The following is a 112,173-nucleotide window of genomic DNA, read 5'->3' as shown; positions in this document are numbered from 1 at the left end:
GACCGGTCCTGGCAATTTAGAGGCTCTAGATAAAATAATTAATAAGGACCTTCTTAATATAAAATTTATTAATTTATAAGGTTGGGTAGACTTTGTAATTTTTTTTTATCAATGACCTTTCAAAAAGAATTAGGTCATCTTATATGATTTTATCGCTATCTATATTAAAAAAAAAAATTAACTTTCATATATATATATAGCACTAATTTTTTTTAAGCTCCCTCCAACCCTTGATCCTAGACTGGCACATTCTGGACCTAGACCCAGGGTCGGCCCTGGTTATTATGATAAAGGTAAATTACATTGAGAGCCTTTAACTTTATTTAAAAAAAAATAAAATTACTGAATATTTCATAATTAATTTCAATAAAATTAGGGTTAATTAAAAGTAAATACTACGTGGTTACACGGATTTGCAGATGGGTACCCGTGGTGTTTTTCTTTACATATGCAACTCTATGGTTTACAAAATTTTGTATTTTTTTACTTTGCCAAATTTGGCTGATAAGCTTCAAAATGAAAATTTTCAAGTATTAAAATTGTTTAGTATCATATTTACTATGGAATCATATTTTTAATTTTTCAAAAGCATCATTTTTTGAGTTTTCTCTCTCTAAACATTAACTTTCCCTCTTGTAAAAAAAAACACCTAAATAACCTAAAACCTAAAAAGTTGAAAGAATTAAAGTTGTTTAAATATCATTTAACTCTTGAAAATTTTCATTTCGAGGTCGTTATCAACCAAATTCTAACAAAGTTACCCCAAATGTAAAATTTTGAATTCACCAATCCCTATTCTGTAACCAGTCCGACCTCTAGTCCATTACGCCATCTAAAAAATAGCTTGCCTTTCATGTAGTTACTTTCTTAGTTGTTTGATGTAGGCTAGAAGCCACTCTTCTTAGGTGGGCAAATCACATAGTTGCGTTTGTAAAAATAAAAATATAATATTATTAATATCCACCTACAAATCGACGAGAAACTTTGAGCCTTGTGAATGGATATAGTAATGAGCTTGACACCACACTTAACCCAAAAACCTAAGTTAGTGGGTTAATGGATCCTTCCCAATTATATACCATTCACCAATCTCACAATCTTCCAATGTGGGACTTTTAACATCAACTAACTCACACTTGCATCTCAACAGGTACTACCCGATATAAATCGGAATATCTGAACCCTAAAACGTGAAAGGAATTAAAAAAAACTCCTAACGAATATGAGATGAGAATGAAAATATTCACCGGGTACCCGCTACCCATTATCGGCTACAATATTAAATAGGGATAAAGTATCAAAAGAGGCTTAAGGTTTTTGGAAATTATCAATTTAGTCTCTACGTACAAAATAGTATAAATATAGATTTAACGTTACAAAATAGTACCAATTTAGGTCGGACACATCATTTATATTATTTCGTTAAGTTTTTCCAACTGTAAGTATAGATGAAGAGAGATCAGAACATAACACATCAATACAAACAAATTGTTAGGTTTTGTTGTCGAAACTATTTTTTTTTTTTTGTAAACATTAAATCTTGATACTATTTTATATTTGTAGTCTAAATTGTAGGGCAAATACCCGTAGCTTATTTTGGTAACTTATCCTATCCTAGTATTATTGAAAAATAAAATAAAATTTAGTGAAATTTGTAGAATTGATTCCAAACTTGAATAAAGGTCGGTGTATTTTATCCATTCTGATAATTATAAACAAACTATTACTACAGACAGGATCCATCTGTTCTTTCTAGGAATCACTTTGGATATTCTAAAGATTTTAAGCTTTTATCTATATTACGTACTCAATTTCAATAATTCAGATCATCTGTCACATAAATCAATCGCCATCTGTGTTTACCCAATTTTATCAACCTTCCTTTTTGTTGGCGGTGATTGTGATTCTTATTAATTTCCTTAATACGAACACTCCTGTTCCTATACAAGGATCAAGTGAGTAGATTCTTACTATTCTACTCTCTCTTGTTGATTGCTTGGATTGGATATCTGCGCGCTTGAATTTGTTTCTTCAGTGAGTTTTGGCGCAAAATAGAGATGGGCTCTCTCAAAAACGAGGGAGTAGTGGTGCAGATTGGGGAGGAGTCAGCAAAGGAGGCAATCTTATACGTCAATGGAGTTCGAAGAGTGTTGCCTGATGGTTTAGCTCACTTAACTCTCATCGAGTATCTCAGAGGTAATCATTTCATGTAGATGTAGTCACTTCTTGTTGGTTGTCCACAAACTGCTATTTTTAGACTCAAATTGATTGTTTTACTTTTCACACGAACTGTATCTAATAATTTTATTTGGTTAGGTTACTTTTGTTAAAGTAACTATTGATGATGCAGAACTCTTCGACTGTTGGTTTAATTAGGAAATAAGTTGATGATCCCCTAGTGTTTTTTTCTTCTTCTACTATCTTGTATTATCGTGCTTTAGGAATTCTGCGGGGAAGAAATTATTCGCACATCTTGTTTAGAATCAGCTATGTTCATCTGAGAATTTAGTTTAACAACTTTAATCTGCTGAGCTATGTAATTGATCACATCACATACAAGCGAGTAAATTTATAGCCCTAATATGTACGCAGTCGCTCTAAATTGGCCATAAAAGCCGATTGTCACCTCGAACTTTGACAACACTTAAACTTGCTTTAAAGTGATCTATTGAATCCTGAACTTGCTTAGAGTACCTATTGACCTAACTATTGACACCTTGAATTCACTTAAAGTGATGCACGCTTTAACTTGTCCAAATCTGCTCTGCCATATAGGACTTGGGGGTTAATCATGTCACTTTAAGCAAGTTCAAGGGCCTAATGGGTCATTTTCAAAGTTGGAGGGGCCATTAGACTTTTCTGGACATGTTTGAGGGTTAGAGATGTATTAGGCCCAATTTATTCTTTTCTCTTACGTTTTTCTTTTTTTGACAATGTATGGGAGACCACTTAGATGGGCGTATACTTGGTAAATTTGCCGGTCTTTGACCTGTATATCAATTGAATCTAAGTCACCTTAACCTGCTTGTATTTATATAGGCCTGCTTACTTTTTGGGTTCTTATTCTTGTCGTGCCTTTCCAGGGCAGTTGATTGTGGGCTTTTGGCATTTTTGGATTTTGTATGATTTATAGCATAAGATTGCGCTTGCTGCACTAAGCTGATGCAAGTATGATAGCTGAGTGACTTGAATGGATGTAGTGGCACTAAACAATCCATATTTGATGTGTAATGTGTATCTCATTTATTTGGTATAGAAATTTCAAATTGTGGACATGTGATTAATCGGATATGTCACATCTGTGCCTTGAATATTACTTCAAATATTGTCTTAGCTGTGGCATCTAACTCTTATTTTATTTTTTCTGAAGATATTGGCTTGACGGGAACCAAACTAGGCTGCGGTGAAGGTGGTTGTGGTGCTTGCACTGTTATGGTTTCTCATTATGACAATAGGCTAAAGAAATGTGTGTGAGTCCCATTCTCTTTTTTTCTCTAGCTAGAGTTTACATGACTTTCAGATATTCTTTTGTGTCTTGGCATTTATTTGGTAATATCACCTTTATATCTTTTTCCAGGCATTATGCTGTCAATGCATGCTTGGCCCCTCTGTATTCAGTGGAAGGAATGCATGTAATTACAGTGGAGGGAATTGGGAACCGGAAAAGCGGCTTGCATCCTATTCAAGTAATTATGTTGTTTTATCTTTTTCATGCTGTGTAGCCAAGGATCTTTGGATGATTTCAAAAGATAAATGTTTGTAGTATGGCACTCATTAGTAGATGATGCAAGTTTGGGTATATATTTCTGACCTTATTGTGCATTACATGGTATTAGATACATATTTTCTTTTTCTGGATCGAATTTCTTTATTCCCTTGTGATGCATGTTAAGATTATTTGCAAACTTGGAAATATGGATTCGAAGAGCTGAAATCGAATTGAAAAGCTTGAATTAGAAAGTTCTGCAAATATTTTATATGTTTCATGATATTTGAAACTGCAGTACTAAAAATAAAAACATGATCAATCAATTCCAAGAATCAGTTATATAAATAGTATTGTTAATAACATGGAAAAGTTCTTACAAGTTTAACTTGAAGTATTTATTTATGCCGAGGCATCCAAAATAACTCTCTCTCTCTCTCATACAGCTCAAGGTAAACGAGTTACTTCGGCTATTAAGTACTCTTGGTTCTTGTTAATTTCCGCAGGAATCATTGGTACAATTGCATGGCTCCCAATGTGGATTTTGTACTCCTGGATTTATCATGTCTATGTATGCACTACTAAGGTCAAGCCAAACACCACCTTCCGAAGAGCAAATTGAAGAATGCCTTGCTGGAAATTTGTGTCGTTGCACTGGTTACAGACCAATTGTTGATGCATTTCGTGTTTTTGCCAAAAGTAATGATGCATTATACACTTGTAATTCTGAAGTAAATTTACAAGGAGGTCAATCTGTGTGTCCGTCAACTGGTAAACCCTGCTCATGTAAATCAGAAACTGTTACTGATCCTGGCAACTGCACCCTTAGTGTAGCTAGTGGGAATGGTTATGAACCTAGGTCTTATAGTGAGGTAAATGGGAGCATATATACTGACAAAGAACTTATATTTCCTCCTGAACTGATTATGAGAAAACTACCTCCTTTAAGTCTAAGTGGGTTTGGTGGGCTTAAGTGGTATAGACCTTTACAACTCCAACAATTTCTAGAGTTAAAAGAAAAATACCCAGATGCAAAATTATTGGTTGGTAATACTGAGGTTGGGATAGAGATGAGACTGAAGAGAATGCAATATCAGGTTTTAATCTGTGTTTCTCATGTACCTGAACTCAATATATTGAGCGCCAAGGCTGATGGCTTAGAGATTGGTGCTGCAGTAAAACTGTCTGAACTCCTGAAACTGCTCAGAAAGGTTGTAGGTGAAGTTGGTGGTAATAAAACATCTTCCTGTAAGGCTTTTATTGAACAATTAAAATGGTTTGCGGGGAAGCAGATAAGAAATGTTGCATCTGTGGGAGGGAATATATGTACTGCCAGTCCAATATCGGACTTGAATCCTCTTTGGATGGCTTCAAGAGCAGAATTTCGAATAATTGATTGCAAAGGGAAGATTCGGACAACCCTGGCAGAGGAATTCTTCCTAGGTTATAGAAAGGTGGATCTTGCAAGTGATGAAGTTTTACTCTCGGTATTCTTACCATGGACTAGGCCCTTTGAGTTTGTGAAAGAATTTAAGCAGGCTCACAGGAGGGATGATGATATTGCAATTGTAAATGCCGGAATGCGTGTCTTCCTTGAGGAAAAAGGAGAAGAGTGGATAGTTTCTGATGCAGCAATTGCTTATGGCGGTGTAGCTCCTCTCTCTTTGTCTGCAATAAAAACAAAGGAGTTTCTCATTGGGAAGAATTGGAACCAGGAGCTCTTGCTGGGTGCTTTGAAAGTCCTGGAGACAAATATTTTGATTAAGGAAGATGCACCAGGTGGGATGGTGGAGTTTCGGAGATCCTTAACTCTCAGTTTCTTCTTCAAATTTTTCCTGTGGATTTCACAACAGATGAATGGAAACAAATCCATCATGGGTACTATACCATTATCTCATCTCTCAGCTGTACAGCCATTCCATCGACCGTCAGTTGTTGGAACTCAGGACTTTGAGATTAAGAAACTTGGGACAGCTGTGGGTTCTCCTGAGGTTCATCTCTCATCTAAACTTCAGGTACTTGTTTAATTACAGGAGAATTCATGCATCACATGCTTGTGAAGGATAGATAGGTCTCATATAAATTCATGTTCCATTTTCTTGGTAAATATGATCAACTCAAGTAGTCATTCGTGTGCGGGGGTGTGTCAGATATTAATATGAATTGGGCCTTTAACTATAAGCTTAACACTCGAATGCCAATTGGCTTGAAGTGTGCACAACACAGACTCATATTATCATGTCCTGCAATTAAATCAACAAATGAGGTTGCATGATTCGAACCCTTGATCACTTGGTCAAAGAGGCTTTGATACCATGTCATGGAACCATTTGAACTAAAAGCTTAAGCTGATTGTTAAAGGCCCAATTCATATTAATATCTGACACTAATTGTAATGTTGAAAAAGAACCTGTTATCATTTGATATTTTCTCTTAAGGTTAAATTAACTGAAATCATATTTAGAAAGTCTGTTCTATTTTTTTTTTTTTTTTTTTTTCTGATTGATTCATGAATCAATTCAAAATTGGGTGTGCACTTTTTTGAGGATTAATTTGATATATCTAGATAGAAGTATAGGTTCCAAGACTCTCTCTGTCATTAGTTTCTCTTCCAGGTTCTCTGTGCCTAAAAATAAGTATCTTCACGATCTTCTCTATCTTTTACATTGTCTAGGTTACAGGGGAGGCAGAATATGTTGATGATACGCCGATGCCTTCAAATGGATTGCATGCTGCATTAGTACTGAGTAAAAAACCTCATGCTCAAATTGTTTCAATAGATGTTTCAGCAGCCAAGTCTTCACCTGGATTTGCTGGGGTGTTCTTCGCAAAAGATGTTCCAGGTGACAATCACATTGGCCCAATTATTGACGATGAGGAGTTATTTGCTTCTGAGTTCGTCACTTGTGTTGGTCAGGTAAGAAGCATACTATAATCTGACTTGAGCTTTTGTTCATGTATTTTTCTGAAAAGTTCAATAGATTAATATCTCTGCCAGAATAAGAAATTATGTGGAGCATTCATAAAGCAATTGTTTTATCAGTCTTTAAGATAGAGTTGTATCAGCTTTTGTTTTCAGATAATAAGTTAATTGAAAGGCCATGACATTTTTATGGCCAAAAAGCAGCCTCTGAACAAGAAACTCCGTAGACTTCAGAGATTTTTGCAGGAAGCAGTTTTTTTTTAATGCTTGAATTTCTTGATGCAAGACTAATCTTTAATTTTTTTTTTTTTTTTTTTTTTTTAATACTATTATCTTCTCTTCAAGATTCCAAGGCCACGGTTTCACATGTATGCTTTCTGCAGGTTATAGGTATTGTGGTTGCAGATACACATGAAAATGCAAAACTTGCGGCAAGGAAAGTTAATGTGGAATATAAAGACCTTCCAGCTATATTATCTATACAGGAAGCCATTGATGCTGGGAGTTTCCATCCTAACACAGAGAAGTGTTTGAAAACGGGTGATGTTGAACTCTGTTTTGAGTCAGGCATATGCGACAAAGTTATAGAGGGGGAAGTTCAAGTGGGTGGTCAAGAACACTTTTACTTGGAGCCACAAGGTAGTTTGATTTGGACAATGGATGGTGGAAGCGAAGTTCATATGGTTTCATCAACCCAAGTAAGTTATTCCCATTTAAACTTGTTAATGGAAGAGTTGTATTTTTCCCTCCTATATTCAGAATTAACGCAATGAAGTAAAAAAAATAGCTGATGAAAACAAAACAAAATAAAATGATATTTTGTTTTTATTTCCCATATGGTGGGATTTTGATAACCTGCCATCCAAGTGGCATCTCCGGGTGAAACAAAAGTTGAACGGCAATGGCTTTCTCGTTAAGAATTTAAGATTTAGGGCATTTCTATTCCATTTCTGATAGTTGGGAGACCATAGATGTAATTAACTGATTATGTCTAGGGTCAAATGACTTCTGCATTGGGCTGGGTCCCAAGATCAGACCCAGAATGCTACAGTCATCCACACCATCCTGAATTACCAATAACCTTTAAATCCCCCGAATTGAACATAATCATTGAAATTTTTGTTTAGCACTTGATTAATAGAAGTTGACAAAACTTAACTAGACTGGAATATATTTTGAGGTTCCAGGTAAACTTTATTCTGAATCTTGAAGAGAATATATAAAATTATTCAAGCTTTCATCTTGCTGCTCTTTGAGTTTCAGTTTAATTATAAGCTGTTCAAATGTCTATATGAGGTAAATATGTTATCATACTGCTGCAATATGATCCTCACAGTAGTTTCACGGTGTCGTTCTCTTTGCACAGGCTCCTCAGAAGCATCAGAAGTATGTGGCTCATGTTCTTGGTCTTCCAATGTCAAAAGTAGTTTGTAAAACTAAAAGAATTGGTGGTGGATTTGGTGGGAAGGAAACAAGGTCTGCTTTCCTCGCTGCTGCAGCTTCTGTCCCATCATATCTGTTGAATCGACCAGTGAAAATAATTTTAGACAGAGATATAGACATGATGATTACTGGGCAACGACATAGCTTTCTTGGGAAGTACAAGGTATCATCACCTGTGCTTAAACTGGATTATGACTTATACACTCGTACTCTAATTTTGTTTTTTAAGTTTGCTCCACTAGACTGCATGATAAATTACAAGGTAATCTTCATATGGTATTTTAAAACATAGTGGAGAATTTTACAATTATTTTTCTGTATTTTCTGGCAATGTGCTTTCCGAAGTAGGGCTGTCAAATGGGCCATGACATGACAACGCAGTTCTCGTAACCTGCAAATTTAAAAGATTAGGGTTAAAGCTTAACGGGTTCGGGTCTTCAAGAGATTGACACGTTTAACCTGTAAAATAAATGTCCATGTCGCGGATTGACCTGTTAACTTGTTATGATGCGTATAATTTTTGACGAGTTGGCGGGTCGTGTCAACCTGACCCATTTAATGCTAAATATATTTGTAAATAATATATATTATGATGGGTTTATAAGTCATTTTACCTAGTGTCTATATATATATATATATATATATATATATAGTTATATACGATTCTCCTTTCCCTACAAATTCTATTTTATTAATAAATTTTGTAATTGGTTAAATGAGTAGGTGGGTTTTAATAACCCATTTAGTCGACTACATGTTTTGCAATAGGTTAATTGTGTCAAAGAGGCTTTGTTATTTTGACTCATATTCAATTCATTTAATTAATCGTGTTATCTGTTTAAATTTCGTGTCATATCATGTCAACCCTTTTGTTAAATGGGCTGTGTTAGATTAGACCCTTAACGGGTCACTTGAGTTGGTTGACACGACATGTTTATGGCCCACCAACCCATTTGACACCTTCTCAAGGGACCAGTAACCTGCAAATTACATTAAATTATGTCCTTGCTTTCTTAGTCAATGAATTTATGTTTCGTTCTGCTTCATTGGATTATAAAATTATTGAACAGAATTGATGATCACTAAAAACTACTCATCAGGTTGGTTTTACTAATGAAGGGAAAATCCTTGCCTTGGATCTTCAAATTTACAACAACGCTGGAAATTCTTTGGACCTGTCTCTTGCTATTCTCGAACGTGCCATGTTTCATTCGGATAATGTCTATGAGATACCAAACCTCAGAGTAAAGGGTCGGGTTTGCTTTACCAATTTTCCAAGTCATACTGCCTTCAGAGGATTTGGGGGTCCTCAGGGAATGCTTATAACTGAAAATTGGGTTCAAAGAATTGCTCTAGAGCTCAAAAAATGTCCACAAGAGATAAGAGTAAGTTATGAGATGGTTATCGAGCTAATCATTTTATCTACAGTAACTTATTTTGTCGAATTCTTTTCCAAATTCTTTTCTAACATATTCCAATTCCTTCTAGGAAATAAATTTTCAAACTGATGGATCAGTAACACATTATGGCCAACAACTTCAATATTGTACACTAGCCCAGCTATGGAATGAACTGAAGCTATCTAGCAACTTTCTCAAGGCTCAAGAAGATGCTAACCAATTTAATCTTGCCAACCGCTGGAAGAAGCGTGGTGTTGCAATGATTCCAACAAAATTTGGCATATCATTTACTACGAAGCTGATGAACCAGGTAAATTTTGGCATCCTTGGTTTGTCTTCATTCAATAGTCTTGGAATATTACCTTTCAGCTAATACCACCTTCTGTGAGCTGTTGCTGTGAATGATCGTTTGCATCAGACTTCCAATTTTATTAATTTTGTAATGTGATTTACAGCATGGAAAAAAAAAAAAATAGTTGTATTTGATATTGAAACTTACTTTCCACGCAAAAGTTACATAAATAGGCGAAATAGGCACTGACTTGTAATCATTCCCTTGAATTAGGGGTGGCAATTTGCGTGAGTTGTTGTATTCATGTCGTGTCAATTATCGGATTAATGTCCAATGAGTTAACCCTAACCCAAACCCAAAACGTTTCGTCTCATAATTGTGTCAATCTAATTGAGTTAGTATCGATTTCATGTCTTGTTCACTTTACTACCTCACATGTAATTTTATGGACATATATAGATATGGGAGGATATAATAACATTTTTAAATATTTTGTCATTTTTGGATTAGCCGTTTAACCCTCACCATCCAGAAGTTTTTCCCAAGATCTATTTAGTAAGCCCTTTAAATTGCTAATATCATGTTGGGTGCGTGTAATGTGTATTATGAGTCGTGTAATTTTACTATCTTTATTAAGGATGATATGTAAAAATATGCGAGGTTTGAGTCGTGATCGCAGTTGATAATTGTAATTTTATTACCTTCAATAATTAAGGTGACATGTAAAAACATGATAGGGTATAATGATTTTAAATGTTTGTATCATTTTCGAGTTAGCAAGTGCGCAAGTCAAAAATTTGCATGCCAACCCAAAAATGACCTAATACATGTTTTTTGAGTTAGCAGGTCAACCTTTACCCAACCCAAAAAATTTGTGTGCCAACCCAAAAATGACCTAATACATGTTTAATAAAACACTAACTCACTAAATTGGTATTGGGTTCGTGTTGTGTTGTCGAGTTGTATACACAATTGCCACCTCTACCTTTAATCATGTTCACAAATATCATCGTTTATATTGGTTGCCAAGAGAAATTGCATCTTGCTTAAAAAGCTCTTTGTATTGTTGCTATGAACGAAGCATCCAAAGTAATGTCTATATGATTTCTGACATGAATATTTTTATTACGTCTCTTTCCAATGACTGTAGGCAGGTGCTCTTGTTCATGTCTACACAGATGGAACTGTTTTAGTTACACATGGAGGTGTTGAGATGGGGCAAGGTTTACATACAAAAGTGGCTCAAGTTGCTGCTTCTGCATTTAATATCCCTCTCAGTTCTGTGTTCATATCCGAGACGAGCACTGATAAGGTATGAAGACTATATGTTTGTAACCTCACATTTGACGTTGTTTGATGTTTTGGGAAGTGATCTTTCTTCTAGAGACTTTACTTTTGTGATGGACACATTTTGTCACTTCCAATGTTTTGAAACGTTTTTTAATCTTTTCTTCTGGTTAAAGTTTGCATTTTGTCCATGTCAATATTCAATTTTTTACAGGTACCTAATTCATCCCCTACAGCTGCTTCCGCAAGCTCTGATATGTATGGGGCAGCAGTATTGGATGCATGTGAGCAGATAAAGGCACGAATGGAGCCTGTTGCTTCAAAACATAATTTTACCTCATTTGCTGAGGTAACATTTTTCTTTGCTTTCTACAAAAACAATTCTAATGTACTTTTTTGGGATAAATTACATTTATGGCCCCTGAACTATGGCAGTACTAACATTATGGTCCCTAAACTTAATTTTTCGATATCAAAATCCTTGAACTTTGCATTGCTGTCCAAATCAACAAAAGTCCGTTGATGAGGGTAAAATAGGGTTTTGACCATAAAAAGAGCCAATGAAGCAGTCAAAATTGTCTAGATCATCATTTTGTTATTTCTTTTTTTGTTGATTTGGTCTTTAATGTTGTTGTAATGTAAAGTTCAAGGATTTTCATGTCAAAAAATAAGTCTAGGAGCCATAATGTTATTACGGTATAGTTCAGGGTCATGGATGTATTTTACCCCTATTTTTTATTTAGGGTAAATAATTATAAGGTCCCTGAGTTTTTACTTAATACACTTGTCAGTGCTTTTGTTTTTAGAAATAATTATATAGTCCCTGAGTTTTTGTGTTCATTAACTCCTTAGCCCTTATGTTTGAGTCAATGGTCAAACTATACCAAATAAATTTCAAAACACTAAAATTACCCTTTACTCTATGTTTTAATAATAAAACATCTATTTTCCTATTTTATGTTTTTTTTCCTCCTTTTTTCCTACATAATCTCTACAATATTAAGTATTTAATTTATTGAATTTTATATAATTATAGAACTTTAATTTAGTAGCCTAAAATTTATTGACTAAAAATGAGTGAAAAATATTTCAAAAATTATCAAAATAGAAGCAAAACTATATAAGTTTTTGTAAAAAGCAATATTTATTTATCTCTAATAAATTTTATAAATGAAGAAAAAATATGATTTTTAAATTTTTTATTAATATTTAATGTTAGTTTAAAGACATTATATTAAAAAATAAAAATTTAAGAGAATAAAAATACATTTTTAATGATTAGTATATATAATTATATAAATTTTGGTGTATATATACTTCATAAACTTTATTAAAACTATTTAGATTAAATTTGAAACTAAAAGATAAGTTTTTTTATGTAAATAAAAACAAATGAAAGGACTAAAGAATTTTTTTTTTTTTATGTAAATGAGTTTTTTTTTATTAAATAACTAGGGGCAATTTGGACTTTCATCTATAAGAACAAATGGAAGGACTAAAGAGTTGATTAAAATAAAACTTAAGGACCTTATAACAATATGATGGACCTACTAGTATACTAAGCAAAAACATAAGGACTTTATAATTATTTACCCTTTTATTTATTGTTGAAATTGTATGGGTTCTCACGTTTTTCTGTGTCCGAGTTTATCATTTATATTTATTAGATAGTGTTTGATACTTCAACTACCAGCAGATCTTATTATGTTATTTATTCATGTTAATATGTTATGGTGTCGTTCTCTTATGAAAATCAACTTCATGAATGAAAAACGGTAAAGACTTGGAAATTTGTAACTAATAAGAACCACTGGGGAAATAATCTACAAAACAGGAGATTGTGTTGCTATATGGTATAAGGAAATTTCTAAGTGTAATCTTGTTCATGATAGTACTCTATTTTGTAGCCTTAGATCATCTGTTGAATATCTGGTCAGAAGAAGTTGCATCTTATCTTTATTCTCTCAGTAAGGTCATAGTCATTTATAACCCCAATTTAATTTGTTTCAAACTTGTTTCTTACAGTTGGCGGGTGCATGCTATGTGCAAAGAATAGACCTTTCTGCTCATGGATTTCACATTACACCTGAAATCGGCTTTGATTGGATAACTGGTAAAGGAAACCCATTTAGGTACTACACCTATGGGGCTGCCTTTGCCGAGGTTGAGATTGACACTTTGACAGGAGATTTTCACACAAGGGCAGCTAATCTGATCATGGATCTTGGCTATTCTCTCAATCCAGCAATTGATGTTGGACAGGTAGTTTTTCTTTCCCGACTTCTGATATCGTGCCATGTGTCGTTCAAAATTTTAAGTTGATAGGTAAGACCTAATAATAGCTTTTATTATTATCGCTGATACACTTTTCACGTGAATTCCCCTTGGACTTAAAAGCATGTACAACATAGGCGCAGCTTAACATGTGTTAAAATTGCATTAACAAATAGTGTTGTCAGGATTTAAATTCTCGACCACTTGGTCTAAGATGGTCTAATATCATGTCAAGGAACCATTTAACCTAAAATCTTAAACTGATAGATTAAGGTCCTAGATTAAGGTCCCAAAAATAGTTTCTATTATCTCTGACACATCTTCATACGCGAATGTGCCTTGGGCTTGAAGCATGTTCAACACAGATCCATCTTACCATGTGTTAAAATTCCATTAACATAGAGTTACCAGAATTTGAACACTCGGGAGATTGACTCGGGATAAGAGCTGAAGATGGACATTGAGGAGAAACTCTGCACCTTTTGTAGGAGTACACTTATGTGCTTGTTATTATATCCAACCCAAATCTTTAAGATAGTAGGTTAATTGGTTTTTCCCAATTATATATCCTTCACTCATCTCTTATTCAAATGTGAGATTTCCAATACCTACTCACACTTGCACCCTAACAATTTCCCCCTGAAATGCAAGTCTTCCACATTGAGCCTGGGCTTTGGTCTCTCTCGAGTGAAATTTCTATAATTATTTTTTAATAATGTAGCATTACCAAGAGTTCATCATTGATTCCACAGGGCTACGTCTAGATAAGAATATCTAGGCAACAACTTGGGCTTATCACTGAATTACCATATAACTCCTCTTTCCACATGGAGACCCGAGCATGGGAGCAGCACCTGCCTGCTACATCAGGCTCATCCCGAACCGAAAACTATAGATAGAATAGAATAGGGCTTTGAACAAAATGTTGCAAACTATATGGCATCAACTTAAGTAATGTTTTGCTTAAGGAATCATGTGGAAATATGCATTTGACTTTTTTGCTGTACTCTCTTAACTCATTGCAGGTTGAAGGAGCATTTATACAAGGCTTGGGTTGGGTAGCCTTGGAAGAGCTTAAATGGGGCGACTCTGCTCATAAGTGGATACTGCCGGGTTGCTTGTATACATGTGGCCCTGGAAGTTACAAAATACCTTCCATAAATGATGTCCCATTGAAATTCAGTGTTTCTCTTCTAAAGGTATGCTTTTAAATGCATGGATAACTTGAAAACCGAAACGGTACATCTTTCTTTCCTAATACATTCCTAGGTACTTGTCTATAAAAGTCAATTGTCCCCCTATATTTTGGAAACATTCCATTTACTCCCTAAACTTTTTTAAAGTGATCTATTGACCTCTAAATCTATATGGTGGAGCAAACGGAGATTTTGGATAAGTTGAAGTGCGCATCACTTTTAGCAAATTCAGGGAGCAAATAGATCATTGTAAGCAAATTAGGAGGTTAAGAGGCCTCTTTCATAATGTTCAAGGAGTCAATAGAGTACTTTAAACATGTTAAGGGGGTAGATAGGTCGTTTGCTTAGTATAGGGAGTACAGAGGCCTAGAGATGTATGTGGAGAAGAGATGGCAAAAGTCTTTGCTTCTTATGAAGAAGTTTAGAATTGGCCTAGTAAAAATATTATCAAAACATTAAATAAGGCACAAATCCGATATAGTTTTTGGGCAAAATGATGTATTTTTTTTGTCTGTACTAGGCAAATTTATTTTGACTTTTCCCTTGAACTTTGATTTGGTGAGATTTTTAGCCCTTAGATTTTGATTTTTGTTAAAATGTAGCCCTTATGGACAAAATCATGACACTTGGCATTCACAAAAATATGCGCCTTAATGAACAAAGCCCTAATACATATATAGCCCCTCCAAGTTGGCCATAATATCAATTGTCCTTCCAAACTTTGAAACCGACAAATTAACTCTTTAAATTTGATTAAAGTGACCGATTACCCCTTTGAATTTGTTTAAAGTATTATGGGCTTCAACTTGTCCAAATCTTCATTTGTTCTACCACGTAGGACTTAGGAGGGTTAATGATGTCATTTTCTGCAACTTCAAGGAACTAATCTGTTGTTCTCAAAGTTGGAGCTATAGATGTATTAGACCATGAACAAAATTCTGATTCTCTTCTTTTTGAATGTGGGTAATGTGCGTGGCATTCAAAGTGTGATGTTTATTTTCATTAAGAGATACATTTATCAAAAATCAAAATCCAAGGGTTAAACCGCACCAAATTTGAAGTCCACGGTCGAAAGTCATTGATCAAATTCAGGGACCAAAAATATTGTTTTGTCTAGATCAGTTTGTTGGATCTTTGTCCTAATGTTATACAGAAACAGACACAGAAAACTGAAACCAGAAAACGATATTTGTAGAAAATATAGGAAACAGAATCGTGGAGGAAACAATGTTGGTACAAGTTTCCGAGAATTTTAGTTTCAGAAGGTTTCAGAAACATGAAACACTTTGAAATCAATGTTTCCGTGCAGCATAGTTGAGCCTTTGATTAATTAACATCTATGTTGCATGGAAACTCCTCTTTAGTAGCGTTTCCGCCTTTGGTGCCTGTTTCAGTTTCGTTTCTGATTCGGTTTCCATTTATGTTTCCTACCTATGTTTTGGAAACTATGTTTTAGAAATAACGTTTTTTTTTCTGTTTCCGTGTCCTACAATTTCGTACAACATAGATTATCAAACATTTAATTTGGTTAATTTTGTGCATAGGGTCATCCAAATGTGAAGGCTATACATTCATCTAAAGCCGTTGGGGAGCCACCATTTTTCCTTGCTTCAGCAGTATTTTTTGCCATAAAAGATGCTATTATGGCTGCAAGATCAGAAGTTGGACATCATGAATGGTTTCCTCTTGACAATCCAGCAACACCTGAACGCATACGAATGGCTTGTTTAGATGATTTCACAGCACCATTTACTAACTCCGATTACCGCCCCAAGCTTAGTGTTTGATCGCTCATTAGGACCTAGTTTAGTCGGGTTCTTTTGGGGTTATAGTTAATGGTTCTTTCTGAATTCCATCTTTACTACAGAACTGGACACACGAACTCTCATCCGGATCCTCATGAATGAAATGATTAAGATACATTAGTTCTTTTTTCTTTCATAGATCGTTAGAACTTCATCTGGGTTTGTTGGAATCCTACCGAGATATCCATTAGAGATCAGAAATCGTTGAACAACGAACAAGACGTTCCATCACTCTGTTTCTTTCCATTTTACACTTGTATATCTCATTGTACATTATTCTGAAACTGCATTGCTATATCTTCTAAGAATGCAGAAGGGTGTTAAGTAGTGTCATTAGCCGTTATATAACATATATGTACCGTATGATTATATATATATATAATATAAATGTAATAAAAATAATAATTATGTCACATATTGACTCTAAAATTTGTTATGCTTTTATCCAAATGCTGAATCTGTAACAGCTAACTACTTTTCTAATCGATCACTAATTGAAGAGAAATACGTAGAAAGCAAGAACAGAATGTCAAACATACAGTAATTTTCACTTAGTCAGTGATTGACCAAGTGAATTTGGTCATTCACTATTACCTATGATGATTTTCATTATAAAATTTTAATAAGTTTAGATCTAATGGTACCACTGATTAAATGGAAATCTTCACTATAGAATTTTAATAAGTTTAGATCTAATGGTCACGGGCCACTTATTAGGTGAAAATCACCTGTCAAACACAATACCGATCAAAGAACGCACTTTAAAAAACATGTGTAAAATAAAAATAATACAAGAAAAAAATGATATAGAAAATGATAAAACTTTAAAAATACAGCACGTGTGAAAATAGCACAAGATACATGTCGGAAGCCGACCTCTAAATATGACATAATCCTCTTATCTTAATAGGAGGATAAGAGGATTGTGTGAAAATAGCACAAGATACATGTCGGAAGCGGACCTCTAAATATGACATAATCCTCTTATCTTAATAGGAGGATAAGAGGATTATGGCAAAAGTTCTTTCAAAAAAAAAATTATGGCAAAAGTTATTGACATGATCTATTACTTCGGCCCATAAATTATAGGGTAAATAATTTATTAGTCCCCCAAGTTTTTACCTAACACATTGTTTAGTCTCCTATTTTGAAAAACATATTTTAAGGTCCCTATCTTTTGCCAATATTAACCTTATAGTCCTTTTATCTATTTTTTTAGATTTTAAATCGAACATATCTTAGCTTTTAAGACAACCACAGTATAATACAAGTTGATTATGTTACTCTGTTATTCGATATATATATGTTTATGCTAAAATATAACGATTACGAGTCTAAAAAAACTAGACAAAAGGACCAAATGGTTAATATTGGCAAAAGCTAGGGACTTTACAATGTATTTTTTAAAATAGAGGGACTAAACAGTATGTTAGATAAAAACTAAGGGATTAATAAATTATTTACCCTAAATCATATAAGTCCAATATAAATAGATGAGTCAATCAACATCAAGCACCCTATCCATTAAAGAATCTAAAAGGACAAAAATTCATACCAGCAGCCCACAATGTATAAAAATAGAAAGTTTGCCCATATATCGTAAAAAAAGCAAAAAATTAATCTCCTAAAGGAAACAAAGTTCTCACTCCTCTCATCCTCTTTATCCGTATACTCTCTCTAACTTATATTAATTTTAGGAATAAAGATCAAATTTGACTTTAACTTCTTTTCTAAGAAGTGTAATTTTAATCTTAATGTATGAAATGAAGTAAGTTTAACTCTAATTTGAATATTGTTATTTACCGCCCCCAAATTACTTATCACCGTTCCAATTTAGATAATTTTACTCTTTCTATAAAAAAAGTTCAAAACTGAAAAATTTGAATTAAAAAAAAAAAGCGAAATTTGGCCAAGGTGGATCCAGCACCCACCCAAGCAATGGATTGGGCGGATCCAACACCCACCCAGCCCATTGTTTTATTTTTAGCGATGAAAAATGATATATTGTTCCATTTTTTTGTGATCAAAATGCAAAATTTTTCAAACAAAAAATGCAAAATCGCCACAAAAAATACGCATTATTTTCATGATTTTTTGACTGAAAAACGTAAATTTTAATGTTTACAACTCGTAATCATACATTTTCGGGGTTTAGGTTGTCACACATTAGTTATTTTCATAATTTCAATTATTATTGTTTGGGTTTGTGATTTTGGAGAGAGATTTTTTAGTTTTTAACCAAAATTATGAGAATGGCAAAAGTGTCCCAATGAGCGTGGTAACTAGTAAAAAGGGGCGGTATTTAACAATTCACTTTTTACCTTTATACTATCAAAATTCTGAAAATGTTGGTTTGGTTGTTATTTAAGTGTCACATCAAACTTCTCAAACAAATTTGTATTGAAACATTTTGATTGATTATTTGTAACTGTATTAATACCACAATAAAAGTTTTAGACACTTTTGATAATTTTTTATGTAATTAATTTATACATCGCATACTTAGTTGTTAGCATTTTAACATGTTTTTATTTAATTGTGTTTTTTTATAAAGATTTCTGTAACTGTGTTAATAACACATGAAATTCCTTAGATATAAGGGTTAAGGTGCAAAAATACCCCCAATATTTTGAGTAATGAGCAATTTTACCCCTAACGTCTAAAATGATGCAATTTTACCCCTAATGTTTGTAGCCAAGAGCAATTTTACTCCTAACGTTGATAAATTGGATCAATTTCAGACACTATTATAAAATACAGTCATTTTTTTTCTTTATTTTGCAACAATTGCATATCAATTTATTCTAAAAAAAGGATATAATGTTGTTTGTAATTTAATAATAAAATTGGAGATATATATTTATAAATTCGGTGAATTTTTTGAATTTTTTTGTCTAATTCGTACAAAAGAAAGTATATTTCAAATATTTTTTTCTTATTTTTTTCACATCCCAACATATGTTTGTGATTTGTTACTGATAAAATAACGCATGTGTTTAGTATAGATGACAAGATTCATGACCGAGAAGACAATTTGATGAATTACTCTCAAATTAGCCCAATTTATCAACGTTAGGGGTAAAATTGCTCTTGGCTTCCAACATTAGGGATAAAATTGCACCATTTTAGACGTTAGGAATAAAATTGCTTCTCACCCAAAACGTTAGGGGTATATTTGCACCTTAACCCTAGATATAATTGATGTTTGAAAGTATTCGGAGTCAAATTGGACCCGCCTCGAGAACCGAAACACTCACCTTACCCCTAATACTCAGTCACTAAGTTATAAAAATTCAACCAAACTTTCATGCAATATAGATTCTGCCTTCATATGGATATTGTTCCTGTAACGGTCCTGTTTCAAGTCATGTAACTTGAGATTTATTTAGAGGCAGGCTAGTGGAAAGCACAATTTTCATTCTTACTTACTTAAGAAATTATTACAAATTGGAAATATTAAAATTAAAGCAAAGTAAAATAATTAACTGTATGCTAAAATAATGAAGAAGAAGACTACTATATAAACTGCAATTCCTTAGTGCAATCCAAGTCTCAAAACCCTAATTCAATTGGTAAATGGCAAACATTTGGCGACACTACTTGGTCTTGTATTCCGCGGTATTGAGCTTCGTAGCTAATATGGTCTCCACCGACGAGTCTTATTATCCATCCCCGACACCTTATATTTACAAGTCACCACCTCCACCGCCACATCACCACCACCGGCACCACAAGTCACCTCCACCACCATCTCCGTCTCCTCCTCCGCCGCATTACTACAAGTCTCCTCCACCTCCACCCCCGTCGCCTTCACCTTCACCTCCTCCATCTCCATCACCACCTCCACCTCCACCTTATCTCTATAAATCTCCACCGCTTCCGTCTCCATCCCCATCCCCACCACCACCACTCTCTCCCCCACCTCTTCCATCTCCGTCACCACTTGCACCCTATCTCTACAAGTCCCCGCCACCTCCATCTCCATCACCACCACCTTATTATTAGTAGTTAGACATCCGCACCACAAAAGTCATCACTGTCCGATTTCTCGGTTCGAGACTAGTCAAACACCATTTTAGGTGGATTTTCTTCTCTAACTTAAAGTTTTCTGCATGCATTAGGATTCAAACATGAAATCCAGCTTAAACGACGTAAATTCCTTAACCACTCAAGCCATCTTAATTGGTTTTAATGTATTACTTCATAGTTCATTATGAGACGATAAGAAAAAGCCTCGTTTTGGCCCTTAATTAATAGTTTTTCTTTATAATTATCATTATAATTGGTTGTCATTTGTTTTGCCACTATCATATATATGTTGCCATAAACAAAAGATTAATCCGAATATTGCTATATATTATTGTTAATTTTAGTTAAATGGTTGAATATATAATCCATCAAATTCATACATGTTCACAAATTAACGAGAGGGTTACTATATTATAAATTATAATCATAATTCTTATGTTAAGTTTTTAAAAAAATCATATTAAATTTAACTAATTTTAGAAATCTAAAGACTCATTCCCTATACATAAATGGATAATATGTAATAGTCATGAATAAAGTCAAGGTCATTAAAGGATATGTGTTTTTTTTCTTAACAATTACAAATGAGAATATCTACTCTATCAGAAACATGAGAATATCTACATGAAACTAAAATTATTTTTGGAATTTCATTAAGCAACAAATTAGTTTTACATAAAAGAAGAAACGAAAATAATACTTGCAAAAAAATAAAATAAAATTATTGTTGCATTGCATAAAAGAAAATCAATAGTACAATAAATATTGATTAGACAAAAGAATTCACAATGGATCTCCCTTTTAACCTTATTGCACACAATGTAAATCATCAATAAATAGTAAAACCTTGATATGGAGAACTATTAACTCTCATTTGTTTTGCTTCAATGTCATTTGATAATGTCCTTAGAGAGGTTTGGAGATGGTGGAGACATAGTATGGGGGAGGAGGAGAGTGAGTTGGAGGTGGAGGAGAGCTATAGTAGTATGGAGGAGGTGGAGACTTTTCTGGAGGTGGAGGAGAGCTGTAATGGTATGGAGGTGGTGGAGACTTCACCGGGGGTGGAGGAGAGTTGTAGTGGTAAGGAGGTGGTGGTGACTTCTTAGGGGGTGGAGGAGAGTTGTAGTGGTATGGAGGTGGTGGAGACTTCACCGGGGGTGGAGGAGAGCTGTAGTGATATGGAGGTGGTGGTGACTTCTTAGGGGGTGGAGGAGAGCTGTAATGATATGGAGGAGGTGGTGACTTCATTGGGGGTGGAGGAGAGCTATAGTGATATGGAGGTGGTGGTGACTTCTTGGGGGGTGGAGGAGAGCTATAATGATATGGAGGAGGTGGCGACTTCACCGGGGGTGGAGGAGAGCTGTAATGATAAGGAGGTGGTGGTGACTTCTTAGGGGGTGGAGGAGAGCTGTAATGGTATGGAGGTGGTGGTGACTTTATTGGGGGTGGAGCAGAGCTGTAATGGTAAGGAGGTGGTGGTGACTTCACCGGTGGTGGAGGAGAGCTGTAGTGATATGGAGGTGGTGGTGACTTCTTGGGGGGTGGAGGAGAGCTGTAGTGATATGGAGGTGGTGGTGACTTCTTAGGGGGTGGAGGAGAGCTGTAGTGGTATGGAGGTGGTGGTGACTTCTTCGGGGGTGGAGGAGAGCTGTAGTAGTAAGGAGGTGGTGGTGACTTCTTAGGGGGTGGAGGAGAGCTATAATGATATGGAGGAGGTGGTGACTTCATTGGGGGTGGAGGAGAGCTATAGTGATATGGAGGTGGTGGTGACTTCTTGGGGGGTGGAGAAGAGCTATAATGATATGGAGGAGGTGGCGACTTCACCGGGGGTGGAGGAGAGCTGTAATGGTAAGGAGGTGGTGGTGACTTCTTAGGGGGTGGAGGAGAGTTGTAATGATATGGAGGTGGTGGTGACTTCTTAGGGGGTGGAGGGGAGCTGTAATGGTAAGGAGGTGGTGGTGACTTCTTAGGGGGTGGAGGAGAGCTGTAGTGATATGGAGGTGGTGGTGACTTCTTAGGGGGTGGAGGAGAGCTGTAATGGTATGGAGGAGGTGGCGACTTCACCGGGGGTGGAGGAGAGCTGTAATGGTAAGGAGGTGGTGGCGACTTCTTAGGGGGTGGAGGAGAGCTGTAGTGATATGGAGGTGGTGGTGACTTCTTAGGGGGTGGAGGAGAGCTGTAATGGTATGGAGGTGGTGGTGACTTCACTGGGGGTGGAGGGGAGCTGTAATGGTAAGGAGGTGGTGGCGACTTCTTAGGGGGTGGAGGAGAGCTGTAGTGATATGGAGGCGGTGGTGACTTCTTAGGGGGTGGAGGAGAGCTGTAATGGTATGGAGGTGGTGGTGACTTCACCGGGGGTGGAGGAGAGCTGTAATGGTAAGGAGGTGGTGGCGACTTCTTGGGGGGTGGAGGAGAGCTGTAGTGATATGGAGGTGGTGGTGACTTCTTAGGGGGTGGAGGAGAGCTGTAATGGTATGGAGGTGGTGGTGACTTCACCGGGGGTGGAGGAGAGCTGTAATGGTAAGGAGGTGGTGGTGACTTCTTGGGGGGTGGAGGAGAGCTGTAGTGATATGGAGGTGGTGGTGACTTCTTGGGGGGTGGAGGAGAGCTGTAGTGATATGGAGGTGGTGGTGACTTCTTAGGGGGTGGAGGAGAGCTGTAATGGTATGGAGGTGGTGGTGACTTCACCGGGGGTGGAGGAGAACTATAATGATACGGAGGTGGTGGTGATTTCTCGGGAGGAGGTGGAGAAGCATAAACGTAAGGCTTATAATCCGCCAAAACCGAAGTAGCTACAAAGCAAAAAACTAAAGCATAAATCATTGAAGAAAATTGTCCCGGATACTCTCTCCGGGTTCCCATCCTTAAATATGATGTTGTGTTGTATGTTTTGTATCTTCAAACTCAACTAAACCTCTTTATATAGTGATCCTTCATCATATCATGGATATAATAAGCATGTTTATTTAATGAATATATTACATATAACAGGCTGGATTATACCATTAATGTACTACCAAATCTTACTAATCAATTTTTATATTTATCTTGTCTTGCGACTTATTATTATTGATGGACTCCCACTACTTGTTGTATATATATAAAATTGAAAAAAATGAAGAAAATGTCAAGGTTTGTGGATTTGGTAGATGAAAATTGGGTTAATTAGCATTTTTAGTATAATTTTAAGGGCAAACCGGATTTTTAGTATGAAAGAATATGTCAAAATTAAATTCCTTACCAAATATGATCTAAAATGGAATGAAAAAAAGTCTTTTCAAAATATAAATAATGGATTGTTATAACAATAATTGATTGTTGCTTCTAACATTGCAAATGCTGTAATTAAAGGGAGTTGCTAATTTCTGATATAATTAATGAGGTTATTAACTAGTCGAAAATCCACCAAATCAAGATTATAAAAAAAATTAGACGTTAGTCGGATGGACAGAGCTCTCGAGATTATCGGAGATTAACCTGATTTGTATTTTTATATATTTTATTTGTTAATTAATAAATTGTTAAATAAATATAATTAAAATATGTCTTATAATATTTAAATATAATAATATAAAATTATTTAATATAGAAAAATACATATATTTAAAGCGTATATCTTTAAAATGTATAAACATTAGTATTTTAATAACAATACATTGAAACAACTCAATAAATAAAATATAATGTTCACAAGTAGTATAATTTACCATAGCTTATGAAACAATATTAATATCATGAAAAGAAGTAGAAAACACAATTAAACCAAAATATCTAAAACTAATAAAAACAATTCACCGAATAACCATACAATAATGTTCAAAAGTGAATTATATATATTTTTTCAAAAGTGAATTATAATAAAGAAATATTTTTCTTTATTAAAAATGAACTCTCTTTTTTTCATCGTCGCTTAGGTGGTCTAGGTGGCGACTAATCAGCCTAAACGGAGCCGATGCAGCTAAAAAATTAAATAAGGGCAAAAAAACTAAGTGGGACTAATTGGAGAAAATTGAGACGGATTCTCGAGCATCTAAGCGGACTTAGACGGTCTAGGGGATCTCGAATAATGCACACAATGCACTGAGTTATATAATATTATTTAATTAATTTATCTTTATTTTTATTGCATCTAACAATCTAATGAACTTAAATTATGGTTTGATAGACTGTAGGGTTAAGCTTGTCCGTCAATTGAATCTTCATTCATCTAAAAAGTTTTCGATTAGCTCACTGTAAAATATAATACGACGTTGTTTGTTTTGCAGTTAACGAGAAATTTCTTAATAACCCATCACGTTTGATCTTATTGCCTCCAGCATTATGGTTGTTATTGGTGCTTAAATTATTGTATTATTGGTTCTCAAATGAGTAATTTCCCATTTCTTTTTTGTGTCCATCTATCCTTTCTATTCTACTTTAACAATGGCAGAGCTTGGAATTATATGGTACAAATTTAGATGATTAGATTGGTGATTCGACGATAGCGAAGGGCTGTGAAAAAATGAAAAATCAATACCATTTTGGTATATATTTTAATTATATTCAATTAAAATATAAATAAAACAATTTAATAATAATTCATATTAATTCAATCTATATAGTATAATAAATTTATTTCCTAACTTAATTCATACCTTTGTAACATAATATCTATTTTCTAATTCAATTCAATATATAATACTATAATAAATTAATTCTCTAAATATCAAATTCAATCTTCAACACAAAAATTCTAAAGCAATTACTTATCATTATATTAAAATAATTTTAAATAATCAAAATATTAACTCTAAATTTATAGACCTAACATATAAAAGTTTCAATCAATTAAAATTGACACTATTTCTTCTTAATTTGGTTATAAATGAATATTATAATTTAAATAAAAACTCATCAATAATGTCATAATCACGGATTTAAAATTTGAAGGACTCCATACAAAAAAATTATATTAGTTTATACTGTGACATAATAGAAATTAACATGATCAGGATCCATCAAATCTTACCAATGGATTTTAGAGGCCCTAGTCAATAAATATCAAATAATAAAACAAGTATGGAAGTAGGATCAAATTTAACTATAACGTTTCAAGAGAAGTGCAGATTTAACCCAAACTTATAAAATTGTGCAAATTTAAACCTAAAATTTCCAAGCAATATCAATTTTAGTCGAACGTTATACAAAATTTGGTTTGACCGTTATTTAACTGTCACATCTGACTTTTCAAACACTTTTTTCGATAAATTGAAGTAGTTTTGTACCTTTTTTTGTAGTTTTTTATAACTATATTAATAACACAGTAAATATTTTAGACAGTTTGACAAAAAAAATTGTGATTAACTTATTATATGTAGCAGATTTAGTTTTTAGCATTTTAACGGAATTTTTGTAATTTTGTTAATAATACACTAATTCGAGCCTTCTTATAAATTGTTGCGATACTAGTTTATAATTTTTATTTTGATTTTGTAAAAATACTCACCATAAAAAATTTGATCGATACAGGTTGTTATGTAATTAACTCAATAGTATGAGTAAATTAGTGAAAATTAATTGTGTCCTAAAATATATTGTAACAAGTAAATCGATATATATTAGTCATTTTAGATTGAATATATATTAACATTTTGGTTTCAAGAAAAAATTAAGACTATAAAAAAATAATTATTAAAATTATATAATAATAATAATAAAAATTAAAACAAAACATATATAAAAAAGGGGAAAGTACGAAAATAATGTTTCTGGTTTGCTCAATTTGCAAGCAGAAGGATGTGGTTTAAAAGTTTAGAAGGTCTGTGGTATGTTTTATTTATAAAACAAAGTATTACAATTGCACAATTACGTTCTGATTACAACCAAAGAGATTTTTATCTTAAAAAAAAATTATTCTTACATATTAGTAAAATATAACCCCCTGAAATAAACAACTTACTAAATCGAAACAATAAATAATATGGTAGAAATTTACGTTTTTTTTTTACTAATTTGTCAGTTTATGAACTAAATTGATATTTAAATTTATTTACACAGTTGCAATTTGATTTGGGATATGTGTTTTGTCAAGATATACATGTAACTGGGAAAAAAAATTAAAAAACGCCATTAATTGTCATCAATTTCTTAAAAGTTTAATTTTAAATACTTTGTTTTGTAAAAAAAGCATACCACATACCTCTATTTGCAAACTTTTAAACCATGGACTTCTATTTGTAAATAAGGCAAACCGCGAGTATTTTTTTTCGTAAACCCTATAAATAAATAAGAGAAAAGAACTTTATATAATAATAAAAAACATATACGAGGAATAATTAAGAAAATTAGAAATAAAAGAAAATGATTTTTTTTAAGAAAATAAAATAATATATTGTCTTTTGTACGAGTTGGAGAATTTTTTTTCCAATATTTCATCGAATTTATAAATATTAGTTTTCAATTTTATTATTAAATCATAAAAAAATATGAAATCTTTTTTAGAACCATTGGTATGTGCAATTGTTGTATAATAATAAGTAAAATATCTATGTTTTCTAATAATATCTGAAATCGACACAACTTGCCAATGTTAGGGGTAAAATTGCTCTTAGCTACCAGCGTTATGGGTAAAATTAAAACATTCTAGACATTAAGAGTAAAATTATTCCTAGTTGTAAACGTTATGGACATTTTTTCACATTTTTCTTTTTATAATTTTATCGTTGATTAATTTAAAACATGTCCTAGACATTTTAAATCCGAACAGCAACAGTTCAATATAATTTTACCAAACACTAGTAATTAAACAGCTAATAACAAACAGCTAACAACTTACTGCAAACAGCTAACAGCAACCGCAACAGCTGTTAGCTAACAGCTCAACCAAACAAACCCTTAATCTTCACCTTTTCTATTCGGGAATAAACGTGTAACCACATAAGTTGGTTTTTTTTTTTTTTTAAATTATCCTATATCTTTTAGAAAAAAAGAATGGCTGGTGTATAACTTATTTATGATGCCTTGACTTTGGTAATGCAATGGAAAATGTCATTTTTTTAGTTAAATTAAATCCACAACTTCCAAGTGTTTGCTTCTCGTGATTAATTCTTGTTGAATTTGGATTATTTATGCTAAATTATATACTTATTGAATAATTCTCGTCATTAACATTCGATAATTAGTGTATGTTTTAGTGACCAATTCAAGTGTTACCTATTTATTTGAAATTTATGTTTTATGATTTAATATGAAAAATAATAATTTAGCTTAAAATAAAAATATTCAACCCCATATGAAATGGCCCGTTCGGTGGCTATTATTTTTTAAACAGTTCACTAGTGGTTATTATTAAAAATATTAGTTGGTAGCAATATCTTCAAAATATATAATTTCAATATTAAGTAATTATTTAACGTTTCTAGCTAACTTCTAATCAAACCATTGTACAAAAGGTACAAAGATTAGAAAATCTTTTTGAATCTCTAGTTGTACTACAAAATTCTTTACCAATAATAGTGACCAAGTAATATCAAATTTAAGAATTGAAAATGGTTTTTTTTTATTAATGATCTTAAATGTTAGGAATATGGATAATAACAAATTCTTTTTCGAGAACACAATGACAAATGCGGAATAAAAAACACAAAATAAAGGAAATAAACAATAAAGAATACAAGCTTAGGTTTAACGAGGTTCATCTAAATATAGCTACTTTCTCAGAGCTATTGCATAACCTGATTTCACTATTTGTGAGAATATATATAGATTTTAGGCCAAGCTTCCAAACTACAGATATCAAGAAGGTTGATTCGTATTCTCCACATTCAAATAAATAAGGTCAATATGACTCTTCGTACTTCAGAACGATGTTCAACGAATGTTCCTTAAACCAATAGCCAAATAAATCTACACATGAAAACATGTCGATTTCCAACAATTTTCCACTTAAAGACTTATTCCAATTAGTCTTCACGGCTTCTGAACAATGCACACCACCTATGCACATCAATGCAATAGCTTAAACCTCTTTCTCAAGCTTGAAGACCAATTGAAGTTGCGTGCAGCTTCAACTTTTTATCAGTCACTGTCTTTGTAAACATATCAGTTGGATTCTTACTTCCAAGAATCTTCTCAAGCATCAAAACTTCATCTTTTAATGTTGACTTAATAGAATGATACCGCATCTGAACGTTCTTTGTCCTACCATGCAAACTCAGATTCTTTGCTAAATGGGCAGCACTTTGGCTGTCACAATGTAGGACATTTGAGTATTGTTTGTGTCCCAATTCTTTGAGAAATGATTGCAACCAAATCATCTCCTTGCTAGCTTCTGTAATTGCAACATATGCAGCTTCCTTAGTTGATAGAGTCACGATCCTCTGCAATTTGGAAACCCAACTTACAGCTATTCCATCAAGTGTGAAAACACCACTAGAAGTACTCTTCGTAATATCTAAATCAACAGTCATGTCTGCATCAGTGTATCCTTGCAAACCAATACTTGATTTTTTGAAATTGAGACAATAGTTAGAAGTACCGTTCAAGTACCTAAAGATCTATTTCATTGTTTCCCAGTGTTGTTTTCTCGGATTGCTCATGTATCTACTCACAACTCCCATTATATGGGCTAAGTCCTGCCTTATGCCTACCATAGCATACATGAGACTTCCAATAGTTAAGGCATAAGGAACTTTTTCCATATGAGCTTTCTTATCTTTTGTCGAAAGTGACTGCTGAGCAACCAATGGAGTACAAATAGTTTTCGCACCATCCATGTTAAACCTACGCAAAGCTTTCTTTACATATTTTTTTTGGGATAACTTCACAGTACCCTGCTCTCTATCTCTTCAGATTTTCATTCCAAGGATTTTCTTTGCAGCTCCTAAATCCTTCACGGCGAAATTTTCTGATATCTTCTTAAGCTTATAATTTCCCTCTTATTTTCCCTTTCAATCAACATGCCATCTACATAATTGCTTCGTATCAAATAAATAAGGTTAAGATGACTCTTCATATTTCACAACAAGATTCAATGCATGTTCCTCAAATCCAGTGGCGAATACAGGATTACTCAGTTGGGGGGGCCGATTTTACATGTGCGTTCGGGAAATTTTTTTTTTGCTAAATCAAATTTATTTAATTTTTTTATATATGCGTGTTATAATTTGAATGGTCAATAACCAATTTTAAGTATTAATGTACAATTTCTCAAAATTAAGCTAGATTTCGTTTAATAGTCCTAACAGTAGAAAAATTGGATTTAGGGAAGGCTGAACATGTAAAAAAAATTAAAAATTTTGATTTCATTTGGCCTACCAGGCCAAAAAAAAATTAATAATTTGGATTTAAGGACACCTAAGAGGCAAAAAAAATATTTAGAAATTTGGATTTATGAAGGCCTAACAGGCAAAAAAAAAAAAAAATTAGAAATTTAGATTTAGAGAGGCCTAACATGCCTAAAAAAATTAGAATTTTGGATTTAGGGAGTACCTAATAGCTCCAAAATATCAATGTTTTGAAAACCGAATAGGACGTTGAACCGGTGAGACAACTGGTTCAAAGTTCAATAGGTTCATCCGATTGAACCAGACTGGTTCAACCGAATAACAATATATATATATATATATATATATATATATATATATATATATATATATATATAATCATGTTTGATTGAATATAAAAATAAAAATTTCATGCATATCCATTCAAAAAAAAAAAAATTCATGCATATAATAAACAATTCTTATGTTCGCCCCTCCCCGGATAAAGAGATCCTGCTAGTTGGCTGGAGTAAGCCTAGAGAAGGGTTTGTTAAGTTGAATACTGATGGCTCCTGCCTTAGCAATGGCAGAATTGCTGCTGGAGGAGTTCTTCGGGATGCTGGTGGCAATTGGATGGCGGGGTTTATCCATAACTTGGGGACGGGCTCCTCCTTTTCTGCGGAGCTCTGGGGTATCTTGTCAGGTATTAAACTCGCCATTCGCATGGGTGTTAAAAAGCTCTCGGTGGAATCTGATAATCTGGAGGCTATTAACAGGATTTCAGATAGCCAGGCTGTTTGTCTGAAGAGCCAAAATCTCATCAAAGCTATTTTGAGGCTTCGTCCTGCCTTTGAGTATCTTAATTTCTCCCATATTTTTAGGGAGCAAAACCGCGTGGCGGATCGCTTAGCAGCTGCTGGGCATGGGAGAATGTTAGGTGTTTCTACCCTATCTGTCCCTCCTTCTTTTCTTTTGCCTTCTCTCCTAGAGGATAGGATTGGAGTCAGCCTTCCTAGACTGATCCCGGTGTAGGTTTTTTGTTAGTTTTGTTTTTTTCCTTTCCTTTCTTACCAAAAAAAAAAAACAATTCTTAAGTTAACATATTAATTAAAAATAAAAAATGCATACATATAATATAAAAATTCACACATTATAACCAATTCTTAATTTACCACATTAATTAAAAATTCACACATCTAAAATCAAACCCATAGTTTAACACAATAAATTAAATTAAAATTAAATAGGATGTTCTACTGTCTAATCTTTTAGTTTTTCTTTAATTCAATATTTTTTTTTCAAAAAATGGCAAAAAACCAGGTTCAATCCGGTTCACTGGTTCAATACCAGTTCGCGGTTCGACCCTGATTTAATGCGGTCTGATATAGTTAAACCTATATAGTTAAAACCGGACCGGACACTTGACTGGTTCGCGGTTCGACCGGCTGGTCCAGTCCGGTTTTCAAAACATTGCAAAATATTGAAATTTTGAATTTTGGACAAACTTAACACGTAATAGGATATATTTAATTTTTTTATTAGTTCAATGCTAGTTTCTAAAAAAATTATAACATTTTTAATTTTTTTTGTTTTTAGTTTTAAAATTTTAAAGTTTAATTTAGAAATTCAGTTCTTTGAGTCTCAAAAATAAAAAATTATTTTTATTAATGGAAAAGACATGATAAAAATGAGTTCAAAAGTGTTATGAAAGTAAATTAATTAATTAATTAATAATTGTTGTCCTCAGATTAGACTCTAGCAAGTGCACTAGATACAAGTTATAAAGTGATAAGTGAGTATCGTCTCCATAGGGATTGTGATTCAAATCAATATTAGAAATCGTTGCTAACCAGTGTGTGTCACAACAATGTCTTCTTTTATCATTGATTGTTTGATGTTGGTTACTTAACAATTCAGGCAGACTGATGAAACAAGAAAATGAACTAACTTTTCAAAGATTTTAGAGAATAGAACAGGCTCGACATAGCCGAACACGGTGTGCTACGTCTTACAACATTCCATGAATACAAGACAATGCCAATGAAGCCAAGGTTTCAGTTTGAAGTGAGTTTGAGTCAACTTTCGTGTGTTCTCAAACTCCTAAGATTTACTAACACCTTTAGTGTCCTAAAGATACGTTCTTTCTAGCATTAAGAACAAAACTGCATTTCTAGATGAGAAAACCCTTGACACAACCTTCTAACTTGTCAGCTTCGAAGTTGGGAGATCAATAGAGATATCGGTGAAGATGAAAGCAGTGTCCTATCATTCATCTAACACATACATAAATGCCTAAGCATGAAAGTTAAATCCTCATTGACCACAACATTGGCAAAATACTAAATATTCATTAAAACATTGTAACACTCACATCACCGGGTCGGCCAGGCTGTGCCCGTTCAAAATGGACTACTCACTCATATCGAGCAGTGAGCAGTCGATGGTTCTTGATACAGCTTGAGACTCCATGGGAGCTCTCTTCTTTCTTCTATTCTACTTGTCTAAAGAAATTACTAAAAATCCGAACTACTAAACTTTTCTCTGCTTCACCTACTTAAAGGGAAAGACATAGGCCAAAATCGGTACAACTTTCGTACCCTTTCTACAAAATAAGTCAACTACCAACTACGACTAAAATAAACTAAAATGATTAAATTTCGATTAACCCTTGAACACTCAAGGGGGTGATACTTCAAGTCATCTTGCTTCTTTAGGCAATCCCATCGCCACACACTTTCACCTGCCGCTCTGCCACTTTCTCTGCCACTGCCACCACGATCTGTCGCTGTCCGTCATTGGATAGTCCGACGTTTGACCGCTGGATACAAGTAAGGCTCCACTCCTCTTGGCTTTAGCAAAACAAGCTGTTTTCAACGAGTTTGGCATTTATCTTTGCTTATCTGCACAAGGACAGTAATTAGCCCTTATTTCTTACCAAATGACATAATAAAACACCGAAATTTCCTTATAAATACTATGTTAAACTTAGTCAATTTCATGCCTAACAAATACCCCCAAATTGAACCTTTGCTTGTCCTCAAGCAACAAATTGTAAGAAGGAATCAGACAAAGAGTTAGGAATGAAATTAGTCTCAGGGAGTGAGAAGCAGGAATACAGAAACACAGAATGCTTGGCATAATGAGGAAATGAACAGATGCATGCTGAGGTTTCATCGAAGAGCTAAAGCTTATTTTAGAAATCGTGTCCTTTATGCTCAAGAAATTCCTTAAATCTTAAAATTTGGACGTCCTTTTTCACTAGGAGTCACCAACTGCCATACATGCCTCACTAAGGAATGGAACAATTCACTCACTCTCGCATGGCATCTTTTTGCCATAGGACTAAGAATGCGATTTCACTCCTCAGCTCAGACACCACACCCTTAGGGTGCGAGTTTGCCTATTGGTCCCGAATCTAAGGTTCAAAGTTCCTCCAGCCATAGTCCAAAGGACTTTATAGAGGTTGTAATGTTCAGGCTTAGGCTCTGGTTTGACAGTGAAAGGCTATTTCAGTGTATGCATTCTGTCTTTTTGCAATTTTATTTAACATACGCAGCCTATAATGATTGCTGTTTACACACTCTTTATCTACACAACCTGTTTACTCATAACCCAGTACTCTTTTGAACATTTATTAAGGTTCCTTCCTCCCCTCATTATATTCCCTAGTTCATTCAATCTTTTCCTTAAACATTGTTTGCTCAATTGCTTATTTTCGCATAACCTAAGCACGTGATTTTTATTTTCAACAATTGGCTTTTCGACGCATAAGACAGAACTCATGGTGTTTTAGAGTTATAAGTGAAGGGAGAGGGCTATCATTCGTGGTTTTTCAGAAAGAGCATGTCATGGCTCGACTTGGTTATCCTAATCATTGGGGTGCAAAGCACATGTGCCTTTTGTGTAGCGGAGAGGGTAACTAAATGCCTTTTTCCTCCTATGACGGTCAGAACTAATCACCGTTTCAACAGGGCACCAAGGCAAATTCTCCCTAAAGATAGTGAGCGCTGGCCCACTCATAAAAATTAATGCATAGCAAAGATGCATTTTAAGGCTCAAGTTCTCACTATTTTTGAGGAAAATGCAGTAAGGCAATGGTTACTAATTTTGAAAGAGGAATTAAAAATTTCAAAATTCTTGGAACTTCCTGAAATTTAGGGACACGAGGCGCAATCAAGCGAGTAACACTACCATTACACCAAAGCATGCATAGTTTGTTCTTTGATTCCTACAGAACACCGAACAATTCCCTAGACGGAGCATACACAAGCGGAGAGAAAAATATGGAAACAAACAATAATTACCAAGGACTTGTGCAAAAATTCTCAAGGGATATTTGTTCTACATGAAATTACTAATTTAACAAACAGATTAAAAGCATTTATCATGTTATTTCCGTAATAAATTGTGACACACACAATCCCCACCCCCAAAAATAATAAAACATTGTCCTCAATGTTATAAATCACGGCAGCAGATTGTTAATAAAACAGGCAGACCATAACATGATAGAGTGAGGGTGTTAGTGGTTACCAGATGCTAGGACAGCGACTATCGGTACAGATCAGGCATGATGGGAGAGAGAGGAGTTAACCTCTCTATCCACAGGGGCAGGAATGCCCTCCTCTTTCGAGGAGGCAGCAACATTAGCCTTAACATTAGCACTGGCAGGTGTTTCGGGCATTTGTCTTACCGGACTTTTTACAGAGAAACCAGAAGGACTTTTCTTGGCATGCTCCTCAATGCAAAGGCTCTTGAGCATATCGATCTCGCCTTGTTGCGACGCGTATTTTCGCTCCATGGCGAATATCATCTCACGGTTTGCCAGATTCTGGGCAAACAGGGCGTTGAATCGATCCATTATATCCTCGCTGGACAGCTTTGCACACTTCTTATAAAAATCTAAGTCCTTTGGCTTCTCGACTTGCTCGGAATCTGACGACACTGATACAGTAGGCTCGCTTTTCCTTTTTCGGCTCTCAGTCTGCCGAGATGTAACAAAGTCAGACATCTAGACCCACTTTCCGTTCACCAGTTTTCCGAATAGCATCTTTTGGAGGCTCTTGAGATCAATCGGGTCAGGGAGATTCACAATCCTGAGACGAGAGCGGTCTTCTGGTTTAAAAACCCCGATTGACTCCACAATCCTGGTGACAATGCTTCCACAACAGATGATCGGCGAGTTTTTCTTGGAAAAAGCGCTGATGTATTCTCCGAACCAGAATCCCAAATTCATTCTTGGCCCAACTGCCATACTCCACAACGCGGTGAGATCTGCATGTGGCATGGTGGCTTGGTTTTCCCGGGCGAAGATTGTACCGGAGATCAACTTGTGCAAATACCGAACAACGTAATCATCGATATTGGACGCCTTGGACGAACTGCCGTCATAATGTTTCTGTCCTGAAAGTGATTCCCAGAAGGCCACAGGGTCGAAAACATCAGGCGTTATGGTGAATGCCTCTTTATAGCTCTCAGATTCTAGATCGTCATCGTCGGCAGCACCTAGCATCAGGTTAAACAGGTTAAGCGAAGGCCTCTGGGAGTGACCCATGAGCCTGAAGCTAAATTTTCCCTCTTCGTCAGGTTCGGTTATCTCAGCGTTGTGCTTAAAGGTGGCCAAGAACTCGAGTGTCAGTTCTCGATAGGCAGGTTCCGTCATTTCAAAGAAACATTCAAAATGCCCGGCCTTCATGAGGGTGCGCACACGGTCCTCGAGCTTCAGCCTCTTTAGGGTTTCCCAGCAAACTGTTCGGATGGGTCCGAACTGAAGTTTTGCTAACTCATCATAGTACGCCTGTACAGAGGCGTCTTTAAACTGGGAGAGTTTCTTGACCAGCTTTTCATCCGGGACAAAAGCCACAGTGCTCGGCTCCGCCATTTTTGCTTTTGCTTTTTCTTTCTTGGAAAATCCCTCTATTTTCACGTTTTTGCCCGAGCCTCGGGTTCTCATTTCGCTTTCTAGTTTAAGTAGGGTTTTCCAGTGGTACAGGGCACAGATCATGAACTGCCTTTGTGAAAAGAAATTTCAAAGAAAAGAAAAGAAATATGGTGAAAGACGGACTGAAATGAGATAAATCTTCTTTAAGTAGGGGAAACGAGGCGTCTTCTCGCCAATCTGTCATTATGAGGTCGAATCAGAGTCGGCCACCTGAACAGATTGGCAGAAAGGCGCGTATTTTCGAATTAGAACGAGGGGTGATGAACGGTCAAGATTTGATTTTAGCATTTATTTCCCCCTAACCGTTCAATCTTATCGAGGAGAAAAACAGGCGGTATGATTGCCTATGGGCATAGGAGTGGACGTTCCACTTTTTCCTAGCTTTTAATTAAAAAATTTTCTACCGCCCTAATTTCTTCGATAATCCCTTCCCTACAAAACAGGTACAATTGTACTACCATACCCATTGAAATGAGTTTTAGGTTTTACAATTGTGCCTGGCCAGAAGATATTCATCAAGAAGCAAAATTCAACACATTTGACACAAGAATAAAAATAAAAATAAAAATAAAAATAAAACTAAATAAAATGCAAAGTTACTTGTGCTACAATTGGTGTTTGTAGCGGACACCCTGTTATCGTGCTTTTACTGACTTGGGGGATCCTGGAAATGAACAGTATCGATCTTCCTTGTGTGATCGTTCTCTAAATATGGTTTTAATCTTTGCCCGTTCACCTTAAAAGGATCACCCCCGTACTTGAAAATTTCAATAGCTCCATGTGCGAATACACGGTTCACTATGAATGGTCCTGACCATCTTGACTTGAGCTTTCCTGGAAAGAGCCTCAATCGTGAATTGTAGAGAAGGACTTTTTGTCCCTCATGAAACACCTTGTTCAGGAGCTTTTTGTCGTGCCACTGCTTGGTCCTGGCTTTGTAATTCACCGCATTTTCGTACGAGAACAGTCTGAATTCCTCCATTTCGCTCAGTTGTAAACTTCTCTGTTCACCAACAGCTTGTGTCTCAAAATTTAAAAATGTTAACGCCCAAAATGCACGGTGTTCCATTTCCACCGGCAGGTGACAAGATTTCCCGTATAACAAACGAAACGGAGACATTCCAATCGGTGTTTTATAAGCGGTACGATATGCCCATAGAGCATCATCGAGCTTGTTTGCCCAATCCCTCCGAGAGTTGCCAACAGTTTTCTCTAAAATTCTTTTTATTTCTCTATTGGAGATCTCAACCTGTCCACTGGTTTGTGGATGGTATGGGGTGGCAACCCTGTGTGAGACTCCAAGTTTCCCCATTAATTTTTCAAATTTCGCATTACAGAAGTGGGTCCCTTGATCACTGATGATCGCTCGCGGGACCCCGAATCTTGCAAACAGCCTTTTCAGAAATTTTACTACCACACGGGCGTCATTGGTGGGACTAGCCATTGCTTCGACCCACTTGCTCACATAATCCACAGCCACTAAGATGTATTTATTTCCTAAGGATGTCGGGAATGGTCCCATAAAATCTATGCCCCAAATGTCAAAAATTTCGCACACAACTATGTTGTTGAGGGGCATAGCATTTCAAGCCGAAATGTTGCCAGTTCGTTGGCACTTATTGCAAGTGCTAACGAAGGCATGTGCATCCTTGAAAAGAGTGGGCCAGAAAAAACCTGATTGGAGAACCTTGGCTGCGGTTCGGCTTGCGCTATGGTGTCCTCCGGCTTCACGGTTATGACAGTGGCTTAGAACATCCTGTCCCTCTTCTTGCGATATACATCTTCGAATGATTTGGTCCGCGCACAACCTGAAAAGGTAAGGGTCATCCCAAAAGTAATATTTGACTTCGGAGAAAAACTTCCTTCTTTGATTCGTGGACAGGTTGTGTGGCTTGAGCGAAGTTGCAAGGTAATTAGCTATATCGGCGAACCATGGCACAGACTGTGCCGCATATAGATGCTCGTCAGGAAACCTCTCAACAATTTCTGCTTGTTCCAAACTGCCCTGGTGATCAATCCTTGACAAATGATCAGCTGCAACATTCTCCGTTCCCTTTTTATCCTTAATTTCCAGATCAAACTCCTGGAGTAATAACAACCATCAGATCAACATTGGCTTAGCATCTTTCTTCGCGAACAAGTATCGCAACGCTGCGTGGTCTATGTGAACAATCACCCTGGATAACACCACGTAGGGCCTGAATTTGTCGAAAGCATACACAACCGCAAGAAGTTCCTTCTCGGTAGTTGTGTAGTTCTGCTGGGCCTCGTTTAATGTCTTGCTTGCATAGTAGATGGGCCGAAACTTCTTTTCAATTCTCTGTACAAGAACAGCTCCCACACAATTATCTCTTGCGTCGCACATCATTTCAAAAGGTTTCTCCCAGTCAGGTCCAGCTAGTATTGGTGAATTGATCAGTTTGCTCTTCAAGAGTTCAAATGCATGTACACAGCTTGCGGTGAATACAAATTCAGCTTCCTTATGAAGTAGGGCAGACAAAGGTAGTGCAATCTTTGAAAACTCTTTGATAAACCGGCGATAGAACCCTGCATGCCCCAGAAAACTTCGCACATCCTTTACATTGGTGGGCACAGCCAGCTTTTCTATCACCTCTACTTTAGCTTTGTCCACTTCCATCCCTTTTTCTAAAATTTTATGCCCAAGGACAATTCCTCCCGTGACCATGAAGTGGCATTTCTCCCAATTTAAGACCAAGTTAGTTTCCTTGCATCGCACAAGCACAGCTTCGAGGTTGTTTAGACAACTATCAAAAGAGTTTCCATAGATCGAGACGTCATCCATGAATATTTCTACTGTTCGCTCCACCATGTCATGAAAAATGGACATCATGCATCGCTGAAAAGTGGCAGGAGCATTGCACAGGCCGAACGACATTCTTCTGTAAGCATAAGTCCCATATGGACACGTGAACATTGTTTTCTCCTAGTCCTCACAATGAATTGCGATTTGGTTGTATCCTGAATATCCGTCAAGAAAACAGTAGAATGCATAGCCCGCTAAATGCTCTAGCATCTGATCAATGAAGGGCAGCGGAAAATGATCCTTCCTTGTCGCCTCATTGAGCTTCCTGTAATCAACACAAACTCTCCATCCTGTGATTGTTCTTGTGGGCACCAACTCATCTTTCTCATTGAGGACTACTGTCGTTCCTCCCTTCTTTGGCACAACATGAACAGGGCTTGTCCACACACTATCGGATATTGGGTAGATAATTCCAGCATCGAGAAGCTTGATTACTTCTTTACGTACAACCTCCTTCATGTGGGGATTTAATCTGCGTTGCGGCTGGACCGTTGGTTTATGCTCCTTTTCCATCAAGATTCTGTGAACACAGACTGCCGGGCTAATTCCTTTTATGTCATCAATTTTCCACGCGATTGCAGCCTTGTTTCTTCGCAAAACCGCCATGAGTTGCGCCTTTTGATCGGGAGTCAACTTTGAAGATATGATGACCGGACGTCCGCTGGGTGGTTCAAGGAATGCGTACTCGAGATGTTCAGGCAGTGGCTTCAATTCTGGTTTAGACACATGCACAGTTGGTACCTCTGGTGGTTCTTGATGAGTTGGAACAGTAGGGTCGAATGGAGGTGCCGGAAGGTTGGACTCAATGGAACAGCCTGTTCCCGCGCAAATGTTCACCTCTTCTCCCAATAAAGTTTCTAATGTGTCCTGTTCCTGCAAAGTGGAAAGACTTTGAAAATCATCTAAGAAACAGCATGTGTCATCATTATTATTCGCACGCCTCATAGCCTCGTTCATCTTAAAGATAACTTCTTCCCCATTAATTCTTAAAAATAAGCGCCCCTCAGCCACGTCTATCAATGCCTTCCCTGTTGCTAAGAATGGTCTTCCTAGGATGATAGGAACATGCAAGTCTTCATCTATGTCCATTATAATAAAATCAACGGGTAAAATGAATTTTCCTACTTTTACTAGCACGCCTTCCACAATCCCCCTAGGGTAGCATACGGAACGATCAGCTAACTGAATAGACATGCGAGTAGGTTGGGGTTCTCCTAGTCCAAGTTTTGCATACACAGAATATGGTATGAGATTTATGCTAGCCCCTAAATCACACAGTGCATTTTCAATATTTAGTTTTCCAATAGAACAAGGTATCGAAAAACTCCCTGGATCTTTTAGCTTCTTGGGCAGCTGCTGCTTGTTTTGGAGTATTGACGAACAATCTCTGTTGAGTTGTATCATGGAAATGTTCTCTAGTTTCTTCTTGTTCGATAAGATATCCTTGAGGAATTTGGCGTATGTCGGCATCTGTGCCAGTGCTTCCACAAAAGGAATGTTTATATGTAACTTCCTTAAGGTATCCAGCACCTTCGAATTCTGCTCTTCCAACTTCTTGTTGATTAGACGCGTTGGATATGGCACAGGTGGAACATACGGTGGTGGTGGTTTATACGTTCTTCCCTCCTCCTCTTGATCTGGCTCACTTGCATGGTTAGCCTTCCTTGTTTCTTCATTTCTAGGAACAGCCTGTTCCTGTTCTCCTTCAGCTTCTTTGGACATTCCTGCACACTCAACGTTCTTATCAGATAAAACCACAGGTTGAGTTTCCTTACCAGACCTTAGGGTGATTGCCATGACGTCGCCTTTAGGATTTGGCTCTGTATTGCTCGGCATTATCCCCTTTCCTTTTGATGTGGACGCAACTATCTGGTGAACTTGTGTTTCCAGACTCTTGATTGATGCCTGCGTCTGTTTCATGAACTGCATCATCATTGTTTTCATATCTGGTTCGACATCTTCCTTTTGTGGCACAGGTTGCTTATAGTGCTGATGAGGTTGTCTTTGGTAATGTCCTCCTTGCTGTTGTTGATACCTAGGCTGATCTTGATACTGTGGTGGTCCCAGCTGGTCTGGTTGGCCTGTCCATCCAAAATTTGGATGGTTCCTGGTTTCAGAGTTGTAAGTGTTAGAATAACGGTTAGACTGGTTCCTCTGATTGTACCCTGCGTAGTCGCATTCAGCCCGTGTGCCTTTTTCTTGCTTAACTCCGGGACAGTTGATATTGAAATGAGCTCCTCCACAAAAACCACAACTGTCATTGAATGACGGTTCATTGAATGGCGGTTCATTGTGAATCGACGATACATTTATCTTTCCCAGCTATCGAGTAAGCTGTTCTACTTGGCTTGTCAATTTCGACACGACATCCTCGTTTCCTGTCCTTTTCCCTTCACTTCTGGACGAGTGCCAGTTGTAACTCGTGCTGACCACTTTCTCTATTAGGTCATATAAAGCTTGTGGCTCTAAATCTTCGGGGTTACCATTCGCGATAGATTCAATCTGGATTTTGTAAACGTTGGTCGCGCCATTGTAAAAGTTCTGCATTTGCATCCACATAGGGATACCATGATTTGGCACCCTTCTGAGCAGCTCTTTGTACCTTTCCCATGCTTCAGCCAGCGACTCATCTTCGTCCTGTATGAAGCGTGACACTTCATTTCGTAGCTTGATGGCTTGTCGAGGCGGAAAATACTTCATCAGAAAAGCTCTTGCCATCTCTTCCCAACTCATGATCGTTCCCGGCTGCAAATTTCGCAGCCAGGTTTTCGCTTTATCCCTCAGGGAAAAAGGAAACAGCTTCAATCTGATCACGTCGTCAGAGACACCCCTGTTCGACCTGAATGTGTTGCACAATGTGATGAATTCTTGAAGATGCCCATTTGGATCTTCAGATTGAAACCCATTAAATTGCACTGAGGCCTGGATCATTTGTATCATGGACCCTTTTACTTCGAACATGTTGTTCCCCTCGTTAGGCAACACGATACACGATGAGTGTCCCTCGGTAGTTGGCCTGGAGTAGTCTCTGATTCTCATAACAGGAGGGTTATTGTTTTCTCCTTCTTCTTTTTGGTTTGGTGGAACTGGCTGTTCTGGGCCTTCCTTTCCAGCCATTCTTCTTTCTCTTTGCCTTTCTCTCTGTCTAGCACGTCGAGCTCCCGCTCTGTTTCGTCTACACGTTCTCTCTAATTCGAGATCGATAGGAAAAACAGGAGGTGCAGCTCTACGCATGAACGGGTAATTAATTTCTTTGTTCCTGCACGCCTTAACACACAGATTAAAAACACCATGTTTTACAGAAATTTCAGCTATAAATTTGTTGCTCTCAATCCCCGGCAACGGCGCCAAAAACTTGTTGTCCTCAGATTAGACTCTAGCAAGTGCACTAGATACAAGTAATAAAGTGATAAGTGAGTATCGTCTCCACAGGGATTGTGATTCAAATCAATATTAGAAATCGTTGCTAAACAGTGTGTGTCACAACAGTGTCTTCTTTTATCGTTGATTGTTTGATGTTGGTTACTTAACAATTCAGGCAGACTGATGAAACAAGAAAATGAACTAACTTTTCAAAGATTTTAGAGAATAGAACAGGCTCGACATAGCCGAACACGGTGTGCTACGTCTTACAACATTCCATGAATACAAGACAATGCCAATGAAGCCAAGGTTTCAGTTTGAAGTGAGTTTGAGTCAACTTTCGTGTGTTCTCAAACTCCTAAGATTTACTAACACCTTTAGCGTCCTAAAGATATGTTCTTTCTAGCATTAAGAACAAAACTGCATTTCTAGATGAAAAAACCCTTGACACAACCTTCTAACTTGTCAGCTTCGAAGTTGGAAGATCAATAGAGATATCAGTGAAGATGAAAGCAGTGTCCTATCATTCATCTAACACATACATAAATGACTAAGCATGAAAGTTAAATCCTCATTGACCACAACATTGGCAAAATACTAAATATTCATTAAAACATTGTAACACTTACATCACCGGGTCGACCAGGCCGTGCCCGTTCAAAATGGACTACTCACTCATATCGAGCAGTGAGCAGTCGATGGTTCTTGATACAGCTTGAGACTCTATGGGAGCTCTCTTCTTTCTTCTATTCTACTTGTCTAAAGAAATTACTAAAAATCCGAACTACTAAACTTTTCTCTACTTCACCTACTTAAAGGGAAAGACAGAGGCCAAAATCGGTACAACTTTCGTACTCTTTCTACAAAATAAGTCAACTACCAACTACGACTAAAATAAACTAAATGATTAAATTTCGATTAACCCTTGAACACTCAAGGGGGTGATACTTCAAGTCATCTTGCTTCTTTAGGCAATCCCATCGCCACACACTTTCACCTGCCGCTCTGCCACTTTCTCTGCCACTGCCACCACGATCTGTCGCTATCCGTCATTGGATAGTCCGACGTTTGACCGCTGGATACAAGTAAGGCTCCACTCCTCTTGGCTTTAGCAAAACAAGCTGTTTCCAGTGAGTTTGGCATTTATCTTTGCTTATCTGCACAAGGACAATAATTAGCCCTTATTTCTTACCAAATGACATAATAAAACACCGAAATTTCCTTATAAATACTATGTTAACTTAGTCAATTTCATGCCTAACAATAATGGTAACATAGTTTTATAATTATTGAAAAATAAAGGGTAATTAATTTATTAGTCCCTATATTTTGACAAAACACACTGGTTAGTCCCTATATTTTCAAAAACACATGGTAAGACCCCTTACCTTTTTCGCAGTGAACTGTTTAGTCCTTCCGTCTGTTTGTTAGATTTTTTTTACCGTTTATGACTTCAGAAATGACGAAATTACCCTTTACTATTTACCTTCAAACTTCAGAAGAGGAAATCCAATTTAGAAGAAGAAACTATTTGTATGGAGAACAAGAAAAAAAACAGACCCAATGCTTACAAATTTGAACGATTAAGAAGAAAATCAAGAAGAAGAACACTCAAAGTTGATTTCAGATGCATTAGAGTTTAAAGGAAAGGAAAATAAAGGAAAAGAAGAACGCAAATCCAAATTGACTAACAAAATCTTCATGAGAATCTATGGCAGGGACTAAACAGTTTACCGAGAAAAACGTTAGGGACTAGACAGTTCACTGAGAAAAACGTTAGGGACTTTAGTGTATGTTTTTGAAAATATAGGGACTAAACAGTGTGTTTAGTCAAAATATAGGGACTAATAAATTAATTATCCAAAAATAAAATTTAAATAAATAAACACTTTCTAAAATAAATTGGGGTTGGGGGGAATTAAACCTATGACCTTTTAAAAAAACAACTATTTTTAACCATCTCATCTATTTTTAGATAATGAAATATTACTACATAGAGTCTCTATAGACTATTAGTAATATTAGGAGGAGCGAAACTACACATAACCATGGAAGTTTCGGCGGTCGGAAGGGCCCAAGAAATCAATAGCCAAACAAATATGCACATAAGAAAATGCAATCTCCAATTTCCAACACTAAATACAAAGAAAGAAATGAACAAATGATTAAAAAACTACATACAAACAAAGCTTGAATTGTACATGAAAAACATTTCTAACACTTAATTAGCTAATTAGGACTTGAAGAAACTACAATTATTAAGCAAGAGCTCAAAGACTTAAGACAACTAATGTAAATCACTATAAGAAAATTACGGATCACCGACGAAATATTTGTCAGTTCCACCAAAGATTAGCATGATCGACGGATCACCGGCGGATTTAACGTAAAGGACCTGTACAAGCAGCATATCCATACTGATTTTCTATTCTAGATTATTTCCGACCAATTTGTCCTTCCGTGATTATTTCTGAAAATTTGAAAAAAACAAATAAATTGATTAAAAAAAAAGTAGTTAATTTATTTAGATGGAAGGCAACTCATATGTACATACTAAAAAATAGTCACTACAAAAAAAAGCCCTTTACTGTCGGTTTTTTTCTAACCGTCGGTAGAGATATTAGCGGCGGTTTTATAAACTGTCACGCGTTGCTACATTTACCGACGGTTTTACTCGGGCGTCGGGGAAAGGTTTTTAATAGGGACACTATCCTAGTGGCGGTTTAAACCGCCGCTAGAATCGATTTTCACAAAAAAAAAATACAGGATTTAGCGACAGAACATAGACGGTAAACTGTCGCTAAAAATTTATTAGCTCAATGAAAAATTTACCGACGAACATTTTGTCACTAAATCTTTGTTCAGTAATGCCACAAAATTCATTTTTTCTGGACTATGTCTAACTGTAGTAAACAGTTATAACCACATACATCATGCCATTCCAATCAAATTTTACAATAAACCTCACCAATATTGTCAATACTAAAACTAAAAGTTATATAATCAACACTAACTTTCATGTCTGAAAAAACATTCCAAGCATCTCTATCAGCCTTACGGCAAATTTTCTTACCCCTATATCCTTCATTATACTTCTGAAAAAACAAATTTGCTCCTTCTCGTATTGAAGGAAGCTTCTCTAGATTGTCTAATCAAACTGTGCAACAAGACCAAATAATCTAAAGCTTAAAAATTGGAAGTGCACTGTAATTTAAATACGAGAAGGAGCAAAGGAACAATGCAATATCTTAAGACAATTCAAGCTCTCAATTTGGGGAGGAATAGTCCTGTCAATTTGTTGTTAATACGATCCCTGTTATGTGAAAACATTTCCTTTACCTTAACGAAAAGAAAACATAAACCAAACGAAATCACAAACCTAATCATAAATCGAAACAAAACTCATACAATTTAGTAAGACCCAACAGATTAGTAACAGCAGTATTACTAATATAGTTATTAAATAATGGTCAAACCAACTTTTTCAAATTTTCGGTAATGCAGGGCTAAAATTGATTTTGCTTGCAAATATTAAGGTTAAATTTGTACCATTTAAAACATTAGGGCTAAATCCTTACTTTTTAAAAAACGTTAGGGTTCAAAACTTTAGAACCGGGAATAAGAGATTATTAGTACAAAAATGTTCAAACTTCAAAACCTAGAAATTAAAACATGCCTGAACACATTAAATAAAACAAAATATGGCCCAAAAAGGAATTAAGCTAAAGAAGAAGATAAAGAGAAAGTGAAAACTAACCCAAATGTTAGCAAGAAAGAAAGGAATCAATTTGAATATACAAAATCTCCTTTACCATTTGGATGAGTTCATACAACCTGCAAACAAACAGCAAAAGCAACCCATGTAAGAAATAAAGGAGATATCTTAGACAAATAAATAGAAGAGAAAAATGTAGGATTTATTGTTAACAGGACAAACAATATAAAGTTCCAGCAGAAAATTTGAGAATAATAGGCAAGTACTCAGCATAAATGGAGAACCATAGTCAAATATTATAAAGTAAACGCTCACTCAGTAGCCGAAGTGTTTCCAGGACCTCAGGGCCAGCAAAAGATTCACTATTGACTGTCTTCACCTGATTGAGCTACTGTACCTGGAACACATTAGCTGTGTAACATTTTGAGATTTAAGTTTGTTTTCCCGTTGGAAATGGGTTTCCAACTGAGTACCTTCCCCGATTCAAAACAAAACAGTGATGCATTTTTTAGTTAACAAAATCAGAAAGCATTTTTCTCAACAAACTAACAGAAAGAAAATCCTTGAATCAACAAATTTATAAAGCGTCTAAGTGAAGTCTTAGAATGTGTACAGTACGAAGTGTTACTATGACAAACTCTGTCGAGTCTGTATCACGAAAAAGATCGCACACTTTTACCATCCTCTCTCTTAGTCGTTCCAATTTGTCAACCTGACAAAATATACATGCATTCTGTTGGGTTCCCTCTTGCCCAAAAACAGATTTGATGGAAGCTGTGGAAGCAGATATCTTTTGCCTAAGCTGCAATAAAATGCAAAATACTCTGAGTCATTTCATATTAATTAAGAAGGAAATCAGATAATAATTATGAGAAAGTTCATTGCAGAGAAGGTGAACAAATTAAAACTGGTCAATTGAGGTAATTGCACATAAGTATCAATATTCTCTCTTTGGAAAGATCCAATATTGGAGATCATTTTTTAACCTTTTTCCCCCTCTGTGTGTGGGCATGTGTCTATCGCACGCACACACACATACACCAACAATTCCTCAATAGATATCATTTTGCAATCTTTGGTTGCTTGATTCAAGTTTTACATTTGGGACCAACCCCAAAGACTAGATTCTTGTAATCAACTATATTAACATGCACGCAAACGCCCTCTCGGATTGAACCCTCAATCTCTTGGTCCAAGAAGCTCTAATACAATGTCATAAAACCATTTAACTCAATAGTCTAAGCTTATGGGTAAGGCCGAAGCATGGTTAATTTTATGTATTATTTATAACAAACATAACACCCATTTTTTCACCAAAATGGTTTAAAAGACAGCTATAGGTTTTCACAATATTGAATTCGAAGTCATACCTTCAATATCTTCCCTATAGATGCATCCAGGAAGTCTGGCAAAGACAAGAGTCGCAACGTATGGCCCTGAAAGTAAATTTAATGAAACTTAACTAAGTCATTTTCACAAATTATCACTACACTTCAACTCACTGCGCCTAGTATCAAAAACTATTCGGGTAAACATGCCATATTGTGCTGATTCTAGAAATTGTATAAACTGCCAAGAGGATCTATAATCAATTAGAAAGAAACAAAAAGGCAGGCTAATGCAGAGTATGCAAAATGAACAAAGTAGAAAAGCATACTTTTGAAATTTCTATAGCTTCATCTAGACCAGGAGGTGGCGTGTCCAGAAGCTCTCCCAATTTCAGCTCTCATATCTTTGTCAATGCACGTAGTTTAAAAAGGTCAGCTGCAGGTACCACAATAAACACAAGAATATCAATTATGAATTCCTTGCAATGGGAGATTCATAACTTGTAATCTAAATTAGTTCTAACCTTGATAATGTGGCCTTATAGCAGAATCAACAATGTACTTCGTTTGAACCTGTCCATTTAACCAATTCAATTCATTCATACCATTCAATCAATAAAGCTCATCAATTAAAAAAATTGAACCTGCCTCAACGATATTCATACCATTCAATCAAAAATTGCCATTTGCTTCCTCCTCCCTCTTCTTTACCATCTCTATTATAGGATGCATATTTCCATCCCTTGTTCCAGTTTCTCTGCTTCAATTTCATCCTCTGTCTTAAACAAGTCTCTGAGTCAATTAATCAATCACATTAATTACTACGTTATTATATATCCTGATAATTAATTAAGGAAATCATTGCCGGAATCATACACTACATAAATGAATACTTCTATCTCCTTTCCTTCCTTCTTTCTCCATCTTTCCAACATTATCTCCAAACTCGAAATCATTGCCGGAATCATACCCTGCATAAATGAATACTTGGGAGTCAGTCTAGGAAACTATGTTAAAATTTACCAATAGATAGAATTCAAGAATATCTGACAAAAACAAAGCAGAAAAATATATGGTTACCTTCAAGTTATCTCCATGAAAGGCATGATTCAAATTCAGGTTTAGGGTATAATTCTTGGACGTACAGAATCTGTTTAGCCAGATGAGTATCAATAACTATCAGTTGAGGTTTTGGACCTAGCCACTGCACAAAGTTCTTTCCTGCATCCAATAAGTCCCAATTAAGACTAAAGATTATAACTTAATTGCCTTAATTAACAGCAAAAAGAAGTTACCATATTGCTTGGTCCATAGTAAAAATGAGGCTGAACTTCATAAAATACTTGATGATCTGATAATTCCATGGAAGTGGCCATAGCTTCTTTTCCAATTTTAACAATATCCTTGGTGTTTGCATGGAAGAAATTGTAAGAAGGTCCTTTTATGCCACCTGCTCTTAGTGCTCTCTGTAATCGTAATAATTAGAATTCTTGTGTTCCAACTGGCAAATTCTAAAATTGCAAAATATAAGAAACGTTAGTTCTACTATATAAACTATAACGTTACCTTTTGAATCACCTTCAGAATAAACCTTGCATTGAATAGGGTGTAGCCCCAGTTGGGCTTCTCATAGACGTTCTGTATCCCCACACTTGCTTTCGAAAAGCCAACGCCCAATGTCCTGCATGCAGCTACTGAGACCAATAAATCATGAGGATTGAGAAGTTAGGTTTGTGCAATCAGAGTTACTCTAAAAAAAGGAATAAGAAGAATAGAGATAAGATTAAGAAGAATAAAATCGATAAGAACAAAAAAAAAAAGCAAAAAAAACGAAAACAGAAAATCTGAAACTTGATTGAAACAATCCATGGTAGGTTACAAGGACTGGAACCTGAACTGGAAGTAAACTGAAGATCGAATACAAGTACATTGACTATGAGAGAGATTAAGAGAGAAAGAGAGAGGATTGAAGGCAAAATGAAGAAACCTGAATAGTGAAATTCTATTTAGGTTTTGTGAAATCAGAGTTTTAATCTACAAAAAGAACAGTTACGAAGAAGAAAACGATTGAGAAGAAGAATAAGAACGATAATTCATACCTCCTGCAGACATGAATCGAATGGGTGGTGAAATCCATAGAGCGATTTGAAGCTGGCGAAGGAAGCTGGCGAAGATTACTAATCGACTTATTCCAAAGATTGAGAGAGAAGGAAGCTGGCGAAGATTAGCTGTATTCCATATCACTTGGACAAACTATGGGCTGCCGTATACTAATGAGTGGGCTTTTTTCACTTAAACCCATAGCGCGGTTTATCCAATATAAAAGTGTTGCTAAAGTCTTGTTTTTTTTTTTTTTTTTTTTGTAGTGAGTGAATTGTTCAATACCGCTCCCAAATTATTAGTTACCGCTTCTATTTGGACTTTTTTGCCCTTTTCATAATTTTGATAAAAAAACTAAAAATTCTTTCTCTAAAATCACAAACTCGAGCAATAATAATTGAAATTATGGAAATAATTGATATGCGACAATCCGAATCCCGAAAATGGATGATTATGAGTCAGAAACAATAAAATTTACATTTTTTTTCTTAAAAAAAATCATAAGCATAATGCATATTTTTTGTGACGATTAGCATTTTTCGTCACAAAAAATTGGAGAATTTTGTATTTTCCATCGCTAAAAAGTCTATGATTGCGCCTAGGCCCAATTTTGGTCTAAGTGGGTACCAGAACCACCCAGCCAATTGGCTGGGCGGATCCATCACCCGCCCAGCCACTGGGCGGGGCGGATCCAACATCCGCCCAACCAATGGCTTGGGCGGATATACCACCCGCTCAAGCCATTGGCTGGGCGGTTCTGGCACCCACCTAGACCAAAATTGGCGTTTTTTTTTCTTCAAAAGGGCAAAATTGTCCAAATGGGGACGGTAAGAGGTAATTTGAAGGCGGTAAGTAGCAATACCGAAAAAATATAATAAAGCACATAAAAAAAACATAACAGATGTCTATAAAAAAAAAAAAACAATCAGAGCAAGATCTAAAAACAAAATTGTTTATATCACATTTTATGGAAATAGAAAGTAATTGAACTATACCAATATTTATTAAGGCTTAGCCTTGAGCAACAGCGAAGTTTCTCTGTGGCTTAATACATCATTTGCGTCTAAACTTGTCCAAAAAGTTTAATTGGCCCCCTGAACTTTCAAAGTGTCTCAATAGCCCTCTAAACTTGCATAAAATGTTCAGTTAGCTCCCTAAACTTGCGCATAATGTAATCAATTGATCACTCGGTCGCAAAAAAAGTAAGTTAAATGTGGAAGATGTATTGTACGAGTCTTAAAAAAAAGTAAAACGACCAAAATCGGGGTATGTAGTTCTAATATTAGAGAAGACAAGTTGTATAGTTGAGCAAGTAATAACTTCATTTTTAATTTATTTTTTAATTATGTAGTAACATTCTAAGATGCGTGAAATACATCTCCCGCACTTAACTTACTTTGTTGCTACCAAGTGATCAATTGATTACATTTTATGCAAGTTCAAGGGGCTAACTAAACATTTTATGCAAGTTCAAGGAGATATCGGGACACTTTGAAAGTCAAGAAGTCAATCAATCTTTTTGGACAAATTCAGAGAACAAATGATGTATTAAGCCTTTCTCGGTACATCGAGAAAGAACCAAAAGCAAGCATGTTTATCTAACCTATGTCAAAATAGACTAGTCAATCCGATATATATATATATATGATAGGGGTGCTTTCAACGTGTAAAAAAAACATTCTCGATAAAACATAAAAATTCAAATTTAAATTGGATTTTTCGAGTGAAATTGCTGTTATGGTAAAATCCCGGAAATTTCTGTATGAATGTGATTTGAAATTCAACATTCAAATTAAATTGTGTTGAATTTTGAACACAAGCCATACAAATTTTGTCAAAGTTCACATTAGTCTTTTTCCCTTTGTTCACATGTAATTTTTGACTTTGATTTCTTCCATTCACATCCCAAAATTTTCATATAAATACCATGCATTGGCATAGGTTTGTGCATCCTCGCAATTGATGTTAGATTGCTAGTTTTTGAGTGATATTCTCCAAGAGAGAATTGTGAGGTTTTGGGTGTATTGGGGTTAAAGGTTTTGAGTGTTATTTTCTCCATTCTTTTGTACCACTTTTGTCTCTCTAGTGGAATAATTTTCGGTCTCCTTCGCCCGTGGAGTAGGCACACCGCCGAACCACGTAAAAAAAAAGCACACCGCCGAACTACGTAAATCTTTGTGTCATTTACTTTATTGTTCTGCTTTTATTTTGTTGTCAATTTATTTGCCCAAATTAAATATTTCGTTCCGCTGTGGGGTTTTCCCTAACAAATTGGTATCAGAGCCACTTAATATTTATTTTGGGATCTACTATGGCGATAACAAAATTTGATATCGAGAAGTATGATCGTATTATTAGCTTTGCCTTATGGCAAGTCAAGATGAAAGCTATTTTGACACAGAACGGATTGAGCAAGGTGTTAGCAGACGAGTTACCTCCCACGATAACAAAGGAGAAGAAACAAGAAATGGAGGAGAAAGCTCTAGCTGCCATTCAGTTATGCTTGTCAAACGAGGTTCTGCGTGAAGTCATCCATGAGAAGACTCCTAAAGGCTTATGGGAGAAACTTGAGTCTCTCTACATGTCCAAAAACCTCACCAGCAAGTTTGTTGTGAAACATCGTCTTCACATGCTCAATATGGCGGAAGGTACATCCCTAAAGTCACACCTTGATAATTTTAGTTCCATTTTGCTGGATCTGGAAAATTTAGATATTAAATATAAAGAAGAAGATAAAGCTCTTATGTTATTACGATCTTTACCGCCGTCTTTCAAAAATTTCTTGGAGACCATGATCTACAGTAAAAGCACTCTAACTGTAGATGAGGTTAAAGGGTGTCTATTTTCAAAAGATCTAATAGACAAAGAGCTTTCTGGTGATAGAAATGGCCCTGCAGAAAGTCTGGTTGTTATAGGGAGATCTTCTACAAAAGATCCCAACAGCAACAACAACAATCGATCGAGATCAAAATCAAAATCTAGATACAGTAATGTGACATGCAATTACTGTAAAAAGAAAGGGCACATCAAAGCTGAATGTTTCATGCTACAGAAGAAAAATAAAGAAAAGGTTCATAAAGAAGACAATCATGCCGAAGCCAGTGTTGCTGAAGATGAAGTAGATTGCGAAGTTTATGCCGTGTCCGATGATGGTGCTAGATCTGGACAAGGGTGGATCCTTGACTCTGCTTGCTCATTTCACATTTACCTTCACAGAGATTGGTTCTCCTCTTATGAATCAGTAAACAGAGGAGTTGTGTTAATGGGCAACGATTCTCCTTGTAAAGTTGTTGGTATTGGTACCGTCAAAATCAAAATGCATGATGGTATTGTCAGAACCTTGACAGATGTGCGGTATGTTCCTGACATGAAGAAAAAACTTATCTCTTTATCTGCTTTAGATGACAATAATTGCAGATTTTCTGGTGGAGATGGAGTCTTGAAGGTTTTGAAAGGTGCTCTAGTTGTAATGAAAGCCAGAAAAGTTGGAAGATTGTACGTGTTACAAGGTTCAACAGCCACGGGTGTTGCTGCAGTTTCCTCTTCCATGCCTGAGTCAGAAATTACCAAATTGTGGCACATGAGGCTCGGCCACATGAGTGAGAAAGGCTTGTCCATGTTAAGTCAACGAGGTCTCCTTTGTGGTCAACATACGTCCAAGTTGGAGTTTTGTGAGCATTGCATTTTTGGCAAACACAAACGAGTCAGTTTCAACACTGGTGTTCATCAAACAAAATGCACTTTGGATTATATCCATTCAGATCTATGGGGGCATGCACGTGTTCCTTTAAAAGGTGGCGCTCGATATATGCTTACCTTCATTGACGATTACTCCAGGAAGGTTTGAGCTTATTTCTTGAAGCAGAAAAATGATGCCTTTGCCACTTTCAAGCAATGGAAGGCCTTGGTGGAAAACCAGACTAGTAAGAAGATCAAGCGTCTCCGCACTGATAATGGTCTAGAATTTTGCAATGATGAATTCAATACATTTTGTAAAGATATGGGCATCTCCAGACATCTCACAGTTCCAGGAACACCACAACAAAATGGTGTAGCTGAGCGGATGAACAGAACTCTGTTGGAAAAGGTTCGTTGTATGTTATCAAATTCTGGCTTATTTCAAGACTTTTGGGCTGAAGCAGCTTTAACAGCTTGTCATTTAATGAATCGTTCTCCGTCTGCTTCAATTAATTGTAAAACTCCTAAAGAGGTATGGTCTGGAAAACCAGCTGATTATTCTGATTTGAGGATTTTTGGATGTCCTGTTTATGTTCATGTGAATGATGGAAAGTTGGAGCCCATATCTAAAAAGGGCATTTTTCTCGGCTATCCTCCTGGTGTAAAGGGATATAAAGTTTGGCTTCTTGATCCCAAGTCACCAAAATCTGTAATTAGTAGAAATGTTGTATTTAATGAATCTGCCATGCTTAATCCAAAGGAGTCTTTAGTCACTTCTAACACCAAGATACAGAATTCTGATAAGCAGGTGGAGGTGCAAGTTGAGGTGGAGAACTCATTCTCTCCATTGAATGAACAATTGACAGAGTCTACCGAAGTAGAAGAATCTACAGCTATTGAAGAGGAGCATCCAGTTGCTAGAAGCAGGCCAGAAAGAGAAAGAAAACAACCTTTAAGGTTAGCAGATTATGTCACTTTTGCCTGTGTTGCTGCACAAGAGACTGAAGGAGTTGGCGATCCTTCAACATATTCAGAAGCCATGTCCGGTGATGATTCTGGAAAATGGTTGATAGCCATGCAAGAGGAGGTGGAACCTCTTCACAAAAATAAAGCGTGGGATTTGGTGAAACCGCCAAAGAACAAGAAGATTGTCGGTTGTAAATGGGTCTTCAAACGAAAAGATGGCATTCTGGGCATTGAAGATGCTCGATACAAGGCACGATTGGTAGCTAAGGGCTATAGTCAGGTACAAGGAGTTGATTTTAATGAAGTTTTCTCTCCTGTTGTTAAACATAGCTCTATTCGTGTTTTGCTTGCATTGATGTCAAAACTGCCTTCTTACATGGAGAACTTGAGGAGAAAATCTATATGCAACAACCTGAAGGTTTTAAAATCGAAGGCAAAGAAGACCATATTTGCTTGTTGCGGAAATCACTATATGGGTTAAAGCAGTATCCTCGACAATGGTATAAGAGGTTTGATTCCTTTATGATTAGGCATGGTTATTTTAGGAGTCAATATGATAGTTGTGTTTATTTCAGAAAACTTCTAAATGGCTCATTTGTTTATTTGTTACTCTATATTGATGATATGCTTATTGCTGCCAAGGATATGTCTGATATCAACAGATTGAAAGCAGAGTTGAGTAGTGAATTCGAGATGAAAGATTTGGGAGCTGCCAAAAAGATTCTTGGTATGGAGATCTATAGAGATAGAGCTGCAGGAACACTTTGTTTAACTCAGAGAAGTTTTGTTGAAAAAGTGTTGGAGCGATTTGGCATGAAAAATGCTAAACCTGTAAGTACTCCACCTGCTGCTCATTTCAGACTTTCTACTGATATGTGTCCATAGTCCAAAAAGGATATTGAATATATGTCACATGTACCTTACTCTAGTGCGGTTGGTAGTATCATGTACGCGATGGTTTGTACTCGTCCTGACATTTCACATGCAGTTAGTGTAGTCAGTAGATATATGTCCAATCCTGGTAAAGATCATTGGAATGCTGTGAAGTGGATTCTGAGATATTTAAGGGGTACTACTAATGTTTGGTTAAAATTTGGAAGCAGTGAAAATATGGTGGCAGGTTATGTTGATTCAGACTATGCAGGTGATCTTGACAGAAGAAGATCCATCACAGGTTATGTGTTTACTCTTCGTAGCAGTGCCATCATTTGGAAAGCTACTTTACAACCTACAGTCATATTGTCCACTACAGAAGCATAATATATGGCTGTAGTTGAAGCTGTAAAAGAAGCTATTTGGCTACGAGGCTTGGTTGGTGAGCTCAGTTCAAATTTACAGAAGATTGTCGTTCATTGTGATAGCCAAAGTGCTATATATTTGACGAAGGATCAGATGTTTCATGAAAGAACGAAACACATTGATGTGAAGTACCATTTTATTCGAGATATTATTTCTGAAGGAAATATAAAAGTTAGTAAAATTGGTACTGCAGATAATCCAGCCGACATGATGACGAAGCCTCTTCCAACGACTAAGTTCAAGCATTGCTTGAACTTGATTGGTATTAGCAATAAGTGAGCTAGCCCGGAAGGGCATTACGGCGAAGGAAGACCTTTGGTGAAATTTCAAATCAAGGTGGAGATTTGTATGAATGTGATTTGAAATTCAACATTCAAATTAAATTGTGTTGAATTTTGAACACAAGCCATACAAATTTTGTCAAAGTTCACATTAGTCTTTTTCCCTTTGTTCACATGTAATTTTTGACTTTGATTTCTTCCATTCACATCCCAAATTTTTTCTATAAATACCATGCATTGGCATAGGTTTGTGCATCCTAGCAATTGATGTTAGATTGCTAGTGTTTAAGTGATATTCTCCAAGAGAGAATTGTGAGGTTTTGGGTGTATTGGGATTAAGGATTTTGAGTGTTATTTTCTCCATTCTTTTATACCACTTTTGTCTCTCTAGTGGAATAATTTTCGGTCTCCTTCGCCCGTGGAGTAGGCACACCGCCGAACCACGTAAATCCTTGTGTCATTTACTTTATTGTTCTTCTTTTATTTTGTTGTCAATTTATTTACCCAAATTAAATATTTCGTTCCGCTGCGGGGTTTTCCCTAACCATTTCTACTACAAAGGCAGATATTACCCTACATAGATATAAAACCATTACATCATAGATTGCTTAAAGAATGAAGCTATTAACTTTGTTATAGAAAATTTTGGGTTGTTTGATATTTTTTATGTTTTTTTTTGTAACACAATCTCACACCTCTGATTTGGAGATGTACTACCAACTTTTCTATTGGTAAGTAAATCTTTTATTTCCATTTTTTTTTGTTGTTGTTGTGTTTTGATTAGTCTTCAAATCAAAGCACATTTTCAAATTGAGCTAGATAATACAGTGGCCTCCCAAATAAGAATTAGTCAGTTAAAAAAAAAAAGCGGTCCGGTCGCACTACGCGTCCCCGCTGAGCGAGGGTCCCACCACAAGGGTGTACTGGAGGTAAGTCTTCCCCTACCAATTTATTTGGCAAGAGGCCACTCCTAAGACTCGAAGCCGTGACCTCTTGGTCAGACGACAACAACGTTTACCGTTGCGGCAAGGCTCGCCCTTTCAGTTAAAGTGAACTGAAAATTAAAATCTCATTATTTATAGCACCTTTTGTGTAGGGAATTTATGGTGAATTTAGTGTAAAGGAAACAAACATGTTTGAAGCATATTTGTATTTTCAACCTAGAAGCAAAAACAAGACTAGAGAGAGAGAAGTATAAATCCAATTAAAAAAGGCTTATTATATATGAACTTCTTTTAAAAACTTGATTGGCATTTTAAATTTAGGAAATGTTTTGTTAGTTTCCTTAAGACTTAATGTATATTTACCCTTAAACTTGATAAGTTTTACTTATTGGCACCCTGAATTTTTTAAATAACCTATCACTCACACATTTATAGTTGACTTTAAAAATCTATCACACATCTATAGTTAACATTAAAAACTTTATCACACATCTATAGTTGCTCATTCAGACCTCTTTCACACCATCTTTGATTTGTCATCTTTGACAGACACGGTTGCATGAGTGCTATAGAAAAATGAAAATCGTATTAGTTCGTTCTGTATGTCACTTCATATGTCAAAGATGACAGATCAATGATTTTGTATATAGGAGGTCTGAATGAGTCAACTTTAGGTGTGTGTTAGGTTTTTAATGTCAACTATAGGTATATGTTAGGTCTTTAAAGCCAACTATAAGTGTGTGATATGTTATTTAAAAAGTTTAGGGTCCAATAGACAAAACCTATCAAGTTTAAGGGTATAAATATACAATAAGCTTTCCCTTAACTTGTTTAAAATAATCTATTGACCATTTCGATTTGTTTAGGGTGACATACTAACCTCACGAACTTGTTACATTGATCAATTATCCACTCTATGTTGAAACACCTTTCTACATAATTTTGATTTGACAAAATTGTTTAAGTATAAATTAAAATACATATTCTAAACACACTAAGTTTAAATGCTTTGATTTATTCTACTAATGTGTTTGTTCAATGTTGAGTATAAATGTTATAAGTCATAAGGATTGGAAGGCCCAAGCCCAATACGGAAGCCAAGGCCCAAGCCAAACAACTCAGTACACTCGGCCCGCGTATATCAAGACGTTGCCGTTTTGTTCAAAATGCAACTCAGCAATCGGAAGGATCTAGAAGACCTTCGGGAACAACTTCAAGATGAAGCTGCTGAGTAGTCTCGACAAAGCGTACAAGACAGCAGCTGGCAAAGGAAAACTTCCAGACAAAGTGTTTCCTCTTTTGGCAAAGTTCAGACGACACGGTATGCTGTCCAGTTGACTTTACCATAAAATGAGAGACCATCTGCTGTGCTGACCGAGGACAGAAGATACACGATTATGATTGGCCAAGAGCTCTGTGCAAGTCAGGATCACAACGACACATAGCCGTTTCCCTCCAACGGTTATTTCGAAATTCGAAATGACCTAATGACCAGACGTCTTTATAAATAGTGCCATCACAATCTTCACAACACACAGAACTTGATCAAGCCATTACACTGACCAAATCTCTACAAGTTCTGCAAGCAAGAAGCAAAGCAAAATTCTTACACTACATTTTCATATCTGTGTAAAAGTCTAGAGTGATTGTAAATCGTCTAAAGTGTCTTAGCACATCTTTTGTATTAGGACAAAAACACTTATCATTTCTAGAGATAGAAAGGAGAGGCTGAGTACTCGGTTTTAAGTACTCAGCGGAGAGATTAGGATTGAGTAGAAGCATAGAGGAAGGTACTCTTGTCATACTCAATTGCTGATATTGTAAAAGGTTTGAGGCTCTACCTTTAAAGAGCTCAGTAGAGGATTTGAAATCTCGGACGTGTTCCGGGGACAGGACGTAGGCTTAGAAGAAGCCGAACCTGGATAAATCTGCTGAGTGAAGTATTTCTAACCTTTGACTCCTTATTTATATTGCTTGCTTAAACAATCAAAACTGACCAAGTCAAGAGGTCAAGTTGAGTTGTGCGCATTAAAACGTAAGAGCTCAGGAACAGACTCTAAGTGCTATCTCCTGACTCAAGCTAAGAAACTGACCTAGTCACCTGTTGACTAAGCCAGTGTCTTGCTGTTTACTCAGCGCCGCTGTTCAAACCTTTTCTTTAGTAAAAGAAGTCTGCCTAAATTGCAAAAAGTTTAAATAGTTCCTAACCCCCCCCCCCCCTTGGAACTATACTTGCAACTAAACAAGGGACCAACAAGTGGTATCAGAGCTCTAAAAGCTCACTGTAAAAGGTCTAACAACCTTGAGCTGATCCCTACCATGGGTGAAAACAGCACTCGGTTTCTCCCTGGAAACCAAACAACTCAAATACTGCCTGAAGGGCTGTCCATTACTAGGCCTCCCCTATTCTTCGGGTCAAACTATACCTTCTGGAAGAATAGGATGAAAAACTTCATTCAGGCTACAAACATGAGTGCCTGGCTATCTATAGTCCAAGGGCCGTTTGTACCTATTGAGGTTGTGGCTGGCCAAACAGTTATAAAGTTGAGGCCAAATGGACAGAGGATGATCTCAAGAAGCTTCAAAACCATGCTTCGGCTATCAATATGCTTCACTGTGCGCTCGATGCTGCAGAATATAACAAAATCTCAGGTTGTGAGTCGGCACAAGAGATCTGGAAGAAGCTGGAAGTCACCTACGAGGGAACAAACAAAGTAAAAGAATCCAAGGTGAATCAGCAGATGAGACTGTACGAGCTGTTCGAGATGAACAATGATGAGGGCATTTCAGACATGAACGCAAGGTTCACCAACATGATTAATGAGCTCAAGAGACTTGGGAAAATCTTCACTGAGGAAGAACAAGTCAAAAAGATACTCAGGAGTCTTCCAAAAGACTGGCAAGCAAAGAAGACAGCAGTTGAGGAAGCTCAGGATTTAACCACCTACAAATATGACGAACTTATCGGTTCATTGCTGACCCATGAGATATCCATGAAAAACTTTGAGGTGAAGGAAAAATCTGATGACAAGAAGCAGAAGTCACTTGTCATGAAGGCTGACTCCACTGACGGGAGTTCAACTGATGATGAGGAGATGGCCATGTTCACAAGAAAGATGAAGAGGCTGTTCAGGAAGAACGACAAGTATTCTAAAAAGCCTTACAAAAGGTTTGATAAGTATAAGGCTGACTCAAGCGACAGCAAATACAGAAAGGACAGCTCAAAGCCCATTACATGCTTTGAGTGCTATCAAGCTGGCCATATTAAGTCGAACTGCCCCACGCTGAGGAAAGACAAGAAGAGTGGGAAGAAGGCAATGGTGGCTACTTGGAGTGACAGTGATGAATCTTCATCAACAGAAACTGAGGCCACCGAGTCAGCGAAGATATGCTTTATGGCTGACGAACTTGCTGAGCCATGCGTCTCTGAGCATGCTGACCCATCCATCGCATCAGATGATGAAGAGCAATCAAATGAGATAATTTCTCTTCCCCAGCTCAGAAACGATATGGTTAATGCCCTGAGTGATCTCTATACACTTGTTAAGAAGTGTAATAAAAAGGTTAGAGCACTCAGTAGGCGCTGTGACGAAGTGGAAGAGGTCAAACTAAGTGACCTCAGATACCTTCTTCAGGACAATTCGACTCTGCATGATAACATGAAGATCATACATGAGTATGTGTCTGAAGTCCAGTCAGTTTCAAAGAAACTGAGGAAGGACGTCACAACCATCCAGAACCAACTAAAGGTTCCTAAGAAAAATAACATTCCTCTGAGAACTCAGTACCAAGGTACTCAGCAGAGATGGAATCCCCAGCGAAAAGTCCAGTGTGACTTTTGTGGGAAGTTAGGACACACTACTAAAGTGTGCTGGCACGCTCAGCACTGGGGTGCTGACAAGTCAGTAAAAATCCTAAACAGAAGGTCAGTTGTGACTTCTGTGGAAAGAATGGCCATACTGTCCATGTATGTCGCCATAAAATAAAATATGATGCTATACCTGTTGCACCTAACAAGTCAGGACCCAAAAAGAATTGGGTACCTAAAAGTAACTAGTTACAATGCAGGTAAGCCTGAGATGTGCCGAGAAGTCAAAGATGTGGTATATTGACAACGCATGCTCAAGGCATATGACGGGTGATGAAACTCAGTTCATCACGTTTGAACGTAAACGAGGAGGGAGTGTAAGTTTTGGAGACAACAAGAAGGGTAAGATAGTAGGCTCAAGAACCATCGGAGGTAATCCTACTATTGAATCTGTCTCCCTAGTCAGCGGACTCAAATATAACTTACTCAGCGTAGCTCAGCTATGTGACAATGGGAGAAAAGTTATATTTGATGCTACTGGATGTAAAATATACGAGGGAAAAACTAATGAGTTAATTTTAACTGCCCCTCGGATAGATAATGTCTTTATGCTAGACTTAGAGAAAAAGTTTTCAAAAACTGTGTGCTTAGTAACAAAGGAAGAAAATTCCTGGCTATGGCACAGGAGACTTGGTCATGTAAGCATGGACCTCCTGGCCAAACTAGCAAGAAAGCAATTGGTTGAGGGACTGCCTGAACTTAAATTTCAAAAAGATCAATTATGCCACGCTTGCCAAGATGGAAAACAAACCAAACAATCTTTTCATAGTAAAAACATTGTCTCAACTAAACGTCCGTTAGAATTACTACACTTGGATCTCTTTGGTCCAGTCCAGCCGCTGAGTCTGGATGGAAGAAGATTTTCCTTGATCATTGTAGATGATTTCTCTCGGTATACGTGGGTTATCTTGCTGACCAGCAAGGATGAGACCTTTGAGACATTCTCAAATTTGGTTAGGAAAATTGAAAATGAAAAAGACCTAAAATTAGCTCATATCCGTAGTGATAACGGTGGAGAATTCAAAAACCAAAAGTTTGTTGAATTCTGTGAAGCCAGCGGCATTGACCATAATTTTTCTGCTCCTAGAACACCTCAGCAAAATGGGGTTGTAGAAAGGAAGAACAGAACTCTGGTTGAAATAGCCAGGACAATGCTGGATGAGCATAGGCTTCCAAAGTATTTTTGGGGAGAGGCTGTTAACACAGCATGCTACATTCTTAATAGGGCTCTAGTTAGACCTATACTCAAGAAAACCCCCTATGAACTTTGGAAAGGACGGAAGCCCAATATTGGATACTTTCGTGCCTTTGGCTGTAGATGTTTTATTTTAAATACCAAAGATAGCTTAGCAAAGTTTGATTCAAAAGCTGATGAAGCTATCTTTCTGGGCTACTCAACAAACAACAAAGCATACAAAGTTTTTAATAAGCGAACTCAAGTTTTAGAAGAGTCAATACATGTAGAGTTCGATGAAACTGACCCTGCAGGTAGATACCAGCCGCTGACCGAAGATGATCCAAACTCAGTAATCATCGCTGACTCAGAACCAGCTACTGAGTCATTCACAAAAAGGCTGACCAAAAGTAAGAGTGAACCTAAGATTACTTTTACTGACCCATCTACTTCTGCAGAGATTGTTGAAACAGGAACAACACAAGACATGAATCTACCCAAAGAAATAAGGATTCCAAGAGGGCACTCCGAAAGTGCAATCCTTGATTCTGCTGGGAATACCCTGATGATGAGGAATCAACTCAGGAAGTACCTCAGCAATGTTGCTTTCGTCTCAGTACAAGAACCGAAGAATTTCGCTGAAGCTGAGTACGATGAATTCTGGATGAACGCAATGCAAGAGGAGCTCGATCAATTTCGAAGAAATGATGTATGGGAGTTAGTGCCTCATCCAAAGAGTCAAAAGACCATCGGAACAAGATGGGTCTTCAGGAACAAGATGGACGAACAAGGAAACGTAGTCATGAATAAAGCAAGGCTTGTAGCTCAGGGCTACAGTCAGCAAGAAGGTATAGACTACGGTGAGACCTTTGCCCCAGTGGCGAGGCTAGAGGCAATTAGAATATTATGTGCATATGCATCTTACATGAATTTTAAATTATTCCAAATGGATGTCAAAAGTGCATTTCTTAATGGAGTTATAAACGAGGAGGTTTATGTAAATCAACCTCCAGGTTTTGAGGACCCTAAGTTCCCAAACCATGTTTATAAACTCAAAAAGGCTCTGTACGGCCTCAAACAAGCACCACGTGCTTGGTATGAGAGGCTGACCAGTTTCCTGCTGACTAGAAATTACGTCAGGGGCAAAGCTGATACAACCTTATTCATTAAGAAAATGGGTAAAGATACCCTGCTGGCCCAAATTTATATTGATGATATAATATTTGGTGCAACTAACGAATCAATGTGCAAGGAGTTTAGCAAACAAATGCAGACTGAGTTTGAAATGTCTATGATGGGAGAACTCAACTTCTTCCTCGGTCTTCAAATTAAACAAGGAAATAATGGCATCTTCATCAGTCAAGCCAAATATGCCAAGGAGATCTTAAAGAAATATGACTTGGAAAATTGCAAGCCAATATCCACTCCTATGGGCACTGACACTGTCCTCTGCGCTGATGAGAATGGTAAGTCAGTAGACAGCAAGTTATATCGAGGTATGATAGGCTCTCTACTTTACTTAACAGCTAGTAGACCGGACATTCAGTTTTCTGTATGCTACTGTGCTAGATATCAATCTAACCCTAAGGAATCTCATTACATTGCTGTAAAAAGAATCCTTAGATATTTGCAAAGCTCAGTGAATGCAGGTTTGTGGTATCCAAATACTCATGATTTTACACTTATCGGATACACTGACGCTGACTATGGACGAGATAAGCTGGAACGTAAAAGCACCTCTGGAGGATGCCACTTCTTAGGAAGCTGTCTTGTATCCTGGTTCAGCAAAAAGCAGGCGTCAGTAGCCTTGTCCACCACTGAAGCTGAGTACATTGCTGCTGGTCATTGTGTTGCTCAAGTCCTATGGATCAAGCAACAACTTGAAGATTATGGTGTTCAAACGAAGACAATTGAGGTCAAATGTGACAACAAAAGTGCAATTGATCTGTCCAAGAACCCAATTCAACACAGCAGAATGAAGCATGTCAGCATCAGACATCACTTCATTAGAGACCATGTACTCAAGGGTGAGATCAAGCTGACCTTTATCCCAACGGATGAACAGCTTGCGGATATCTTCACGAAGCCACTGGCTCGTGAGCAGTTCAATATACTGAGAGAAGAAATTGGTATGTTTAATCCTCTTCAGTAAATTCCTGTGCTAAATGAATATGAATGCTGAGTGAATTACATACTGAATGATTTATTGTTTGCTGAGTTACTCATCGGAACTGCCTGAATATATAATAACTGAGTAAAACTTGCATACTGAGTAAATTAGTTTAGAACTTGAACTTAAAATCATCCTTAAATACTGCACTGACCACTCAGAATATCAAACGCTTGACATTCTAAATACTGAGTGATTAATCTGTTAGCATAAATGCAAAGCACGCATATAGCCTAGGATGACGTATTCGCCGTAATGTGTCATAAATGCCAGGATCATTGTCGGTACATGATCCCAAGGCAAGACTGACATATGGATTCGATTAAGATCCACACCGTTCATTTCGTCTATAAATTATGGGTATTTCCCCATCTTTTACTCTTTACGCTTAATCAATTCTTAAGGCAAAGAAATCACTTAGAACTTCTTTTCTCTCAAATTCCTCAAATTCCTCCATATTCGAAGAATGACTAAGTTGTCTTTCAACGTCTCCAGTGCCGGCCACCAAAAGTCCAACTCCGATGAACCGTCACGAAACCCTTCTACACCAAGCAAGGGTAAAACTGGCCAAACTTCTGGCCAAGGGAAAGCTGTTAAGATCAGGACCTACTCCAAGGTCTTCGACAATGTACGAGAATGGAAGGTAGAACCCTCCAGATGGGTTTCGGAGCACTTTGTACAGAACGAACAACCATTTGCTGAGTGGATTTCCAAAAACGAATGGACTGGGCTGTTCTCGGTCAGGGATGAGACATATCCTGACCTAGTGAGGGAATTTTACCACAACCTCAAGGTTGCCAGTGACTCCGCCGACTACCTAAGCACTGAAGTAAAAGGGAAAACCATCTTCATCAACCCTCTGTACATAGGAAATCTCCTCCAGCTCAAAACTGAGGGAGTAAGGCTGAGGAAGTCAGGAGATCAGGACAAAACCGACTACGTCCATACCTTCTGCAAACCTGAGGGTCACTCAGGAGAGATCTCAGCATCTTCTATGGGACAACATCAGAAGATGGCTCACTACCTGCTGAGCTACTTTATTTACCCAAAGATCAACTGCACTACATCAGCAACCAACTTTGAACAGTACTTCATATGGCACATGCTGACGTACACCCCCATCAACATGCTGGTTTTCTTAGTTGCTGGGTTCCTACGCAGCTCGGGTACAATGAGGTTGGGATCAATCATCACCAGGATCCTCATCGACCACAAGATTGACCTCGAAGGTGAGGAATCTTTCAGAGGAACCGAAATCACAGCTGCCTCGTTGAGGGCACTTAAATTTGGACAGCCCTTGAAGAAAGGAAAAGCTGCTGCTGCTGCTGGCCAAGCTGATCAAACTGAGGAGACTACTGCTGAGCCTAAGAAAGGGTGAAGAACTAAGGCCCCAGTTTCTCGCAAGAGAAAATCTGCTGAGGCACCTAATGTTGTGTCTCCAGCAAAAAGGCAGAGGTCAGCTGGAAAGTCAGCTGAGAAGAGAAGCAGGCAAGATGAGCCTGACACTGAGGAAGCTGCTGAGCTACCTCAGAAGAAGCAGAAGTCTTCAACACTGGCACCTCTCGACGTCATGCCGACAGATTTTATTGTACCGGGTGATTCTCATTTCACTCAATGCCAAGGTGCTGATGCTGACGAACCTGAGGTCCAGTTAGATGACCACTTCATCTCCCAAGTTGAAGAAGAACTTGATGGAGATAATACTGAGGAAGAAGAAGAAGACGATGAAACCAGCGGTCAGGATGACGCTGAGGAGTCTGAAGAGTATGACAGTGAAATTGAAGCTAAGGACGCTAACACTGGGTTAGCTGGTGGGGCTGTGCAGACTGACACTGAGTTAGCTGCTGGAGTTGAGCAAGTTGATCAAGCTGACCAGACCCATACTGAGGAAAAGGAACCTACTCCTACTCACTCAGAAGAACCAGCTCATCATACCACTCCACCACGTAGAAGGCGAAAACTGGTTAAGGCCAGTGAGAAAATGGTCAGTGAACCCCCTGTGCAATCACCATCTATTCCTGAACTTGTCCTCTCAAAGACAACAAAGGATCCTTCTACCGTCCAATTAAAATTTTTCAAACGGCCCTCAACTTCCTCTACTACAACGCCGTTGGAAAAACAAGCCTCTGTTTCTTCTCAACAGGAACATGCCGAGCATACCACTTCCACCACTTCAACAAGTCAGGTTGAACCAAGCACTGTCCATGCTGTTTCCTCAAGCATGGTGCTGACTCCTCATCCTTCTGCCGTCAGCACAGACAGTCTTCGGGTTATGACTTCCATCACCAACCTCTCTGCTGATCAATCAACCTTACCTCCAACTCAAGTGCAGATTGAGCCAAGTCATCCAGTCACTGACCAGGGTACTCCTTTCACTCCACTTTCTTCTGGTCATACTGATGTACATCGGGATGCCACTGAGTCCGGGAAAAAGCTCATTGACTCAGTGCAAGCACTCATCCACGATCTTCAACATTCCGCTTCGCCTGCTGCTGGATCTTCACTTCCTGAGACAACTCAGCTCTCCCAGGTCACTCTACTTCTCAACGAAGTCAAGGGACTCAAGGATCTGCTGAATGTCGTCTTGTCATTCCAAGCCCAGCAAGCTAAGCAGGATTCACTTGCCAAGTTGGCAGAGATACAGCTGTCAACAATTCAACATCTGAACTCTCTCCATCAGCAAGTTCAGAAGTTATCTGCTGTGACCACTGACTACGCCACTTCCTCAGAACTCAAGATGCTTTTTGCTCAGCTTCATACTGAGCAACTTAAGACAAATGAGCAAATGATGTCCTATAGTCAGTGCTCAGTCGAGCAAATCGGTGAGGCCATCAGGCTACTTAACCTCAACAAACAAGAGATGGATACTGACGCGTTGAAACAGAATGAGTTGCTATCTCTCGCACAGCAATCCTTCAATCACATCCGTCATAATAATATCCAGTGTCATCATTATGACTCAGCTCTCTAAAAACTTTCCACCAAGTCTTTGCTGGCCTCTCTGAAGCTCTCATCTGGCAAGCCAAAGCTCAAGCTTTCAGTGTAAATATGCTCAGTGCTGCTGATCTTCATATACCAGTAGAAGTATCAGCTGATGGAGTTGCCATTTTTGATGGCGTAAACGAAAGTGCTGACAAACTAAAAGAGCTTTCACAAGAACTTTCTCGTGCTGTCTTAACCGATGCGTTCAAGCTCCCTGAAGTTGACAAAACGGGGGAGAAAGCGCAAGCTGCCAGAGCTCAGCATGAGCGACGTCAGTACGAGCGAAGTCAGTCACAGGGCAAGAAAAAGAAATAGATAGGCTAGGTCTTAACATTTGTAATCTATGCTGTTTATTTCTTGTGCTGTGTAACTGCTGACTTCTTTCAACTTATATATCATACATACTTTTTTATTCAAATACTGAGTTATGATATATGCTAATAAGTACTGAGTTATTATGTATCTTCATTTATATCAGCTCCGTTTAACACTTATAATATTTGACTAAAAGATATGCTGATAACATGTTTGACATGAACCTATACACTTATGAAATATTCTGATAAGAACTCATTGAACAACAAATTACTCAGCGCGCTCTATATGTCTAAAAACTTCCGCCTAACACTGAGTAAATAGAATATGCGATATAGCTGACCTATACCTGAACACTGACCTTAGACTTACTCATTTAAATCCTTAAATGTCTTAAAAAAAAACTAAGTCAGTAGCTCAACCCTTACGGGGGAGTTTGCTTAATTATACTAGGTCAACTATCATGGGGGAGCTCATACTGAGTTCCTTGCTGAACAGTTTTGCCAACATCAAAATGGGGGAGTTTGTTGAAACACCTTTCTACATAATTTTGATTTGACAAAATTGTTTAAGTATAAATTAAAATACATATTCTAAATACACTAAGTTTAAATGCTTTGATTTATTCTACTAATGTGTTTGTTCAATGTTGAGTATAAATGTTATAAGTCATAAGGATTGGAAGGCCCAAGCCCAATACGGAAGCCAAGGCCCAAGCCAAACAACTCAGTACACTCGACCCGCGTATATCAAGACGTTGCCGTTTTGTTCAAAACGCAACTCAGCAATCGGAAGGATCTAGAAGACCTTCGGGAACAACTTCAAGATGAAGCTGCTGAGTAGTCTCGACAAAGCGTACAAGACAGCAGCTGGCAAAGGAAAACTTCCAGACAAAGTGTTTCCTCTTTTGGCAAAGTTTAGATGACACGGTATGCTGTCCAGTTGACTTTACCATAAAAGGAGAGACCATCTGCCGTGCTGACCGAGGACAGAAGATACACGATTATGATTGGCCAAGAGCTCTGTGCAAGTCAGGATGACAACGATACATAGCCGTTTTCCTCCAACGGTTATTTCGAAATTCGAAATGACCTAATGACCAGACGTCTTTATAAATAGTGCCATCACAATCTTCACAACACACAGAACTTGATCAAGCCATTACACTGACCAAATCTCTACAAGTTCTGCAAGCAAGAAGCAAAGCAAAATTCTTACACTACATTTTCATATCTGTGTAAAAGTCTAGAGTGATTGTAAATCGTCTAAAGTGTCTTAGCACATCTTTTGTATTAGGACAAAAACACTTATCATTTCTAGAGATAGAAAGGAGAGGCTGAGTACTCGGTTTTAAGTACTCAGTGGAGAGATTAGGATTGAGTAGAAGCATAGAGGAAGGTACTCTTGTCATACTCAATTGCTGATATTGTAAAAGGTTTGAGGCTCTACCTTTAAAGAGCTCAGTAGAGGATTTGAAATCTCGGACGTGTTCCGGGGACAGGACGTAGGCTTAGAAGAAGCCGAACCTGGATAAATCTGCTGAGTGAAGTATTTCTAACCTTTGACTCCTTATTTATATTGCTTGCTTAAACAATCAAAACTGACCAAGTCAAGAGGTCAAGTTGAGTTGTGCGCATTAAAACGTAAGAGCTCAGGAACAGACTCTAAGTGCTATCTCCTGACTCAAGCTAAGAAACTGACCTAGTCACCTGTTGACTAAGCCAGTGTCTTGCTGTTTACTCAGCGCTGCTGTTCAAACCTTTTCTTTAGTAAAAGAAGTCTGCCTAAATTGCAAAAAGTTTAAATAGTTCCTAACCCCCCCTTGGAACTATACTTGCAACTAAACAAGGGACCAACACTCTAAACTTGTTTAAAGTGAGGGTAAATTACACCCATGACCGCTGAACTTTACCCATTTGTGGTCACTGAACTTCAATTCTTAACCGTATGGCCATAGGATTTTACATTTTTTAACACCCGTGACCACTCAACTTTAACCAACTCCTGAAAATGACATTTAACGACCTCGAAATGAAAATATTCAAGAATTAAAGTTGTTCAGAACGACATTTACCATGAAACCAATTTTTTTATTATTTTTCAAAATCATTTTTTTTGGAGCTTTCTCTCTCTAAAAATTAGCTCTTCATCTCCTAACCAAACAACACCTAAATGACCCAAAAACAAAAATTTTCAAGAATTAAAGTTTCTTAAAATATTATTAAATCTTCGAATTTTTTATTTTAAGACCGTCCACGGTCGTTTTGAGACGTTAAATGGCCACGAGTGTTAAAAAGTATAAAATTCAATAGCCATATATGTAATTTATCCTTTAAAGTGAAATACATTTCAATGTATTTAAATCTGTAAAAAAAATTCAAAACTTAAACAATAAAAATGTGATTCATAATTCTAAATCTTTAAAATAAATTAACTTTCTATTTTATATTGCTTTATAGCGCTGTTTTTGATTTAGAAATTTAATCATTACATTTTAAGCAAATTCAAGAGCTAATATTAACCCATTAAACAAAAATAGATAAACATATAACACACATGTAGCATATTAGCAGCCTTATCACATCAATGTAAAGCACATTTTAATGTTCAAATGGAGCAGATATGATCATTTAAAGACTAAAATTGTCTGCCAAGATTGAATCACTATTTTTAATAAAATTCCTTTTCAAGAAACAGTGTCATTATAATTGTAGCAAATAGGAGGACTCAATTATCATTACCATCCAATCAAACCATTCTATTTTTTGAAACTAATCAAACCATTCTAAACATCAACACAAGTTTAACTAATAATCCAATCAAGTTCCATTACTTTGATCAAGAATATCACAGCACAATAAGCTTAAACTTAAATATTAACTTAATATTTATGTTTAAGTTTACTTTGATCAATTAATAAAATTTAACTTTATATTTAAGTTTCTAAAACCTAAATATTATATATCACTTCATCACAGGAACAGATTCAGGGGAATAGAGGGGCCACCGCTCATCAGAAAATATCAAAAATTCTATAGAAATGTGGTACACTGCTTTAATTTTTTTTTTACAGGGCAAAGTATAAAAGTACTTGTAGTTTGCTGTATTTGCAAATAGAAGTATGTGGTTTAAAAGTTTGTAAAAATAGAGATATGTTTTTTTTTTTTACAGAAAAAATGTATTTCAAATTATATTGTTAAGTTCTTAATGCAATAAGATAATTTTTATTTTATTTTTTAAATTACATTTACATATTGACAAAACATATACCCAAAATTAAAATGCAGCCGTATAAAAAACGTAAAATTTTCACTATATGATTTATGGTTTCGATTTAGAGAACTGCGTTTTTAGGTAGGGACTGTCTTTTTTCGATATGTAAAAATAAGTTTTTTTCAAGATAAAAAGGATAAGTACAAAAAAATACCTGTGGTTTACCTATTTTGCAAATGCGAACCGGTGATTTTTTTTTTTTTACAAACAGAGGTATGTGTTAAACGCCGCTAGCATACAAAGACCAAATTGACTAACAATGTTAAAATTCAAAAAGAAAAGAGTTAATTTGGTCCTTATATTTATTTATTTCATAAATTAACCCCCCCTAATTATCTAATTATCACAAATAAACCCCAAAATCATATCTTTAACATTTCCTCTTCCTTTCTCATCCATTTTATGCCTTTGAAATCTCTTCATCCGAATAGACTTCATCAACGTCTCCTTACTATTGTAGATCGGAATCGGCATAGCATCGAGACCATAAGTTTCCCGATCACTCCCGTATTACACCACACAACACTTTCTCCTCCCAATCTCGCCGGCATCCCCAATTTCACATCCTTGTTCTGATTATAATTCCTCAATCTCTCCCTTCCATCGCAGCAAACAGAATGCCTACCAGGTGTTTGATGAAAGTTCTTAAACGAAGATTGGGTAAAACGCATCTCTTCCGTCGAGAGAAAACCGTGGATACTGATTCAATGTGTTTCTGGCGGAGTTTAAGATGTCACAACGGTTGTTGTTTGCACTTGAATTTCGTCTGTCGATCTTTGATTTTGTTGCGATTTGTTCTTCGATTTCTAATTGGAGTATCATTTCTTCTAATGTTTGTGGCGGCTTGTTGTGGTCTTGATTGAGAGTGGAGGTTGAGCCGTCGCCGTTGCAGAAATTTCTGATGCCTTTTCTCATGTTGGATTGGGTGCTGTATAATGAAGAAGATGAGTTTAAAAAGAGGTGGATGAAGAAGATGAAGATGGAAGAAGATATTGATAGATGGAACGTGAAACAAGTGAAAGGGAGGAGCGGAGGTGGCTTTTTCAATTAATATCTTTCACAGGATTCTTACTATTCTCTCCTACATAATACATGAGTTAAATGCACCATTTGATCGGGTCAAGTGATTTTTTTATTTTTATTTTTGATTTTAGAGTTTATTTGTGATAATTAGATAATTAGAGGGTTAATTTATAAAATAAATAAATATAAAGACCAAATTAACTCTTTTCTCTTTGAATTTTAACACCGTTAGTCAATTTGGAATCTGTTTGCTAACGGGCGTTTAACACATACCTCTGTTTGTAAAAAAAAAAAAACCCACAGGTTTGCGTTTGCAAAATAGGTAAACCACAGACATTTTTTTTACTTATCCCAAGATAAAAATGTCACTGGTTGTAATCATAACAGTATAATTTGAAATACTTTGTTTTGTAAATTAAACAATACCAGATATCTTTATTTTCAAACTTTTAAACCACAGACCCTGTTGGCAAATTGGACAAACATTATTATTTTTGTACTTTTCTCTCTCTCTCTATATATATATATAAACACCAACAAAATACAATTTTGTATCCATAAATCACGAAAGACCACCATAAATACCACTGTCAGTGAATACTGGATCCATCATTGCTTTATTGGTGGCTATTGTTGGAAACGAATAGGGTTACAGAAAAAACAATCGGAATCAGAAACATGTAAGTACAAAAGAGGGAATCGAAATAACTTATCGGAATTAAAAGCTGTGTTGGGCAGAACCACTGCGTTGAAAACGATTACGGCAGACTCTGGTGCAATCTGGAAGTCCGATCGTCAACCAAGGTTTACACAGCGAGCGTCGCACTAGTGCACTCTAGGGCGAAGCTTTGGGACAGCAAAATAATAATTGCCCAGAGAAGAAATCGTAATTGAGATGAAAATTGTAATCGGAAAGTTTTCTGTGTATCTGAACTCTGTAGAGTTCGTCTTTTATTTTCTGTAAAACGAACGTTGTAGTGGACAACGTTTTAGGAGAGAAAAACGTAATGGTTGAGTAAAATCAGGGATAGTGGAGATAGGATTTTAACTTGTTGAGAAATAGTCAAAAAGGTTTAAAATATTTAAGGGCCAAATAAAAATCGGGTCCAGTCCAGTCGGGACGGGCGGACGTCGCACGCGCGAACGAACGAGCGAGCGCACGCGTGTGGTTTATTTTGTAAAACCTACTAAACACAATTTAATAACTCTTTTGGCCCAACCCAATATAAACTCTTCAACTATCTCAAAAGTTTCCCATGTGGGATACTTAAAGTCACAAAAGACAAACAAAGGCTAAAGAGCCATTTTACCAAAATCTCCAACAATCCCCCACAAATGACTTTATATCAAAACAGTTTTAAGAAAAATCTTTTCTGGGCAATAAGTTACAGATTTTAAAAACTTAAGCATCAATATCTTTCGATTGAATTGATACATAGTGATGTGAGGCAACATGTTATAGTTTTAGAAGTGAATTGCTCTTGAACTTCTACAACTCTAACTGAGACCCTCACAACACGTAAAGAAAACCTTTAAACGAAAATTTTGCTGTTCCGCGATAATAACAATAGCGCTTTTAATGGCCATGCGCACACCTTGGATCTCATGAGTGCTCTAGAAAGACAGCCCAATGTCTTTCATAGAAGGCGGCCCACCTTCACACACATATAGGTGATCTCTATAAGAGACCATTAAGAGTTTCTCATAACTCAACCTCAAAAGGAGCATCCATCAAGTTCATATAAATGAACCACCACACCACGGGCTATGGATTATACACACACTATCACTAGTCATAGGAATGGGTAAAATATAGTGTATAAAAAGATAGTATGGTTTCGTTTGACCACGTATGGTATCCACCATATTTTCTTTAATCAGTGGGCTTTAGGCCCATTCCCCTCGACGTTTCTAGAACCATTCTTCTAGGTAACCCTTTGGTGAACGGATCAGCTAGATTCTTCTCTGATCTCACAAAATCTAAGGCAATTACCCCATGTTTCAAGAGTTGTCTTAATGCACTATGTCTAATGCGAATGTGTCTTTTCTTTCCGTTGTAGACACTGTTTTTTGCAGTACCCATGGCTGTCTGTGAATCACAATGAAGTGAGATAGGTGCATTAGATCTCCCCCACAATGGGACATCTGCCAATAAGCTTCTCAACCAATCTGCTTCTTGACTAGCTAGTTCCAGTGCTATAAATTCTGATTCCATGGTTGAGCGTGCAATACAGGTTTGTTTACATGATCTCCAAGAGACGGCACCACCACCCAAAACGAAAACATAACCATTAGTGGAACACACCAAATCATTTTTGGATGACCAATTTGCATCACTATATCCTTCTAAAACAGCAGGAAATTTATTAAAATGCAAATTAAAGTTCATGGTACCTCTCAAGTATTTAAGTAAACGACGAAGTGCATTTCAATGTTCATCATTTGGATTGTGAGTATATCTACTCAATCTATTTACAGCATATACAATGTCAGGTCTAGTATGAGTCATTAAGAACATAACACTCCCAATAATCTTAGCATATTCTTCTTGTGAGACACTATGTCCTTTATTTTTAGTAAGACATATGCTAGGATCATAGGGTGTTCTAGCTGGCACTACATCAAAGCTATCAAACTTTTTCAATAACTTCTCAACATAATGTGATTGTCCTAAAGAAAAGCCATTTTCAGTTTTTGTAATTTTGACACCAAGAATTACATAAGCTTTTCCCATGTCTTTCATGTCAAATTGTGATGATAAGAAGGCTTTGGTGTTATTTACTGCTTCTAAATTAGTGCCTAAGATAAGCATATCATCCACATAAAGACATACAATCACATAATTTGATCCAAATGATTTAGAATAAACGCATGTATCTGATCCATTAACTACGTACCCATCAGAAAGTAAAGTGGAGTTAAACTTTTCATACCATTGTTTGGGTGCCTGTTTCAGGCCGTACAATGGCTTCCTCAGTTTGCATACCTTATCTTCCTGACCGGGTACAATATTTCCCTCAGGCTGTTGCACATAGATTTCTTCTTCTAAATCACCATTTAGAAAAGCTGTTTTTACATCCATCTGATGTACCACCAAATTATGTATTGCTGCAATTGCAATTAAGATTCTAATAGTAGAAATTTTAGCAACAGGAGAGTAAGTATCAAAATAATCAATTCCTTTCTTTTGACTATAGCCCACGACAACTAATCTAGCTTTGAACTTTTCAATGGATCCATCAGGTTTTCTTTTCCTTTTGAAGATCCATTTAAGTTTTATAGTTTTGGACCCTTTAGGCAAGGAGACTAGATCCCAAATGTGATTGACCATAATAGAGTCTAATTCATTTTTTATAGCCTCTTTCCAAAAATTAGCATCTACAGAGGTCATGGCCTCGTTATATGTCTTAGGATCTTCTTCTATTAGATAGGCAGACATAAAAGCATCATCTATTCTATCTGAATTTTCTAGCAGAAAAGAGGAAACAAAGTCGGGTCCAAAACTATTAGCTATTTTCCTTCTTTTACTTCTTCTAGGTTCATATTCACATTCATCATGTTTTTCCAAGGAACTAGAAGCAAGAGAATCACTAACAGATATAGTATTAGAGGGACCAACATCATCACTCACAATATTTTTCTTTAAAGGAAAAATATTTTCGAAGAATTCTGCATCTCTAGATTCACATATGCTATAGTCATTTAGTGCCATAAATCTAAATGCAGCACTATTAGAAGCATATCCAATAAAAACACAATCAAAGGTTTTTGACCCTATGTTGGGTTTTCTAAAAGATGGAAAAACAACTTTGGCAAGACAACCCCAAACCCTCAAAAAATTTAAATTAGGCGAATACCCCTTCCAAAGCTCATAGGGAGTTTTGTCTAATTTTTTATGAGGAACTCTATTTAAAATGTTGCATGCAGACAAAACAGCTTCCCCCCACATATTATCAGGCATACCAGAACTAATCAACATGGCATTCATCATTTCCTTAAGCGTTCTATTTTTCCTTTCCGCTATACCGTTTTGTTGTGGTGTATATGGCGCACTAGTTTCATGTATAATGCCATTTTCCTCACAAAACGTTTTAAGAAAATTAGTTCCGTATTCTCCACCTCTATCAGATCTAAGCCTTTTTATTTTTCTATCTAGTTGATTTTCTACTTCCATTTTATATTTTAGAAACATACTTTCAGCCTCATCTTTTGATCTTAAAAGATATACTTTGGTGTATCTCGAAAAGTCATCAACAAAGGTCATATACCATCTTTTACCACCCCTACTAATGAAATTCTTAAAGTCAGCTAGATCAGAATGAATTAATTCAAACAATTCAGTACTTCTCTTAGTAACAGATGGAAAAGGCTTTTTAGCAAATTTAGCTTCTACACAAATAGAACATTTTCTTTCATGCTCAGAATTGACAATATCAATAACATGCATATTTTTCAACCTTTTAATAGAAGCATAGTTCACATGTCCTAATCTACCATGCCAAACATCCAAAGACTCACATAAATAAGCAGAACCAGAAGAACTTGCATTAATTCCAATAGAGTTAACATCAACAGTGTTCATGATAAAAAGCCCATCACCTAGATACCCTTTCCCTACAAAGGTCCCATTCTTAGTAAGAATCACCTTATCAGCCTCAAAAGTAATTTTTAAACCAGCCTTATTTAATAAACTACCAGAAATAAGATTCCTACGAAGTGAAGGCACATACAGAACATTATTCAATGATAAACTTTTTCCAGAAGTTAATTTGAGTAAGACTGTTCCTTTACCAACAACACCAGCAGTTGCGGTGTTACCCATGTAGACGCACTCTCCATCAACAGCATCCTCAAAATGATGAAACAGCTCCCTGTTTGAACATAAGTGTCCGGTAGCTCCAGTATCGAGCACCCAATCAGTTTTGTTTTCCACCAAGTTCGACTCTACCACCACAGCAGCAATGATTTCATCGTTCTCCACCAAATTGGATTGTCCGGTAGGCTTTGTGTGAGCATTTTGATTTGAATTTTGTTGGTTCTTCCTTTGGAAACATTGAAATGCTCTGTGCCCGGGTTTTCCACACACAAAGCATTCAACCTTTCGCTTTTGAACCTTTCCATGCTTGAAAGACTTATTCTGTTTGAAACCTTTTTGGGACTTGTTTGCATGCCCTTTTGATCTGTCTTTTGGAATCACAGCAGATTCAACCACATTAGCATTAATAGAAACAGAAATAGAGGAAAGTTGCTTATCTTTCATTCTGTTTGCTTCTTCAGTTCGCATATGACTAACAAGCTCCTACAGGCTGAAATCTTTCTTTTTGTGCTTCAGGTGGTTTCTGAAGTCACTCCAGGAATGAGGGAACTTCTCCAGCAGAACATTAGCTTGAAGCATATCACACATATTCATCCCTTCATTGAGAACTTCAGCAACAAGGTTCTCATATTCGTGAATTTGATCAATAATTGGTTTCTGATCAACCATCTGATAATGTAACCACCTGCCAACAACATATTTTCTTTTTCCAGCATCATCAGACCCATATTTATCTTTTAGAGAAACCCAGATTTCTTTCGCAGACTTTTTGTTGACAAATATATCGAACAGTGGGTTCGACATATGATTAAGGAGATGTCCTCTGACAGTTTTGTTATCTTTTTCATATTTAGCAGACTGATTATCATATTGTTGAACGATAAGCGACATAGCAGGACCATTTGGGTCGACAGGGGGATCAGACAGGACGACATAATCAAGGTCTAATTGTTCAAAAAATATAAGCATTTTCTGAGACCATCTTTTGTAGTTCAGACCGTCTAAGGGCTCTAATTTTGAGAGATCGGGAATATTTTTTGAGATTAGAGCAGACATGATGACGGACAGAAATAATCGTTTTCAAATTGTAAGTACAAAAGAGGGAATCAAAATAACTTATCGGAATTAAAAGTTGTGTCGTGGGCAGAACCACTGCGTTGAAAACGATTACGGCAGACTCTGGTGCAATCTGGAAGTCCGATCGTCAACCAAGGTTTACACAGCGAGCGTCGCACTAGTGCACTCTAGGGCGAAGCTTTGGAACAGCAAAATAATAATTGCCCAGAGAAGAAATCGCAATTGAGATGAAAATTGTAATCGGAAAGTTTTCTGTGTATCTGAACTCTGTAGAGTTCGTTTTTTATTTTCTGTAAAACGAACGTTGTAGTGGACAACGTTTTAGGAGAGAAAAACGTAATGGTTGAGTAAAATCAGGGATAGTGGAGATAGGATTTTAACTTATTGAGAAATAGTAAAAAAGGTTTAAAATATTTAAGGGCCAAATAAAAATCGGGTCCAGTCCAGTCGGGACGGGCGGGCGGGCGTCGCGCGAACGAACGAGCGGGCGCGTGTGGTTTATTTTGTAAAACCTACTAAACACAATTTAATAACTCTTTTGGCCCAACCCAATATAAACTCTTCAACTATCTCAAAAGTTTCCCATGTGGGATACTTAAAGTCACAAAAGACAAACAAATGCTAAAGAGCCATTTTACCAAAATCTTCAACAAAACATAAATCAAACTGTGCCATGGCGGAAGCCACTGCCTTGAAAGCGGTTTCAGCAGACCGAGGTGCAATTTGAAATCCGGTCACTCCCCAAGGTTAACACAGAGACATTCGAACTTGTGCACTCAAAGTCAAAGATAATGGAACAACAAAAGTGTTTAATTGCCCAAAAAGATTGTGAAGAGAAAAGCTTTAAAAAAAAAAAAAAAAGGCTTGTGAGGCCAACTCTATATATACCCTTTTACATATTGGTAAGTTTTCCATGTGGAATAGGAAAAAAATTCTTAATAGCAAAGTCTCTAATAACAAATATACCCTCACCAATCAAAGCATTTTTCTTCAAAACAAACCGATTTTCTCAAAGCCATTTTCTCACAGCTATAACATCCATATGGAGTTTGAAGTTATTAATACAGTGTTTGCTACTAACTCTATTGGGAACCATTTCTATTCTGTGATTCTTTTGTCATTTAATGGTAAAACTATTGAAGCTACAAAGCTTCATGTTTATGAAATCAGTTTATATTTTGTATACTTTATTAACTTTAATCTATTCATTTACATCTAATATTATCAATTATCAGTGGCGGAACCTGGATTTTTTAACCTCCGACATGATAAAACTGCATGTTATGAAACCAAATATAATAAAAGTTTATATCTTATTTTACCAATATAGTGATTGCATTTTTTATTATCTATTGATAAATTTGACTCAGCCGACAACATGAATAACACAGACTTTCTTTACCATATTATACATACAAAGTCATACTAGGCAAGTACATATTGTACAACAGAAAATGCTAAAACTATTAGGAATTATTAGCAAATCCTTATTTATAAGGTTGTAGAAATTAGTCAAAATTAAAAATAGTTTCACAAAGTAAATTAGTATTTAATATTTATATGGATAGAATAATTATGTTTTACCAATAATGAGGGAGTTTTATTAGTTTGTATAAAACTAAATATTTGTGGGTTTTTTCCTTATTATAGTAATAAAAAATATGTCTTAATGAGAGTATTTTTCCTCATTAATGAGGGGAATTTTTTTTGGTAGGAACAGGGAAGAAAACAAAAACAAAACAAAAAACCAAATAAATTAATTTGGGATTAGCCTAGGGAAGCTAACCCCCATTGCATCTTCCAAAAGAAGAGAATATAAATAGCCAGGAGGAGAAGATAAGGTTGTGACACCCAACATCCGCTCATGCCCATCAGCCGCCAAACGATCCACAACCCTCTTTTACTCTCTGAAGACATGGCTGAAACTGATAAAGTCAAAGGAAAAATAAAGCCTTCTAATGCCTTTGATTAAATTACGGCTATTTAGACAAATAACATTCTTATCGGAAATCATTTTGATGGCCTCGAGGTTGTCAGATTCTACAAGCAATTTATCTAACCCCAGACTCTTGGCCAACCTTAGGCCAGAAAAAATCTCCCAAAGCTCAGCCGAAAAGGAAGAACTCATGCCTAAATTATGAACAAACCCAGACAACCAAGCACCCCATCATCCCTTAGAACCCCTCTTGCAGAGATTTTACCGGAATTAAGGTAAGAACCATCCGTGTTTAATTTAACCACCCCTTCCCTAGGCCTACACCAGTCAAGGAGGTGAAGATTTTTCTTTTGGGTAGAAATAGTAAGGGCATCTCCTTTGAAACTAGCCATAATATTAGATAATTTTCCCATTAATGAGAGGAAAATTTATAATAAAATTTATCAAAAATATATTTTGTCATTAATGATAGAGCAATATAATTTACCTTCATTATAACCATTAACGTCAACATTTTGATTTTAATGAAAATAGTTTTTTTATACGCATTAAGTTTTTGTCATTAAAAGTCATTTTTCTTGTAGTAAAATTAAGAGACCATAACGGATCGAAGGAGCTTTGTAAAAAACAAGTGCTTTGGTGAAAGATAAAGTAGGGTTTGCAAACGGAATGAGAGAGACATGAGAAAAATAAAAGTTTGACTTATATGAACAAAATTAGGGATAAGGTATCAAAATAGGTCTATGGTATTTGGAGAAGTATAAATTTAAGTTCCACGTACAAAATAGCATCAATATATGCTTAACGTTTAAAAAAGAGTGTCAATTTAGTTATCGATAACGGAACGTGACACATCATCAAAACATAACATAATAATATGAATAATGTGTCATGATAATCAAGCTTGTTCATGAACTTGTTCACGAGCCTATAACCGAGTCTGCTCGCGAGCTTTCGAACCGAGTTTTTATCGTGCTCAAGTTGTTCACAAATAGAGTCTCTTAATCGTGTTCACGGGCGGTTCATTTATAAATCGAACCGAGTCGAGCCGACCATTGAACCGCTCATGAGCGGCTCGGCTCATTTATAAATCGAACCGAGTCAAGCCGAGCTTATTGTGCCGACCACTGAACCGCTCATGAGCGACTCAACTCATTTATAAATAAAACCGAATCGAACTGAGCTTTTATCGAACCGACCATCAAACCGTTCATGAGCGGCTCGGCTCATTTAAAACCCAACTTACCTCTAATACCCGATCACTAAGTTATAAAAATTCAAGCAAACTTTCATGCAATATAGATTCTACCTTCCTTCATATGAATATTGTTCTTGAAACGGTCCTTTTTTAAGTCATGCAACTTGAGAGTCATTTAGAGGCAGGCTAGTGGAGAACACAATTTTCATTCTTAATTACTTAAGAAATATTAAAATTAAAGCAAAGTAAAATAATTAACTGTATGCTAAAATAATCAATAAGAAGACTACTATATAAACTGGAATTCCTTAGTGCAATCCAAGTCTCAAAACCCTAATTAAATTGGAAAATGGCAAACATTTGGCGACACTACTTGGTCTTGTATTCGGCGGTATTGAGCTTCGTAGCTAATATGGTCTCCGCCGACGAGTCTTATTATCCATCCCCGACGCTTTATATTTACAAGTCACCACCTCCACTATCTCCATCACCTCCACCGCCACATCACCACCATCGGAACCACAAGTCACCTCCACCACCACTATTTCTGCTCCTCCGCCACCACCTCCCCCGCATTACTACAAGTCTTCTCCACCTCCACCCTCGTCGCCTTCGCCTTCACCTCCACCTCCACCTCCTCCATCTCCATCTCCATCACCACCTCCACCTCCACCTTATGTCTATAAGTCTCCACCGCTTCCGTCTCCATCCCCACGACCACCACAACCTCTATCACCATCTCCCCCACCTCATCCATCTCCGTCACCACTTGCACCCTATCTCTACAAGTCCCCGCCACCTCCATCTCCATCACCACCACCTTATTATTAGTAGTTAGACATCCGCACCACCAAAGTCATCACTGTCCGATTTCTCGATTCGAGACTAGTCAAACACCATTTTAAGTGGATCTTCTCTAACTTAAAGTTTTCTGCATACATTAGGATTCGAACTCGAAATCCAGCTTAAACGATTTAAAACCCTTAACCATTTAAACCAATGACGTTTTAATGTATTACTTTATAGTTCATTATGAGACAATAAGAAAAAGTCTCGTTTTGACCCTTAATTAATAGTGTTTCTTTATAATTATCATTATAATTGGTTGTCATTTGTTTTGCCACTATCATATGTTGCCATAAACAAAAGATTAATCCGAATATTGCTACATATTATTGTTAATTTTAGTTAAATGGTTGAATATATAATCCATCAAATTCATACATGTTCACAAATTAACCAGAGGGTTACTATATTATAATCATAATTCCTAATTATATTAAGTTAAAAAAAAATCATATTAAATTTAACTAATTTTAGAAATCTGAAGACTCATTCCCTATACATAAATGGATACTAGTCATGAATAAAGTCATGGTCATTAAAGGATATGCGTTTTTTTTTTTTTTTTACAATTACAAATGAGAATATCTACTCTATCAGAAACATGAGAATATCTACATGAAACTAAAATTATTTTTGGAATTTCATTAAGCAACAAATTAGTTTTACATAAAAGAAGAAACGAAAATAATACTTGCAAAAAAATAAAATAAAATTATTGTTGCATTGCATAAAAGAAAATCAATAGTACAATACATATTGATTAGACAAAAGAATTCACAATGGATCTCCCTTTTAACGTTATTACACACAATGTAAATCAGCAATAAATAATAAAACCTTGATATGGAGAATTATTAACTCTCGTTTGTTTTGCTTCAATGTCATTTGATAATGTACTTAGTAGTGGGTTGGAGGTGGTGGAGACATGTAATAGTATGGGGGAGGAGAAGAGTGAGTTGGGGGTGGAGGAGAGATGTAATGGTATGGAGGTGGTGGTGACTTCACCGGGGGTGGAGGAGAACTGTAGTGGTATGGAGGTGGTGGTGACTTTTGAGGGGGTGGAGGAGAGCTGTAATGGTATGGAGGTGGTGGTGACTTCACCGGGGGTGGAGGAGAGTTATAATGGTAAGGAGGTGGTGGTGACTTCACTGGGGGTGGAGGAGAGCTGTAATGGTAAGAAGGTGGTGGTGACTTTTGAGGGGGTGGAGGAGAGCTGTAATGGTATGGAGGTGGTGGTGACTTCACCGGGGGTGGAGGAGAGCTATAATGGTAAGGAGGTGGTGGTGACTTCACTGGGGGTGGAGGAGAGCTGTAATAGTAAGGAGGTGGTGGTGACTTCACTGGCGGTGGAGGAGAGCTGTAATGGTAAGGAGGTGGTGGTGACTTCTTAGGGGGTGGAGGAGAGCTGTAATGGTATGGAGGTGGTGGTGACTTCACCGGAGGTGGAGGAGAGCTGTAATGGTAAGGAGGTGGTGGTGACTTCACTGGATGTGGAGGAGAGCTGTAATAGTAAGGAGGTGGTGGTGACTTCACCGGGGGTGGAGGAGAACTGTAGTGATATGGAGGTGGTGGTGACTTCACCGGGGGTGGAGGAGAGCTGTAATGGTAAGGAGGTGGTGGTGACTTCACTGGAGGTGGAGGAGAGCTGTAATGGTAAGGAGGTGGTGGTGACTTCTGAGGGGGTGGAGGAGAGCTGTAATGGTAAGGAGGTGGTGGTGACTTCTGAGGGGGTGGAGGAGAGCTGTAATGGTATGGAGGTGGTGGTGACTTCACCGGGGGTGGAGGAGAGCTGTAATGGTAAGGAGGTGGTGGTGACTTCACTGGAGGTGGAGGAGAGCTGTAATGGTAAGGAGGTGGTGGTGACTTCTGAGGGGGTGGAGGAGAGCTGTAATGGTATGGAGGTGGTGGTGACTTCACCGGGGGTGGAGGAGAGCTGTAATGGTAAGGAGGTGGTGGTGACTTCTGACGGGGTGGAGGAGAGATGTAATGGTATGGAGGTGGTGGTGACTTCACCGGGGGTGGAGGAGAGCTGTAATGGTAAGGAGGTGGTGGTGACTTCACTGGATGTGGAGGAGAGCTGTAATAGTAAGGAGGTGGTGGTGACTTCACCGGGGGTGGAGGAGAACTGTAGTGATATGGAGGTGGTGGTGACTTCTGAGGGGGTGGAGGAGAGCTGTAATGGTATGGAGGTGGTGGTGACTTCACCGGGGGTGGAGGAGAGCTGTAATGGTAAGGAGGTGGTGGTGACTTATTAGGGGGTGGAGGAGAGCTGTAATGGTATGGAGGTGGTGGTGACTTCACCGGGGGTGGAGGAGAACTATAATGATATGGAGGTGGTGGTGATTTCTCGGGAGGAGGTGGAGAAGCATAAACGTAAGGCTTATAATCAGCCAAAACCGAAGTAGCTACAAAGCAAAAAACTAAAGCATAAATCATCGAAGAAAATTGTCCCGGATACTCTCTCCGGGTTCCCATTCTTAAATATGATGTTTTGTGTTATGTTGTGTATCTTCAAACTCAACTAAACCTCTTTATATAGTGATGCTTCATCAATCACGGATATAATAAGCATGTTTATTTAATGAATAAATTACATATAACAGCCTGGATTATACCATTAATGTACTACCAAATCTTACTAATTAATTTTATATTTTTCTTGTCTTGCGACTTATTATTATTGATGGGTTCCACTACTTGTAATCCAATTTGGTATATATATATAAATGAAAAAAAATGAAGAAAATGTCAAGGTTTGTGGATTTGGTAGATGAAAATTGGGTTAATTAGCATTTTTAGTATAATTTTAAGGGCAAACCGGATTTTTAGTATGAAAGAATATGTCAAAATTAAATTCCTTACCAAATATGATCTAAAATGGAATGAAAAAAAGTCTTTTCAAAATATAAGTAATGGATTGTTATAACAATAATTGATTGTTGCTCCTAAGACTATAAATGCTGTAATTAAAGGCAATTTCTGATATAATTAATGAGGTTATTAACTAGTCGAAAATCCGCCAGATCAAGATTATAAAAACATTAGACGTTAGTCGGACGGACATCCCTCGAGATTATCTGAGATTAATTAGATTTATATTTTTATATAGTTCAGACACATTTTTAGAGAGCAGAATCGTGTTGCTGATCGCTTGGCGGCGGCGGGCCATGAAGGGACGTTAGGCGTTACTACCCTTCCTGTTTCCCCTAGTTTCATCTCTCATCTTCTCTTAGAAGATAGGATTGGGGTTAGCTTCCCTAGGCTAATTCCTGGGTAGTTTGTTGTTATTCGTTTTTCTTTTCCTTTTCTACCCAAAAAAAAAAAAAAATATATATATCTTATACTATCTAAAAATAATAATATAAAAGTATTTAATATAGAAAAAATATATATTTAAAACATATATCTTTTAAAAATGTGTAAACATTAATATTTTAATAATAATACTTTGAAACAATTCAAACAAATAAAATATAATGTTTACAAGTAATATGATTCATCAAAACTTATGGAACAATATAATATCATGAAAAGAAGTAGAAAACACAATTAAACCAAAATATCTAAAACTAATAAAACAATTCACCAAATAACCATACAATAATGTTCAAAAGTGAATTATATATTTTTTTTTAAAAGTGAATTATAATAAAGAAATATTTTTTTTATTAATGATGAACTCTTTTTTTCATCGTCTCTTAGGTGGTCTAGGTGGCGTCCAATCGGCCTAGACGGAGCCGATGCAGCTAAAAATTAAATGAGGGCAAAAATACCAAGTGGAACTAATTGGAGAAAATTGAGACGGATTCTCGATTTTGAGCATCTAAGCGGACTTAGACGGTCTAGGGGATCTTGTTTTGGAATAATGCACACAATGCACTGAGTTATATAATATTATTTAATTAATTTATCTTTATTTTTATTGCATCTAACAATCTAACAGTGAACCTAAATTGTGGTTTGATAGACTGTAGGATTAAGTTTGTCCGTCAATTGAATCTTCATTCATCTAAGAAGTTTTCGATTAGCTCACTGTAAAATATAATCCGACATTGTTTGTTTTGCAGTCAACGAGAAACTTCTTAATAACCCATCACGTTCGATCTTATTGCCTCTAGCATTATGGTTGTTATTGGTGCTTAAATTATTTTATTTTGGTTCTCAAATGAGTAATTTCCCATCTTCATTTTGTGTACATCTGACCTTTCTATTCTACTTTAACAATGGCAGAGCTTGGAATTATATGGTACAAAATTTAGATCACTAGATTGGTGATTGACGATTCGATGATAGCGAAGGACTCTGAAGAATGAAAAATCGATACCATTTTGATATATATTTCAATTATGTTCAACTAAAATAAAAAAATAAATTTATAGTATAATAAATTTATAGTATAATAAATTTATTTCCTAACTTAATTCATACCCTTTGTAACATAATATCTATTTTCCAATTCAATTCAATATATAAATAATGGGTTAGCTTATGTTTACTTTGTTTTTAACAAAGTAAGCCTTACTTTGTTTCTCCACCATTGACATAAATTAATTCTCCAAATATCAAATTCAATCTTCAACGCAAAAATTCAAAAGCAATTACTTATCATTATACTAATATAATATTAAATAATCAAAATATTAACTGTAAATTTATAGACCTAACATATAAAAGTTTCAATCAATTAAAATGATCAACACTATTTCTTCTTAATTTTGTCATAAATAAATATTATAATTTAAATAAAAACCCATCGATAATGTTAAAATCACGGATTTAAAATTTAAAGGGCATCTCTAGCATTTTGGAGGTCCTATACAATAAATACCAAATAGTAAAACAAGTATGGGAGTAGGGCCAAATTTAATAACGTTTTAATCGAAGTGCAGATTTAGCCTAAACGTATAAAATTGTGCAAATTTATGCCTAAAATTTCCAAGCAAGATCAATTTTAGTCCAGTGCTATACAAAATTTGAAAAAATTGGGTTGATTGTTATTTAACTGCCACATCGGACTTTTCAAACAAGTTTTTTGATAAATTGAAGTAGTTTTATATATATATTTTTTTTGTAGTTTTTTTGTACCGATATTAATAACACAGTAAATATTTTAGACAGTTTGACAAAAAAAATTGTGATTAACTTATATGTAGCAGATTTAGTTTTTAGCATTTTAACGTAATTTTTGTAATTTTATTAATAATACTCTAATTCGGGTCTTCTTATAAATTATTGTCCTACTAGATTATAATTTTCATTTTAATTTTGTAAAAATACTCACCATAAAAAATTTGATCGATACAGGTTGTTATGTAATTAACTCAATAGTATGAGTAAATTAGTGAAAATTAATTGTAACAAGTAAATCGATATATATTAGTCATTTTAGATTGAATATATATTAACATTTTTGGTTTCAGGAAAAAATTAAGATTATAAAAAAATAATTATAAAATTATATAATAATAATAATAAAATTTAAAACAAAACATATATAAAAAATAAAGAGAAAAGAGCTTTATATAATAATAAGATATTATTAAGAAAATGAGGAATAATAAAGAAAATTAGAAATAAAAGAAAATGAGAACCAAAACATACGGATCCAATGAGTCAAACTCTCACCCTCACAAACACCGAGGAATTTTCACTCTCACCCTCACAAACACTTCCAGTATGCTTTTACCATTCAATTTAGCACTATATTTTGTTATAAATCCAAATCTACATATTTCTTAACCATAATAATTTTAATAATGATCAAATTTGAAACAAATTCCGATCGCCGCCTATGCAGTCTGTCCCTAGATCCGACTCTGCCAATGGATATATAATAATTGTATACTTATTTTTATTTTCACCGTCATTTCTCAATAAACTGTTAATCTTCACCTTTTCTATTTGGGAATAAACGTGTAACCACATAGGTTGTAGGGATGTAAATGGGGCGGGGACGGGAATTAATATGTGCCCTGTTAGCGGGGACGGGGCTGGGATGGGAAAGGGTATCCCCACCCCGCGGGGATCCCCGAACCCGCCCCGTATTGTGCCCCGCGGGGAATCCCCGATTAATCCCCGTTTATGTATAAGAATTAAATGAAAAATTGATACTTGATGGAGACTTGGAGGGAAAGATGATACACACTTGGTCTATTTAGAGCGGAAATTAGAATCTGTTCAAAATTTTTGACATGGCAGAGCAAATGCCTGTTATTATTTAATTTTTATTGTTAATACATTTAGCTTTTTTTATGATGGTTTGTAAAGAAAGTGAGGTTAGTAAAAATAAATTCTTTCTGCAGTTTATATTCCATGCACTCTTGCTATTTATGATTATTTGGGAGTGTCCATCTGGTTAGGGTCATTTTTTTGCTTGGACATAAATATTGATCTTTTATGCAGATTATTATCAGGAGTAAACGGGTAAACGGGGATTCCCCATACCCGCGGTTTCCCCATGGGGTGGGGACGGGGACAGTTTTTATCCCCGTTTAGCTGGCGGGGACGGGGACGGGGAATCCCTGTTTAGGCGGGGACGGGGATGGGAAACCAAATCCCCGCCCCGCCCCGCCCCGCCCCGTCCCGTTTACATCCCTAATAGGTTGGTGTTTTTTTTTTTTTTAAATTATCCTATAATTTTTAGAAAAAAAGAATGGCTGGTGTACAACTTATTTATTTATTTATTTATTTATGATGCCTTGACTTTGGTAATGCAATGGACAATGTCATTTTTTTAGTTAAATTAAATCCATAACTTCCAAGTGTTTGCTTCTCGTGATTAATTCTTGTTGAATTTGGATTATTTATGCTAAATTATATACTTATTGAATAATTCTTCAAAAAACAATCGATAATTAGTGTATATTTTAGTGACCAATTCAAGTGTTACATATTTATTTGAAATTTATGTTTCATTATTTAATATGAAAAATAATAATTTAGCTTAAAATAAAAATATTCAACCCCATGTAGCTATATGGAATGGCAGTAGTTGTCACGACCATGTCCAGATTTCTAGAATTTATACATTGATATTAATATATATTAGAATTATTGGGTATGTGATTTTGATTTGGTGCTATAGGAAAAGTTTGGGGTTAATTCGATGGTTTTATGTGTAAATTAAAAATTTATGATAATTTTTAAAAGATTATAGAAAGATGGAGGATCAAAGGTGATATTTATCAAATTTGGATATATATTCCAAATTCTTCTGGAGAATACGAGGATCATCTCATCTTCTTTTCTTTTTTCTATTCCTTTAAAACTTCATCAATTTTTTCTGAACCGTTTCTCTACCGTTCCTTTGATTTATGGAGATTCGACCGTCCGAATCACTCGAAATCGGAATTATAGCATCCTTATGTATAGATCTAAGTCCTAACTGAAGAGTTTTTGAGTTTCGGCAGTGTTTGGAGGGAAACGTCTTAGACAGAATTTAGAGGCGAATCGATCGGGTGTATTTTGTTCAATTAGAGACCAAGGTAAGTAACTATCAACTATATTTTGAGTTTTATGCATATAGATAGATATATAATCAAAGAAGTTTCAGAAATTGATATTTCAGGGTTTATACGGGTATTTTGTAAAATTGGAGTTTTTCATGATTTTGCTTTTTATTGTGAAATTACGGTTCAAATGAAGCTATTGACTATACTTCTATGTGAATTTCAGATTTTACTTGATTATGTTGATTTAAGGCTTGATTTGGTTGATTTACATATATACATATATGTTTTTGGTTTCAATATATATCTATATTGAACAAAATGAATTTGATGATTTCTTACGAATTGTTTTTGGATTGAGAAATCTATTGCGGTTATTGTTGTTATTATTTTGGGTTGAAGTCCAAATATGATTTTTATGATACAAAAGGGCTAATTGAAGCCAAATGATTCATGGTTATGAATTAATTTGGAATTTGATTGTGAAAGGAAATTTGAGTACGTTATGATTTTATGATTTTATATCCATCGAGAGTTATCCGGATCGGTGGTTTTATATTTGAAGACCATGTTCAGTGAGGGACATGACCTGTGTACACAGTCTGAAGACCTATTGGGTATGGCAGCGAAGTGTTGGGTAAGACCATATGGGATAAGCAATGTTAAGAGACGTCTCGACTATATATGTGGTTATGGATTGATACTTAAGGGGAGAAACTCGAGGATGAATACAATGTTTTAAGTTCATTTGGATTATGTTTTCGGTTATGATTGATTTTGATATAAGGTTTTACGTTTGATTAAATACGAGTTGGTTTGATAAAACACTTATTTGATTACAATATTTTAAAAGGTTTTGAACTCAAGAATGGATACAAGATTATATATTTTTATGGTTTTGGTTTACTACTTTGACTATATATAAACTTAAGTTTTGAGTATATTTTATAAGGTTTTGGTTAAATCCTTTTATCAATGTATATGTGTAGCTATGTTAAGTAAAGTTGGTTTTTATAGCTGATAGTTTCTTACTGAAATTTTTGTCTCACCTTTTTAAATGTTTTAATGTTTTTAGGTGAGAAAGTACATGATAGAGAGAATGTTACCGACCGATTAGGCAAGGATCGGAAGTTGTTGCTTATTGTTAGAATTATGGTTAGAACTTTGGTATTGCAATTGTAATATAATGATATTTGGATAAATTGGAGACTTCTAAGTATTGATTATGATCTTTCTATTTCACGCCTGATGCCGATTGAGGTCGTTTAGGGTCGGGTGTGACAGTTTGGTATCAGAGCTCTAGGTTAAATTCTTCGGACCTAAGGTTGATAGTAATTGAGGAATATCGATATTTGGCAATACATAAGAAATAATCGATAGTAATTCTTATGGATTGATACTTAAGGGGAGAAACTCGAGGATGGATACAATGTTTTAAGTTCATTTGGATTATGTTTTCGATTATGATTGATTTTGATATAAGGTTTTACGTTTGATTAAATACGAGTTGGTTTGATAAAACACTTATTTGATTACAATATTTTAAAAGGTTTTGAACTCAAGAATGGATACAAGATTATATATTTTTATGGTTTTGGTTTACTACTTTGACTATATATAAACTTAAGTTTTGAGTATATTTTATAAGCTTTTGGTTAAATCCCTTTATCAATGTATATGTGTAGCTATGTTAAGTAAAGTTGGTTTTTATAGCTGATAGTTTCTTACTGAGATTTCTGTCTCACATTTTTAAATGTTTTAATGTTTTTAGGTGAGAAAGTACATGATAGAGAGAATGTTACCGACCGATTAGGCAAGGATCGGAAGTTGTTGCTTATTGTTAGAATTATGGTTAGAACTTTGGTATTGCAATTGTAATATAATGATATTTGGATAAATTGGAGACTTCTAAGTATTGATTATGATCTTTTCACGCCTGATGCCGATTGAGGTCGTTTAGGGTCGGGTGTGACAGTAGTGCTCACCTGGATTGATAAATCTAAAAGCAATAAATGTTTGATAAATGGAGAAGATGAATATCTCTTTGATTAAACATATCAAAAGTCTTTTTCTTCTCAAATGTGAAAGAAGGAGCAGGCAAGCTTAAATACAAAAAGTGCAGCAAAAACAAAAAAGCTAAAGGAAAAAATGAAACGGTTACATTCTCACAAAATCAAGACCGTTAATTGCCTAATCAAATCCCTGTGATGATTGGGCCTTTTCCGTCTTTATGATGCAGCTGTCTGTAGAGGATGGGTTTATGGTTATGGGTTTGTTCAAATCAGGAAATGTGGGCTTAGACTCACTTTCGGCCTCTTGCTCATTTGCTGAAAAAAACATTGCGTTTTCAGCCTTATCACCCCCCTCAAGATTGGCGTGAATATGTCACAGAGACCAAGCTTGGACATGAAATTTTGGAGGGTTGGAAGATGTTGAGCTTTGGTGAACATATCTGCAATTTGTTGTGAAGATCGAATAGGGAGGAGATGAATGACCTTTTGTTCAAATTTCTAACGAACAACATGGCAATCGATTTCAATATGCTTGGTGTGCTCGTGAAACATTGGGTTTTGAGCGATGTGAAGAGCAGATTGATTGTCACAATACATCAGTGCTGACTGAGGATGAGAAATTGCAAAATCATGTAGGAGGTAAAGTAACCATTGAAGTTCACAAGTGCAGTGAGCCATTGCTCTGTATTCCGCTTCAGATGAACTGCGTGAAATAGTAGATTGTTTCTTTGAACGCCAAGAAATTAAGGCATTCCCTATGAACACACAGAATCCAGTGATGGACTTTCGAGTTTCTGGACATGTTGCCCAGTATGAGTCAGTGAAAGCCTTTAATTACAGGTCATTTTGAGTTGGGAAGAAAATGCCCTGCCCTGGTGCCTTTTTGATGTATCGCAGAACCCTGTGTGCTCTACCCAAGTCATCTGTGGTAGGTTGAGAGAGGTGTTGAGAGAGCTGACCCACAATATAAGATATTTCTGGTCGAGAGTGAGTAAGATAGAGAAGTTTCCCAATGAGCTGTCTATATCCAGTAATGTTTGTCAAATGAATTGCTTTAGGGCCAGGTTTGAAATTAGGCAGAGCGGGTGTATCAACTGGTTTCGAATGCGCAAAACCACTATAGTCTAGCGATTCGACAACATATTTCCGTTGACATAAGTGAATTCCCCTTTTGTTTCTTGACACCTCGAAACCGAGAAAGTACTGCAGTGGGCCCATGTCTTTTAGCTTAAACAAATGATGAAGATGATCCTTAATGCTCTTGACAGAGTTTTGGCAATTGCTTGCAACAAGTAAACCATCCACATACACTAAAACAGCCAAAAATACTCCATTTGCAGTATAAGTAAATAAAGATGGATCAGTCAAGCATTGTTTCATACCAATTTGCATGAGTGCCTCCTTGAGCTTGAGATTCCATTGCCTCCCCGCTTGACGCAATCCATACAAGGATTTTTGGAGTTTACAGACTAGGGGAACTTTGGAAGAAGGGACTGAGCAACCAGGGGGAATGTCCATCTAGACTTCCTCAACCAAATCACCATTGAGATATGCATTATTAATGTCCATGTGTTCTAAAATCCAATGTTGAGAGGCTGCTAGTGCTAGTATTAATCGAATTGTGGTAATTTTGGCCACCGGAGCAAATGTGTCAGTGAAATCAATACCATCTTGTTGTGTGAAGCCCTTGGCGACTAATCGTGCTTTGTGTTTGTCCAAAGATCCATCAGTATTGTACTTTGTTTTGTATATCCATCTACATCCAATTGCTGTTTTGGTTGGGGGTAAAGTTGTGAGGACCCAGGTTTTTTTGGCTGCAAGGGCATCTAATTCAGATTTTATTGCCTCTTCCCAATGAGCAAATTGTGCTGCTTCTTTGTAGGTTGAGGGGTCTTGTGTGTGAAGTATGTTGATGGAAAAGGCCTTTTTTGCTGGTGAAAGGGAATCATAGGTCAAGAATTTTGAGAGGTGGTGAGGATAAGTATGAGTGTTTGTAGTGTTGTGATTGCAGAGAGATTGTAGTCTTGGAGGTAGGATGGAGTTTGTCTTATTCTTGTGGAGCGGCGTACAGGGGGTGCGGCTATAGGATTGTGTGGTGGAGAGATATTTGGTGACGGTATGGAGTTGGGTAAAAGAGGTGGGGGAGGAATGAGGTCCTCTAGTTCATCCAAAGGATCAATGTCATAGATAATTGGGAGAGGCGAATAGTGCTCTGTGATAGGCAATGAATATGGAAATGTGTCTTCATAGAATTCCACATTCCTAGAAAGAAAAACACGGTTGGTATGTAGGTCCATGACCTTATACCCATTTATTCCATTTTTGAATCCAAGGAACACACATCTGCTTGCTCGAGAGGAAAACTTATTTTTTTTCCTATCAATTGTGGAAGCAAAACACAAGCAGCCGAAGACCTTAAGGTCATGCCATTTGGGATTCTGCTTATACAAAATTGTATAAGGGATAGAATTAGATGTAGCATTAGTTGGAAGCCTGTTTATGAGGAAAACAGCATGAGATACAGCTTCTGTCCAGTATTCAATAGGCAGATTGCTCTGGAATAAGAGGGCCCTTGCAACATTAACAATGTCTTGATGTTTGCGTTCCATAATTCCGTTTTGTTGTGGGGTTTCCACGCAACTAAGTTGATGTGTAATGCCTTGTTGAGTATAAAACTCAGGTATATTGAACTCCTGCCCATTATCTGACCTGATGATGCTGACTGCAGACTGAAAATGTGTGTGAACATATGAACAAAAAGACACTAATGCATTTCTGGCTTCAGACTTGTGCTTCATCAAGTATAACCATACAAAATGACTATGGTCATCCACAATGGTTAGAAAGTAATGAAATCCATTCACTGAATGTCTAACAGGTCCCCAAATGTCAACATGAATAGTATTAAAAACAGACAATGCTCGAGATGAGCTTAAACTGAAACTTTTCTTTTTCTGTTTAGCAAAATGGCATGTGTCATAAGGCCTGTTGCAAACTAAAGTTGCTGAAGGTAAAAATTGTTGTAAAAAGCTACTTCTAATAGAAGAGGGATGGCCCACCCTTGCATGCCACAAAGGGAACTCTGAGTGTACTTTGATAGATGCAACCTGCATAGTTGTGTTAGGGACTGGTTCTACAAGCTGATATAATCCACTCTCTAACTTAGCATATCCAATCCTCTTGTTCATAGTCAGATCCTGAATCACACAATGTTATGATGTGAACAATAAGCAAATTTGAGATGCCTTAGTTAATTTGCTTGTAGAAATCAAATTGTATTGAAACTGAGGAACGTATAAAGCATCATGCAAAACTAATTGTTGGCTGAGTTTCACAGTCCCAACTAGGGGTGAGCAAAACCGAACCAAAAACCAAAAACCGAAAAAACTGAACCAAAAAAACCGAACCAAACCGAACCAAAATGTAATTAGGTTTGGTTCGGTTCTTTTTTTTCTTCAATTTCGGTTTTTGGTTCGGTTCGGTTTGGTTTGGGTATAAACCGAAAAACCAAACAAAACTGAATTTTCACTTAATAATTTATTTGTATAGTTTCTGCCCAAACCCTTATATATATTTCTACCCAAGACCAAGCCCATTTCAATTCAAATGTAACTACAATTAAGACCTGCTCAATATTAATTTGTGTATTTATAATAAATTAAAACAATTCAATTCCAAATCCAACTCTCTCAACAAATCTAGTCCTAATGCAATTAGTATTATGTTTCAATTATTTATATAGCCTCCATACACACAATTTTTTATTCAACCATTCACAACATCGTTGCTCTCTCTCTAATCTATCTCCCCTATTAGTCCTAATCAATATTTTATCAATTAGTTATTATATATTTGGAATAATTAGTTTTATTATAAGATTTACTTAATTTACATCAATTAAAATTTAATTGATTTGTTTAGAATTTTGATTTAAAAAAGTTACAGAAACAATTATGTTGAGAATTTGGTATTTCGTAAAGTTTATAACAGATCATGCCATAAAAAATTGTAACCAAATCTCCAATTCGGTTTGGAATAGAACCAAACCGAATTAAAATTTGGTTTGGTTTGGTTTTCAAAAATAGCTCTTATATGGTTCGGTTTTATTTGGTTCGGTTCGGTTTTTAAACCGAACCGGACCATGCTCACCCCTAGTCCCAACATGAGCGACTGGCACGGTAACACCATTAGGGAGTTGAACCCTAAAGTCATTGACCGCCTTATATTTTTCAAAGAAATTCAGGTTGCATATAACATGATCTGTGGCCCCAGTGTCCACAATCCAACAAGAATTGGTATGAAAAGAGCTATCAGAGGTAAAAAGTGATATACCAGTATACAAAACTTTGTGGTTGCTATTGGCAGTTGCAATATGAGGACTACTACTACTTCCTGCTCCATTTGCTTGATTCTGAGATGATGGGAGCAAACTCATTATTTGGTTGAATTGATTCCTGGTGAGCACCATAGGTTCTTCCTCATCCAAATATTGATTCTCATAGTTGTTCTCATCACGTTCATTTTGAGACTCAATGGAATTGGCCTGTGTCTGATGAACTTGGTTAGCTTTAGCATAATTCTTCCTGTTAGCATTTTTAGATCCATATCTAGGAGGAAAGAGTTTTCCATATGCCCTTCTTTTCCACAATATGGGCAAATGGGAGGTTTGGAGTTATCCTGGTAGAATTTTTTGTTAGGTGTAAATGGCTTGCTGTTTGGGAATTTGGGGGTGAATGTTTGCGCCACAAAGGATGTGGGTTCAATGGTTTGCAAGCTAAGGGAATTTGTGTTGAGATGTCTCTCGTGTTGTATTGCAAGAGCAAAAACACGATTCAGAGTGGGAAATGGTTCCTGAAGTAGGATTTGAGAACATATGGTCGAAAAATTGCTATTGAGACCTTGTAAAAAGGTAATGACCTGGTCTGATTCTTGATAAGATCTGAAGCTTCTAATTGCTCCACAATCACACACAGGATCACAAACGCACTTGGGTAATGGACGGTAATTAGCTAGTTCATCCCACAATATCTTGAGTCTAGTATAATAAAAGTTTATCGAAAGATTACCCTACTGTAATGCTTGAATCTCTTTTCTGAGCTCTGAAATCCTGATGTTATCTCCTTGAGCAAATCTGTCTTTCAAATCTACCCATACATCAGCTGCTGAATCGATCCACATAATGCTCTGTGCTATAGAGTCTGAAAGTGATCTGGTTATCCATGATAAAACCATACTGTTGCATCTTTGATAACTTGCATAGTTAGCATCTTCCGGATCTGTTGGCTTCTCGATCGACCCATCTACAAACCCAAATTTGTTCTTGGACAATAGAGCCATTTTCAATGTTCTTGACCACTGATGGTAATTTGAACCATCAAGAACAGATGAACATAACGATAAAGAAGGATTTTCGTTAGACGAAAGGAAGAAAGGATTACCAAGTGCATTTGCCATGATGAGAAGAACAGAGTAACAAAATTAAAAAGTGAAAGAATGAGCAGATTAATGTTCTGATACCATGATAAATCTAAAAGCAATAAATGCTTGATAAATGGAGAAGATGAATATCTCTTTGATTAAACATATCAAAAGCCTTTTTCTTCTCAAATGTGAAAGAAGGAGCAGGCAAGCTTAAATACAAAAAGTGCAGCAAAAACAGAAAAGCTAAAGGACAAAATGAAACGGTTACATTCTCACAAAATCAAGACCGTTAATTGCCTAATCAAATCCCTGTGATGATTGGGCCTTTTCCATCTTTATGGTGCAGCTGTCTGTGGAGGATGGTTTTATGGTTATGGGTTTGTTCAAATCAGGAAATGTGGGCTTGGACTCATTTTCGGCCTCTTGCTCATTTGCTGAACAAAACATTGCGTTTTCAGCCTTATCATGGATCCTGAATGACCAAATGAATTTAGTCACTCACTGTTAAATCTAGACTTATTAAATTTAGGGTAAATTCCAAAAACAACCCCTGTGGTTTCATGTTGTTCACAAAAAACCCCTGTGGTTTGTTTTTACCAAAAAAAAGGACCGTGTTATACGCCGTTACACGAAATAAGGAAAATGGCTTAACAGTGTTAAATCTGATGACGTGGCAAGGGGTAAAATTGTCCGAATTAAAATAAAAAAATAAAAATAACAAAAAAGAAAAAAGAAAATTAAAATAAATAACAAAAAAAAACAAAAAGAAAATTAAATTCTTCTTCTTCTTCTTCTGGACGACGTCTCCTCCACCGTACGGCGTCTCCAGCAGCTATCCTTTCCCGTTTCCGGCTGCCATCAAATGCTTCACCTCCACCACTTCTTCTTCTGTAACTCATCCTTCGTCTGCACCTCCACCACGAATCCCATATCAATACTCACGCTCGTCACGGATCCCAATGCTAGGTGCAAAATAGCTGTGGCGATATGGTTTCCTACTGTCTTCTTCACGATCCACGGTCCTTTCACGATCCGATTCACAATCTTAAACCGCTGATTCCGAAATGCATCATCTCCGTTAACAAAACGGTACAACAACGAACCGGCAAGAATAGGACCTTCTGAGGCAAAATAGAAAACCGCACTGTATTGATCCTTGCGAGAAACTTGACGATTAACGGCGAGAACAAAATATTTCAACGATTCTCCTTGCGATTGTGCCTTTCTGAGAGCGAGCATCACGCGGTTGTCAGGATAGGCGAGAACGTGATCTAGTTTGGAATTACTTTAATCCAATCCATAACGGCGGGAGAAAGCAAGTAATCGCCGGCCGGAGATTTTAACCGTTTAGGTGATGCCCAGCCGTTGACTGGAAATTTCCAGAAATAAAGAAGAAGAAGAAAAAGAAAAAAAAAATATAAAGTGGCTAGCTATTCGAAGTAGAAGAAGAAGCCCAGACGAAGAAGAAGAAGAAACCGAGAAGAAAAAGAAGAAGCCCAGACGAAGAAGAAGAAGAAACCGAGAAGAAGAAGAAGAAGCCCAGACGAAGAAGAAGAAGAAGTTGAAGCCAGAGAGAAGAAGAAGAGAATGGTGGTACAATTTTATTTTTTTAATTTTTAATTTTTTTTTGTTATTTTGTTATTTTATTTTTTTATTTTGATTCAGACAATTTTGCCCCTTGCCACGTCATCAGATTTAACACTGTTAAGTCATTTTCCTTATTTCGTGTAACGGCGTATAACACGGTCCTTTTTTTTGGTAAAAACAAACCACAGGGTTTTTTTGTGAACAACATGAAACCACAGGGGTTGTTTTTGGAATTTACCCTTAAATTTAAGTCTTAGGATGATTTGCATCTCCATCACATAATCCTAATAAGTCTGAATCTAACGGTGAATTATCAAATTCATTTGATCATTAAGGGTCCATTGTGAGCACTACTGAATGAAATGGTTCATTATTATTTTTTAAACAGTTTAGTGGTTATTATTAAAACAGATATTTGGGAGATCGGCTCCAATATGTGAATTTTTAATAAAATAATAATTATTAAAAATATTAGTTGTTAGCCATATCTTTAAAATATATAATTTAAATATTGAGTTTGTTGAATTTGCAGGCATGTCTGGGAAGGAACTGAGTGAGTAATTATTTAATGTTTCTAGCTAACTTCAAACCATTGTACAAAAGGTACAAAGATTAGAAAATCTTTTTGAATCTCTAGTTGTACTACAAAATTCCACCAAGTAATATCAAATTTCAGAATTCAAAATAATGTTTTTATTGATCATCTTCAATGTTAGGAATAGTGAGTTGCTATTTACCGTCCTATTTTTCCTACTTATCGTCCGAAAAAAGACATATTAGTGCCTTCCATTTATTTTGAAGAAAAAAAAAAAATTTCAAACCCCTTCCTCCATACATCTAAATTTTTTTGGAATTTTGCCTTGCGGACCAAATGGCCCGCCAAGGCAAAATTCCGGAAATTTTTAAAAAATTTGAATATTTTCTAAAAATTTTAAAAATTTGAGGGTAAATATGGTAAAAAATGGGCGGTAAGTAGGAAAATAGAGGCGGTAAATAACAACACCCTAGGAATATGGATGACACCGGGTTCTTCTTCCAGAACATAATGACAAATGCGGAATAAAGAAAAATACGGAATAAAGAAAATAAACAATAAAGAGCACAAGATTTTAACGAAGTTCATCTAAATATAGCTACTTTCTCGAAGCTACTGCATTAATTTGCTTTTACTATTTATGAGAATAATTGAACATGTATTATAATAGGAATATATATAAATTCTAGGTCAAACCTCCAAAATACAGATATAAAGAAAGTTGCTTGGTATTCTCCACCTTCAAATAAATAAGACTCTTCATACATGTTCCTCAAATTAATATCCAAATAAATATGCACATAAAACATGCAATCTCCAATTTCCAACATTGAATATAGGAAAAGAAACGAAACAAATGACTAAAAAACCACAAACAAAGCTTGAATTGTACATGAAAAACATTTCTAACACTTAATTCACTAAGAGGACTTGAAGAAACTACCATTATTGAGCAAGAACTCAAGGACTCCAGACAACTAATGTAAATCAATACAAGAAAATTGCGGACGGAAATATCTGTCGATTCCACCAAAGATTAGCATGTCTGATGGATCACCAGTGGATTTAAATCCGTCGCCCATACGTACAGCATATCAACAACGATTTTCTATTCCATCGGAGATTAAAACCCACACCAACTTTGTTAGAGAATTCCAAACACCGACAGACTATATCCGACCTAAGTTTGCCGGTGATTATTTCCGACCAATTTGTCCTTCTGTGATTACTTTTGAAAATTTGAAAAAAATAAATAGATTCATTTAAAAAAAATAGTTAATTTAGATTGAAGACAACTCATATATACATACTAGAAAAATATAATAATACACTGAAAGAGTTAAACCGTTGAACCCTTTCATTGATATGTATCAGATATATATATATAAATTACAAAGGATATGATTTGCCTATAATTAAGGCTAGATTAGCTCATGGAGTCAATTAATATGATTTACCTATAATTAAGCCTAGATTATCAATTAGCATAAATATAGAATAATTACCATAAATATAATATATAATTACCCTAAATGCAATATATATGTACCAAGCACATCAAAATATTATCACAGATGTCTATAAAAAAAAAATCAATCAGACTAAGATCTAAAACAAAATTGTTTATATCACATTTTTATGGAAATAGAAACTACTTGAACCACAATATTTATTAAATCTTAGCCTTGAGCAACAACCAAGTTTCTCAGTACATTGAGAAAGAACCAAAAAGCAAGCACGTTTATTTAATCTACCGGGGTGTTTGGTTGCTCCATTTTCTTTCCATATTTGTCTTTTTACTTTAAAAGTAAGAGTTTTATGTGTTTGGTTAAATAAATCATGTTTGTCTTTCAAAGCTGAAAAATAGTTTTTTACAAAAGCAGCTTTTTTTTCTAACAACAAATAGTAAACAACAACTGCAAACAATAAACAACAACATCAAATAACAGGTAAAACAAACGGACCGAACAAGTATAAAAATAGACTAGTCAAACCGAGATATATACGCAGATAAAAATATATATGATAGGGCACTTAAAAGTGCTTTCAACGCACGAAAAAAATTCCTTAGAAAACGTAAAAATTCAAATTTAAATTGGATTTTTCGAATGAAATTGCTGTTACGGCAAAAATCCGGAAGTTTCTACTAGAAATGCAGATATTACCCTATATGGATATAAAACCATTACATAGATTGCATATAGAATGAAGCTATTAACTTAATTGACCCTTACACTTACAAAATGTTTTATTAGTTCCCTCAACTTGTTTAAAATAATCTATTGACCACCTCGATTTATATAAATTGACACATTGACTTCATGAACTTGCTTACTTTAATCAGTTAGTCACCCTAAACTTATTTGAAGTGATATACATTTCAATTTGTTTAAATCTGTAAAAAAAAAAATCAAAACTTAAAGGCTTAACTTGTCCAAAAAGGTTAATTGACCCTTAAATTTTCAAAGTGTCATGATAGCCTCCTCAACTTGTATAAAATGTCAAGTTAGCCCATTAAACTTGCGTAAAATATATCAATTAATCACTCGGTTGCAAAAAAGTAAGCTGCATGCACAAGATGTGTTGTACACGTCTTATTACATAATTCACGGAATACATTAAAAAGGAAGTTATTACTTGCTCAACCGTAAAACTTGTCTTCTCTAATATAAGAACCAAATACCCCGACCTTGGTCGTTTTACCTTTTTTAAGACGCGTACAATACATCTTTCACATCTAACTTACTTTTTTATAACTAAGATTAATTGATTAAATTTTGTGCAAGTTCAGAGGGCTAACTAAATATTTGATACAAGTTGAGGGGCTATCCGGACATTTTAAAAGTTTAGAGGCCAATCAATTTTTTTTGGACAAGTTCAATGGACAAATAATATATTAAGCCAAATTTATAGAAATAAAAGCATGATTCGCGATTCTAAAGTTTTAAAACAAATTAATTTTCTACTTTTTACATTTTTATAGCGTTTTAAATCTAATTATTACACTTTTTACTAAGTTAAAAACAACTAATGTATTAACCCATTAAACAAAAATACATAAACATGTAGCATATTAGCAGCCTTATCACATCAATGTAAAGCACATTTTAATGTTCAAATGGAGCAGATATGATCATTTAAAGACTAAAATTGTCTGCCAAGATTGAATCACTATTTTTAATAAAATTCCTTTTCAAGAAACAGTGTCATTATAATTGTAGCAAATAGGAGGACTCAATTATCATTACCATCCAATCAAATCAATCTAAACATAAAAAAAAAAAAATTAACTAATTATCCAATCTAAGTTTCATTACTTTTACTTTGATCAAGAATAGCATCACATAACAATAAACTTAAAACTTAAATAATAATATTTAAGTTTAAGTTTACTTTGATTCCTTAAAAAAAATTACTTTGATCAATTAAAAAAAAAAGTTCACTTTGACCCTCCGACACCACCAGAAAACCATGGGGTTTTCTACTCTAACTATGCCAGGGGCCGTTATAGCTGGAACCCCTCCAGCTATGGCGGTTGAAAAAAAAAACCAGTACAGGTCTTCTTCTGTTGAAACAGATCGAAAGTTTTCATCTTATCCCTCTCCATTTATATTTTCTTGTTCTAAAATAGAACCTACACAAAACTACGTGGTTTTGTGCAGGTTCTATTTAAAAAACTAACGGATTCAACGTATGTAACTAAAATTAAAATGCCCTTTAGTACTCCTAAAAAAGGAAAATCTCCTAAATTACTCTTCCATTATTTTTTATTTTCACTCAACTTATAATTTCCAAAGTAAGTATTTTATTTTTTATTGTTTATTTTATTTCTACGTTTAGTTTTATGATTGCTAAATTTGAGATTTTTTTTGTGTGATTTCTAATTTATAATTTTATTTGGAGATTATTAATATGTTGTTTTTGCTAATTCTAATTAATTTAGAATTTCTAATTTAGGGTTTAATTTGGATATTTCTAGTTTATTTAAATTTAAATTATGATTTATTTACTATGTTGGGGATTTGTAATTTACTTTAATTTCGTTTGTTTTTATTTTATTTAAGAACAAGATGCATAAATTTTTGGAAACGGATATGCAATTAGTGTTCCCGAATCATTTTGTGACTAAGGCTTTATTATTGTTGTTGTCGTTGCTGTTGTTATGCAATTGGTGTAGAATAACAAACAAAATGTGTGGGTTGTATAATAATGTCTGAAATTGATCCAACTTGCCAACATTAGGAGATAAAATTACACCATTTAAGACATTAGGGGTAAAGTTGCACCATTTTAGACGTTAATGTATTTTTGCATCATATCGTTTTTATAAATATACAGTAGTGTTTAATTTTTTTTTTTTTTGCCCACGGAGCCCCTCCGACCTTTAACTCCTGGCTCCGTCACTGGATATGTGGTTCAAAAGTTTACGAATAATTTTTTTTTTTTTTTACAAAACAAAGTATTTCAAATTACATTGTTAAGTTCTGATACAATAAGAGCATTTTTATTTTATTTTTTAAATTACATTTACAAATTTGACAAAAACACATACCAAAAATTAAACAATAACAGTATAAAATGAACTTAAATATCAATTTAATTCATAAACTGTGAACTTAAATATCAATATATTATTGATTAAACCAATTTTAATGAAATTATGTATTTTTTAATAATTTCTTCGATTACTCATTTCGAGGCTGGTGAGGGAGTATAATTTATTTAATTTTTTTCTCTATAATTTAATGATAATTTTTCTCCATCTAACAATTATTTTGAACCAGATGGAGTATGATTTATCTAATTAATTTTCTATTAAATGTTATTTTTAAGTATAAAATTAGGTATAATTTTTCTATTTTATTAAATGCAACAAATGATATGTGCTATATAGTTCCTTTTGCTAATTGTGAAGTTAAATAAATCATCAATAAGTTGTTAACAATAAGTTAAATAAATAGTAAGAATTTTCTTAAATTTGCTAAAACAATGTTTTTTCGAGCAATGATTTCTCCATTGTGATTGATGTTGGGTGAATTCCGCAAGTGCACGGTTTCGCTTGTAGCAATAAAAGATATCCATCCCACAGAGAACGTTTTGATAAAAATTACTGTTCTGATTAAATTCGTTTTCTCGAGGTTTATCTAAAATCGTTAATGGTTTAAATGGTTTCTAATTCTAATTATGGTTACAGTTATAATTATTATTTACAGAAATTAAATTTAGATTAAAACTTATTCCAAGGTTAATTTATACTAAGCAAAAACACAACTTATAACTTTGATTTGTTTAGAAAAGATATAATAAATTACTAATTTATTCAATTTAAAGGAATTAAACTGTTATCAATCTTTACTCTCGGACTAAGACTGAAAATCTTAATCAAATTTGGAATCTAAACCCGATTATTCGACCTATCGCAATGACCAAATATAAATCCAAATTTACTTAAGTGTTCAACAAAATTTGCATGAGAAAATACCATATCTCTTTCTAAATATTTTTACATGAAAACACCAGTTAGAATTACTTAAAGAATATCGCTAGATCCAACTATAAATAAAATAATAATAGTGAAAATGGAATTGAATTAAAAGATATTTATTAGTTTGAGTTATAAACATCTCAAGTTAACAGAGAAGAAGAAGTTTGAAAAGCATTTGAATGAAGCATGAATTTCGGGTTGTCAATCCTTTACTCAACTTCGTAGGTTTGTCACACCGTGTTTCGCCCTCAATCTAGGATCTTCTCGCCGAGTCTTCGAAATAGCAATCTCTCGATTGTCTACGAAGCATAAACTCGACTTGGGTAAACCTTAATGTAAATAATAAAATCTATATCTTGTAGTGATTTTTTGTGTGTTGTGTAACACAAAAGTTAACAATTGAACTCTGAATTCTTCCTCTATTTATAATCTTCCAAGAGGTATGATGGAGAGACGTTTCCGTTGGTGAAGAGTTGCCTCTATCCGGATGTAAGGATACATCGTTTGGAGAAATAAACATGGAAAATATGCATAACAGCTTCGCTGTCCTTGTAGAGATTCAAGAATCTTGGCAGTGACAGGGGGGAGAAGGGAAGGAGAGAGGCGCACATCAGCTGCTCCGGCGTGTCCCTGTCGAGATTTCAGAATCTCGACAATGACAGAGGCTCTCCTTTTCCTCCTTTGTAATGTGTTTCAATTCTCAGATGTGACTTTCTGATTCTCGTACGTGATTTTCACTGAAACCTTGATTTCTCACTCATTTCTAATCCATTTTTGCTCCTATTTAGCTTTTTTTTTCAAATAATTAACACCTTGCACACAAACAACAAATACCCACGTGAAATCTTTCCAAAATAAAGTATTTAACATATATTTTACATGAAATTTAATATATTTATGCATGCTAATTTAGGTATATTTTAGGCTATGCAATAGGCAATCTACTGTATAATGTATAATGTATAGAATTTAGCAATTAAATTTGAATTATTAATTTTTTAAACATGATCTCTTAAGTAAAAACACAACTTGAAATAATCTCAATCCTTATTCGAAGTTTTTTCTAAACGTCTATTTTGTAAATTAAACATTTGTAATAGCAATGGATAAATTCATACCTTTACTGACAATTAAAGATGAGAATATCTATCGAAAACTGAAATTATTTTTCAAATTCCACAAAAAAAAATTAATTTATCATAAAAGAGGAAACAAAATAATACTTAGTTTCACAGCATAAAAGAAATCAATAAAACAATAAATATTGATTAGACAAAAGAATTCGTCATGGATCTCCCTTTAAACCTTATTATTACACACAATGTAAATCAACCTTGATATAATGAATTATTAACTCTCATTGTTTTGCTTCAACTTGATTTGATAATTACTTAGTAGTGGTATGGGGGAGGAGGAGAGTGAGTTGGGGGTGGAGGAGAATTGTAATAGTATGAAGGTGGTGGAGACTTCATAGGGGGTGGAGGTGAGCTGTAGTGATATGGAGGTGGTGGTGACTTTATTGGCGGTGGAGGAGAGTTGTAGTGGTATGGAGGTGGTGGAGACTTCATGGGTTGTGGAGGTGAGCTGTAGTGATATGGAGGTGGCGGTGACTTCATTGGTGGTGGAGGAGAGTTATAGTGGTATGGAGGTGGTGGAGACTTCATGGGGGGTGGAGGTGAGCTGTAGTGATATGGAGGTGGCGGTGACTTCATTGGTGGTGGAGGAGAGTTGTAATAGTATGGAGGAGGTGGAGACTTCTTCGGAGGTGGAGGAGGGTTATAATGGTATGAAGGTGGTGGCGACATCTTTGGTGGTGGTGGTGGAGAATTGTAATGGTATGGAGGTGGTGGGGACTTATTTGGAGGTGGAGGAGAATTGTAATGGTATGGAGGGGGTGGAGAATTCATCGGGGGTGGAGGTGAATTGTAGTGGTATGGAGGTGGTGGTGACTTCTCAAGGGGTGGAGGAGAGTTGTAATGATAAAGAGGGGGTGGAGAATTTTTGGGGGGTGGAGGAGAGTTGTAGTGGTATGGTGGGGGTGGTGACTTCTTTGGAGGTGGAGGCGAGCTGTAATAGTACGAAGGGGGTGGAGACTTCTTCGGAGGTGGAGGTGAACTGTAGTGGTATGTAGGGGGTGGTGAGATCTTAGGAGGTGGAGGTGACATGTAGTGGTACGGAGGTGGTGGAGACTTCTCTAGTGGTGGAGGAGAGCTGTAGTGGTAGGGAGGTGGTGGTGACTTTTTTGGGGGTGGAGGTGAACTATAATGGTAATGAGGCGGTGGCGAGTTCTTAGGAGGTGGAGGTGAACTATAGTGGTACGGGGGAGGTGGAGACTTCTCCGGTGGTGGAGGAGAGTTGTAGTGATATGGAGGGGGTGGTGAGTTCATAGGATGTGGAGGTGAACTGTAGTGGTACGGAGGTGGTGGGGACTTCTCCGGTGGTGGTGGAGAGCTGTAGTGGTATGGAGGTGGTGGAGACTTTTCCAGTGGTGGTGGAGAGCTGTAATGGTACGGAGGTGGTGGCGACTTCTCTGGTGGTGGAGGAGAGCTGTAGTGGTATGGAGGGGGTAGTCACTTCTTAGGAGGTGGAGGTGAGCTGTAGTGGTATGGAGGTGGTGGAGATTTCTTCGGTGGTGGTGGAGAAGTGTAGTGGTACGGAGGTGGTGGCGACTTTTTCGGTGGTGGTGGAAAGTTATAGTGGTATGGAGGTGGTGGTGACTTCTCCGGTGGTGGAGGAGAGGAGTAGTGATACGGAGGTGGTGGCGCCTTTTTTCGGGGTGGTGGAGAGCTATAGTGGTATGGAGGTGGTGGCGACTTCTCCGGTGGTGGAGGAGAGGTGTAGTGGTACAGAGGTGGTGGCGATTCCTTCGGGGGGTGGAGGAGAACTGTAATGATACGGAGGAGGTGGTGACTTCTCCGGAGGTGGGGGAGACGTATAGTAATACGGAGGAGGTGGTGATTTTTCTGGAGGAGGTGGGGATTGGTAATTATAAGGTGGAGGTGGAGAAGCATAAATATAAGGCTTGTAATCAGCTAAAACAGAAGTCGCTACAAAGCAAAAAACTATGGCATAAAATATTGAAGAAAATTGTCCGGGATACTGTCCTCGGGTTCCCATCTTTAGATATGATGTTTTGCTTGATGTTTTTTTTATCTTCAACTCAACTAAACTCCTTTATATAGTGATTCTTCGTGAATAATTTTTGTAATATATATAACAGCCTGCATTTTATATTTTTCTTTATCTTGCAACTTGTGATGGTTCCCACTACTTCTTCTATTCTAAATTTCCAATTTTGTTTATTTAACAAAATGAAAAAAAATGAAGAAAATGTCAAGCTTTGTGGATTTGGTGGATGCCAATTGGGTTTATTAAGAGCAAACCACGTTTTCCAGGGAAGAATTTGTCAGAATTTTCGCAAACAAATTAATTAATGAGGAAATTCGTGATAGGGATTTGGAATAAAAAAATAATGTGCAAGGTGGGAGTCTTTAAATTGGATTGAAAAATAATGTTTTCGAAATATAAATTAATGACATTACACTGAGTAAGTTAGGTTCTCGAACTAAAGCTTCAAAGTCAATTAGAAATTTAAACTATTAAAATTATTAATCAGCTCCGTGAATTAAGTAAAAATAATCAATTGAGTTCCTATTTTAAACAAAAATCACAAATTGAGATCTCATCGAAATTCATTCGATTGAACAGTTGCATATATTTTTTCTCAAACCTATTTTGAACTAACACATAGATTATTATAGTCTATATCAAATAGTCACGGTTTTTTATTTTAGGATATGATGGGAACTCAATTAATGATTTTGTTTAGTTCAGAACCTAATTGATGATTTTGATAGTTTATGGTTGTAATTGATTGTAAAGCTTTAGTTTGGCGATCCAAATGGGTGTAATGCCTAAATTAATATAGTTAGAGATAAGTTACAAAACTGATTTATAGTTGGACCATGTTATTTATTACTTAATTTCAGTAAAATCAGTTCAGTTCAGTTCAGTTTAACATTCATTTTCAGCATTCAATTTCATCATCCAGTTTCAGCATTCAGTAATTTATCATTATTTATATATAATTTATTATTATTATTTATCTATAATTTATTATTATTATTATTATTATTATTATTATTTATCTATAATTTATCATTATGTATAAATTAGATAAAAGTCAAGAAATTATAGTTTATTAAAGTATATATTGTTTAATAAAAAATGACGCACGTGTGATGTGTAGACGATAAGATTCATGACCGAGAAGACAGTTTGCTGAATTATTTCTCAAATTTACCCAATTTATCAATGTTAGTGATAAAATTGCACCATTTTAGATGTTAGGGGTAAAATTACTCCTGACCCAAAACGTTAGGGGTATTTTTTGCACCTTACCCCATAATTGTAATAAAAAGTTAAGAGTTTGTATTCATATGAAAATTTGTATTTAATTTCATAGGCTTTAAATTGTATGTAAATTTGTATTTGTATGTAATTTGTATTTTTAATTTAAATTAGACTCATTTTTATTTAATTTCATAGGCTTTTTATCGAGCCGAGCTTTTATTTGATATTCAATTTAGTTTTATCTTTAATAATATATTTATTTATTATTGCTATTGTTATTATTATTATTATTATTGTTATTATTCGAACCATCATCATTATTATTATTATTATTATTATTATTATTATTATAAGCTTATTAATGTCCAATATAATCATTAAAGTTATTTTAAAATCCAATATCATTATTATTGTTAAGTTCGGTTAAGTTCTGTAGCATTCAGTTAAATTCAGTTAAATTCAGCGATAAAGAACATAGCATTGTAGTTAAGAGTAGTTTATTTCTACCACTATAAATAATCTAATTAAAGATGAGGGTTAAGGACACGTGCATACATGTGACATTGTGTGAGTGTATTTTATCTAGATTTTTGTCACGTATTTTCAACGTATTAGATAAAAAGAAAAAACATAAATATTTTATTAAGTTTAAAGACATTTCATTTTCCAAACTTATTTTGAAATCGAGAAAAATGTACGACTTTTATTTTTCTAATCAACTAATGCTATTGTGAACAAAATATTTAAGTTTTTTTATTATTATTATTGATGTCTGAAAGTTACTTGTGAACGTTAAACTCTCTTGAACCATTTATTAAATTAAAGGTAAAGTTGTTGTTCGCTCAATCATATGGGGATTTTTTTTCTACATTGTTCACTTTTTTTTAGCAATTTGTAGATTCGATTAATAAGTCTGTGGCTCTTTAGATATTTAAGGTGGCTCTTCCAATTAAAGTCTACTTATTAGAATTCGATTTTTAACTGAAGCAACTTGAGTTGATGATGAGGACATAGATCTAGTCTAAGAGGATCAACTGAGTATTCAAGATGTTATCGAGGAGTAGCGACGTTCACGAGCACAATGAGAGAGACCATGGGATAAAAGATGGGAATGAGGGAAGATTTTGGGTCTCTGGGTCGTCGACCCAGGCCACAGGTTGGCAACCCCATAGGTCCCCTAGACTAAAAAAAATGAGATAAAGATTAAGGATCTGTTAGTTTTAGCTCCTCATATTTATTATTTGTTGTTTATATTAGCTGTTTGATGTTTCTTTGTACACACTGCTCGTCACTACTACCGATTGAATGGTCTAGTGAAGTGTTCAGATCGAAGCGACATAGGCGGTTCGCCGCCAATGATGTCGCGAGAAGTCCACTGAACCTTATCATTTAAAGGGAGCAGTCGTAATAAGGTTTCCGTAGATAAACCTGTCGAAACCTGCACATCAGAACAATCCGCGTTTGTAACACGGGGGGTCGGTGCAGGATCTGTTCGACATCCTCCCCTCACCAAGGCTCGGGCGTTGGATACGGGTGCAAGATCTCTGTTGTGCCCCCGCATCCTCCGTCCGAGGCCTCCTAACATAACCCCGGTGCAGGACGCACCAAGTAATCGAAAACGAAAAGATCCCACGTTCTGTGCGTCCCAGAAACGGTGAGTGCAAATAAAAACTAATCTGTGAGCACTGATCTATTTGTGAGGGCGTTTGATTACTAAGAAAGTGTAAGAATGTGAAAATTTCTCCATATTATTATGGAAAAATGAAGCAAAACCAAAATGTTTTACTAATGCGTCTGAATCGTGAACTGAGTCCAATAGATCAAAATAGAAAAAAAAAGAATCATAGGAAAAAGGAATCGTAGAATCACAAAAAATAAAAAAAAACCAACAAATAAGAAGAAAATTTAATATTAAAGAAGAAGAACATAAAGATTACTGATGCGCGTTTTACGTATATGTGCATGTGAAGGCAAGTGTACCTTAGTCCTGTATCAAGTAATAAAGTGTAAGTAAAGTATCATTCCCACGAGGATGGTGATTATAAGTATTAATCCATTTGCTTACTATCTATTATTTAAACAATCAAATGGTAGAGTTTGTTGGACAACCAAGTTAAGACTTAATTAGAAAGTGAGATGAAAATTGTACAAAATTAGATGAGAGAATACTTATAATTAAAGAAACTAAGACTTCTAGCTTCACTTAACCTCTTTGCTTGGTAATAATACTTAACCCCTTTTAAGTTGTTTTATCCTTTTTAAGATGACGATTTTTCTTATTAACTAATAGTTCTCGGATTGGTTCTAAACTCTCGAATAATTAATTTTTCCTTGGTCCGACTCAAGTAATTAATCAAGAGAAGCATTAAGTTTTATTAATCGAAACTTTTTTAACCTACTTTACCTTGGTCCGGCTCAAGTGATTACTTAAGATTCAAGAAAAACCGCTAGAGTAATTAGTTCTAAACTTTCGATTAATTACTTTCCCTTGGTCCGACTCAAGTAATTAATCCAAAGAAGCATTAAGTTTTCTTAGTTCCAAACCTTCGATTTATTACTTTCCCTTGGTCCGGCTCAAGTAATAAATCTAAGATTTGCAATAAGATTCATGAAAAAAAACTTGGAAAACCAATAAGCCACACTAAATGGTCATTAGGTCCAACTTATGAATTTCGATTAATCAATTTAATCATGGTCAACATAAACGATTAATTATATTCAAGTAGAGAGTTGGCCCATCTCCTACACGCATTAAGAATCATAAGTTAGTTCTTAAAAATGATAAACACAACTTAAATAGGTTAAACGTAATTACCACCTAATTAAGGTTGAGATTCGCTTTTAGCCTTAGTTAAGGAGGTTTTAGCCCATAGTTAGATTAAAACACACCTTAAAAAGATAGATAATGGAGTTCATAGTAATAAAAGAGATTAAAGTTTAGAAGAAACCGTAATGACGATTGTCGAATGAACTTCTTCGATAACTTAAAACTTACTTTTATTGAATGAACTCTTGCACAAACAACAACTTGAGCACAATAACAACAATTATAAGAACACAAACAACTGATTTTTGAAGAGAAAAATCAGCAAAATAACATTATAGAGGGAGGAATTAAGCCTAAGCTTGATGTGTCTTCAAATGGCACCCAAGGTCTCATTTTATAGTAAAATGGCACACATAATTCCAAGTCTCCTTATGGCCTATCACTCCCTTATCTTCTGAATTTAGCATTTAAGAGAGGATGGTGGAAGATTTTAATAATTTAGGAGTTGAAATGTGTAAAGGTGTAAAAGGAATCTTAGGCTTCAACATATTTATCAACTTTGGATAATTTTCTGGGCCTGATACACTTCGAATTTGGAGATGGTTATTATTAGACATTTGTTCATCTTTCTCTTAGCTTTCCAACGCATTTTGAATCGCCTCATTCCGAGTCCGTATGAGGGAGATAAGTTGAAAATACAAAAATGTGTCAAATCTGTCGTAGTGTGAACAATTAGACTTTGTCTTACAACACCTATCCGCGACGAAGTGTTCGCTGGGTGTCACTAAAAATCATTTTTTCTGGTCCCTTTTACTCCCGAGTTGCCGCCTTAAGTCCCGACTTGGTTATTTGTTCCGAAAACCTTAGGAAAGTGCCTAGAAAACACACAAATTGGCTTAGATACATAAAATGAAGAAAATATACAAAACCCATTTTTAAAATTTATTAAAATGATACAAAATAACTAGCAATTAAATAATAAAAATGTTATAAATTATGACGATAACAATTACTCGAATAGGAAAACAATAAATCTCAGCTTTACGAATTCTCCAAAATAGCAATAATAAAATATGGAAATCCCATTTTAGGGATTTAAAAGTAATTTTAAGGGTTTAGGAGAAATTTTTAATTTCAAATTGCAGCTAAATCTTCAAGATTTAAAATAAAAAAATTCTACAACTCTTTCATCCAACAACCCAGATCGAAGCTAGATAAAGAAGAAGAAAGCCAGATCAAGAAGATCCCAAGGAAGATGAAGGATAATTTTTTTTTCACTTAAACTCAAATAGTAATTTTGTTATCACTTAAACTTAATTAGTAATAGTAATAGTTTCATGTAAAAAAAATTACCACATGTTATATTTCTATTGGTCATATTATTTCATCGACAATTTGTACAACTCGCTGATAGTTGGAAGATAAGTATAAAATTAAGAGTGTCATAATTATAAAAAAGCTAAGTTGATGTGTGTAATAGGTACCACAAAAAGTTTGGAGTGTCATAAGCAGGGGCGGATTTAGGGGGTAGGGGAGGGTCTCCCGACCCTTCGACCCTCCGGAACACCCTTGACGAATAGTGGCGAGAAGCCCCTCTAAAATAGTTAAAATTAGTACTTATAATGTGGAATGTGATTATATAACATAAAACTAAGTTTGTGTAGTTGGTTGTAGTGATAATTAAGGGCATCTCTACATCCAAGTGATCCTATGTTTGAATCTTCCTCTCTTCACTTTTTATCTCATTTTAATTTTTTCCCTTAAGTATCATTTTTAATCATTATTAACCTCATTCTCCTTTATTATTTTTAATTAAATTTTTTTAGTTACAAAAATCATGACCGAGAAGAC

General features: G+C 35.9%; 4 protein-coding genes and 2 pseudogenes across 14 annotated transcripts; 1 reads left to right on the top strand and 5 right to left on the bottom strand.

Annotated features, from left to right (window-relative positions):
* The first annotated feature begins 1,740 nt into the window (after positions 1 to 1,740).
* On the top strand, positions 1,741 to 16,739 carry LOC136223008 (xanthine dehydrogenase 1-like). Of its 2 annotated transcripts, XM_066010774.1 has the most exons (14): positions 1,741 to 2,196; positions 3,371 to 3,470; positions 3,578 to 3,686; positions 4,213 to 5,721; positions 6,381 to 6,623; positions 7,013 to 7,327; positions 7,996 to 8,235; positions 9,173 to 9,457; positions 9,561 to 9,782; positions 10,915 to 11,076; positions 11,266 to 11,400; positions 13,077 to 13,313; positions 14,351 to 14,524; positions 16,066 to 16,739. In XM_066010774.1, exons 1-14 carry the CDS (start codon positions 2,058 to 2,060, stop codon positions 16,306 to 16,308), a joined length of 4,113 nt encoding a protein of 1,370 aa, XP_065866846.1. In that variant the 5' UTR covers positions 1,741 to 2,057; the 3' UTR covers positions 16,309 to 16,739. The 2 variants fall into 2 exon arrangements, with proteins under 2 accessions (XP_065866846.1, XP_065866854.1); XM_066010782.1 differs by lacking the exon at positions 1,741 to 2,196 and having other exon boundaries at positions 3,371 to 3,466.
* A 4,327-nt stretch (positions 16,740 to 21,066) lies between these two features.
* On the bottom strand, positions 21,067 to 23,235 carry LOC136218350 (extensin-2-like). The gene has a single exon (XM_066005204.1). The coding sequence runs from the start codon at positions 23,215 to 23,217 to the stop codon at positions 21,262 to 21,264; it is 1,956 nt and encodes a 651-aa protein (XP_065861276.1). The 5' UTR covers positions 23,218 to 23,235; the 3' UTR covers positions 21,067 to 21,261.
* Positions 23,236 to 43,879: 20,644 nt separating this feature from the next.
* Positions 43,880 to 49,024, bottom strand: LOC136222975 (uncharacterized). 10 transcript variants are annotated; one of them, XM_066010759.1, is made up of 12 exons: positions 48,868 to 49,024; positions 48,335 to 48,459; positions 48,064 to 48,234; positions 47,849 to 47,989; positions 47,645 to 47,739; positions 47,434 to 47,560; positions 47,293 to 47,341; positions 47,098 to 47,204; positions 46,811 to 46,876; positions 45,756 to 46,242; positions 45,483 to 45,559; positions 43,880 to 44,195 (listed from the first exon to the last, which is right to left on the bottom strand). In XM_066010759.1, exons 1-4 carry the CDS (start codon positions 48,878 to 48,880, stop codon positions 47,966 to 47,968), a joined length of 333 nt encoding a protein of 110 aa, XP_065866831.1. In that variant the 5' UTR covers positions 48,881 to 49,024; the 3' UTR covers positions 43,880 to 44,195; positions 45,483 to 45,559; positions 45,756 to 46,242; positions 46,811 to 46,876; positions 47,098 to 47,204; positions 47,293 to 47,341; positions 47,434 to 47,560; positions 47,645 to 47,739; positions 47,849 to 47,965. The 10 variants fall into 10 exon arrangements, with proteins under 10 accessions (XP_065866831.1, XP_065866823.1, XP_065866761.1 ...); XM_066010751.1 differs by having other exon boundaries at positions 48,335 to 48,462; positions 48,868 to 49,013; XM_066010689.1 differs by having other exon boundaries at positions 48,335 to 48,449; positions 48,868 to 48,977.
* A 32,587-nt stretch (positions 49,025 to 81,611) lies between these two features.
* LOC136218269 (extensin-2-like) lies at positions 81,612 to 83,199 on the bottom strand. The gene has a single exon (XM_066005097.1). It carries the CDS (start codon positions 83,187 to 83,189, stop codon positions 81,612 to 81,614), a length of 1,578 nt encoding a protein of 525 aa, XP_065861169.1. The 5' UTR covers positions 83,190 to 83,199.
* Positions 83,200 to 95,892: 12,693 nt separating this feature from the next.
* On the bottom strand, positions 95,893 to 98,799 carry LOC136217087 (protein ENHANCED DISEASE RESISTANCE 2-like; annotated as a pseudogene).
* A 5,741-nt stretch (positions 98,800 to 104,540) lies between these two features.
* LOC136218199 (extensin-2-like) lies at positions 104,541 to 106,331 on the bottom strand (annotated as a pseudogene).
* Positions 106,332 to 112,173: the final 5,842 nt, after the last annotated feature.

Source organism: Euphorbia lathyris, chromosome 1, assembly GCF_963576675.1.
Source record: "Euphorbia lathyris chromosome 1, ddEupLath1.1, whole genome shotgun sequence".
In the NCBI taxonomy this organism is placed as follows: domain Eukaryota; kingdom Viridiplantae; phylum Streptophyta; class Magnoliopsida; order Malpighiales; family Euphorbiaceae; genus Euphorbia; species Euphorbia lathyris.
The sequence above is the reverse complement of the archived record's forward strand: the minus strand, read 5'-3'. Positions and strand labels throughout refer to the sequence as shown.

Coding starts and splice junctions, on each gene's coding strand:
- LOC136218350 (XM_066005204.1), bottom strand. CDS start 23,217: ATGGGAACCCGGAGAGAGTATCCGGGACAATTTTCTTCAATGATTTAT.
- LOC136223008 (XM_066010774.1), top strand. CDS start 2,058: ATGGGCTCTCTCAAAAACGAGGGAGTAGTGGTGCAGATTGGGGAGGAG. Junction 5,722..6,380: donor ATCTCTCATCTAAACTTCAG/GTACTTGTTTAA, acceptor TACATTGTCTAG/GTTACAGGGGAGGCAGAATA. Junction 6,624..7,012: donor TCGTCACTTGTGTTGGTCAG/GTAAGAAGCATA, acceptor TGCTTTCTGCAG/GTTATAGGTATTGTGGTTGC.
- LOC136218269 (XM_066005097.1), bottom strand. CDS start 83,189: ATGGGAACCCGGAGAGAGTATCCGGGACAATTTTCTTCGATGATTTAT.
- LOC136222975 (XM_066010689.1), bottom strand. CDS start 48,905: ATGGATTTCACCACCCATTCGATTCATGTCTGCAGGAG. Junction 48,450..48,867: donor TCGATTCATGTCTGCAGGAG/GTATGAATTATC, acceptor AGCTGCATGCAG/GACATTGGGCGTTGGCTTTT. Junction 48,235..48,334: donor TTCTGAAGGTGATTCAAAAG/GTAACGTTATAG, acceptor TTACGATTACAG/AGAGCACTAAGAGCAGGTGG.